The sequence below is a fragment of the Amia ocellicauda genome, chromosome 14 (genome assembly GCF_036373705.1).
Source record: "Amia ocellicauda isolate fAmiCal2 chromosome 14, fAmiCal2.hap1, whole genome shotgun sequence".
NCBI lineage: Eukaryota > Metazoa > Chordata > Actinopteri > Amiiformes > Amiidae > Amia > Amia ocellicauda.
The window spans coordinates 4,035,116-4,169,500 of record NC_089863.1 but is presented as its reverse complement, the minus strand read 5'-3'; the positions used below and the strand labels follow the sequence as shown (position 1 = coordinate 4,169,500).

General features: G+C 49.5%; 17 protein-coding genes and 1 long non-coding RNA gene across 18 annotated transcripts in view; 3 read left to right on the top strand and 15 right to left on the bottom strand.

Moving 5' to 3' along the window:
* The window catches only part of LOC136767997 (zona pellucida sperm-binding protein 4-like), a 4,641-nt gene extending 1,100 nt beyond the window's left edge, over nt 1-3,541 (bottom strand). The window contains exons 1-11 of the mRNA XM_066722059.1: nt 3,435-3,541; nt 2,959-3,077; nt 2,501-2,711; nt 2,183-2,304; nt 1,683-1,782; nt 1,337-1,459; nt 1,082-1,254; nt 813-910; nt 402-529; nt 97-277; nt 1-7 (exon numbers count right to left, since the gene is read on the bottom strand). The exon at nt 1-7 is cut by the window's left edge and continues 135 nt beyond it. Coding sequence (XP_066578156.1) covers nt 1-7; nt 97-277; nt 402-529; nt 813-910; nt 1,082-1,254; nt 1,337-1,459; nt 1,683-1,782; nt 2,183-2,304; nt 2,501-2,711; nt 2,959-3,077; nt 3,435-3,486 — 1,314 coding nt within the window. The 5' untranslated portion in view covers nt 3,487-3,541. The remainder of the gene's footprint in view (nt 8-96; nt 278-401; nt 530-812; nt 911-1,081; nt 1,255-1,336; nt 1,460-1,682; nt 1,783-2,182; nt 2,305-2,500; nt 2,712-2,958; nt 3,078-3,434) is intronic.
* LOC136768080 (probable serine/threonine-protein kinase kinX) lies at nt 3,503-5,170 on the bottom strand. The gene is made up of 3 exons (XM_066722134.1): nt 4,821-5,170; nt 3,725-4,451; nt 3,503-3,665 (listed from the first exon to the last, which is right to left on the bottom strand). The coding sequence occupies exons 1-3, from the start codon at nt 5,149-5,151 to the stop codon at nt 3,503-3,505; spliced, it is 1,221 nt and encodes a 406-aa protein (XP_066578231.1). The 5' UTR covers nt 5,152-5,170.
* Nucleotides 5,171-16,536: 11,366 nt separating this feature from the next.
* LOC136768353 (zona pellucida sperm-binding protein 4-like) lies at nt 16,537-21,232 on the bottom strand. Its single transcript, XM_066722522.1, has 14 exons — nt 21,127-21,232; nt 20,586-20,704; nt 20,128-20,338; nt 19,810-19,931; nt 19,310-19,409; nt 18,964-19,086; nt 18,709-18,881; nt 18,448-18,545; nt 18,037-18,164; nt 17,732-17,912; nt 17,501-17,642; nt 17,352-17,427; nt 16,997-17,109; nt 16,537-16,651 (listed from the first exon to the last, which is right to left on the bottom strand). Exons 1-13 carry the CDS (start codon nt 21,176-21,178, stop codon nt 17,009-17,011), a joined length of 1,626 nt encoding a protein of 541 aa, XP_066578619.1. The 5' UTR covers nt 21,179-21,232; the 3' UTR covers nt 16,537-16,651; nt 16,997-17,008.
* Nucleotides 21,195-22,889, bottom strand: LOC136768078 (serine-aspartate repeat-containing protein I-like). The gene is made up of 3 exons (XM_066722133.1): nt 22,540-22,889; nt 21,669-22,170; nt 21,195-21,609 (listed from the first exon to the last, which is right to left on the bottom strand). The coding sequence occupies exons 1-3, from the start codon at nt 22,868-22,870 to the stop codon at nt 21,195-21,197; spliced, it is 1,248 nt and encodes a 415-aa protein (XP_066578230.1). The 5' UTR covers nt 22,871-22,889.
* An 11,233-nt stretch (nt 22,890-34,122) lies between these two features.
* Nucleotides 34,123-38,818, bottom strand: LOC136767996 (zona pellucida sperm-binding protein 4). The gene is made up of 14 exons (XM_066722058.1): nt 38,713-38,818; nt 38,172-38,290; nt 37,714-37,924; nt 37,396-37,517; nt 36,896-36,995; nt 36,550-36,672; nt 36,295-36,467; nt 36,034-36,131; nt 35,623-35,750; nt 35,318-35,498; nt 35,087-35,228; nt 34,938-35,013; nt 34,583-34,695; nt 34,123-34,237 (listed from the first exon to the last, which is right to left on the bottom strand). The coding sequence occupies exons 1-13, from the start codon at nt 38,762-38,764 to the stop codon at nt 34,595-34,597; spliced, it is 1,626 nt and encodes a 541-aa protein (XP_066578155.1). The 5' UTR covers nt 38,765-38,818; the 3' UTR covers nt 34,123-34,237; nt 34,583-34,594.
* LOC136768077 (cilia- and flagella-associated protein 251-like) lies at nt 38,781-40,373 on the bottom strand. Its single transcript, XM_066722132.1, has 3 exons — nt 40,024-40,373; nt 39,291-39,654; nt 38,781-39,231 (listed from the first exon to the last, which is right to left on the bottom strand). The coding sequence occupies exons 1-3, from the start codon at nt 40,352-40,354 to the stop codon at nt 38,781-38,783; spliced, it is 1,146 nt and encodes a 381-aa protein (XP_066578229.1). The 5' UTR covers nt 40,355-40,373.
* Nucleotides 40,374-51,552: 11,179 nt separating this feature from the next.
* LOC136767995 (zona pellucida sperm-binding protein 4) lies at nt 51,553-56,260 on the bottom strand. The gene is made up of 14 exons (XM_066722057.1): nt 56,155-56,260; nt 55,613-55,731; nt 55,155-55,365; nt 54,837-54,958; nt 54,337-54,436; nt 53,991-54,113; nt 53,736-53,908; nt 53,475-53,572; nt 53,064-53,191; nt 52,759-52,939; nt 52,528-52,669; nt 52,379-52,454; nt 52,023-52,135; nt 51,553-51,667 (listed from the first exon to the last, which is right to left on the bottom strand). Exons 1-13 carry the CDS (start codon nt 56,204-56,206, stop codon nt 52,035-52,037), a joined length of 1,626 nt encoding a protein of 541 aa, XP_066578154.1. The 5' UTR covers nt 56,207-56,260; the 3' UTR covers nt 51,553-51,667; nt 52,023-52,034.
* On the bottom strand, nt 56,223-57,670 carry LOC136768076 (guanine nucleotide-binding protein G(s) subunit alpha isoforms XLas). The gene is made up of 3 exons (XM_066722131.1): nt 57,325-57,670; nt 56,589-56,955; nt 56,223-56,529 (listed from the first exon to the last, which is right to left on the bottom strand). Exons 1-3 carry the CDS (start codon nt 57,653-57,655, stop codon nt 56,223-56,225), a joined length of 1,005 nt encoding a protein of 334 aa, XP_066578228.1. The 5' UTR covers nt 57,656-57,670.
* Nucleotides 57,671-68,914: 11,244 nt separating this feature from the next.
* LOC136767994 (zona pellucida sperm-binding protein 4-like) lies at nt 68,915-73,572 on the bottom strand. Its single transcript, XM_066722056.1, has 14 exons — nt 73,470-73,572; nt 72,916-73,034; nt 72,458-72,668; nt 72,149-72,270; nt 71,649-71,748; nt 71,302-71,424; nt 71,047-71,219; nt 70,786-70,883; nt 70,375-70,502; nt 70,070-70,250; nt 69,839-69,980; nt 69,690-69,765; nt 69,336-69,448; nt 68,915-69,029 (listed from the first exon to the last, which is right to left on the bottom strand). Exons 1-13 carry the CDS (start codon nt 73,519-73,521, stop codon nt 69,348-69,350), a joined length of 1,626 nt encoding a protein of 541 aa, XP_066578153.1. The 5' UTR covers nt 73,522-73,572; the 3' UTR covers nt 68,915-69,029; nt 69,336-69,347.
* Nucleotides 73,538-74,759, bottom strand: LOC136768075 (pharyngeal muscle protein 2-like). Its single transcript, XM_066722130.1, has 3 exons — nt 74,421-74,759; nt 73,736-74,051; nt 73,538-73,685 (listed from the first exon to the last, which is right to left on the bottom strand). Exons 1-3 carry the CDS (start codon nt 74,749-74,751, stop codon nt 73,538-73,540), a joined length of 795 nt encoding a protein of 264 aa, XP_066578227.1. The 5' UTR covers nt 74,752-74,759.
* A 686-nt stretch (nt 74,760-75,445) lies between these two features.
* Nucleotides 75,446-82,252, top strand: LOC136768350 (uncharacterized). Its single transcript, XR_010821965.1, has 3 exons — nt 75,446-75,498; nt 75,572-75,647; nt 82,163-82,252. It is a non-coding gene; the product is annotated as an uncharacterized LOC136768350 (long non-coding RNA).
* A 1,443-nt stretch (nt 82,253-83,695) lies between these two features.
* On the bottom strand, nt 83,696-92,725 carry dvl2 (dishevelled segment polarity protein 2). Its single transcript, XM_066722521.1, has 15 exons — nt 92,313-92,725; nt 89,367-89,436; nt 89,117-89,262; nt 88,834-88,943; nt 88,576-88,705; nt 88,330-88,420; nt 87,860-87,929; nt 87,622-87,761; nt 87,007-87,083; nt 86,677-86,744; nt 86,437-86,577; nt 86,156-86,287; nt 85,739-85,915; nt 85,421-85,639; nt 83,696-85,214 (listed from the first exon to the last, which is right to left on the bottom strand). The coding sequence occupies exons 1-15, from the start codon at nt 92,471-92,473 to the stop codon at nt 84,655-84,657; spliced, it is 2,292 nt and encodes a 763-aa protein (XP_066578618.1). The 5' UTR covers nt 92,474-92,725; the 3' UTR covers nt 83,696-84,654.
* A 1,572-nt stretch (nt 92,726-94,297) lies between these two features.
* On the bottom strand, nt 94,298-97,216 carry LOC136768348 (zona pellucida sperm-binding protein 3). The gene is made up of 9 exons (XM_066722520.1): nt 96,749-97,216; nt 96,276-96,391; nt 95,591-95,694; nt 95,335-95,512; nt 95,095-95,212; nt 94,919-94,998; nt 94,716-94,834; nt 94,542-94,639; nt 94,298-94,387 (listed from the first exon to the last, which is right to left on the bottom strand). Exons 1-8 carry the CDS (start codon nt 97,151-97,153, stop codon nt 94,563-94,565), a joined length of 1,197 nt encoding a protein of 398 aa, XP_066578617.1. The 5' UTR covers nt 97,154-97,216; the 3' UTR covers nt 94,298-94,387; nt 94,542-94,562.
* A 1,353-nt stretch (nt 97,217-98,569) lies between these two features.
* On the top strand, nt 98,570-100,692 carry LOC136768347 (zona pellucida sperm-binding protein 4). Its single transcript, XM_066722519.1, has 9 exons — nt 98,570-98,814; nt 98,909-99,096; nt 99,202-99,299; nt 99,384-99,514; nt 99,603-99,792; nt 99,879-100,026; nt 100,107-100,185; nt 100,327-100,446; nt 100,534-100,692. The coding sequence occupies exons 1-9, from the start codon at nt 98,598-98,600 to the stop codon at nt 100,674-100,676; spliced, it is 1,314 nt and encodes a 437-aa protein (XP_066578616.1). The 5' UTR covers nt 98,570-98,597; the 3' UTR covers nt 100,677-100,692.
* Nucleotides 100,693-104,203: 3,511 nt separating this feature from the next.
* gabarapb (GABA(A) receptor-associated protein b) lies at nt 104,204-108,787 on the bottom strand. The gene is made up of 4 exons (XM_066722518.1): nt 108,581-108,787; nt 106,653-106,731; nt 106,456-106,574; nt 104,204-104,683 (listed from the first exon to the last, which is right to left on the bottom strand). The coding sequence occupies exons 1-4, from the start codon at nt 108,668-108,670 to the stop codon at nt 104,603-104,605; spliced, it is 369 nt and encodes a 122-aa protein (XP_066578615.1). The 5' UTR covers nt 108,671-108,787; the 3' UTR covers nt 104,204-104,602.
* A 1,989-nt stretch (nt 108,788-110,776) lies between these two features.
* On the bottom strand, nt 110,777-121,991 carry LOC136768345 (CTD nuclear envelope phosphatase 1A). The gene is made up of 8 exons (XM_066722517.1): nt 121,452-121,991; nt 116,319-116,385; nt 116,001-116,119; nt 115,703-115,774; nt 115,471-115,587; nt 113,378-113,489; nt 113,060-113,144; nt 110,777-111,995 (listed from the first exon to the last, which is right to left on the bottom strand). Exons 1-8 carry the CDS (start codon nt 121,554-121,556, stop codon nt 111,935-111,937), a joined length of 738 nt encoding a protein of 245 aa, XP_066578614.1. The 5' UTR covers nt 121,557-121,991; the 3' UTR covers nt 110,777-111,934.
* Nucleotides 121,992-122,539: 548 nt separating this feature from the next.
* On the bottom strand, nt 122,540-127,479 carry elp5 (elongator acetyltransferase complex subunit 5). The gene is made up of 8 exons (XM_066722515.1): nt 126,663-127,479; nt 125,774-125,834; nt 125,258-125,338; nt 124,921-125,132; nt 124,585-124,784; nt 124,408-124,503; nt 123,395-123,495; nt 122,540-123,187 (listed from the first exon to the last, which is right to left on the bottom strand). The coding sequence occupies exons 1-8, from the start codon at nt 126,715-126,717 to the stop codon at nt 123,079-123,081; spliced, it is 915 nt and encodes a 304-aa protein (XP_066578612.1). The 5' UTR covers nt 126,718-127,479; the 3' UTR covers nt 122,540-123,078.
* A 56-nt stretch (nt 127,480-127,535) lies between these two features.
* phf23b (PHD finger protein 23b) lies at nt 127,536-132,015 on the top strand. Its single transcript, XM_066722514.1, has 5 exons — nt 127,536-128,044; nt 128,827-128,858; nt 129,724-129,816; nt 130,070-130,670; nt 130,828-132,015. Exons 1-5 carry the CDS (start codon nt 128,017-128,019, stop codon nt 131,031-131,033), a joined length of 960 nt encoding a protein of 319 aa, XP_066578611.1. The 5' UTR covers nt 127,536-128,016; the 3' UTR covers nt 131,034-132,015.
* The last annotated feature ends 2,370 nt before the right edge of the window (nt 132,016-134,385 follow it).

Genomic DNA, 134,385 nt, shown 5'->3' with positions numbered 1-134,385 from the left:
GGGGCAGCTGCAGAAAGGGGGGAGGGTTAGGTCAACGCTCCCAGAGCGTCGGGTACGAGGTAGACTGGGATGAACTGCCCCCCAGGGAGCACTCACCCTTCATACAGCAGCACCCAGACGGCCTGGGCAGAGCGGGGGTAGGCAACACAGTAGTGCACCAGCAGCAGCAGGTTGGGGTCTGGCGAGCTCAGCAACCGCACCTCCAGATACATGGGGCGACCCAGGAGCAGCCGCAGCGGTCTGTGGTACTGAGGGTAGAAGCGGCTGAAGGCCGCGTCTGAGAAGGAGATCAAGGGCAGGCCTCAGTTTGTGGTTTTGCCCCTTTCCTTTAAGGATGCGTTCAGTAGGCGTGCGCATTGACGTTTCCTCTGCCGAGGAGGCGTGACTGACTGGGCACTTACCAGTAGCTATTCTGAGCTGCACCCCGAATACCCCAGGGGACATGATAGTGCTGGGCAGGTTGGGGCTCTTTACCAGGTAGCCAGTGCTGATCAGGTTATCCTCTGCATAGCGACACTCGACCAGCAATCTGCACACAGGACAGAAATTAGACCAAGCCAGAAGACGGGTCCCCATCTACTGCTCACCCATCTGCACGGTTCCCTAGTTTTAAGGGGCCGAGGATTGGCATTGCCCATCAGGACTGACCAACTCCGACCATGCCTCACACAGTTGGGTTAGTCTGCCAACTGTGCGATTATGGGTGCAAGACCATGTGTCAAGTACTCATTTCAGAACGGTGTAGAGCAGGCTAATGCCAAGTCCCATCTATGCAGATCCACATGCAGCCCATACCAATGCTGCAGCCTCACCTGAAGGGGCCATCTCTGGTGATCACGCCATACTTCAGGCTGTTCTGTCGTGCCAGGGCCATCACCTCTGCCAGGTAGATGGTAGTCTTGCCCACCACCTGGGTACAGGGGAGAGATCAGAAGGGTAGGCACAATTAGTTCAGTTTAAGGAAGCAGGCGCTTGGCTGGAACAAAAGCCAGCAGGGTAGGATTGAGAACCATTGAACTAGATCCATACACCACCCCCCACCCCCCCCAAATGTTCCACTCCTCCCTAAGCAGCAACTCACAAAGGCATGGGTCCCACAGCCAGTCACTGGGAACTTGAAGATGGCAAAGTCAGGGGTGCAGATGACAGGGCTGCAGGACTGGTTGCCAGCGATGACCAGAGAGGATGGCTCCAGAGGAGGGATGGTGAGGGTGCGGTGGACAGCAAACACAAAGTGCTTGTCCGAGGTACATTCTGGAGGGAGAGAGCGAGCTCTGAAAATCCACCCCATCCGTAAGGACTCCCTTGAAGTGGTTCAGTTCTAAGCAGTCCTTACCATCCAGGGGGTAGTAGCAGTGGGCAGTCTCAGGATCCATACAGCAGCCCCTGGCCAAGCAGGTGGCGGCTCGGACCCTTTTGGGCCCACAGGAGACTTGCTGGCTCTTGGGAAGGGGGCAGCCTGGGGGGAGTAAACGAGCAGTGAGGTTCAAGCAGTATTACAACAAGTACAGAGGGAGATATGGGTGACAGGAAGGAGCAATCTACCGAGTAGGACAACATTGAGCAGCATCACCAACACAAGTACAGAGGAGAGATGGGAAAGGAACGAGCAAGCAATCCCTCAGTGGAAAAGCACAGGGGCAGGAGGAGGGTAGTACAGCAACAAAGGCCTCAGGCCTCACCCTGCTGGGGCTGGAGCTTGTGGTAGGGGCAAGACACCTGGATCTCCGCTCTCTCCCCTGCTGCAGTCATGTACACCACCTGGATTGTGTACCGCTGCGCCTGAGAGCAGAACAGAAAGCAAGAGTTTGAAAGGGCAACAGGAGGGAAAGCAATGCCTGAGGAGAGGCAGAGAGCGGATATGCCTACAGCAACAGATGCCCAGCTCTGGGCAGATGGGATTGAACCAGGAGCCACATCTGGAGTCCCAGTGGAGACCAGGCTGTGGGAGAGGAGCCTGAAGGCCACAGGGGCAGTCTTGTACGCAAGTGCACTACATACAGAATAGGGACAGCAGGATTCAGGACCATATTAACAGTGAGCAACAAATTGGCAAGTCAACTAAAAGGCAACTGAATCCAAGCATCCAGTTCCATAATGCATGTTCTATTAACCATAGATTCCAGGATTTAGGCCAAGAGAGGAGGCAGAACAAAATTAGGCTGGGGGAGGGGCGTCTCACCACAATCCGGACATCACAGGCCGTGTAGAGGATGGTCAGCATGTTCTCGCCTTGACCACGGACCAGGGAGTAGCCACAGGACTTGGGCATCTGCAGCACTGGGACCAGTGCATTGGAGGAGTCTGGAAATGAGGGGGAGGGATAAAAGCAAAGCACACCTGTTACAGACAGCCCTCAGCTCTAGCATCAATTATAGCCCCTCTGCCCCAGCTACATCATTATCAATATAAATGCTATTAATAGACATCCACCCCCAACCCACCCATCACACGTTAGACACACCCAGCTATAACATTACAGACATCTAGTCCCTCTTACTCAGGATGTGGACCGCAGACAAGGGCCCAGTGGGCAGGTGGACAGTCATGCAGACTTCACTGCAGGAGATGGACAAGCCCTTGGGTGGCTGGGCTGAGGGGAGGGGGGTGGTGGTGGTCAGTGGGCAGGACACAGTGGCAACCTGGGACATCTTCAGGTGGAGGTCATAGTAGCGTAGAGTCAGGGCAGCATACGGCCTGCCAGCCTTCTCCTGCAGGGGCACAGGGGGCAAGAGTTGCACCATTTATAGACTTCATAGGCCACACAGCTTCAGTTTCACCCCATTTGGTGTCCAGCTGAAGGATCAGCACCCAGAGGGTCAAGTCTTGAGCTTCAGGAGAGTAGAGCCAAGCAGCACCATTTGAACTCCAGGAATACAGGGAGTATAGAAAGCCAGCTCCTTCAAGTTCAAATCCCCCACTCCAGTACCCCTACCGGACTCCCACTCCACTGCTCACCAATTTCCACACGTAGCAGCCACGGAAGGAGGCAATGAGCACCACTTCCCCTTGGCGCCTCCTCACCCTGTGCTGACAGGTCCTGGGTAGCTCCAGCACCGGCAGCAGAGTCATCTTGGCTGAAAGAGCAAAGGGTCAGCATGAGTCCCCCCCCCACTGAAAGGTTACAGCCACAGCACAGAGCTACAAAAGCAGCAAGGCGCTATGGTCATGACAGTCAGGGCAACAGCACAGAGTCGGAGCCAGTAGTCACAGCTCTGCAACCAGGACCAGAGGAAAGGGTTCTAAAGATATTCCAGTTATGGGTTCAGTCAAATGACAGCTTAGCTGGAAGCAGCAGGACTGGAAGCCATAGCACTCCCAAGGCTCAAGTCAACTGGCGGGAAGTGCAGTGCAGCAAGCGGTCAAGTACCAAAGAAGTCTGGAGAAGCCCAAGCCTAGTGTGCAACAAAGTGATCAATCCATCCCCTCCTCACCTCTCTGCAGGAACACCCGACTGTAGCTCCCGAGGGGCAGGTAGATCTGCATGCTGCCATCTCCACAGTCAGTCCTCGGTGCATTGGCTGTAGGCCGGGGCTTCACCGGCCGCCCCCCGGCTGCTGTAGGCCGGGGCTTCACCGGCCGCCCCCCGGCTGCTGTAGGCCGGGGCTTCACCGGCCGCCCCCCGGCTGCTGTAGGCCGGGGCTTCACCGGCCGCCCCCCGGCTGCTGTAGGCCGGGGCTTCACCGGCCGCCCCCCGGCTGCTGTAGGCCGGGGCTTCACCGGCCGCCCCCCGGCTGCTGGCTCTTCCTCCTCCGAGGATTCCTCCCCGTCTACTGGCTCCTCCTGCTCGACTGGCTGTTCCACCTCCACCATCTCCTCCTCCCAGGATTCCTCCCCGTCTACTGGCTCCTCCTGCTCGACTGGCTGTTCCACCTCCACCATCTCCTCCTCCGAGGATTCCTCCCCGTCTACTGGCTCCTCCTGCTCGAGTGGCTGTTCCACCTCCACCATCTCCTCCTCCGAGGATTCCTCCCCGTCTACTGGCTCCTCCTGCTCGAGTGGCTGTTCCACCTCCACCATCTCCTCCTCCGAGGATTCCTCCCCGTCTACTGGCTCCTCCTGCTCGAGTGGCTGTTCCACCTCCACCATCTCCTCCTCCGAGGATTCCTCCCCGTCTACTGGCTCCTCCTGCTCGAGTGGCTGTTCCACCTCCACCATCTCCTCCTCCGAGGATTCCTCCCCGTCTACTGGCTCCTCCTGCTCGAGTGGCTGTTCCACCTCCACCATCTCCTCCTCCGAGGATTCCTCCCCGTCTACTGGCTCCTCCTGCTCGAGTGGCTGTTCCACCTCCACCATCTCCTCCTCCCAGGATTCCTCACCGTCTACTGGCTCCTCCTGCTCGACTGGCTGTTCCACCTCCACCATCTCCTCCTCCCAGGATTCCTCACCGTCTAAGTTTTCCAGCTCTTCCTCCATGTCCTCCAGCTCTTCCTCAATCTCCTCCAGCTCATCTGCAAGAGAGTGACAGGGTAGAACAGTGTCCAGCAGGCTGGGACAAACAGGGCCCAATGCCTCCAATGGGTCACAGTAGCTACACCACAGCTCCAGTGCTTATGGGGCTATATTAGGGACTGTCCACAAGTACATGGCACCAGAGAAATGGCTGCCTTGGTCTCAGCCAACACTTGGCAGCTCCAGTCCTCAGGGTTAGTGGACATAAACCCTACAGGAGCCAAATGAGTCACATGTGATGTCAATTAGACTCCAACCCCCTCCCCCATTTGGATCAACCAACCAACCTCCAAACCCCTCCTTCAGTCCCAGATGACCCTCCCCCTTTCAGACAGGAAGCCAAGCAGCAATAGAAGCCATAGACTCACCATGACCTTCAGACAGGGTATAGGGATCAGAGTCGGGCTCCACGTCTTCTGGGAAGACATGCATGTGGTGAAAGGAAGATCTAGACAGCTCTTCATCCTCTTCCCCATCTTGCACATTCCAGAAGCCATCATCAGGGCTACCGTAATCATAGCCACCCTCTCCAGCCACTTCTGCAGGCAATCCAGCCTTGGAATCATATACCTCATGGCCAACACCATCCCAATCACTTCCATCTACATCAACATCAGGCAACTGAGTGTTCACTAACCCACCCAGCAGCCACACAACCAAGAAGACTAGCTTCTCCCTCTGCACCCTTCTCAATGCCATCACTAACCACACTCACAGAGAGGAATAAACTCTGAACCCACCAGTCGTGGTTTATGTACTTACCATGTGTCTTATTCATTAGCTGATTGGTTGCCAGGAAGGGAGTTCTAATCAGCCAGCCAATCAGCTTCCCGCTTGGCATTCTCACAAGCTGTTGTCCTCGTTATGTCTCCCTCCGGATTCATTCAGTTCAGTTTCCATCAGCTGGATTCTAACTGGCTTGTTTCTGTTGTTGATCGGTGGGATTGTGCAGATCAGCGCAGAACTGCAGAGATCTGCACTACCAGAATGCAACCATTTCCGCAGCTGAATTCCGCAGGCTGTGTGTTTACCCAATATAATACTTTCACATGTGCAATTTACCTGTGCATGCTTAGTCATAGAATGTAACATTGACAGTTTGCTGTATAAGAATGGTTAGCTCTCTATCGTCATATATTGCCTTTGTTCTTTAAACTAAAAGTATTGTAGCAAGAGCTGGTGAGGCCTGAAATGACAAACTTTGTATCAATTACACTGAGTACTACACTGAGTATTACACTGTATGTAATATTTATTTTAACCAGCTTGGTCCTGAGTATCTGCATTGGACTTGATTGTAGTTCATTGTAAGGTATTTCCAGCATCATTTATTGCATCAGGATGATTATTATTATTATTTTTATTTCATGGCAGACGCCCTTATCCAGTGCCATACAAAGTGCAAGAATACAGTTAAGTACAAGACAAACATTACAAATTAAAATTTGCATAAAACAAAGCAATTCAAGATATAATACATTTCACAACTTCCAATTTATACAGTTAAGTACAGTAAGTGTGGACATACATCCTGGAAAGTAAAACTAAGTCCGTCAAGATGTAAGGTACAGTCAAGGGTTACGGGAAAGGGAGGAACATCAATCAATAATGCAAGAAGCATGATTCAATGCTATGAAGTGCTATCTAACGGGGATTCAATCAATCAATCAATCAATTTCTGTTTGTATAGCGCCCTTCGCAGGGTAGCCACAGAGCGCTTTACAGACTGGTAAACATACAACAAACGTATAGGAAAATAAAAACATAAATACAATAAAATCAAATATAGACCTGTAAACATTTTACATAATCTTGAATAAAGTGAGTGAACATTTAAGTAAATAGACCATTTAGGCATGGAGGAGAGAAAAACTAAAAACTCCTATGGATGGCAAGTAGGAGAAAGTGAATATCTGGGGGTCCACGGCTTTGGGCCTAGGCCTAATGGTTGCCTCCCCTCCAGGCAGTATAGTTATTACAGCAGCAAGGAGATCGACTGGACTGGAGATCGATGCTGCTGGCTGTGCTCTTCCCTCTGGAGGAGGCCTCTCGCTGGCCATCGGGGGTGGAGGGTTTGGACCATCAACAGGCTTTGGGTTGCGATGGCTCATCAAACCATGGGTGTGAATGCCCCGTTGACCCTCCGTGGTGAGGTGCTTCTGGGATGGGTTGTTCCTCATCAGACTTCCATGGTGGGGGACGAGGTGCCTCGTTGGACCCTCAGAGGAGGCTGTTGCTGGAAGAAAAGAGGGCCGTCGTGCTCAGATACTGGTCATGCAGTGCAGGACATTTCCAAAGACAGTTGTGCAATTGCATGTCCATGGCACACCGGCATCACTATGGGCTAGAAACACAGAGACAAAACAAATGAGTCTTCAGCCGTGATTTAAAGGCTAAGACAGAGGGGGCATCTCTTACATTGGATGGAAGATCGTTCCACAGCTTCGGGGCCCTATAACTGAATGCTCTACCACCTGCGCTTTTCTTGTGTATTTTAGGGAGCGCTAAGTAACCGGCTTCCTGTGATCTTAATGGCCGACCTGGAGTGTATTCAATAAGGAGATCTTTTAGGTAGGGAGGTGCCAGTCCCTTTAGTGCGTTAAATGTTAATAAGAGCACTTTAAAGTCTATCCTGTAGTGCACGGGCAGTGGAGTGATGTGTTCATGTTTTTTTGTTGTTGTTAGGATTCTTGCAGCAGCATTTTGGACTGAAGTGCAGAAATAGCTCTGTTTGTGCTGCCTGACAGAATGGCATTGCAGTAATCCAATCTAGATGTAACAAATGCGTGTATCAATTTCTCAGTGTCCTGTAACGAGAGGAATTGTCTTAGTCTAGCAATATTTCTAAGCTGGAGGAAGGAAGATCTCAACACATTCTGAATGTGTGATTCAAAGATAGATTATGATCACAGATGACACCCAGGTTTCGTGCCATCTCCTTAGGGGAGAAATTAAAGTTATCATTAGTCAGTTTTTTTAGTGCATGATGAACAGTTTGTTTTTTGTCTCCTAAAATTATGACTTCTGTTTTGTCAGAATTAAGCATAAGAAAAAATGTTGTCATCCATGTTTTAAACTCAGACAGACAGCACATTAGTTTTTCTAGGTCTATGGTGTTGTTAGGATTTACTGACAGATATAATTGTGTGTCGTCTGCGTAACTGTGAAAGGTAATATTATGTCGTCGTATGATATCACCTAAAGGGAGCATGTATAATGAATAAAGTGTAGGTCCGAGGACTGAGCCCTGTGGGACTCCATACTTAACCTCAGGTAAATTTGAGTGGTTCTCGTTAATCTGTACATATTGGAGTCTGTTTGACAGATATGATTTAAACCATGAAAGCACATTGCGAGACAGGCCAATACGGTTTTCTAAGCGGTGTATCAAGATTTTGTGGCCGATTGTGTCAAAAGCCGCACTTAAGTCTAATAGAATAATAACACTGGTGTGCCCTACATCGGAGGACTGAAACACGTCATTCAATACTTTTAACAGGGCCGTTTCTGTACTCTGGCCGGAACAGAAGCCAGATTGAAATTCCTCATAAAGATGATTATCGGTTAAAAAAGCTGGCAGTTGGTTTGCAACTACTTTCTCTAGAACCTTAGAAAGGAAGGGAAGGTTTGAGATAGGTCGATAGTGTTTAAGACGGTTAGGGTCGGCACTGGGTTTCTTAAGAAGTGGTTTAATTACAGCTATTTTAAATGAATCAGGAACAGATCCTGAGGATAAAGAGACATTAATAATATTGTGTATTCTGTGAATAATTAATGGCAGAGATTGTTTTAGCAGTTTAGTGGGTCTAGTGCGCAGGTTGTTGTTTTCATTTTAGTAAATAAGGAGACCAATTCCTGGTGATTTACTATGTTAAACGAGTCCAAGGTAGGCAGGGGCTGTGAAGGACTGCATGTGTCGGCTATAGTATCTGTGTATGTTTCCTGTTCTATCTGTTTTCTAATGCTGTTAACTTTGCTATTGAAATGATCCATGAAGTCACTTCAGGTGAAATTTTGGGGATAACCTCTGAAGGCTTCACCTGCTGGTTAGTAAGTGTCGCTATTGTATTAAAAAGAAAACGTGGGTTATTCTTATGCGTCTCTATTAAATTGGAGTATTAGGCAGACCTAGCAGAGGACAGGGCTGCTTGTATCTTATTATACTGTCATTCCATGCCATGTGAAGACCTCTAGTTTTGTTTCTCTCCATTTACGCTCACATCTACGGCATTCTGTTTTAAGTGAGCGAGTGTGTTCGTCAAACCATGGCGAGTGTTTTGTTGGTGTCCTTAATGGGGCTACTGTATCTAAAGCAGTGCTTAGTGTATTGTTGAAATTATTTAATAATTCATCTGCAGATCCTGTTTTGATAAAGCTAGCATTTGGTAACAGGGTAGTGAATTTATGAATAGCAGTGGGATTTAGGCAACGAGTTTCTATATTCCTCTCCTGTGTGACTAATTCTACTCCAGGCAGCTCAAATGTAATAAGGCAGTGGTCGGAAATCATCTGGTTTTGGGGTGATATTATTAGGTTGTGAATCTGTACCCCACGGGTTATAACTAGATCTAGTGTGTGATTGTGACAATGTGTGGGTCCTGACACATGCTGAGTGAAGCCTACAGACTCCAATAGGGACAAGAAACTAACAGTGAGGGGGTCGTCTTTAATGTCAATATGTATGTTAAAGTCCCCCAAAATAATGAGTTTATCATAATGTATGGCTAAGTCAGATAAGAGATTGCTAAATTCGGGCATCAAAAAGGAATAGGGGCCTGGTGGCCTATAAATAGCTATAAGCTGAAGAGGTGGATTAAGCCTAAATTCTACCTGGTGAATTTCAAAAGATGGGTAGCTGTCTAATGTCTTAGTAGACAGACGCAGGTCTGTGCGGTAGATGGTGCCCCCCCCCCCCCCCACGGCCTGTTGTACGGGCCTTCTGGCAGTAAGAGTAGTCATTAGGGGAGGCTTCTACTAATGGAATAGTGTCGTCTGGTCTTAACCAGGTCTCAGTCAAGGTGAGCACATCTATGTGTGCGTCAGTTATTGGTGTCATTTATTAAGGCTGCTTTGCTAGGTAGTGAGCGGATGTTTAAGACAGCAAGCTTATACATGGGAGAAGTAATGTGAGCAGGTAATTTCTGTCTTGTAGTTTTAACTTTTATTAGATTGTTGAAACGAGGGCCCCGAGAGGAAGGAATACATCCAAGCCTATGACAAATTACTGTTTTAATAGGATAACTATTCATTTTGTTTGTATAAGATTTAATCTCAGGACTATGTAGTTTATTGGATGCCCCCAGGCAGGGATCTAGGATCGGGGTCAGGCTGTGCTGGGAGTTACAGGCAGACTGCAGTGTAGGACTGCGAGCCTGCAGCCTGACCGGTGCTCTGAGGAGTCACGTTTTTAAACAACTAGCTATATTATCAGATAACATTAGCGCTCCTCTCCAGCTCGGATGGAGCCCATCTCTTCTGTATAAGCCAGGCCTTTCCCAACCAGCTATTTAGAGAGGACAGCCTGCTGAAGGCCTCATCCCCTCTGTGTAATGTTGGTAGCGGGCCAGAGACAATTATATTCTGACATCGTTTTTTTGCTGTTTTGCATAGCGATGTAAAATTTCTTTTTAAAATCTCTAATTGTCTATGTCTAATATCGTTAGTGCCAGCGTGAATAACCAGAGTAGAAACTTCGCCGCCTGGCAATTCGTCCAATTTAGCTTCGATGTCAGAGACTCTGGCTCCCGGAAGGCAATTTAATTCTACTGCTGGTGACACAATCTTTATATTTCTAACTATGGAGTCTCCAATAATGAGCACCTTCTCAGCAGACGCGCTGCCGAGGGGTTCAAACCTGTTCGCGGTCCAAATGGGAGACTGGTGCGCCGGAGCTCTAGCTCTTGATTTCGTGCTTCTAGAGCCTCTCTTTACCGAGACCCAGCGATCCTGCTGTGACTGCGCAGCCGTCGGTGTGGGCCTGTCGCTGACTTCAGAGGTCGAATCCGTGTTTCTACAGACCGAGTCAAGCCAATTCTCGGCCTCTTTTATTTTTCTAAGAGTATCTACGTGCTCCTCCAACACGCGTACTCGTTCCGCCAACTCCTTATGAACTACGCATTTTGTGCAAGTAAAATGATCATTTTGGTCGGCGGATCTAACCATGGTAAACATGCTGCACGACAAACAGTAAATACAAGCCAATACAAATAATTGTTTAATTCATAGTCAGTTTCCTGTGTCATTATTCTGGACATTGTGGTGCGCGTTGCCAAAGTTTATGTTATTTATTTTGCCATTTTTTGTGTATACCGCCCGGCAGGAATCCAGGCGAGAGAGAGCACTTCTGAATGAAACACACTTGCTGTTGTGCTCTGCTCTGTTCTCCACCACACTACAGGTAAGTTTCAAGACAAGACAGTTCGCGGTAAGTACTCTTGCCATGCTGAATTTTATTTCTGCTAAGACATTGACAATTTGACGAACGGTGATAGCTAAGCTACACTAGTTTAGGGTTACCGTACATCCAGTTTTTACCTGATTTTTCAATCCTTTAATCACTGTCCGGTCGGATTTCTTAATGATTTAAAAATGTCCGGGATTTGTCCGCTCGTCCTTTTTCCAGTACTGTTCTGGGAACATTTAAAAATAGACTGGATAGGATCCTTGGATCACTTAGATATTAATGAACACCAAACGAGCACGATGGGTCGAATGGCCTCCTCTCGTTTGTAAACTTTCTTATGTTCTTATGTTCTCTTATGAACTGAGTACCGGTTGCGCGTTTAACCCTTCCGCTCCGGCAGTGCTGCAGCTCGATCAGACATGAATGGTGATGTGTAAGATGATAGTGATCACCAATGTCAAGCCTTTTTTTGGATGTTAATAGATGACTAGCGTCTGTAAAGACTACAACAACCAATCAGGAAGGTTATATATCGTTGGGGCATTAACAATGTACAGAAGGATAGTTATGTTGAGACGAGAAGGGAGAGAGTGAGTGAGAGGACAGAATTGACAGGGCAGTCGATTATGAACAGAAAATCAACAGGATGTTTTAGAGCAGGGGTGTCAGACTCATATTAGGTAGTGGGCCGGATTTGCTCAAGTGAGACCTCATGGGGGCCAGATACCAATCAATGGCACATGAAAATGACACACAATGTATTATTACATAAAGCACAACAGAGAACTGCAACAAATACAAGTTGAACAGAAAGCATTTTCCTATGCAACACTGACAAGAATACATTTCAAGTAGAAGAGAGACGTGCGACAAATAGACGATCTTAAGTGCCATAGAAAGCATGTTTTCGATCAACGTTAACTATTAATAATTACATATTGTGTTTGAATATCTGTGTTATTCATTAATTATACATTTGAAAGAATGCAGGTTATACTGCCAAATGTCTGTCCAGAATAGCTGTACCAATCAATCAGACATTTCATGTAGGCACATGAAAACACCTAAATGTAAAATTACAGAAAGTCAGAGACAAGTGCCACAAAAAGCATTTCATACACTACTACAGAATGCAAAGTATAAATATGCATGAGAATTAAACTGAAGCAAATCTTAATTACCATTTTAATTGTTTCAACTGTGGAATAATCAAATAAACAATTACATTCCGTCATCCATATTAGAATGTGTAGAACATTTTGTTTCACTTTGTCATGGTTCCAAGCCCTTACTCTCTTTCCTCACTAGTGGCCACCAATGTTCCCTTGTCTTTTCTTCTCCCTTCACTGTTTTCCTTCAATCTTTCAATTAACATTCCTCCACACCCTTGTGCACTTCTGTTCCTTTCCTCTGCTCTCATTGGTCCTGCTCCTGCCTTTCTGATTTCTGCTTCCCTTTATAAACCCCTCACTGCGCTCACTCTGGGTGAAGTGTCATCAGTTCTACCTGCATCATCAAGCCCGGTTCCTTGTTCTCCCTGTCCTATTCCTGTCTCTCGACCTCCTTGATATTGACCATAGCTTGTGACCTCGACTGTGTCTTGTCCGCCAACTCTACAAACACTGCACCAGGGTCCTAACTCCCTTGCCCTGTGGTCCACCCCTGAGACTGAGCCACACTCAGCTGCTATTGTTTTTAAATAAAGGAAAAAAAAGTATTCTGATTGTTACTGACTGAGTAATGTATTAGATTATGTAGAGCCGTTATTAATGTTTTATATAAACTGTATTATGTTTTATATTAGAAATAATAATAATATGCAGACTGAGCAAAGTAGATTTGTCAAGCTAGCAACAGGCAGTTGTCCAGAGGATATGCTCTGGACATTCTCCTCTCCACTTTGACTTCTGTTCATTATGATAATAGGAACACCCAAACAGATCAATAGCCCACAGATACCAGTTTGTTTGGGGTTTCCTGAAGATGCTACATTATAGTGATTGATTACCTCATTGTCCATTGTTAAAGAAATGTGAGATTGGGCAGTTTGTATGCCACACCAGGAAAACACCTGCTTCCATGATGACCCCCACTGCTCAGGAAGACCACCACAAACATTCAGAAACCTGACCTCAAGACAACACTTTGGGAAACCTGTCTGTGCCCCTGCCCACAGACCACCATGTCATGCATTGCATGAAAGGCTGTCCACTTGTGCTGTTCCATAAGTCTCTGCTGAGGTAGAGTGCTTCCATGTCGGGCCCCTTCCAGGCCTGGCATGTTAAATAAATACATTAACCATCTATGCATCCAGACTGGGTTCTTCAGATTATGTTACAGATTATTTTCAAAACAAGGTAATCACTATTCTGTAACGGAATACTTTTTAAAAGTAACCCTCCCAAACCTGAGTGCTTGCTCTGTGTTGTTGGGGAGTGGAGGCCTCGGACACCTAAAGGGAAGTTGGGCAACCCAGCTTTAGTTCTTGTCCTGGTAGAACTCTTTGTCCATGATCTCCAAGAAAACATCATCCTCAATGGAATGAGCAAGCTTGTTGTCTGTCTCTGTGCATTTGAAGACTGAGTGGCTTTGACATGGAGTACAAATTGATGGTCTGCCATTCTCTAGCACATTTGTCTTGAAGCTCTGGACTCTAGGTCTGTGGGACTTCCCTAAACACACATCACCTACCAGCACCCGTCCTAAATCCAGCAAATGGAGCATCATGAGGACCATTTATCTGTTGTCTCGGTTTGTGGACTCTCAGGATGTCCAGTTTTGGGATCTCTGACGCGATACACTTCAGGTGAGAATGGTTCTGAGCTACCTCTAGTGTAGGTATCTCAGACCTATTGTCTGGTATTTCGTTACATTCAATTAGAGTTGGAGTGTTGTACTGTGATCTTCACTGTCACAATCTGTACATTTTACTGGGGCTTGGCAATTGCGTGCAAGGTGAGAGGAAGTTGCACAACCCCTATAGCAGATGCCATGATCCTTCAGGTACAGTTTAGGGACTTCATCCTGAAGCCACGACACCTTCTCATTGGATGCGGTTAACCGTGAATAGGGTATAGTTTACGGAGGTCGTTCTTCTTAACAGCTGAACCTGCGCTGGAAGAGGCCTGGGTAGAAACTTCTGTTCTGTGGACAGAGATGGGCGTTCTGTGAATGTTGTGTTTGGCTGTGGGATTCTCACCTTCTGGTGGGTTGTTGCTGGAAATGGTGAAGCTGGGGTCATTTCTGGGAAACTAGGGAAATACCAGAATGGAGGGAAGCAGGCATCAATGTTCTTCCTCGTATTGAATGCCACGAGAGATCCACCTTTTTGCAGATAGTGGGGCAGCTTTTCCACTATAGGGTTAATACCTCTGGCAGTATCCAGGTATGCCATGCCAGGTAAGTAGCCATCTTCTTTAGCAGCCTGCAGCTCCATTAAAAGGTCTCCCAATTCTCTTAACTTGACATAGTCCTTACTAGGGAAGGTCTCTAGTTTATTAAAAAGAGCATTTTCAAGAGCATCTCTGAGGCGTCATAACACTCAACTAGCCTTTTCCAGGCCATGTCTAATGCTGCACTGGGGTCACTCACATGAACTGTCCATAACCTTTTCACGTGGTCAGATGATTCTCTGCCTAGCCACTCAGTGAGTAGGTCAAGTTCTTTGCCAGCCGTAAGGCCCAACCGTTGGATGGCACCAACGAAGGCCGACCTCCATACTCTAAATGCCTCAGGACGGTCATCAAACTGCACCAGACTTGTATTCACGAGCTCTCGGCGTGCCAGGTGTCTTGCAAAGTCCAACATGCCTGAAGCCTCAGGCTGATGAAGTGATGTTGTTGAATGTTCTCTCTGCCAGGAGGAAGACAGACCAGGATCTGACACACCTAGCTTCCTTTCATTTTGCGGTGTTGAATCGCATGACTGACAGCCTATCAATGTAGTTGAACTGTTTACTCTCAGCTACAGCTTGAACATCAGCTGCATGGTGAGGGTTTGAGGCTGGCAGTGATGGCTCATACTCATTTAAGTCCTGCATGTCTGATTTTGGCCTTTCATTGAAGTGTTCCATGGCTTGTGCCCTAACATAGTTTCATGTGTGCTCAACTTTGATCTGTGGAGAGATGGGACAGCTTACCATTCTTGGCGTACCCTGTTCAATCTCTGCAGTGGCTGCCTCCAGTACCTCTGCTTGAGCAAGAGCAGTAGTTACATCCTTTTCATGATGAAGCACCTCAAAGTCTGTGTCCAGTTTCGCATTGTCTAGCTGATGACTCACCTCCGATCTCATTTTATGTTTATTTGCTTTCTCTTTCTTGGTAAACAATGCATGTGCTCTAGCAACTGCTATGCTGACTGATGATCTGGACGATGATCGTGATGAAGCAGAATGTCTTGAGTTTAACTCCGATCCTTGGTCCATCAGGATCGGGGTTCCCTCTGTTAATAGTGGACCTGCTTTCCTTTGTAGGGGCAGTTGGCTCACCATCTTCATGCATGACGGTGCTCAAATCGGTTTATAGTCTACTACCTTCAAGCTGGTTTTGCTTGTAGGACTCGTGTCTTTTCACTGTACTGTTCTCAGTGGGTGTCCTGACAATTTAACAGCAAGCCAAACTCCATCCATTACATGCAGAAGAGTGAGGATTCATCTTAGTTTGCAGGTTATAAGATGCATTCATGAATTAAGAGTGAAACTGCAACAGAATACAACAATAGAATGTCTCAAATGTGAGATAATGTACACCGTTCACTGTGACGTGCTAAATCAGCATAGGATACATACATTACTGTGAAGAAACCAATTCAAATAATGAGGAAGTTAAGCACTCGCTCTTATATGCATCCAAATTACAGCTACCCATTACACTGCACATTAACTATACAAATAGCAATCTCCGCTATCATATCCTACCAACGACAATAAGGCATCTAGTATCAAAACGGTGTAAACAGTCACAAATATTCTCCGATATGTAGTTACAATGTTATATAACGATAAACACTTACAGATGTGTTCACAAGCAGAACACTGAAGGATGGCAGCAGATACAAGAGGGAACAGATGCACTCGGGTAGACAGGTCTTGCACAAGGAAGTTACTTCCTGCTTACAGTTCAAGGCTATTGTGTTCATGTCAATTAAAAAATAGGCACCAGCAGCATGGTGGTACATTTTTGCTAGATTGTTATGAATTGCCCACTTCATCCTTGTAATTTGCTTCAGTCTTACCTTACAAGAGCAAATCCTACAAAAAGTCATCTCAGGTGAGTAGGCCCCAGACCCCCCTAACAGACATCAGCCCCTTTGTAATATTCATGGCCCCCTGGCTGGAAATCACCCCTGGTCAGGGGGCTCAGCAGGTCCATACAGGACTTGTGCCAGTGCATAAGTGCACAGTGTGTTGGACCCTGCTACCCATCACAGGGCAACTCCACTGCCAAGGGCACCTGCACAACCAGTCCAATTCAGCTAGAGCTCATTAACCTCACACCCATAGATGCAGTCAGTGCTCTACTGCCACATGCAGAGAAGCCCTTCCAGGTTAGAGGTCAAGTGAAGAACACAACCCCCCCCCACCATTACAGCAGCCCCTGCCCTGAAGTGCTTTAAAACCCTCACACTGCAGACAGCAGCCAGGCTTCAGAGAAGAGAGAGTCAAGACAGCAGGACAGACAGGGTCATTTCAACTAGCACTTTATTCAGTCAACAGCAGGGGTCAGCCATTACAGAGACCACAGCACAAAGCCTGCAGGAGGGTGGAGAGCAGGGATACCCACAGGGTCCAGCACAGCCCTGAGAGAGAAGGGGAGACATTACTAGCCATATCAAGTCAACGAGTGGGATGGATTTAATCAGCTGGGTGCTGGTACCAAGGCACTGCATGTGAAGGCCTGCAGGGGGCAGTCAAGGTCTGTGGTTCTCAGCCCTAGCCAAGGGGCCACAGGTTAGTTGCACCACGCTCCAGGACCTTCATCAGGCCCAGACTGCTTCCATTTGAAGCAGATGGCCATCTCCAGCAGAACAGAAGAGGGCACAGGCACCCAAATTAAGCCAGGCAGTACAATTGAGGCTGCAGGCAATGGAGAGGACAGTGCAGCCCCACAGGACCAGGGCTGGCAACCAGTGGTCAGCACTCACCCGAGGCACCGGTCACTGTGCTGGCAACCCCACAGATATCTTGGCCTTGCTTCCTGGACAGGGCTTCCGGAGACAGCGGGCATCCGTGTTGGGGTCTGGTACCACTGGGATCTCTGCAGAGAGGGAGAGACGGGTCTGCCTTCTGCATGCTCATTGAGCAGAAGCATCTCCCGTGAGGGGGTGTACACTGTTGACCCATTACCACAGAGCAGAGATTAAACCCTTCCCCCCTTGCAATCTCTCCAGCCAGACCACACTACACTTGCCACCTGCTGGCCCCCTTAAGACATGGCATCAACAAGAAGCAACCCTGCCCCAGCTGCAGGTCAAGAAGTGAAAGGTCAGGCCAACTCACTGCGCCCATCAAAGCAGCCCTCCACACAGGTCTTCATGGCCGGAGAGCACACCTCAGTGGAGCACATGAAGTAGATCTGAAGGAAGAGCAGAGGTTTAAGCAGTCAACTCCCACCCTCTTCTCCCATCCAGCTCCTTCCCCTCACCCACCTCCTCATCCAGGTATGCCTGCATTGTCTGATCCATGAACTGGAAGGTGGTGATGTGGAAGCGGCGGTGCTGCCTAGACAGGGGCAGCTGGTTGTTGATGTGCAGGGTGGACGTATGGCCGTAGTCCAGAGGGTTGGGGCAGCTGCAGAAAGGGGGGAGGGTTAGGTCAACGCTCCCAGAGCGTCGGGTACGAGGTAGACTGGGATGAACTGCCCCCCAGGGAGCACTCACCCTTCATACAGCAGCACCCAGACGGCCTGGGCAGAGCGGGGGTAGGCAACACAGTAGTGCACCAGCAGCAGCAGGTTGGGGTCTGGCGAGCTCAGCAACCGCACCTCCAGATACATGGGGCGACCCAGGAGCAGCCGCAGCGGTCTGTGGTACTGAGGGTAGAAGCGGCTGAAGGCCGCGTCTGAGAAGGAGATCAAGGGCAGGCCTCAGTTTGTGGTTTTGCCCCTTTCCTTTAAGGATGCGTTCAGTAGGCGTGCGCATTGACGTTTCCTCTGCCGAGGAGGCGTGACTGACTGGGCACTTACCAGTAGCTATTCTGAGCTGCACCCCGAATACCCCAGGGGACATGATAGTGCTGGGCAGGTTGGGGCTCTTTACCAGGTAGCCAGTGCTGATCAGGTTATCCTCTGCATAGCGACACTCGACCAGCAATCTGCACACAGGACAGAAATTAGACCAAGCCAGAAGACGGGTCCCCATCTACTGCTCACCCATCTGCACGGTTCCCTAGTTTTAAGGGGCCGAGGATTGGCATTGCCCATCAGGACTGACCAACTCCGACCATGCCTCACACAGTTGGGTTAGTCTGCCAACTGTGCGATTATGGGTGCAAGACCATGTGTCAAGTACTCATTTCAGAACGGTGTAGAGCAGGCTAATGCCAAGTCCCATCTATGCAGATCCACATGCAGCCCATACCAATGCTGCAGCCTCACCTGAAGGGGCCATCTCTGGTGATCACGCCATACTTCAGGCTGTTCTGTCGTGCCAGGGCCATCACCTCTGCCAGGTAGATGGTCGTCTTGCCCACCACCTGGGTACAGGGGAGAGATCAGAAGGGTAGGCACAATTAGTTCAGTTTAAGGAAGCAGGCGCTTGGCTGGAACAAAAGCCAGCAGGGTAGGATTGAGAACCATTGAACTAGATCCATACACCACCCCCCCAAATATTCCACTCCTCCCTAAGCAGCAACTCACAAAGGCATGGGTACCACAGCCAGTCACTGGGAACTTGAAGATGGCAAAGTCAGGGGTGCAGATGACAGGGCTGCAGGACTGGTTGCCAGCGATGACCAAAGAGGATGGCTCCAGAGGAGGGATGGTGAGGGTGCGGTGGACAGCAAAGACAAAGTGCTTGTCCGAGGTACATTCTGGAGGGAGAGAGCGAGCTCTGAAAATCCAACCCATCCGTAAGGACTCCCTTGAAGTGGTTCAGTTCTAAGCAGTCCTTACCCTCCAGGGGGTAGTAGCAGTGGGCAGTCTCAGGATCCATACAGCAGCCCCTGGCCAAGCAGGCGGCGGCTCGGACCCTTTTGGGCCCACAGGAGACTTGCTGGCTCTTGGGAAGGGGGCAGCCTGGGGGCAGAAAACGAGCAGTGAGGTTCAAGCAGTATTACAACAAGTACAGAGGGAGATATGGGTGACAGGAAGGAGCAATCTACCGAGTAGGACAACATTGAGCAGCATCACCAACACAAGTACAGAGGAGAGATGGGAAAGGAACGAGCAAGCAATCCCTCAGTGGAAAAGCACAGGGGCAGGAGGAGGGTAGTACAGCAACAAAGGCCTCAGGCCTCACCCTGCTGGGGCTGGAGCTTGTGGTAGGGGCAAGACACCTGGATCTCCGCTCTCTCTCCTGCTGCAGTCATGTACACCACCTGGATTGTGTACCGCTGCGCCTGAGAGCAGAACAGAAAGCAAGAGTTTGAAAGGGCACCGGGAGGGAAAGCAATGCCTGAGGAGAGGCAGAGAGCGGATATGCCTACAGCAACAGATGCCCAGCTCTGGGCAGATGGGATTGAACCAGGAGCCACATCTGGAGTCCCAGTGGAGACCAGGCTGTGGGAGAGGAGCCTGAAGGCCACAGGGGCAGTCTTGTACGCAAGTGCACTACATACAGAATAGGGACAGCAGGATTCAGGACCATATTAACAGTGAGCAACAAATTGGCAAGTCAACTAAAAGGCAACTGAATCCAAGCATCCAGTTCCATAATGCATGTTCTATTAACCATAGATTCCAGGATTTAGGCCAAGAGAGGAGGCAGAACAAAATTAGGCTGGGGGAGGGGCGTCTCACCACAATCCGGACATCACAGGCCGTGTAGAGGATGGTCAGCATGTTCTCGCCTTGACCACGGACCAGGGAGTAGCCACAGGACTTGGGCATCTGCAGCACTGGGACCAGTGCATTGGAGGAGTCTGGAAATGAGGGGGAGGGATAAAAGCAAAGCACACCTGTTACAGACAGCCCTCAGCTCTAGCATCAATTATAGCCCCTCTGCCCCAGCTACATCATTATCAATATAAATGCTATTAATAGACATCCACCCCCAACCCACCCATCCCACGTTAGACACACCCAGCTATAACATTACAGACATCCAGTCCCTCTTACTCAGGATGTGGACCGCAGACAAGGGCCCAGTGGGCAGGTGGACAGTCATGCAGACTTCACTGCAGGAGATGGACAAGCCCTTGGGTGGCTGGGCTGAGGGGAGGGGGGTGGTGGTGGTCAGTGGGCAGGACACAGTGGCAACCTGGGACATCTTCAGGTGGAGGTCATAGTAGCGTAGAGTCAGGGCAGCATACGGCCTGCCAGCCTTCTCCTGCAGGGGCACAGGGGGCAAGAGTTGCACCATTTATAGACTTCATAGGCCACACAGCTTCAGTTTCACCCCATTTGGTGTCCAGCTGAAGGATCAGCACCCAGAGGGTCAAGTCTTGAGCTTCAGGAGAGTAGAGCCAAGCAGCACCATTTGAACTCCAGGAATACAGGGAGTATAGAAAGCCAGCTCCTTCAAGTTCAAATCCCCCACTCCAGAACCCCTACCGCACTCCCACGCCACTGCTCACCAATTTCCACACGTAGCAGCCACGGAAGGAGGCAATGAGCACCACTTCCCCTTGGCGCCTCCTCACCCTGTGCTGACAGGTCCTGGGTAGCTCCAGCACCGGCAGCAGAGTCATCTTGGCTGAAAGAGCAAAGGGTCAGCATGAGTCCCCCCCCCCCCACTGAAAGGTTACAGCCACAGCACAGAGCTACAAAAGCAGCAAGGCGCTATGGTCATGACAGTCAGGGCAACAGCACAGAGTCGGAGCCAGTAGTCACAGCTCTGCAACCAGGACCAGAGAAAAGGGTTCTAAAGACATTCCAGTTATGGGTTCAGTCAAGTGACAGCTTAGCTGGAAGCCATAGCACTCCCAAGGCTCAAGTCAACTGGCGGGAAGTGCAGTGCAGCAAGCGGTCAAGTACCAAAGAAGTCTGGAGAGCGACCAGCAATAACCACCATACCGTCCATAGAGGAAAAGTGGAGGAATTGCTGCCGTAAACCTCAGGGTCTGGAGAAGCCCAAGCCTAGTGTGCAACAAAGTGATCAATCCATCCCCTCCTCACCTCTCTGCAGGAACACCCGACTGTAGCTCCCGAGGGGCAGGTAGATCTGCATGCTGCCATCACCACAGTCAGTCCTCGGTGCATTGGCTGTAGGCCGGGGCTTCACCGGCCGCCCCCCGGCTGCTGTAGGCCGGGGCTTCACCGGCCGCCCCCCGGCTGCTGTAGGCCGGGGCTTCACCGGCCGCCCCCCGGCTGCTGTAGGCCGGGGCTTCACCGGCCGCCCCCCGGCTGCTGTAGGCCGGGGCTTCACCGGCCGCCCCCCGGCTGCTGTAGGCCGGGGCTTCACCGGCCGCCCCCCGGCTGCTGTAGGCCGGGGCTTCACCGGCCGCCCCCCGGCTGCTGTAGGCCGGGGCTTCACCGGCCGCCCCCCGGCTGCTGTAGGCCGGGGCTTCACCGGCCGCCCCCCGGCTGCTGTAGGCCGGGGCTTCACCGGCCGCCCCCCGGCTGCTGTAGGCCGGGGCTTCACCGGCCGCCCCCCGGCTGCTGTAGGCCGGGGCTTCACCGGCCGCCCCCCGGCTGCTGTAGGCCGGGGCTTCACCGGCCGCCCCCCGGCTGCTGGCTCTTCCTCCTCCGAGGATTCCTCCCCGTCTACTGGCTCCTCCTGCTCGACTGGTTGTTCCACCTCCACCATCTCCTCCTCCGAGGATTCCTCCCCGTCTACTGGCTCCTCCTGCTCGACTGGTTGTTCCACCTCCACCATCTCCTCCTCCGAGGATTCCTCCCCGTCTACTGGCTCCTCCTGCTCGACTGGTTGTTCCACCTCCACCATCTCCTCCTCCGAGGATTCCTCCCCGTCTACTGGCTCCTCCTGCTCGACTGGTTGTTCCACCTCCACCATCTCCTCCTCCGAGGATTCCTCCCCGTCTACTGGCTCCTCCTGCTCGGCTGGTTGTTCCACCTCCACCATCTCCTCCTCCCAGGATTCCTCCCCGTCTACTGGCTCCTCCTGCTCGACTGGTTGTTCCACCTCCACCATCTCCTCCTCCCAGGATTCCAGCTCTTCCTCCATGTCCCCCAGCTCTTCCTCAATCTCCTCCAGCTCATCTGCAAGAGAGTGACAGGGAAGAACATTGTCCAGCAGGCTGGGACAAACAGGGCCCAATGCCTCCAATTGGTCACAGTAGCTACACCACAGCTCCAGTGCTTATGGGGCTATATTAGGGACTGTCCACAAGTACATGGCACCAGAGAAATGGCTGCCTTGGTCTCAGCCAACACTTAGCAGCTCCAGTCCTCAGGGTTAGTGGACATAAACCCTACAGGAGCCAAATGAGTCACATGTGATGTCAATTGGACTCCAACCCCCTCCCCCATTTGGATCAACCAACCAACCTCCAAACCCCTCCTTCAGTCCCAGATGACCCTCCCCCTTTCAGACAGGAAGCCAAGCAGCAATAGAAGCCATAGACTCACCATGACCTTCAGACAGGGTATAGGGATCAGAGTCGGGCTCCACGTCTTCTGGGAAGACATGCATGTGGTGAAAGGAAGATCTAGACAGCTCTTCATCCTCTTCCCCATCTTGCACATTCCAGAAGCCATCATCAGGGCTACCGTAATCATAGCCACCCTCTCCAGCCACTTCTGCAGGCAATCCAGCCTTGGAATCATATACCTCATGGCCAACACCATCCCAATCACTTCCATCTACATCAACATCAGGCAACTGAGTGTTCACTAACCCACCCAGCAGCCACACAACCAAGAAGACTAGCTTCTCCCTCTGCACCCTTCTCAATGCCATCACTAACCACACTCACAGAGAGGAATAAACTCTGAACCCACCAGTCGTGGTTTATGTACTTACCATGTGTCTTATTCATTAGCTGATTGGTTGCCAGGAAGGGAGTTCTAATCAGCCAGCCAATCTGCTTCTCGCTTGGCATTCTCACACGCTATTGTCCTCGTTTTGTCTCCCTCCGGATTCATTCAGTTCAGTTTCCATCAGCTGGATTCTAACTGGCTTGTTTCTGTTGTTGATCAGTGGGATTGTGCAGATCTGCGCAGAACTGCAGAGATCTGCACTACCAGAATGCAACCATTTCCGCAGCTGAATTCCGCAGGCTGTGTGTTTACCCAATATAATACTTTCACATGTGCAATTTACCTGTGCATGCTTAGTAATAGAATGTAACATTGACAGTTTGCTGTATAAGAATGGTTAGCTCTCTATTGTCATATATTGCCTTTGTTCTTTAAACTAAAGGTATTGTAGCAAGAGCTGGTGAGGCCTGAAATGACAAACTTTGTATCAATTACACTGAGTACTACACTGAGTATTACACTGTATGTAATATTTATTTTAACCAGCTTGGTCCTAAATATCTGCATTGGACTTGTTTGTAGTTCATTGTAAGGTATTCCCAGCATCATTTATTGCATCAGGACGATTATTATTATTATTATTATTATTATTATTATTATTATTATTATTATTATTATTATTATTTCATGGCAGACGCCCTTATCCAGTGCCATACAAAGTGCAAGAATACAGTTAAGTACAAGACAAACATTACAAATTAAAATTTGCATTAAACAAAGCAATTCAAGATATAATACATTTTACAACTTCCAATTTATACAGTTAAGTACAGTAAGTGTGGACATACATCCTGGAAAGTAAAACTAAGTCCGTCAAGATGTAAGGTACAGTCAAGGGTTACGGGAAAGGGAGGAACATCAATCAATAATGCAAGAAGCATGATTCAATGCTATGAAGTGCTATCTAACGGGGATTCAATCAGGAGAAAGTAAATATCTGGGGGGCCACGGCTTAGGGCCTAGGCCTAATGGTTGCCTCCCCTCCAGGCAGTATAGTTATTACAGCAGCAAGGAGATCAGAAAGTTCTTTGTCGGTGCTGCTGGCTGTGCTCTTCCCTCTGGAGGAGGCCTCTCGCTGGCCATCGGGGGTGGAGGGTTTGGACCATCAACAGGCTTTGGGTTGCGATGGCTCGTCAAACCATGGATGTGAATGCCCCGTTGACCCTCCGTGGTGAGGTGCTTCTGGGATGGGTTGTGCCTCATCAGACTTCCATGGTGGGGGACGAGATGCCTCGTTGGACCCTCAGAGGAGGCTGTTGCTGGAAGAAAAGAGGGCCGTCGTGCTCAGATACTGGTCATGCAGTGCAGGACATTTCCAAAGACAGTTGTGCAATTGCATGTCCATGGCACACCGGCGGCACTATGGGCTAGAAACACAGAGACAAAACAGATGAGTCTTCAGCCGTGATTTAAAGGCTAAGACAGAGGGGGCATCTCTTACATTGGCTGGAAGATCGTTCCACAGCTTCGGGGCCCTATAACTGAATGCTCTACCACCTGCGCTTTTCTTGTGTATTTTAGGGAGTGCTAAGTAACCGGCTTCCTGTGATCTTAATGGCCGACCTGGAGTGTATTCAATAAGGAGATCTTTTAGGAAGGGAGGTGCCAGTCCCTTTAGTGCTTTAAATGTTAATAAGAGCACTTTAAAGTCTATCCTGTAGTGCACGGGCAGTGGAGTGATGTGTTCATGTTTTTTTGTTGTTGTTAGGATTCTTGCAGCAGCATTTTGGACTGAAGTGCAGAAATAGCTCTGTTTGTGCTGCCTGACAGAATGGCATTGCAGTAATCCAATCTAGATGTAACAAATGCGTGTATCAATTTCTCAGTGTCCTGTAACGAGAGGAATTGTCTTAGTCTAGCAATGTTTCTAAGCTGGAGGAAGGAAGATCTCAACACATTCTGAATGTGTGATTCAATAGATAGATTATGATCACAGATGACACCCAGGTTTCATGCCATCTCCCTAGGGGAGAAATTAAAGTTATCATTAGTCAGTTTTGTTAGTGCATGATGAACAGTTCGTTTTTTGTCTCCTAAAATTATGACTTCTGTTTTGTCAGAATTAAGCATAAGAAAAAATGTTGTCATCCATGTTTTAATCTCAGACAGACAGCACATTAGTTTTTTTAGGTCTATGGTGTTGTTAGGATTTACTGACAGATATAATTGTGTGTCGTCTGCGTAACTGTGAAAGTTAATATTATGTCGTCGAATGATATCACCTAAAGGGAGCATGTATAATGAAAAAAGTATAGGTCCGAGGACTGAGCCCTGTGGGACTCCGTACTTAACCTCAGGTAAATTTGAGTGGTTCTCGTTAATCTGTACATATTGGAGTCTGTTTGACAGATATGATTTAAACCATGAAAGCACATTGCGAGACAGGCCAATACGGTTTTCTAAGCGGTGTAACAAGATGTTGTGGCCGATTGTGTCAAAAGCCGCACTTAAGTCTAATAGAATAATAACACTGGTGTGCCCTACATCGGAGGACTGAAACACGTCATTCAATACTTTTAACAGGGCCGTTTCTGTACTCTGGCCGGAACAGAAGCCTGATTGAAATTCCTCATAAAGATGATTATCGGTTAAAAAAGCTTGCAGTTGGTTTGCAACTACTTTCTCTAGAACCTTAGAAAGGAAGGGAAGGTTTGAGATAGGTCGATAGTGTTTAAGACGGTTAGGGTCGGCACTGGGTTTCTTAAGAAGTGGTTTAATTACAGCTATTTTAAATGAATCAGGAACAGATCCTGAGGATAAAGAGACATTAATAATATTGTGTATTCTGTGAATAATTAATGGCAGAGATTGTTTTAGCAGTTTAGTGGGTCTAGTGCGCAGGTTGTTGTTTTCATTTTAGTAAATAAGGAGACCAATTCCTGGTGATTTACTATGTTAAACGAGTCCAAGGTAGGCAGGGGCTGTGAAGGACTGCATGTGTCGGCTATAGTATCTGTGTATGTTTCCTGTTCTATCTGTTTTCTAATGCTGTTAACTTTGCTATTGAAATGATCCATGAAGTCACTTCAGGTGAAATTTTGGGGATAACCTCTGAAGGCTTCACCTGCTGGTTAGTAAGTGTCGCTATTGTATTAAAAAGAAAACGTGGGTTATTCTTATGCGTCTCTATTAAATTGGAGTATTAGGCAGACCTAGCAGAGGACAGGGCTGCTTGTATCTTATTATACTGTCATTCCATGCCATGTGAAGACCTCTAGTTTTGTTTCTCTCCATTTACGCTCACATCTACGGCATTCTGTTTTAAGTGAGCGAGTGTGTTCGTCAAACCATGGCGAGTGTTTTGTTGGTGTCCTTAATGGGGCTACTGTATCTAAAGCAGTGCTTAGTGTATTGTTGAAATTATTTAATAATTCATCTGCAGATCCTGTTTTGATAAAGCTAGCATTTGGCAACAGGGTAGTGAAATTATGAATAGTAGTGGGATTTAGGCAGCGAGTTTCTATATTCCTCTCCTGTGTGACTAATTCTACTCCAGGCAGCTCAAATGTAATAAGGCAGTGGTCGGAAATCATCTGGTTTTGGGGTGATATTATTAGGTTGTTAATCTGTACCCCACGGGTTATAACTAGATCTAGTGTGTGATTGTGACAATGTGTGGGTCCTGACACATGCTGAGTGAAGCCTACAGACTCCAATAGGGACAAGAAACTAACAGTGAGGGGGTCGTCTTTAATGTCAATATGTATGTTAAAGTCCCCCAAAATAATGAGTTTATCATAATGTATGGCTAAGTCAGATAAGAGATTGCTAAATTCGGTCATCAAAAAGGAATAGGGGCCTGGTGGCCTATAAATAGCTATAAGCTGAAGAGGTGGATTAAGCCTAAATTCTACCTGGTGAATTTCAAAAGATGGGAAGCTGTCTAATGTCTTAGTAGACAGACGCAGGTCTGTGCGGTAGATGGTGCCCCCCCCCCCCCCCACGGCCTGTTGTACGGGCCTTCTGGCAGTAAGAGTAGTCATTAGGGGAGGCTTCTACTAATGGAATAGTGTCGTCTGGTCTTAACCAGGTCTCAGTCAAGGTGAGCACATCTATGTGTGCGTCAGTTATGGTGTCATTTATTAAGGCTGCTTTGCTAGGTAGTGAGCGGATGTTTAAGACAGCAAGCTTATACATGGGAGAAGTAATGTGAGCAGGTAATTTCTGTCTTGTAGTTTTAACTTTTATTAGATTGTTGAAACGAGGGCCCCGAGAGGAAGGAATACATCCAAGCCTATGACAAATTACTGTTTTAATAGGATAACTATTCATTTTGTTTGTATAAGATTTAATCTCAGGACTATGTAGTTTATTGGATGCCCCCAGGCAGGGATCTAGGATCGGGGTCAGGCTGTGCTGGGAGTTACAGGCAGACTGCAGTGTAGGACTGCGAGCCTGCAGCCTGACCGGTGCTCTGAGGAGTCACGTTTTTAAACAACTAGCTATATTATCAGATAACATTAGCGCTCCTCTCCAGCTCGGATGGAGCCCATCTCTTCTGTATAAGCCAGGCCTTTCCCAAAAACAATCCCAATTGTTCACAAAAACGAAATTATTTGATGCACACCAGCTTGTCAACCAGCTATTTAGAGATGACAGCCTGCTGAAGGCCTCATCCCCTCTGTGTAATGTTGGTAGCGGGCCAGAGACAATTATATTCTGACATCGTTTTTTCGCTGTTTTGCATAGCGATGTAAAATTTCTTTTTAAAATCTCTAATTGTCTATGTCTAATATCGTTAGTGCCAGCGTGAATAACCAGAGTAGAAACTTCGCCGCCTGGCAATTCGTCCAATTTAGCTTCGATGTCAGAGACTCTGGCTCCAGGAAGGCAATTTACTTCTACTGCTGGTGACACAATCTTTATATTTCTAACTATGGAGTCTCCAATAATGAGCACCTTCTCAGCAGACGCGCCGCCGAGGGGTTCAAACCTGTTCGCGGTCCAAATGGGAGACTGGTGCGCCGGAGCTCTAGCTCTTGATTTCGTGCTTCTAGAGCCTCTCTTTACCGAGACCCAGCGATCCTGCTGTGACTGCGCAGCCGCCGTTGTGGGCCTGTCGCTGACTACAGAGGTCGAATCCGTGTTTCTACAGACCGAGTCAAGCCAATTCTCGGCCTCTTTTATTTTTCTAAGAGTATCTACGTGCTCCTCCAACACGCGTACTCGTTCCGCCAACTCCTTATGAAGTACGCATTTTGTGCAAGTAAAATGATCATTTTGGTCGGCGGATCTAAACAAGGTAAACATGCTGCACGACAAACAGTAAATACAAGCCAATACAATGAATTGTTTAATTCATAGTCAGGTTCCTGTATCATTATTCTGGACATTGTGGTGCGCGTTGCCAAAGTTTATGTTATTTATTTTGCCATTTTTTGTGTATACCGCCCGGCAGGAATCCAGGAGAGAGAGAGCACTTCTGAATGAAACACACTTGCTGTTGTGCTCTGCTCTGTTCTCCACCACACTACAGGTAAGTTTCAAGACAAGACAGTTCGCGGTAAGTACTCTTGCCATGCTGAATTTTATTTCTGCTAAGACATTGACAATTTGACGAACGGTGATAGCTAAGCTACACTAGTTTAGGGTTACCGTACATCCAGTTTTTACCTGATTTTTCAATCCTTTAATCACTGTCCGGTCGGATTTCTTAATGATTTAAAAATGTCCGGGATTTGTCCGCTCGTCCTTTTTCCAGTACTGTTCTGGGAACATTTAAAAATAGACTGGATAGGATCCTTGGATCACTTAGATATTAATGAACACCAAACGAGCACGATGGGTCGAATGGCCTCCTCTCGTTTGTAAACTTTCTTATGTTCTTATGTTCTCTTATGAACTGAGTACCGGTTGCGCGTTTAACCCTTCCGCTCCGGCAGTGCTGCAGCTCGATCAGACATGAATGGTGATGTGTAAGATGATAGTGATCACCAATGTCAAGCCTTTTTTTGGATGTTAATAGATGACTAGCGTCTGTAAAGACTACAACAACCAATCAGGAAGGTTATATATCGTTGGGGCATTAACAATGTACAGAAGGATAGTTATGTTGAGACGAGAAGGGAGAGAGTGAGTGAGAGGATAGAATTGACAGGGCAGTCGATTATGAACAGAAAATCAACAGGATGTTTTAGAGCAGGGGTGTCAGACTCATATTAGGTAGTGGGCCGGATTTGCTCAAGTGAGACCTCATGGGGGCCAGATACCAATCAATGGCACATGAAAATGACACACAATGTATTATTACATAAAGCACAACAGAGAACTGCAACAAATACAAGTTGAACAGAAAGCATTTTCCTATGCAACACTGACAAGAATACATTTCAAGTAGAAGAGAGACGTGCGACAAATAGACAATCTTAAGTGCCATAGAAAGCATGTTTTCGATCAACGTTAACTATTAATAATTACATATTGTGTTTGAATATCTGTGTTATTCATTAATTATACATTTGAAAGAATGCAGGTTATACTGCCAAATGTCTGTCCAGAATAGCTGTACCAATCAATCAGACATTTCATGTAGGCACATGAAAACACCAAAATGTAAAATTACAGAAAGTCAGAGAGAAGTGTAACAAAAAGCATTGTTACAGAATGCAAAGTATAAATATGCATGAGAATTAAACTGAAGTAAATCTTAATTACCATTTTAATTGTTTCAACTGTGGAATAATCAAATAAACAATTACATTCCGTCATCCATATTAGAATGTGTAGAACATTTTGTTTCACTTTGTCATGGTTCCAAGCCCTTGCTCTCTTTCCTCACTAGTGGCCACCAATGTTCCCTTGTCTTTTCTTCTCCCTTCACTGTTTTCCTTCAATCTTTCAATTAACATTCCTCCACACCCTTGTGCACTTCTGTTCCTTTCCTCTGCTCTCATTGGTCCTGCTCCTGCCTTTCTGATTTCTGCTTCCCTTTATAAACCCCTCACTGCGCTCACTCTGGGTGAAGTGTCATCAGTTCTACCTGCATCATCAAGCCCGGTTCCTTGTTCTCCCTGTCCTATTCCTGTCTCTCGACCTCCTTGATATTGACCATAGCTTGTGACCTCGACTGTGTCTTGTCCGCCAACTCTACAAACACTGCACCAGGGTCCTAACTCCCTTGCCCTGTGGTCCACCCCTGAGACTGAGCCACACTCAGCTGCTATTGTTTTTAAATAAAGGAAAAAAAAGTATTCTGATTGTTACTGACTGAGTAATGTATTAGATTATGTAGAGCCGTTATTAATGTTTTATATAAACTGTATTATGTTTTATATTAGAAATAATAATAATATGCAGACTGAGCAAAGTAGATTTGTCAAGCTAGCAACAGGCAGTTGTCCAGAGGATATGCTCTGGACATTCTCCTCTCCACTTTGACTTCTGTTCATTATGATAATAGGAACACCCAAACAGATCAATAGCCCACAGATACCAGTTTGTTTGGGGTTTCCTGAAGATGCTACATTATAGTGATTGATTACCTCATTGTCCATTGTTAAAGAAATGTGAGATTGGGCAGTTTGTATGCCACACCAGGAAAACACCTGCTTCCATGATGACCCCCACTGCTCAGGAAGACCACCACAAACATTCAGAAACCTGACCTCAAGACAACACTTTGGGAAACCTGTCTGTGCCCCTGCCCACAGACCACCATGTCATGCATTGCATGAAAGGCTGTCCACTTGTGCTGTTCCATAAGTCTCTGCTGAGGTAGAGTGCTTCCATGTCGGGCCCCTTCCAGGCCTGGCATGTTAAATAAATACATTAACCATCTATGCATCCAGACTGGGTTCTTCAGATTATGTTACAGATTATTTTCAAAACAAGGTAATCACTATTCTGTAACGGAATACTTTTTAAAAGTAACCCTCCCAAACCTGAGTGCTTGCTCTGTGTTGTTGGGGAGTGGAGGCCTCGGACACCTAAAGGGAAGTTGGGCAACCCAGCTTTAGTTCTTGTCCTGGTAGAACTCTTTGTCCATGATCTCCAAGAAAACATCATCCTCAATGGAATGAGCAAGCTTGTTGTCTGTCTCTGTGCATTTGAAGACTGAGTGGCTTTGACATGGAGTACAAATTGATGGTCTGCCATTCTCTAGCACATTTGTCTTGAAGCTCTGGACTCTAGGTCTGTGGGACTTCCCTAAACACACATCACCTACCAGCACCCGTCCTAAATCCAGCAAATGGAGCATCATGAGGACCATTTATCTGTTGTCTCGGTTTGTGGACTCTCAGGATGTCCAGTTTTGGGATCTCTGACGCGATACACTTCAGGTGAGAATGGTTCTGAGCTACCTCTAGTGTAGGTATCTCAGACCTATTGTCTGGTATTTCGTTACATTCAATTAGAGTTGGAGTGTTGTACTGTGATCTTCACTGTCACAATCTGTACATTTTACTGGGGCTTGGCAATTGCGTGCAAGGTGAGAGGAAGTTGCACAACCCCAATAGCAGATGCCATGATCCTTCAGGTACAGTTTAGGGACTTCATCCTGAAGCCACGACACCTTCTCATTGGATGCGGTTAACCGTGAATAGGGTATAGTTTACGGAGGTCGTTCTTCTTAACAGCTGAACCTGCGCTGGAAGAGGCCTGGGTAGAAACTTCTGTTCTGTGGACAGAGATGGGCGTTCTGTGAATGTTGTGTTTGGCTGTGGGATTCTCACCTTCTGGTGGGTTGTTGCTGGAAATGGTGTAGCTGGGGTCATTTCTGGCCTTTGCTTCGTAACAGATGAAACTAGGGAAATACCAGAATGGAGGGAAGCAGGCATCAATGTTCTTCCTCGTATTGAATGCCACGAGAGATCCACCTTTTTGCAGATAGTGGGGCAGCTTTTCCACTATAGGGTTAATACCTCTGGCAGTATCCAGGTATGCCATGCCAGGTAAGTAGCCATCTTCTTTAGCAGCCTGCAGCTCCATTAAAAGGTCTCCCAATTCTCTTAACTTGACATAGTCCTTACTAGGGAAGGTCTCTAGTTTATTAAAAAGAGCATTTTCAAGAGCATCTCTGAGGCGTCATAACACTCAACTAGCCTTTTCCAGGCCATGTCTAATGCTGCACTGGGGTCACTCACATGAACTGTCCATAACCTTTTCACGTGGTCAGATGATTCTCTGCCTAGCCACTCAGTGAGTAGGTCAAGTTCTTTGCCAGCCGTAAGGCCCAACCGTTGGATGGCACCAACGAAGGCCGACCTCCATACTCTAAATGCCTCAGGACGGTCATCAAACTGCACCAGACTTGTATTCACGAGCTCTCGGCGTGCCAGGTGTCTTGCAAAGTCCAACATGCCTGAAGCCTCAGGCTGATGAAGTGATGTTGTTGAATGTTCTCTCTGCCCGGAGGAAGACAGACCAGGATCTGACACACCTAGCTTCCTTTCATTTTGCGGTGTTGAATCGCATGACTGACAGCCTATCAATGTAGTTGAACTGTTTACTCTCAGCTACAGCTTGAACATCAGCTGCATGGTGAGGGTTTGAGGCTGGCAGTGATGGCTCATACTCATTTAAGTCCTGCATGTCTGATTTTGGCCTTTCATTGAAGTGTTCCATGGCTTGTGCCCTAACATAGTTTCATGTGTGCTCAACTTTGATCTGTGGAGAGATGGGACAGCTTACCATTCTTGGCGTACCCTGTTCAATCTCTGCAGTGGCTGCCTCCAGTACCTCTGCTTGAGCAAGAGCAGTAGTTACATCCTTTTCATGATGAAGCACCTCAAAGTCTGTGTCCAGTTTCGCATTGTCTAGCTGATGACTCACCTCCGATCTCATTTTATGTTTATTTGCTTTCTCTTTCTTGGTAAACAATGCATGTGCTCTAGCAACTGCTATGCTGACTGATGATCTGGACGATGATCGTGATGAAGCAGAATGTCTTGAGTTTAACTCCGATGCTTGGTCCATCAGGATCGGGGTTCCCTCTGTTAATAGTGGACCTGCTTTCCTTTGTAGGGGCAGTTGGCTCACCATCTTCATGCATGACGGTGCTCATATCGGTTTATAGTCTACTACCTTCAAGCTGGTTTTGCTTGTAGGACTCGTGTCTTTTCACTGTACTGTTCTCAGTGGGTGTCCTGACAATTTAACAGCAAGCCAAACTCCATCCATTACATGCAGAAGAGTGAGGATTCATCTTAGTTTGCAGGTTATAAGATGCATTCATGAATTAAGAGTGAAACTGCAACAGAATACAACAATAGAATGTCTCAAATGTGAGATAATGTACACCGTTCACTGTGACGTGCTAAATCAGCATAGGATACATACATTACTGTGAAGAAACCAATTCAAATGAGGAAGTTAAGCACTCGCTCTTATATGCATCCAAATTACAGCTACCCATTACACTGCACATTAACTATACAAATAGCAATCTCCGCTATCATATCCTACCAACGACAATAAGGCATCTAGTATCAAAACTGTGTAAACAGTCACAAATATTCTCCGATATGTAGTTACAATGTTATATAACGATAAACACTTACAGATGTGTTCACAAGCAGAACACTGAAGGATGGCAGCAGATACAAGAGGGAACAGATGCACTCGGGTAGACAGGTCTTGCACAAGGAAGTTACTTCCTGCTTACAGTTCAAGGCTATTGTGTTCATGTCAATTAAAAAATAGGCACCAGCAGCATGGTGGTACATTTTTGCTAGATTGTTATGAATTGCCCACTTCATCCTTGTAATTTGCTTCAGTCTTACCTTACAAGAGCAAATCCTACAAAAAGAAGTCATCTCAGGTGAGTAGGCCCCAGACCCCCCTAACAGACATCAGCCCCTTTGTAATATTCATGGCCCCCTGGCTGGAAATCACCCCTGGTCAGGGGGCTCAGCAGGTCCATACAGGACTTGTGCCAGTGCATAAGTACACAGTGTGTTGGACCCTGCTACCCATCACAGGGCAACTCCACTGCCAAGGGCACCTGCACAACCAGTCCAATTCAGCTAGAGCTCATTAACCTCACACCCATAGATGCAGTCAGTGCTCTACTGCCACATGCAGAGAAGCCCTTCCAGGTTAGAGGTCAAGTGAAGAACACAACCCCCCCCACCATTACAGCAGCCCCTGCCCTGAAGTGCTTTAAAACCCTCACACTGCAGACAGCAGCCAGGCTTCAGAGAAGAGAGAGTCAAGACAGCAGGACAGACAGGGTCATTTCAACTAGCACTTTATTCAGTCAACAGCAGGGGTCAGCCATTACAGAGACCACAGCACAAAGCCTGCAGGAGGGTGGAGAGCAGGGATACCCACAGGGTCCAGCACAGCCCTGAGAGAGAAGGGGAGACATTACTAGCCATATCAAGTCAACGAGTGGGATGGATTTAATCAGCTGGGTACTGGTACCAAGGCACTGCATGTGAAGGCCTGCAGGGGGCAGTCAAGGTCTGTGGTTCTCAGCCCTAGCCAAGGGGCCACAGGTTAGTTGCACCACGCTCCAGGACCTTCATCAGGCCCAGACTGCTTCCATTTGAAGCAGATGGCCATCTCCAGCAGAACAGAAGAGGGCACAGGCACCCAAATTAAGCCAGGCAGTACAATTGAGGCTGCAGGCAATGGAGAGGACAGTGCAGCCCCACAGGACCAGGGCTGGCAACCAGTGGTCAGCACTCACCCGAGGCACCGGTCACTGTGCTGGCAACCCCACAGATATCTTGGCCTTGCTTCCTGGACAGGGCTTCCGGAGACAGCGGGCATCCGTGTTGGGGTCTGGTACCACTGGGATCTCTGCAGAGAGGGAGAGACGGGTCTGCCTTCTGCATGCTCATTGAGCAGAAGCATCTCCCGTGAGGGGGTGTACACTGTTGACCCATTACCACAGAGCAGAGATTAAACCCTTCCCCCCTTGCAATCTCTCCAGCCAGACCACACTACACTTGCCACCTGCTGGCCCCCTTAAGACATGGCATCAACAAGAAGCAACCCTGCCCCAGCTGCAGGTCAAGAAGTGAAAGGTCAGGCCAACTCACTGCGCCCATCAAAGCAGCCCTCCACACAGGTCTTCATGGCCGGAGAGCACACCTCAGTGGAGCACATGAAGTAGATCTGAAGGAAGAGCAGAGGTTTAAGCAGTCAACTCCCACCCTCTTCTCCCATCCAGCTCCTTCCCCTCACCCACCTCCTCATCCAGGTATGCCTGCATTGTCTGATCCATGAACTGGAAGGTGGTGATGTGGAAGCGGCGGTGCTGCCTAGACAGGGGCAGCTGGTTGTTGATGTGCAGGGTGGACGTATGGCCGTAGTCCAGAGGGTTGGGGCAGCTGCAGAAAGGGGGGAGGGTTAGGTCAACGCTCCCAGAGCGTCGGGTACGAGGTAGACTGGGATGAACTGCCCCCCAGGGAGCACTCACCCTTCATACAGCAGCACCCAGACGGCCTGGGCAGAGCGGGGGTAGGCAACACAGTAGTGCACCAGCAGCAGCAGGTTGGGGTCTGGCGAGCTCAGCAACCGCACCTCCAGATACATGGGGCGACCCAGGAGCAGCCGCAGCGGTCTGTGGTACTGAGGGTAGAAGCGGCTGAAGGCCGCGTCTGAGAAGGAGATCAAGGGCAGGCCTCAGTTTGTGGTTTTGCCCCTTTCCTTTAAGGATGCGTTCAGTAGGCGTGCGCATTGACGTTTCCTCTGCCGAGGAGGCGTGACTGACTGGGCACTTACCAGTAGCTATTCTGAGCTGCACCCCGAATACCCCAGGGGACATGATAGTGCTGGGCAGGTTGGGGCTCTTTACCAGGTAGCCAGTGCTGATCAGGTTATCCTCTGCATAGCGACACTCGACCAGCAATCTGCACACAGGACAGAAATTAGACCAAGCCAGAAGACGGGTCCCCATCTACTGCTCACCCATCTGCACGGTTCCCTAGTTTTAAGGGGCCGAGGATTGGCATTGCCCATCAGGACTGACCAACTCCGACCATGCCTCACACAGTTGGGTTAGTCTGCCAACTGTGCGATTATGGGTGCAAGACCATGTGTCAAGTACTCATTTCAGAACGGTGTAGAGCAGGCTAATGCCAAGTCCCATCTATGCAGATCCACATGCAGCCCATACCAATGCTGCAGCCTCACCTGAAGGGGCCATCTCTGGTGATCACGCCATACTTCAGGCTGTTCTGTCGTGCCAGGGCCATCACCTCTGCCAGGTAGATGGTCGTCTTGCCCACCACCTGGGTACAGGGGAGAGATCAGAAGGGTAGGCACAATTAGTTCAGTTTAAGGAAGCAGGCGCTTGGCTGGAACAAAAGCCAGCAGGGTAGGATTGAGAACCATTGAACTAGATCCATACACCACCCCCCCAAATATTCCACTCCTCCCTAAGCAGCAACTCACAAAGGCATGGGTACCACAGCCAGTCACTGGGAACTTGAAGATGGCAAAGTCAGGGGTGCAGATGACAGGGCTGCAGGACTGGTTGCCAGCGATGACCAAAGAGGATGGCTCCAGAGGAGGGATGGTGAGGGTGCGGTGGACAGCAAAGACAAAGTGCTTGTCCGAGGTACATTCTGGAGGGAGAGAGCGAGCTCTGAAAATCCAACCCATCCGTAAGGACTCCCTTGAAGTGGTTCAGTTCTAAGCAGTCCTTACCCTCCAGGGGGTAGTAGCAGTGGGCAGTCTCAGGATCCATACAGCAGCCCCTAGCCAAGCAGGCGGCGGCTCGGACCCTTTTGGGCCCACAGGAGACTTGCTGGCTCTTGGGAAGGGGGCAGCCTGGGGGCAGAAAACGAGCAGTGAGGTTCAAGCAGTATTACAACAAGTACAGAGGGAGATATGGGTGACAGGAAGGAGCAATCTACCGAGTAGGACAACATTGAGCAGCATCACCAACACAAGTACAGAGGAGAGATGGGAAAGGAACGAGCAAGCAATCCCTCAGTGGAAAAGCACAGGGGCAGGAGGAGGGTAGTACAGCAACAAAGGCCTCAGGCCTCACCCTGCTGGGGCTGGAGCTTGTGGTAGGGGCAAGACACCTGGATCTCCGCTCTCTCCCCTGCTGCAGTCATGTACACCACCTGGATTGTGTACCACTGCGCCTGAGAGCAGAACAGAAAGCAAGAGTTTGAAAGGGCAACAGGAGGGAAAGCAATGCCTGAGGAGAGGCAGAGAGCGGATATGCCTACAGCAACAGATGCCCAGCTCTGGGCAGATGGGATTGAACCAGGAGCCACATCTGGAGTCCCAGTGGAGACCAGGCTGTGGGAGAGGAGCCTGAAGGCCACAGGGGCAGTCTTGTACGCAAGTGCACTACATACAGAATAGGGACAGCAGGATTCAGGACCATATTAACAGTGAGCAACAAATTGGCAAGTCAACTAAAAGGCAACTGAATCCAAGCATCCAGTTCCATAATGCATGTTCTATTAACCATAGATTCCAGGATTTAGGCCAAGAGAGGAGGCAGAACAAAATTAGGCTGGGGGAGGGGCGTCTCACCACAATCCGGACATCACAGGCCGTGTAGAGGATGGTCAGCATGTTCTCGCCTTGACCACGGACCAGGGAGTAGCCACAGGACTTGGGCATCTGCAGCACTGGGACCAGTGCATTGGAGGAGTCTGGAAATGAGGGGGAGGGATAAAAGCAAAGCACACCTGTTACAGACAGCCCTCAGCTCTAGCATCAATTATAGCCCCTCTCCCCCAGCTACATCATTATCAATATAAATGCTATTAATAGACATCCACCCCCAACCCACCCATCACACGTTAGACACACCCAGCTATAACATTACAGACATCCAGTCCCTCTTACTCAGGATGTGGACCGCAGACAAGGGCCCAGTGGGCAGGTGGACAGTCATGCAGACTTCACTGCAGGAGATGGACAAGCCCTTGGGTGGCTGGGCTGAGGGGAGGGGGGTGGTGGTGGTCAGTGGGCAGGACACAGTGACAACCTGGGACATCTTCAGGTGGAGGTCATAGTAGCGTAGAGTCAGGGCAGCATACGGCCTGCCAGCCTTCTCCTGCAGGGGCACAGGGGGCAAGAGTTGCACCATTTATAGACTTCATAGGCCACACAGCTTCAGTTTCACCCCATTTGGTGTCCAGCTGAAGGATCAGCACCCAGAGGGTCAAGTCTTGAGATTCAGGAGAGTAGAGCCAAGCAGCACCATTTGAACTCCAGGAATACAGGGAGTATAGAAAGCCAGCTCCTTCAAGTTCAAATCCCCCACTCCAGAACCCCTACCGGACTCCCACGCCACTGCTCACCAATTTCCACACGTAGCAGCCACGGAAGGAGGCAATGAGCACCACTTCCCCTTGGCGCCTCCTCACCCTGTGCTGACAGGTCCTGGGTAGCTCCAGCACCGGCAGCAGAGTCATCTTGGCTGAAAGAGCAAAGGGTCAGCATGAGTCCCCCCCCCCCCACTGAAAGGTTACAGCCACAGCACAGAGCTACAAAAGCAGCAAGGCGCTATAGTCATGACAGTCAGGGCAACAGCACAGAGTCGGAGCCAGTAGTCACAGCTCTGCAACCAGGACCAGAGGAAAGGGTTCTAAAGACATTCCAGTTATGGGTTCAGTCAAGTGACAGCTTAGCTGGAAGCCATAGCACTCCCAAGGCTCAAGTCAACTGGCGGGAAGTGCAGTGCAGCAAGCGGTCAAGTACCAAAGAAGTCTGGAGAGCGACCAGCAATAACCACCATACCGTCCATAGAGGAAAAGTGGAGGAATTGCTGCCGTGAACCTCAGGGTCTGGAGAAGCCCAAGCCTAGTGTGCAACAAAGTGATCAATCCATCCCCTCCTCACCTCTCTGCAGGAACACCCGACTGTAGCTCCCGAGGGGCAGGTAGATCTGCATGCTGCCATCACCACAGTCAGTCCTCGGTGCATTGGCTGTAGGCCGGGGCTTCACCGGCCGCCCCCCGGCTGCTGTAGGCCGGGGCTTCACCGGCCGCCCCCCGGCTGCTGTAGGCCGGGGCTTCACCGGCCGCCCCCCGGCTGCTGTAGGCCGGGGCTTCACCGGCCGCCCCCCGGCTGCTGTAGGCCGGGGCTTCACCGGCCGCCCCCCGGCTGCTGTAGGCCGGGGCTTCACCGGCCGCCCCCCGGCTGCTGTAGGCCGGGGCTTCACCGGCCGCCCCCCGGCTGCTGTAGGCCGGGGCTTCACCGGCCGCCCCCCGGCTGCTGTAGGCCGGGGCTTCACCGGCCGCCCCCCGGCTGCTGTAGGCCGGGGCTTCACCGGCCGCCCCCCGGCTGCTGTAGGCCGGGGCTTCACCGGCCGCCCCCCGGCTGCTGTAGGCCGGGGCTTCACCGGCCGCCCCCCGGCTGCTGTAGGCCGGGGCTTCACCGGCCGCCCCCCGGCTGCTGTAGGCCGGGGCTTCACCGGCCGCCCCCCGGCTGCTGGCTCTTCCTCCTCCGAGGATTCCTCCCCGTCTACTGGCTCCTGCTGCTCGACTGGTTGTTCCACCTCCACCATCTCCTCCTCCGAGGATTCCTCCCCGTCTACTGGCTCCTCCTGCTCGACTGGTTGTTCCACCTCCACCATCTCCTCCTCCGAGGATTCCTCCCCGTCTACTGGCTCCTCCTGCTCGACTGGTTGTTCCACCTCCACCATCTCCTCCTCCGAGGATTCTTCCCCGTCTACTGGCTCCTCCTGCTCGACTGGTTGTTCCACCTCCACCATCTCCTCCTCCCAGGATTCCAGCTCTTCCTCCATGTCCTCCAGCTCTTCCTCAATCTCCTCCAGCTCATCTGCAAGAGAGTGACAGGGTAGAACAGTGTCCAGCAGGCTGGGACAAACAGGGCCCAATGCCTCCAATGGGTCACAGTAGCTACACCACAGCTCCAGTGCTTATGGGGCTATATTAGGGACTGTCCACAAGTACATGGCACCAGAGAAATGGCTGCCTTGGTCTCAGCCAACACTTGGCAGCTCCAGTCCTCAGGGTTAGTGGACATAAACCCTACAGGAGCCAAATGAGTCACATGTGATGTCAATTAGACTCCAACCCCCTCCCCCATTTGGATCAACCAACCAACCTCCAAACCCCTCCTTCAGTCCCAGATGACCCTCCCCCTTTCAGACAGGAAGCCAAGCAGCAATAGAAGCCATAGACTCACCATGACCTTCAGACAGGGTATAGGGATCAGAGTCGGGCTCCACGTCTTCTGGGAAGACATGCATGTGGTGAAAGGAAGATCTAGACAGCTCTTCATCCTCTTCCCCATCTTGCACATTCCAGAAGCCATCATCAGGGCTACCGTAATCATAGCCACCCTCTCCAGCCACTTCTGCAGGCAATCCAGCCTTGGAATCATATACCTCATGGCCAACACCATCCCAATCACTTCCATCTACATCAACATCAGGCAACTGAGTGTTCACTAACCCACCCAGCAGCCACACAACCAAGAAGACTAGCTTCTCCCTCTGCACCCTTCTCAATGCCATCACTAACCACACTCACAGAGAGGAATAAACTCTGAACCCACCAGTCGTGGTTTATGTACTTACCATGTGTCTTATTCATTAGCTGATTGGTTGCCAGGAAGGGAGTTCTAATCAGCCAGCCAATCTGCTTCTCGCTTGGCATTCTCACACGCTATTGTCCTCGTTTTGTCTCCCTCCGGATTCATTCAGTTCAGTTTCCATCAGCTGGATTCTAACTGGCTTGTTTCTGTTGTTGATCAGTGGGATTGTGCAGATCTGCGCAGAACTGCAGAGATCTGCACTACCAGAATGCAACCATTTCCGCAGCTGAATTCCGCAGGCTGTGTGTTTACCCAATATAATACTTTCACATGTGCAATTTACCTGTGCATGCTTAGTAATAGAATGTAACATTGACAGTTTGCTGTATAAGAATGGTTAGCTCTCTATTGTCATATATTGCCTTTGTTCTTTAAACTAAAGGTATTGTAGCAAGAGCTGGTGAGGCCTGAAATGACAAACTTTGTATCAATTACACTGAGTACTACACTGAGTATTACACTGTATGTAATATTTATTTTAACCAGCTTGGTCCTAAATATCTGCATTGGACTTGTTTGTAGTTCATTGTAAGGTATTCCCAGCATCATTTATTGCATCAGGACGATTATTATTATTATTATTATTATTATTATTATTATTATTATTATTATTTCATGGCAGACGCCCTTATCCAGTGCCATACAAAGTGCAAGAATACAGTTAAGTACAAGACAAACATTACAAATTAAAATTTGCATTAAACAAAGCAATTCAAGATATAATACATTTTACAACTTCCAATTTATACAGTTAAGTACAGTAAGTGTGGACATACATCCTGGAAAGTAAAACTAAGTCCGTCAAGATGTAAGGTACAGTCAAGGGTTACGGGAAAGGGAGGAACATCAATCAATAATGCAAGAAGCATGATTCAATGCTATGAAGTGCTATCTAACGGGGATTCAATCAGGAGAAAGTAAATATCTGGGGGGCCACGGCTTAGGGCCTAGGCCTAATGGTTGCCTCCCCTCCAGGCAGTATAGTTATTACAGCAGCAAGGAGATCAGAAAGTTCTTTGTCGGTGCTGCTGGCTGTGCTCTTCCCTCTGGAGGAGGCCTCTCGCTGGCCATCGGGGGTGGAGGGTTTGGACCATCAACAGGCTTTGGGTTGCGATGGCTCGTCAAACCATGGATGTGAATGCCCCGTTGACCCTCCGTGGTGAGGTGCTTCTGGGATGGGTTGTGCCTCATCAGACTTCCATGGTGGGGGACGAGATGCCTCGTTGGACCCTCAGAGGAGGCTGTTGCTGGAAGAAAAGAGGGCCGTCGTGCTCAGATACTGGTCATGCAGTGCAGGACATTTCCAAAGACAGTTGTGCAATTGCATGTCCATGGCACACCGGCGGCACTATGGGCTAGAAACACAGAGACAAAACAGATGAGTCTTCAGCCGTGATTTAAAGGCTAAGACAGAGGGGGCATCTCTTACATTGGCTGGAAGATCGTTCCACAGCTTCGGGGCCCTATAACTGAATGCTCTACCACCTGCGCTTTTCTTGTGTATTTTAGGGAGTGCTAAGTAACCGGCTTCCTGTGATCTTAATGGCCGACCTGGAGTGTATTCAATAAGGAGATCTTTTAGGAAGGGAGGTGCCAGTCCCTTTAGTGCTTTAAATGTTAATAAGAGCACTTTAAAGTCTATCCTGTAGTGCACGGGCAGTGGAGTGATGTGTTCATGTTTTTATGTTGTTGTTAGGATTCTTGCAGCAGCATTTTGGACTGAAGTGCAGAAATAGCTCTGTTTGTGCTGCCTGACAGAATGGCATTGCAGTAATCCAATCTAGATGTAACAAATGCGTGTATCAATTTCTCAGTGTCCTGTAACGAGAGGAATTGTCTTAGTCTAGCAATGTTTCTAAGCTGGAGGAAGGAAGATCTCAACACATTCTGAATGTGTGATTCAATAGATAGATTATGATCACAGATGACACCCAGGTTTCATGCCATCTCCCTAGGGGAGAAATTAAAGTTATCATTAGTCAGTTTTGTTAGTGCATGATGAACAGTTCGTTTTTTGTCTCCTAAAATTATGACTTCTGTTTTGTCAGAATTAAGCATAAGAAAAAATGTTGTCATCCATGTTTTAATCTCAGACAGACAGCACATTAGTTTTTTTAGGTCTATGGTGTTGTTAGGATTTACTGACAGATATAATTGTGTGTCGTCTGCGTAACTGTGAAAGTTAATATTATGTCGTCGAATGATATCACCTAAAGGGAGCATGTATAATGAAAAAAGTATAGGTCCGAGGACTGAGCCCTGTGGGACTCCGTACTTAACCTCAGGTAAATTTGAGTGGTTCTCGTTAATCTGTACATATTGGAGTCTGTTTGACAGATATGATTTAAACCATGAAAGCACATTGCGAGACAGGCCAATACGGTTTTCTAAGCGGTGTAACAAGATGTTGTGGCCGATTGTGTCAAAAGCCGCACTTAAGTCTAATAGAATAATAACACTGGTGTGCCCTACATCGGAGGACTGAAACACGTCATTCAATACTTTTAACAGGGCCGTTTCTGTACTCTGGCCGGAACAGAAGCCTGATTGAAATTCCTCATAAAGATGATTATCGGTTAAAAAAGCTTGCAGTTGGTTTGCAACTACTTTCTCTAGAACCTTAGAAAGGAAGGGAAGGTTTGAGATAGGTCGATAGTGTTTAAGACGGTTAGGGTCGGCACTGGGTTTCTTAAGAAGTGGTTTAATTACAGCTATTTTAAATGAATCAGGAACAGATCCTGAGGATAAAGAGACATTAATAATATTGTGTATTCTGTGAATAATTAATGGCAGAGATTGTTTTAGCAGTTTAGTGGGTCTAGTGCGCAGGTTGTTGTTTTCATTTTAGTAAATAAGGAGACCAATTCCTGGTGATTTACTATGTTAAACGAGTCCAAGGTAGGCAGGGGCTGTGAAGGACTGCATGTGTCGGCTATAGTATCTGTGTATGTTTCCTGTTCTATCTGTTTTCTAATGCTGTTAACTTTGCTATTGAAATGATCCATGAAGTCACTTCAGGTGAAATTTTGGGGATAACCTCTGAAGGCTTCACCTGCTGGTTAGTAAGTGTCGCTATTGTATTAAAAAGAAAACGTGGGTTATTCTTATGCGTCTCTATTAAATTGGAGTATTAGGCAGACCTAGCAGAGGACAGGGCTGCTTGTATCGTATTATACTGTCATTCCATGCCATGTGAAGACCTCTAGTTTTGTTTCTCTCCATTTACGCTCACATCTACGGCATTCTGTTTTAAGTGAGCGAGTGTGTTCGTCAAACCATGGCGAGTGTTTTGTTGGTGTCCTTAATGGGGCTACTGTATCTAAAGCAGTGCTTAGTGTATTGTTGAAATTATTTAATAATTCATCTGCAGATCCTGTTTTGATAAAGCTAGCATTTGGTAACAGGGTAGTGAATTTATGAATAGCAGTGGGATTTAGGCAACGAGTTTCTATATTCCTCTCCTGTGTGACTAATTCTACTCCAGGCAGCTCAAATGTAATAAGGCAGTGGTCGGAAATCATCTGGTTTTGGGGTGATATTATTAGGTTGTGAATCTGTACCCCACGGGTTATAACTAGATCTAGTGTGTGATTGTGACAATGTGTGGGTCCTGACACATGCTAAGTGAAGCCTACAGACTCCAATAGGGACAAGAAACTAACAGTGAGGGGGTCGTCTTTAATGTCAATATGTATGTTAAAGTCCCCCAAAATAATGAGTTTATCATAATGTATGGCTAAGTCAGATAAGAGATTGCTAAATTCGGTCATCAAAAAGGAATAGGGGCCTGGTGGCCTATAAATAGCTATAAGCTGAAGAGGTGGATTAAGCCTAAATTCTACCTGGTGAATTTCAAAAGATGGGAAGCTGTCTAATGTCTTAGTAGACAGACGCAGGTCTGTGCGGTAGATGGTGCCCCCCCCCCCCCCCACGGCCTGTTGTACGGGCCTTCTGGCAGTAAGAGTAGTCATTAGGGGAGGCTTCTACTAATGGAATAGTGTCGTCTGGTCTTAACCAGGTCTCAGTCAAGGTGAGCACATCTATGTGTGCGTCAGTTATGGTGTCATTTATTAAGGCTGCTTTGCTAGGTAGTGAGCGGATGTTTAAGACAGCAAGCTTATACATGGGAGAAGTAATGTGAGCAGGTAATTTCTGTCTTGTAGTTTTAACTTTTATTAGATTGTTGAAACGAGGGCCCCGAGAGGAAGGAATACATCCAAGCCTATGACAAATTACTGTTTTAATAGGATAACTATTCATTTTGTTTGTATAAGATTTAATCTCAGGACTATGTAGTTTATTGGATGCCCCCAGGCAGGGATCTAGGATCGGGGTCAGGCTGTGCTGGGAGTTACAGGCAGACTGCAGTGTAGGACTGCGAGCCTGCAGCCTGACCGGTGCTCTGAGGAGTCACGTTTTTAAACAACTAGCTATATTATCAGATAACATTAGCGCTCCTCTCCAGCTCGGATGGAGCCCATCTCTTCTGTATAAGCCAGGCCTTTCCCAACCAGCTATTTAGAGAGGACAGCCTGCTGAAGGCCTCATCCCCTCTGTGTAATGTTGGTAGCGGGCCAGAGACAATTATATTCTGACATCGTTTTTTCGCTGTTTTGCATAGCGATGTAAAATTTCTTTTTAAAATCTCTAATTGTCTATGTCTAATATCGTTAGTGCCAGCGTGAATAACCAGAGTAGAAACTTCGCCGCCTGGCAATTCGTCCAATTTAGCTTCGATGTCAGAGACTCTGGCTCCCGGAAGGCAATTTACTTCTACTGCTGGTGACACAATCTTTATATTTCTAACTATGGAGTCTCCAATAATGAGCACCTTCTCAGCAGACGCGCCGCCAAGGGGTTCAAACCTGTTCGCGGTCCAAATGGGAGACTGGTGCGCCGGAGCTCTAGCTCTTGATTTCGTGCATCTAGAGCCTCTCTTTACCAAGACCCAGCGATCCTGCTGTGACTGCGCAGCCGCCGGTGTGGGCCTGTCGCTGACTACAGAGGTCGAATCCGTGTTTCTACAGACCGAGTCAAGCCAATTCTCGGCCTCTTTTATTTTTCTAAGAGTATCTACGTGCTCCTCCAACACGCGTACTCGTTCCGCCAACTCCTTATGAACTACGCATTTTGTGCAAGTAAAATGATCATTTTGGTCGGCGGATCTAAACAAGGTAAACATGCTGCACGACAAACAGTAAATACAAGCCAATACAAATAATTGTTTAATTCATAGTCAGTTTCCTGTGTCATTATTCTGGACATTGTGGTGCGCGTTGCCAAAGTTTATGTTATTTATTTTGCCATTTTTTGTGTATACCGCCCGGCAGGAATCCAGGAGAGAGAGAGCACTTCTGAATGAAACACACTTGCTGTTGTGCTCTGCTCTGTTCTCCACCACACTACAGGTAAGTTTCAAGACAAGACAGTTCGCGGTAAGTACTCTTGCCATGCTGAATTTTATTTCTGCTAAGACATTGACAATTTGACGAACGGTGATAGCTAAGTACACTAGTTTAGGGTTACCGTACATCCAGTTTTTACCTGATTTTTCAATCCTTTAATCACTGTCCGGTCGGATTTCTTAATGATTTAAAAATGTCCGGGATTTGTCCGCTCGTCCTTTTTCCAGTACTGTTCTGGGAACATTTAAAAATAGACTGGATAGGATCCTTGGATCACTTAGATATTAATGAACACCAAACGAGCACGATGGGTCGAATGGCCTCCTCTCGTTTGTAAACTTTCTTATGTTCTTATGTTCTCTTATGAACTGAGTACCGGTTGCGCGTTTAACCCTTCCGCTCCGGCAGTGCTGCAGCTCGATCAGACATGAATGGTGATGTGTAAGATGATAGTGATCACCAATGTCAAGCCTTTTTTTGGATGTTAATAGATGACTAGCGTCTGTAAAGACTACAACAACCAATCAGGAAGGTTATATATCGTTGGGGCATTAACAATGTACAGAAGGATAGTTATGTTGAGATGAGAAGGGAGAGAGTGAGTGAGAGGATAGAATTGACAGGGCAGTCGATTATGAACAGAAAATCAACAGGATGTTTTAGAGCAGGGGTGTCAGACTCATATTAGGTAGTGGGCCGGATTTGCTCAAGTGAGACCTCATGGGGGCCAGATACCAATCAATGGCACATGAAAATGACACACAATGTATTATTACATAAAGCACAACAGAGAACTGCAACAAATACAAGTTGAACAGAAAGCATTTTCCTATGCAACACTGACAAGAATACATTTCAAGTAGAAGAGAGACGTGCTACAAATAGACGATCTTAAGTGCCATAGAAAGCATGTTTTCGATCAACGTTAACTATTAATAATTACATATTGTGTTTGAATATCTGTGTTATTCATTAATTATACATTTGAAAGAATGCAGGTTATACTGCCAAATGTCTGTCCAGAATAGCTGTACCAATCAATCAGACATTTCATGTAGGCACATGAAAACACCAAAATGTAAAATTACAGAAAGTCAGAGAGAAGTGCCACAAAAAGCATTTCATACACTACTACAGAATGCAAAGTATAAATATGCATGAGAATTAAACTGAAGCAAATCTTAATTACCATTTTAATTGTTTCAACTGTGGAATAATCAAATAAACAATTACATTCCGTCATCCATATTAGAATGTGTAGAACATTTTGTTTCACTTTGTCATGGTTCCAAGCCCTTACTCTCTTTCCTCACTAGTGGCCACCAATGTTCCCTTGTCTTTTCTTCTCCCTTCACTGTTTTCCTTCAATCTTTCAATTAACATTCCTCCACACCCTTGTGCACTTCTGTTCCTTTCCTCTGCTCTCATTGGTCCTGCTCCTGCCTTTCTGATTTCTGCTTCCCTTTATAAACCCCTCACTGCGCTCACTCTGGGTGAAGTGTCATCAGTTCTACCTGCATCATCAAGCTCGGTTCCTTGTTCTCCCTGTCCTATTCCTGTCTCTCGACCTCCTTGATATTGACCATAGCTTGTGACCTCGACTGTGTCTTGTCCGCCAACTCTACAAACACTGCACCAGGGTCCTAACTCCCTTGCCCTGTGGTCCACCCCTGAGACTGAGCCACACTCAGCTGCTATTGTTTTTAAATAAAGGAAAAAAAAGTATTCTGATTGTTACTGACTGAGTAATGTATTAGATTATGTAGAGCCGTTATTAATGTTTTATATAAACTGTATTATGTTTTATATTAGAAATAATAATAATATGCAGACTGAGCAAAGTAGATTTGTCAAGCTAGCAACAGGCAGTTGTCCAGAGGATATGCTCTGGACATTCTCCTCTCCACTTTGACTTCTGTTCATTATGATAATAGGAACACCCAAACAGATCAATAGCCCACAGATACCAGTTTGTTTGGGGTTTCCTGAAGATGCTACATTATAGTGATTGATTACCTCATTGTCCATTGTTAAAGAAATGTGAGATTGTGCAGTTTGTATGCCACACCAGGAAAACACCTGCTTCCATGATGACCCCCACTGCTCAGGAAGACCACCACAAACATTCAGAAACCTGACCTCAAGACAACACTTTGGGAAACCTGTCTGTGCCCCTGCCCACAGACCACCATGTCATGCATTGCATGAAAGGCTGTCCACTTGTGCTGTTCCATAAGTCTCTGCTGAGGTAGAGTGCTTCCATGTCGGGCCCCTTCCAGGCCTGGCATGTTAAATAAATACATTAACCATCTATGCATCCAGACTGGGTTCTTCAGATTATGTTACAGATTATTTTCAAAACAAGGTAATCACTATTCTGTAACGGAATACTTTTTAAAAGTAACCCTCCCAAACCTGAGTGCTTGCTCTGTGTTGTTGGGGAGTGGAGGCCTCGGACACCTAAAGGGAAGTTGGGCAACCCAGCTTTAGTTCTTGTCCTGGTAGAACTCTTTGTCCATGATCTCCAAGAAAACATCATCCTCAATGGAATGAGCAAGCTTGTTGTCTGTCTCTGTGCATTTGAAGACTGAGTGGCTTTGACATGGAGTACAAATTGATGGTCTGCCATTCTCTAGCACATTTGTCTTGAAGCTCTGGACTCTAGGTCTGTGGGACTTCCCTAAACACACATCACCTACCAGCACCCGTCCTAAATCCAGCAAATGGAGCATCATGAGGACCATTTATCTGTTGTCTCGGTTTGTGAACTCTCAGGATGTCCAGTTTTGGGATCTCTGACGCGATACACTTCAGGTGAGAACGGTTCTGAGCTACCTCTAGTGTAGGTATCTCAGACCTATTGTCTGGTATTTCGTTACATTCAATTAGAGTTGGAGTGTTGTACTGTGATCTTCACTGTCACAATCTGTACATTTTACTGGGGCTTGGCAATTGCGTGCAAGGTGAGAGGAAGTTGCACAACCCCTATAGCAGATGCCATGATCCTTCAGGTACAGTTTAGGGACTTCATCCTGAAGCCACGACACCTTCTCATTGGATGCGGTTAACCGTGAATAGGGTATAGTTTACGGAGGTCGTTCTTCTTAACAGCTGAACCTGCGCTGGAAGAGGCCTGGGTAGAAACTTCTGTTCTGTGGACAGAGATGGGCGTTCTGTGAATGTTGTGTTTGGCTGTGGGATTCTCACCTTCTGGTGGGTTGTTGCTGGAAATGGTGAAGCTGGGGTCATTTCTGGCCTTTGCTTCGTAACAGATGAAACTAGGGAAATACCAGAATGGAGGGAAGCAGGCATCAATGTTCTTCCTCGTATTGAATGCCACGAGAGATCCACCTTTTTGCAGATAGTGGGGCAGCTTTTCCACTATGGGGTTAATACCTCTGGCAGTATCCAGGTATGCCATGCCAGGTAAGTAGCCATCTTCTTTAGCAGCCTGCAGCTCCATTAAAAGGTCTCCCAATTCTCTTAACTTGACATAGTCCTTACTAGGGAAGGTCTCTAGTTTATTAAAAAGAGCATTTTCAAGAGCATCTCTGAGGCGTCATAACACTCAACTAGCCTTTTCCAGGCCATGTCTAATGCTGCACTGGGGTCACTCACATGAACTGTCCATAACCTTTTCACGTGGTCAGATGATTCTCTGCCTAGCCACTCAGTGAGTAGGTCAAGTTCTTTGCCAGCCGTAAGGCCCAACCGTTGGATGGCACCAACGAAGGCCGACCTCCATACTCTAAATGCCTCAGGACGGTCATCAAACTGCACCAGACTTGTATTCACGAGCTCTCGGCGTGCCAGGTGTCTTGCAAAGTCCAACATGCCTGAAGCCTCAGGCTGATGAAGTGATGTTGTTGAATGTTCTCTCTGCCAGGAGGAAGACAGACCAGGATCTGACACACCTAGCTTCCTTTCATTTTGCGGTGTTGAATCGCATGACTGACAGCCTATCAATGTAGTTGAACTGTTTACTCTCAGCTACAGCTTGAACATCAGCTGCATGGTGAGGGTTTGAGGCTGGCAGTGATGGCTCATACTCATTTAAGTCCTACATGTCTGATTTTGGCCTTTCATTGAAGTGTTCCATGGCTTGTGCCCTAACATAGTTTCATGTGTGCTCAACTTTGATCTGTGGAGAGATGGGACAGCTTACCATTCTTGGCGTACCCTGTTCAATCTCTGCAGTGGCTGCCTCCAGTACCTCTGCTTGAGCAAGAGCAGTAGTTACATCCTTTTCATGATGAAGCACCTCAAAGTCTGTGTCCAGTTTCGCATTGTCTAGCTGATGACTCACCTCCGATCTCATTTTATCATGTTTATTTGCTTTCTCTTTCTTGGTAAACAATGCATGTGCTCTAGCAACTGCTATGCTGACTGATGATCTGGACAATGATCGTGATGAAGCAGAATGTCTTGAGTTTAACTCCGATGCTTGGTCCATCAGGATCGGGGTTCCCTCTGTTAATAGTGGACCTGCTTTCCTTTGTAGGGGCAGTTGGCTCACCATCTTCATGCATGACGGTGCTCAAATCGGTTTATAGTCTACTACTTTCAAGCTGGTTTTGCTTGTAGGACTCGTGTCTTTTCACTGTACTGTTCTCAGTGGGTGTCCTGACAATTTAACAGCAAGCCAAACTCCATCCATTACATGCAGAAGAGTGAGGATTCATCTTAGTTTGCAGGTTATAAGATGCATTCATGAATTAAGAGTGAAACTGCAACAGAATACAACAATATCTCACATTTGAGACATTCTAATGTACACCGTTCACTGTGACGTGCTAAATCAGCATAGGATACATACATTACTGTGAAGAAACCAATTCAGATAATGAGGAAGTTAAGCACTCGCTCTTATATGCATCCAAATTACAGCTACCCATTACACTGCACATTAACTATACAAATAGCAATCTCCGCTATCATATCCTACCAACGACAATAAGGCATCTAGTATCAAAACGGTGTAAACAGTCACAAATATTCTCCGATATGTAGTTACAATGTTATATAACGATAAACACTTACAGATGTGTTCACAAGCAGAAAACTGAAGGATGGCAGCAGATACAAGAGGGAACAGATGCACTCGGGTAGACAGGTCTTGCACAAGGAAGTTACTTCCTGCTTACAGTTCAAGGCTATTGTGTTCATGTCAATTAAAAAATAGGCACCAGCAGCATGGTGGTACATTTTTGCTAGATTGTTATGAATTGCCCACTTCATCCTTGTAATTTGCGTCAGTCTTACCTTACAAGAGCAAATCCTACAAAAAGAAGTCATCTCAGGGGAGTAGGCCCCAGACCCCCCTAACAGACATCAGCCCCTTTGTAATATTCATGGCCCCCTGGCTGGAAATCACCCCTGGTCAGGGGGCTCAGCAGGTCCATACAGGACTTGTGCCAGTGCATAAGTGCACAGTGTGTTGGACCCTGCTACCCATCACAGGGCAACTCCACTGCCAAGGGCACCTGCACAACCAGTCCAATTCAGCTAGAGCTCATTAACCTCACACCCATAGATGCAGTCAGTGCTCTACTGCCACATGCAGAGAAGCCCTTCCAGGTTAGAGGTCAAGTGAAGCACACAACCCCCCCCACCATTACAGCAGCCCCTGCCCTGAAGTGCTTTAAAACCCTCACACTGCAGACAGCAGCCAGGCTTCAGAGAAGAGAGAGTCAAGACAGCAGGACAGACAGGGTCATTTCAACTAGCACTTTATTCAGTCAACAGCAGGGGTCAGCCATTACAGAGACCACAGCACAAAGCCTGCAGGAGGGTGGAGAGCAGGGATACCCACAGGGTCCAGCACAGCCCTGAGAGAGAAGGGGAGACATTACTAGCCATATCAAGTCAACGAGTGGGATGGATTTAATCAGCTGGGTGCTGGTACCAAGGCACTGCATGTGAAGGCCTGCAGGGGGCAGTCAAGGTCTGTGGTTCTCAGCCCTAGCCAAGGGGCCACAGGGAGCCGCAGGTTAGTTGCACCACGCTCCAGGACCTCCATCAGGCCCAGACTGCTTCCATTTGAAGCAGATGGCCATCTCCAGCAGAACAGAAGAGGGCACAGGCACCCAAATTAAGCCAGGCAGTACAATTGAGGCTGCAGGCAATGGAGAGGACAGTGCAGCCCCACAGGACCAGGGCTGGCAACCAGTGGTCAGCACTCACCCGAGGCACCGGTCACTGTGCTGGCAACCCCACAGATATCTTGGCCTTGCTTCCTGGACAGGGCTTCCGGAGACAGCGGGCATCCGTGTTGGGGTCTGGTACCACTGGGATCTCTGCAGAGAGGGAGAGAGACGGGTCTGCCTTCTGCATGCTCATTGAGCAGAAGCATCTCCCGTGAGGGGCTGTACACTGTAGATCCATTACCACACAGCAGAGATTAAACCCATCGCCCCTGCAATCTCTCCAGCCAGACCACACTACACTTGCCACCTGCTGGCCCCCTTAAGACATGGCATCAACAAGAAGCAACCCTCCCCCAGCTGCAGGTCAAGAAGTGAAAGGTCAGGCCAACTCACTGCGCCCATCAAAGCAGCCCTCCACACAGGTCTTCATGGCCGGAGAGCACACCTCAGTGGAGCACATGAAGTAGATCTGAAGGAAGAGCAGAGGTTTAAGCAGTCAACTCCCACCCTCTTCTCCCATCCAGCTCCTTCCCCTCACCCACCTCCTCATCCAGGTATGCCTGCATTGTCTGATCCATGAACTGGAAGGTGGTGATGTGGAAGCGGCGGTGCTGCCTAGGCATGGGCAGCTGGTTGTTGATGTGCAGGGTGGACGTATGGCCGTAGTCCAGAGGGTTGGGGCAGCTGCAGAAAGGGGGGAGGGTTAGGTCAACGCTCCCAGAGCGTCGGGTACGAGGTAGACTGGGATGAACTGCCCCCCAGGGAGCACTCACCCTTCATACAGCAGCACCCAGACGGCCTGGGCAGAGCGGGGGTAGGCAACACAGTAGTGCACCAGCAGCAGCAGGTTGGGGTCTGGCGAGCTCAGCAACCGCACCTCCAGATACATGGGGCGACCCAGGAGCAGCCGCAGCGGTCTGTGGTACTGAGGGTAGAAGCGGCTGAAGGCCGCGTCTGAGAAGGAGATCAAGGGCAGGCCTCAGTTTGTGGTTTTGCCCCTTTCCTTTAAGGATGCGTTCAGTAGGCGTGCGCATTGACGTTTCCTCTGCCGAGGAGGCGTGACTGACTGGGCACTTACCAGTAGCTATTCTGAGCTGCACCCCGAATACCCCAGGGGACATGATAGTGCTGGGCAGGTTGGGGCTCTTTACCAGGTAGCCAGTGCTGATCAGGTTATCCTCTGCATAGCGACACTCGACCAGCAATCTGCACACAGGACAGAAATTAGACCAAGCCAGAAGACGGGTCCCCATCTACTGCTCACCCATCTGCACGGTTCCCTAGTTTTAAGGGGCCGAGGATTGGCATTGCCCATCAGGACTGACCAACTCCGACCATGCCTCACACAGTTGGGTTAGTCTGCCAACTGTGCGATTATGGGTGCAAGACCATGTGTCAAGTACTCATTTCAGAACGGTGTAGAGCAGGCTAATGCCAAGTCCCATCTATGCAGATCCACATGCAGCCCATACCAATGCTGCAGCCTCACCTGAAGGGGCCATCTCTGGTGATCACGCCATACTTCAGGCTGTTCTGTCGTGCCAGGGCCATCACCTCTGCCAGGTAGATGGTCGTCTTGCCCACCACCTGGGTACAGGGGAGAGATCAGAAGGGTAGGCACAATTAGTTCAGTTTAAGGAAGCAGGCGCTTGGCTGGAACAAAAGCCAGCAGGGTAGGATTGAGAACCATTGAACTAGATCCATACACCACCCCCCCAAATATTCCACTCCTCCCTAAGCAGCAACTCACAAAGGCATGGGTACCACAGCCAGTCACTGGGAACTTGAAGATGGCAAAGTCAGGGGTGCAGATGACAGGGCTGCAGGACTGGTTGCCAGCGATGACCAAAGAGGATGGCTCCAGAGGAGGGATGGTGAGGGTGCGGTGGACAGCAAAGACAAAGTGCTTGTCCGAGGTACATTCTGGAGGGAGAGAGCGAGCTCTGAAAATCCAACCCATCCGTAAGGACTCCCTTGAAGTGGTTCAGTTCTAAGCAGTCCTTACCCTCCAGGGGGTAGTAGCAGTGGGCAGTCTCAGGATCCATACAGCAGCCCCTGGCCAAGCAGGCGGCGGCTCGGACCCTTTTGGGCCCACAGGAGACTTGCTGGCTCTTGGGAAGGGGGCAGCCTGGGGGCAGAAAACGAGCAGTGAGGTTCAAGCAGTATTACAACAAGTACAGAGGGAGATATGGGTGACAGGAAGGAGCAATCTACCGAGTAGGACAACATTGAGCAGCATCACCAACACAAGTACAGAGGAGAGATGGGAAAGGAACGAGCAAGCAATCCCTCAGTGGAAAAGCACAGGGGCAGGAGGAGGGTAGTACAGCAACAAAGGCCTCAGGCCTCACCCTGCTGGGGCTGGAGCTTGTGGTAGGGGCAAGACACCTGGATCTCCGCTCTCTCCCCTGCTGCAGTCATGTACACCACCTGGATTGTGTACCGCTGCGCCTGAGAGCAGAACAGAAAGCAAGAGTTTGAAAGGGCACCGGGAGGGAAAGCAATGCCTGAGGAGAGGCAGAGAGCGGATATGCCTACAGCAACAGATGCCCAGCTCTGGGCAGATGGGATTGAACCAGGAGCCACATCTGGAGTCCCAGTGGAGACCAGGCTGTGGGAGAGGAGCCTGAAGGCCACAGGGGCAGTCTTGTACGCAAGTGCACTACATACAGAATAGGGACAGCAGGATTCAGGACCATATTAACAGTGAGCAACAAATTGGCAAGTCAACTAAAAGGCAACTGAATCCAAGCATCCAGTTCCATAATGCATGTTCTATTAACCATAGATTCCAGGATTTAGGCCAAGAGAGGAGGCAGAACAAAATTAGGCTGGGGGAGGGGCGTCTCACCACAATCCGGACATCACAGGCCGTGTAGAGGATGGTCAGCATGTTCTCGCCTTGACCACGGACCAGGGAGTAGCCACAGGACTTGGGCATCTGCAGCACTGGGACCAGTGCATTGGAGGAGTCTGGAAATGAGGGGGAGGGATAAAAGCAAAGCACACCTGTTACAGACAGCCCTCAGCTCTAGCATCAATTATAGCCCCTCTGCCCCAGCTACATCATTATCAATATAAATGCTATTAATAGACATCCACCCCCAACCCACCCATCCCACGTTAGACACACCCAGCTATAACATTACAGACATCCAGTCCCTCTTACTCAGGATGTGGACCGCAGACAAGGGCCCAGTGGGCAGGTGGACAGTCATGCAGACTTCACTGCAGGAGATGGACAAGCCCTTGGGTGGCTGGGCTGAGGGGAGGGGGGTGGTGGTGGTCAGTGGGCAGGACACAGTGGCAACCTGGGACATCTTCAGGTGGAGGTCATAGTAGCGTAGAGTCAGGGCAGCATACGGCCTGCCAGCCTTCTCCTGCAGGGGCACAGGGGGCAAGAGTTGCACCATTTATAGACTTCATAGGCCACACAGCTTCAGTTTCACCCCATTTGGTGTCCAGCTGAAGGATCAGCACCCAGAGGGTCAAGTCTTGAGCTTCAGGAGAGTAGAGCCAAGCAGCACCATTTGAACTCCAGGAATACAGGGAGTATAGAAAGCCAGCTCCTTCAAGTTCAAATCCCCCACTCCAGAACCCCTACCGCACTCCCACGCCACTGCTCACCAATTTCCACACGTAGCAGCCACGGAAGGAGGCAATGAGCACCACTTCCCCTTGGCGCCTCCTCACCCTGTGCTGACAGGTCCTGGGTAGCTCCAGCACCGGCAGCAGAGTCATCTTGGCTGAAAGAGCAAAGGGTCAGCATGAGTCCCCCCCCCCACCACTGAAAGGTTACAGCCACAGCACAGAGCTACAAAAGCAGCAAGGCGCTATGGTCATGACAGTCAGGGCAACAGCACAGAGTCGGAGCCAGTAGTCACAGCTCTGCAACCAGGACCAGAGGAAAGGGTTCTAAAGACATTCCAGTTATGGGTTCAGTCAAGTGACAGCTTAGCTGGAAGCCATAGCACTCCCAAGGCTCAAGTCAACTGGCGGGAAGTGCAGTGCAGCAAGCGGTCAAGTACCAAAGAAGTCTGGAGAGCGACCAGCAATAACCACCATACCGTCCATAGAGGAAAAGTGGAGGAATTGCTGCCGTGAACCTCAGGGTCTGGAGAAGCCCAAGCCTAGTGTGCAACAAAGTGATCAATCCATCCCCTCCTCACCTCTCTGCAGGAACACCCGACTGTAGCTCCCGAGGGGCAGGTAGATCTGCATGCTGCCATCACCACAGTCAGTCCTCGGTGCATTGGCTGTAGGCCGGGGCTTCACCGGCCGCCCCCCGGCTGCTGTAGGCCGGGGCTTCACCGGCCGCCCCCCGGCTGCTGTAGGCCGGGGCTTCACCGGCCGCCCCCCGGCTGCTGTAGGCCGGGGCTTCACCGGCCGCCCCCCGGCTGCTGTAGGCCGGGGCTTCACCGGCCGCCCCCCGGCTGCTGTAGGCCGGGGCTTCACCGGCCGCCCCCCGGCTGCTGTAGGCCGGGGCTTCACCGGCCGCCCCCCGGCTGCTGTAGGCCGGGGCTTCACCGGCCGCCCCCCGGCTGCTGTAGGCCGGGGCTTCACCGGCCGCCCCCCGGCTGCTGTAGGCCGGGGCTTCACCGGCCGCCCCCCGGCTGCTGTAGGCCGGGGCTTCACCGGCCGCCCCCCGGCTGCTGTAGGCCGGGGCTTCACCGGCCGCCCCCCGGCTGCTGGCTCTTCCTCCTCCGAGGATTCCTCCCAGTCTACAGGCTCCTCCTGCTTGACTGGCTGTTCCACCTCCACCATCTCCTCCTCCGAGGATTCCTCCCCGTCTACTGGCTCCTCCTGCTTGACTGGCTGTTCCACCTCCACCATCTCCTCCTCCGAGGATTCCTCCCCGTCTACTGGCTCCTCCTGCTTGACTGGCTGTTCCACCTCCACCATCTCCTCCTCCCAGGATTCCAGCTCTTCCTCCATGTCCTCCAGCTCTTCCTCAATCTCCTCCAGCTCATCTGCAAGAGAGTGATAGGGTAGAACAGTGTCCAGCAGGCTGGGACAAACAGGGCCCAATGCCTCCAATGGGTCACAGTAGCTACACCACAGCTCCAGTGCTTATGGGGCTATATTAGGGACTGTCCACAAGTACATGGCACCAGAGAAATGGCTGCCTTGGTCTCAGCCAACACTTGGCAGCTCCAGTCCTCAGGGTTAGTGGACATAAACCCTACAGGAGCCAAATGAGTCACATGTGATGTCAATTAGACTCCAACCCCCTCCCCCATTTGGATCAACCAACCAACCTCCAAACCCCTCCTTCAGTCCCAGATGACCCTCCCCCTTTCAGACAGGAAGCCAAGCAGCAATAGAAGCCATAGACTCACCATGACCTTCAGACAGGGTATAGGGATCAGAGTCAGGCTCCACGTCTTCTGGGAAGACATGCATGTGGTGAAAGGAAGATCTAGACAGCTCTTCATCCTCTTCCCCATCTTGCACATTCCAGAAGCCATCATCAGGGCTACCGTAATCATAGCCACCCTCTCCAGCCACTTCTGCAGGCAATCCAGCCTTGGAATCATATACCTCATGGCCAACACCATCCCAATCACTTCCATCTACATCAACATCAGGCAACTGAGTGTTCACTAACCCACCCAGCAGCCACACAACCAAGAAGACTAGCTTCTCCCTCTGCACCCTTCTCAATGCCATCACTAACCACACTCACAGAGAGGGATAAACCCTGAACCCACCAGTCATGGTTTATGTACTTACCATGTGTCTTATTCATTAGCTGATTGGTTGCCAGGAAGGGAGTTCTAATCAGCCAGCCAATCAGCTTCCCGCTTGGCATTCTCACACGCTATTGTCCTCGTTTTGTCTCCCTCCAGATTCATTCAGTTCAGTTTCCATCAGCTGGATTCTAACTGGCTTGTTTCTGTTGTTGATCAGTGGGATTGTGCAGATCTGCGCAGAACTGCAGAGATCTGCACTACCAGAATGCAACCATTTCCGCAGCTGAATTCCGCAGGCTGTGTGTTTACCCAATATAATACTTTCACATGTGCAATTTACCTGTGCATGCTTAGTAATAGAATGTAACATTGACAGTTTGCTGTATAAGAATGGTTAGCTCTCTATTGTCATATATTGCCTTTGTTCTTTAAACTAAAGGTATTGTAGCAAGAGCTGGTGAGGCCTGAAATGACAAACTTTGTATCAATTACACTGAGTACTACACTGAGTATTACACTGTATGTAATATTTATTTTAACCAGCTTGGTCCTAAATATCTGCATTGGACTTGTTTGTAGTTCATTGTAAGGTATTCCCAGCATCATTTATTGCATCAGGACGATTATTATTATTATTATTATTATTATTATTATTATTATTTCATGGCAGACGCCCTTATCCAGTGCCATACAAAGTGCAAGAATACAGTTAAGTACAAGACAAACATTACAAATTAAAATTTGCATTAAACAAAGCAATTCAAGATATAATACATTTTACAACTTCCAATTTATACAGTTAAGTACAGTAAGTGTGGACATACATCCTGGAAAGTAAAACTAAGTCCGTCAAGATGTAAGGTACAGTCAAGGGTTACGGGAAAGGGAGGAACATCAATCAATAATGCAAGAAGCATGATTCAATGCTATGAAGTGCTATCTAACGGGGATTCAATCAGGAGAAAGTAAATATCTGGGGGGCCACGGCTTAGGGCCTAGGCCTAATGGTTGCCTCCCCTCCAGGCAGTATAGTTATTACAGCAGCAAGGAGATCAGAAAGTTCTTTGTCGGTGCTGCTGGCTGTGCTCTTCCTTCTGGAGGAGGCCTCTCGCTGGCCATCGGGGGTGGAGGGTTTGGACCATCAACAGGCTTTGGGTTGCGATGGCTCGTCAAACCATGGATGTGAATGCCCCGTTGACCCTCCGTGGTGAGGTGCTTCTGGGATGGGTTGTGCCTCATCAGACTTCCATGGTGGGGGACGAGATGCCTCGTTGGACCCTCAGAGGAGGCTGTTGCTGGAAGAAAAGAGGGCCGTCGTGCTCAGATACTGGTCATGCAGTGCAGGACATTTCCAAAGACAGTTGTGCAATTGCATGTCCATGGCACACCGGCGGCACTATGGGCTAGAAACACAGAGACAAAACAGATGAGTCTTCAGCCGTGATTTAAAGGCTAAGACAGAGGGGGCATCTCTTACATTGGCTGGAAGATCGTTCCACAGCTTCGGGGCCCTATAACTGAATGCTCTACCACCTGCGCTTTTCTTGTGTATTTTAGGGAGTGCTAAGTAACCGGCTTCCTGTGATCTTAATGGCCGACCTGGAGTGTATTCAATAAGGAGATCTTTTAGGAAGGGAGGTGCCAGTCCCTTTAGTGCTTTAAATGTTAATAAGAGCACTTTAAAGTCTATCCTGTAGTGCACGGGCAGTGGAGTGATGTGTTCATGTTTTTTTGTTGTTGTTAGGATTCTTGCAGCAGCATTTTGGACTGAAGTGCAGAAATAGCTCTGTTTGTGCTGCCTGACAGAATGGCATTGCAGTAATCCAATCTAGATGTAACAAATGCATGTATCAATTTCTCAGTGTCCTGTAACGAGAGGAATTGTCTTAGTCTAGCAATGTTTCTAAGCTGGAGGAAGGAAGATCTCAACACATTCTGAATGTGTGATTCAATAGATAGATTATGATCACAGATGACACCCAGGTTTCATGCCATCTCCCTAGGGGAGAAATTAAAGTTATCATTAGTCAGTTTTGTTAGTGCATGATGAACAGTTCGTTTTTTGTCTCCTAAAATTATGACTTCTGTTTTGTCAGAATTAAGCATAAGAAAAAATGTTGTCATCCATGTTTTAATCTCAGACAGACAGCACATTAGTTTTTTTAGGTCTATGGTGTTGTTAGGATTTACTGACAGATATAATTGTGTGTCGTCTGCGTAACTGTGAAAGTTAATATTATGTCGTCGAATGATATCACCTAAAGGGAGCATGTATAATGAAAAAAGTATAGGTCCGAGGACTGAGCCCTGTGGGACTCCGTACTTAACCTCAGGTAAATTTGAGTGGTTCTCGTTAATCTGTACATATTGGAGTCTGTTTGACAGATATGATTTAAACCATGAAAGCACATTGCGAGACAGGCCAATACGGTTTTCTAAGCGGTGTAACAAGATGTTGTGGCCGATTGTGTCAAAAGCCACACTTAAGTCTAATAGAATAATAACACTGGTGTGCCCTACATCGGAGGACTGAAACACGTCATTCAATACTTTTAACAGGGCCGTTTCTGTACTCTGGCCGGAACAGAAGCCAGATTGAAATTCCTCATAAAGATGATTATCGGTTAAAAAAGCTGGCAGTTGGTTTGCAACTACTTTCTCTAGAACCTTAGAAAGGAAGGGAAGGTTTGAGATAGGTCGATAGTGTTTAAGACGGTTAGGGTCGGCACTGGGTTTCTTAAGAAGTGGTTTAATTACAGCTATTTTAAATGAATCAGGAACAGATCCCGAGGATAAAGAGACATTAATAATATTGTGTATTCTGTGAATAATTAATGGCAGAGATTGTTTTAGCAGTTTAGTGGGTCTAGTGCGCAGGTTGTTGTTTTCATTTTAGTAAATAAGGAGACCAATTCCTGGTGATTTACTACGTTAAACGAGTCCAAGGTAGGCAGGGGCTGTGAAGGACTGCATGTGTCGGCTATAGTATCTGTGTATGTTTCCTGTTCTATCTGTTTTCTAATGCTGTTAACTTTGCTATTGAAATGATCCATGAAGTCACTTCAGGTGAAATTGTGGGGATAACCTCTGAAGGCTTCACCTGCTGGTTAGTAAGTGTCGCTATTGTATTGAAAGAAAACGCGGGTTATTCTTATGCGTCTCTATTAAATTGGAGTAGTAGGCAGACCTAGCAGAGGACAGGGCTGCTTGTATCTTATTATACTGTCATTCCATGCCATGTGAAGACCTCTAGTTTTGTTTCTCTCCATTTACGCTCACATCTACGGCATTCTGTTTTAAGTGAGCGAGTGTGTTCGTCAAACCATGGTGAGTGTTTTGTTGGTTTAATTTGTTGGTGTCCTTAATGGGGCTACTGTATCTAAAGCAGTGCTTAGTGTATTGTTGAAATTATTTAATAATTCATCTGCAGATCCTGTTTTGATAAAGCTAGCATTTGGCAACAGGGTAGTGAAATTATGAATAGTAGTGGGATTTAGGCAGCGAGTTTCTATATTCCTCTCCTGTGTGACTAATTCTACTCCAGGCAGCTCAAATGTAATAAGGCAGTGGTCGGAAATCATCTGGTTTTGGGGTGATATTATTAGGTTGTTAATCTGTACCCCACGGGTTATAACTAGATCTAGTGTGTGATTGTGACAATGTGTGGGTCCTGACACATGCTGAGTGAAGCCTACAGACTCCAATAGGGACAAGAAACTAACAGTGAGGGGGTCGTCTTTAATGTCAATATGTATGTTAAAGTCCCCCAAAATAATGAGTTTATCATAATGTATGGCTAAGTCAGATAAGAGATTGCTAAATTCGGTCATCAAAAAGGAATAGGGGCCTGGTGGCCTATAAATAGCTATAAGCTGAAGAGGTGGATTAAGCCTAAATTCTACCTGGTGAATTTCAAAAGATGGGAAGCTGTCTAATGTCTTAGTAGACAGACGCAGGTCTGTGCGGTAGATGGTGCCCCCCCCCCCCCCCACGGCCTGTTGTACGGGCCTTCTGGCAGTAAGAGTAGTCATTAGGGGAGGCTTCTACTAATGGAATAGTGTCGTCTGGTCTTAACCAGGTCTCAGTCAAGGTGAGCACATCTATGTGTGCGTCAGTTATGGTGTCATTTATTAAGGCTGCTTTGCTAGGTAGTGAGCGGATGTTTAAGACAGCAAGCTTATACATGGGAGAAGTAATGTGAGCAGGTAATTTCTGTCTTGTAGTTTTAACTTTTATTAGATTGTAGAAACGAGGGCCCCGAGAGGAAGGAATACATCCAAGCCTATGACAAATTACTGTTTTAATAGGATAACTATTCATTTTGTTTGTATAAGATTTAATCTCAGGACTATGTAGTTTATTGGATGCCCCCAGGCAGGGATCTAGGATCGGGGTCAGGCTGTGCTGGGAGTTACAGGCAGACTGCAGTGTAGGACTGCGAGCCTGCAGCCTGACCGGTGCTCTGAGGAGTCACGTTTTTAAACAACTAGCTATATTATTAGATAACATTAGCGCTCCTCTCCAGCTCGGATGGAGCCCATCTCTTCTGTATAAGCCAGGCCTTTCCCAAAAACAATCCCAATTGTTCACAAAAACGAAATTATTTGATGCACACCAGCTTGTCAACCAGCTATTTAGAGAGGACAGCCTGCTGAAGGCCTCATCCCCTCTGTGTAATGTTGGTAGCGGGCCAGAGACAATTATATTCTGACATCGTTTTTTCGTTGTTTTGCATAGCGATGTTAAATTTCTTTTTAAAATCTCTAATTGTCTATGTCTAATATCGTTAGTGCCAGCGTGAATAACCAGAGTAGAAACTTCGCCGCCTGGCAATTCGTCCAATTTAGCTTCGATGTCAGAGACTCTGGCTCCCGGAAGGCATTTTACTTCTACTGCTGGTGACACAATCTTTATATTTCTAACTATGGAGTCTCCAATAATGAGCACCTTCTCAGCAGACACGCCGCCGAGGGGTTCAAACCTGTTCGCGGTCCAAATGGGAGACTGGTGCGCCGGAGCTCTAGCTCTGGATTTCGTGCTTCTAGAGCCTCTCTTTACCGAGACCCAGCGATCCTGCTGTGACTGCGCAGCCGCCGGTGTGGGCCTGTCGCTGACTACAGAGGTCGAATCCGTGTTTCTACAGACCGAGTCAAGCCAATTCTCGGCCTCTTTTATTTTTCTAAGAGTATCTACGTGCTCCTCCAACACGCGTACTCGTTCCGCCAACTCCTTATGAACTACGCATTTTGTGCAAGTAAAATGATCATTTTGGTCGGCGGATCTAAACAAGGTAAACATGCTGCACGACAAACAGTAAATACAAGCCAATACAAATAATTGTTTAATTCATAGTCAGTTTCCTGTGTCATTATTCTGGACATTGTGGTGCGCGTTGCCAAAGTTTATGTTATTTATTTTGCCATTTTTTGTGTATACCGCCCGGCAGGAATCCAGGCGAGAGAGAGCACTTCTGAATGAAACACACTTGCTGTTGTGCTCTGCTCTGTTCTCCACCACACTACAGGTAAGTTCCAAGACAAGACAGTTCGCGGTAAGTACTCTTGCCATGCTGAATTTTATTTCTGCTAAGACATTGACAATTTGACGAACGGTGATAGCTAAGCTACACTAGTTTAGGGTTACCGTACATCCAGTTTTTACCTGATTTTTCAATCCTTTAATCACTGTCCGGTCGGATTTCTTAATGATTTAAAAATGTCCGGGATTTGTCCGCTCGTCCTTTTTCCAGTACTGTTCTGGGAACATTTAAAAATAGACTGGATAGGATCCTTGGATCACTTAGATATTAATGAACACCAAACGAGCACGATGGGTCGAATGGCCTCCTCTCGTTTGTAAACTTTCTTATGTTCTTATGTTCTCTTATGAACTGAGTACCGGTTGCGCGTTTAACCCTTCCGCTCCGGCAGTGCTGCAGCTCGATCAGACATGAATGGTGATGTGTAAGATGATAGTGATCACCAATGTCAAGCCTTTTTTTGGATATTAATAGATGACTTGCGTCTGTAAAGACTACAACAACCAATCAGGAAGGTTATATATCGTTGGGGCATTAACAATGTACAGAAGGATAGTTATGTTGAGATGAGAAGGGAGAGAGTGAGTGAGAGGATAGAATTGACAGGGCAGTCGATTATGAACAGAAAATCAACAGGATGTTTTAGAGCAGGGGTGTCAGACTCATATTAGGTAGTGGGCCGGATTTGCTCAAGTGAGACCTCATGGGGGCCAGATACCAATCAATGGCACATGAAAATGACACACAATGTATTATTACATAAAGCACAACAGAGAACTGCAACAAATACAAGTTGAACAGAAAGCATTTTCCTATGCAACACTGACAAGAATACATTTCAAGTAGAAGAGAGACGTGCGACAAATAGACGATCTTAAGTGCCATAGAAAGCATGTTTTCGATCAACGTTAACTATTAATAATTACATATTGTGTTTGAATATCTGTGTTATTCATTAATTATACATTTGAAAGAATGCAGGTTATACTGCCAAATGTCTGTCCAGAATAGCTGTACCAATCAATCAGACATTTCATGTAGGCACATTAAAACACCAAAATGTAAAATTACAGAAAGTCAGAGAGAAGTGTAACAAAATTGCCTTATAAGTGCCACAAAAAGCATTTCATACACTACTACAGAATGCAAAGTATAAATATGCATGAGAATTAAACTGAAGCAAATCTTAATTACCATTTTAATTGTTTCAACTGTGGAATAATCAAATAAACAATTACATTCCGTCATCCATATTAGAATGTGTAGAACATTTTGTTTCACTTTGTCATGGTTCCAAGCCCTTACTCTCTTTCCTCACTAGTGGCCACCAATGTTCCCTTGTCTTTTCTTCTCCCTTCACTGTTTTCCTTCAATCTTTCAATTAACATTCCTCCACACCCTTGTGCACTTCTGTTCCTTTCCTCTGCTCTCATTGGTCCTGCTCCTGCCTTTCTGATTTCTGCTTCCCTTTATAAACCCCTCACTGCGCTCACTCTGGGTGAAGTGTCATCAGTTCTACCTGCATCATCAAGCCCGGTTCCTTGTTCTCCCTGTCCTATTCCTGTCTCTCGACCTCCTTGATATTGACCATAGCTTGTGACCTCGACTGTGTCTTGTCCGCCAACTCTACAAACACTGCACCAGGGTCCTAACTCCCTTGCCCTGTGGTCCACCCCTGAGACTGAGCCACACTCAGCTGCTATTGTTTTTAAATAAAGGAAAAAAAAGTATTCTGATTGTTACTGACTGAGTAATGTATTAGATTATGTAGAGCCGTTATTAATGTTTTATATAAACTGTATTATGTTTTATATTAGAAATAATAATAATATGCAGACTGAGCAAAGTAGATTTGTCAAGCTAGCAACAGGCAGTTGTCCAGAGGATATGCTCTGGACATTCTCCTCTCCACTTTGACTTCTGTTCATTATGATAATAGGAACACCCAAACAGATCAATAGCCCACAGATACCAGTTTGTTTGGGGTTTCCTGAAGATGCTACATTATAGTGATTGATTACCTCATTGTCCATTGTTAAAGAAATGTGAGATTGTGCAGTTTGTATGCCACACCAGGAAAACACCTGCTTCCATGATGACCCCCACTGCTCAGGAAGACCACCACAAACATTCAGAAACCTGACCTCAAGACAACACTTTGGGAAACCTGTCTGTGCCCCTGCCCACAGACCACCATGTCATGCATTGCATGAAAGGCTGTCCACTTGTGCTGTTCCATAAGTCTCTGCTGAGGTAGAGTGCTTCCATGTCGGGCCCCTTCCAGGCCTGGCATGTTAAATAAATACATTAACCATCTATGCATCCAGACTGGGTTCTTCAGATTATGTTACAGATTATTTTCAAAACAAGGTAATCACTATTCTGTAACAGAATACTTTTTAAAAGTAACCCTCCCAAACCTGAGTGCTTGCTCTGTGTTGTTGGGGAGTGGAGGCCTCGGACACCTAAAGGGAAGTTGGGCAACCCAGCTTTAGTTCTTGTCCTGGTAGAACTCTTTGTCCATGATCTCCAAGAAAACATCATCCTCAATGGAATGAGCAAGCTTGTTGTCTGTCTCTGTGCATTTGAAGACTGAGTGGCTTTGACATGGAGTACAAATTGATGGTCTGCCATTCTCTAGCACATTTGTCTTGAAGCTCTGGACTCTAGGTCTGTGGGACTTCCCTAAACACACATCACCTACCAGCACCCGTCCTAAATCCAGCAAATGGAGCATCATGAGGACCATTTATCTGTTGTCTCGGTTTGTGAACTCTCAGGATGTCCAGTTTTGGGATCTCTGACGCGATACACTTCAGGTGAGAACGGTTCTGAGCTACCTCTAGTGTAGGTATCTCAGACCTATTGTCTGGTATTTCGTTACATTCAATTAGAGTTGGAGTGTTGTACTGTGATCTTCACTGTCACAATCTGTACATTTTACTGGGGCTTGGCAATTGCGTGCAAGGTGAGAGGAAGTTGCACAACCCCTATAGCAGATGCCATGATCCTTCAGGTACAGTTTAGGGACTTCATCCTGAAGCCACGACACCTTCTCATTGGATGCGGTTAACCGTGAATAGGGTATAGTTTACGGAGGTCGTTCTTCTTAACAGCTGAACCTGCGCTGGAAGAGGCCTGGGTAGAAACTTCTGTTCTGTGGACAGAGATGGGCGTTCTGTGAATGTTGTGTTTGGCTGTGGGATTCTCACCTTCTGGTGGGTTGTTGCTGGAAATGGTGAAGCTGGGGTCATTTCTGGGAAACTAGGGAAATACCAGAATGGAGGGAAGCAGGCATCAATGTTCTTCCTCGTATTGAATGCCACGAGAGATCCACCTTTTTGCAGATAGTGGGGCAGCTTTTCCACTATAGGGTTAATACCTCTGGCAGTATCCAGGTATGCCATGCCAGGTAAGTAGCCATCTTCTTTAGCAGCCTGCAGCTCCATTAAAAGGTCTCCCAATTCTCTTAACTTGACATAGTCCTTACTAGGGAAGGTCTCTAGTTTATTAAAAAGAGCATTTTCAAGAGCATCTCTGAGGCGTCATAACACTCAACTAGCCTTTTCCAGGCCATGTCTAATGCTGCACTGGGGTCACTCACATGAACTGTCCATAACCTTTTCACGTGGTCAGATGATTCTCTGCCTAGCCACTCAGTGAGTAGGTCAAGTTCTTTGCCAGCCGTAAGGCCCAACCGTTGGATGGCACCAACGAAGGCCGACCTCCATACTCTAAATGCCTCAGGACGGTCATCAAACTGCACCAGACTTGTATTCACGAGCTCTCGGCGTGCCAGGTGTCTTGCAAAGTCCAACATGCCTGAAGCCTCAGGCTGATGAAGTGATGTTGTTGAATGTTCTCTCTGCCAGGAGGAAGACAGACCAGGATCTGACACACCTAGCTTCCTTTCATTTTGCGGTGTTGAATCGCATGACTGACAGCCTATCAATGTAGTTGAACTGTTTACTCTCAGCTACAGCTTGAACATCAGCTGCATGGTGAGGGTTTGAGGCTGGCAGTGATGGCTCATACTCATTTAAGTCCTGCATGTCTGATTTTGGCCTTTCATTGAAGTGTTCCATGGCTTGTGCCCTAACATAGTTTCATGTGTGCTCAACTTTGATCTGTGGAGAGATGGGACAGCTTACCATTCTTGGCGTACCCTGTTCAATCTCTGCAGTGGCTGCCTCCAGTACCTCTGCTTGAGCAAGAGCAGTAGTTACATCCTTTTCATGATGAAGCACCTCAAAGTCTGTGTCCAGTTTCGCATTGTCTAGCTGATGACTCACCTCCGATCTCATTTTATCATGTTTATTTGCTTTCTCTTTCTTGGTAAACAATGCATGTGCTCTAGCAACTGCTATGCTGACTGATGATCTGGACGATGATCGTGATGAAGCAGAATGTCTTGAGTTTAACTCCGATGCTTGGTCCATCAGGATCGGGGTTCCCTCTGTTAATAGTGGACCTGCTTTCCTTTGTAGGGGCAGTTGGCTCACCATCTTCATGCATGACGGTGCTCATATCGGTTTATAGTCTACTACCTTCAAGCTGGTTTTGCTTGTAGGACTCGTGTCTTTTCACTGTACTGTTCTCAGTGGGTGTCCTGACAATTTAACAGCAAGCCAAACTCCATCCATTACATGCAGAAGAGTGAGGATTCATCTTAGTTTGCAGGTTATAAGATGCATTCATGAATTAAGAGTGAAACTGCAACAGAATACAACAATAGAATGTCTCAAATGTGAGATAATGTACACCGTTCACTGTGACGTGCTAAATCAGCATAGGATACATACATTACTGTGAAGAAACCAATTCAAATAATGAGGAAGTTAAGCACTCGCTCTTATATGCATCCAAATTACAGCTACCCATTACACTGCACATTAACTATACAAATAGCAATCTCCGCTATCATATCCTACCAACGACAATAAGGCATCTAGTATCAAAACTGTGTAAACAGTCACAAATATTCTCCGATATGTAGTTACAATGTTATATAACGATAAACACTTACAGATGTGTTCACAAGCAGAACACTGAAGGATGGCAGCAGATACAAGAGGGAACAGATGCACTCGGGTAGACAGGTCTTGCACAAGGAAGTTACTTCCTGCTTACAGTTCAAGGCTATTGTGTTCATGTCAATTAAAAAATAGGCACCAGCAGCATGGTGGTACATTTTTGCTAGATTGTTATGAATTGCCCACTTCATCCTTGTAATTTGCTTCAGTCTTACCTTACAAGAGCAAATCCTACAAAAAGAAGTCATCTCAGGGGAGTAGGCCCCAGACCCCCCTAACAGACATCAGCCCCTTTGTAATATTCATGGCCCCCTGGCTGGAAATCACCCCTGGTCAGGGGGCTCAGCAGGTCCATACAGGACTTGTGCCAGTGCATAAGTGCACAGTGTGTTGGACCCTGCTACCCATCACAGGGCAACTCCACTGCCAAGGGCACCTGCACAACCAGTCCAATTCAGCTAGAGCTCATTAACCTCACACCCATAGATGCAGTCAGTGCTCTACTGCCACATGCAGAGAAGCCCTTCCAGGTTAGAGGTCAAGTGAAGAACACAACCCCCCCCACCATTACAGCAGCCCCTGCCCTGAAGTGCTTTAAAACCCTCACACTGCAGACAGCAGCCAGGCTTCAGAGAAGAGAGTCAAGACAGCAGGACAGACAGGGTCATTTCAACTAGCACTTTATTCAGTCAACAGCAGGGGTCAGCCATTACAGAGACCACAGCACAAAGCCTGCAGGAGGGTGGAGAGCAGGGATACCCACAGGGTCCAGCACAGCCCTGAGAGAGAAGGGGAGACATTACTAGCCATATCAAGTCAACGAGTGGGATGGATTTAATCACATGCAGTGCCTTGGTACCAGCGCCCAGCTGAAGGCCTGCAGGGGGCAGTCAAAGTCTGTGGTTCTCAGCCCTAGCCAAGGGGCCACAGGTTAGTTGCACCACACTCCAGGACCTTCATCAGGCCCAGACTGCTTCCATTGGAAGCAGATGGCCATCTCCAGCAGAACAGAAGAGGGCACAGGCAATGGAGAGGACAGTGCAGCCCCACAGGACCAGGGCTGGCAACCAGTGGTCAGCACTCACCCAAGGCACCAGTCACTGTGCTGGCAGCCCCACAGATATCTTGGCCTTGCTTCCTGGACAGGGCTTCCGGAGACAGCGGGCATCTGTGTTGGGGTCTGGTACCACTGGGATCTCTGCAGTGAGAGAGAGACGGGTCTGCCTTCTGCATGCTCATTGAGCAGAAGCATCTCCCATGAGGGGGTGTACACTGTAGATCCATTACCACACAGCAGAGATTAAACCCTTCCCCCTTGCAATCTCTCCAGCCAGACCACACTACACTTGCCACCTGCTGGCCCCCTTAAGACATGGCATCAACAAGAAGCAACCCTCCCCCAGCTGCAGGTCAAGAAGTGAAAGGTCAGGCCAACTCACTGCGCCCATCAAAGCAGCCCTCCACACAGGTCTTCATGGCCGGAGAGCACACCTCAGTGGAGCACATGAAGTAGATCTGAAGGAAGAGCAGAGGTTTAAGCAGTCAACTCCCACCCTCTTCTCCCATCCAGCTCCTTCCCCTCACCCACCTCCTCATCCAGGTATGCCTGCATTGTCTGATCCATGAACTGGAAGGTGGTGATGTGGAAGCGGCGGTGCTGCCTAGGCAGGGGCAGCTGGTTGTTGATGTGCAGGGTGGACGTATGGCCGTAGTCCAGAGGGTTGGGGCAGCTGCAGAAAGGGGGGAGGGTTAGGTCAACGCTCCCAGAGCGTCGGGTACGAGGTAGACTGGGATGAACTGCCCCCCAGGGAGCACTCACCCTTCATACAGCAGCACCCAGACGGCCTGGGCAGAGCGGGGGTAGGCGACACAGTAGTGCACCAGCAGCAGCAGGTCGGGGTCTGGCGAGCTCAGCAACCGCACCTCCAGATACATGGGGCGACCCAGGAGCAGCCGCAGCGGTCTGTGGTACCGAGGGTAGAAGCGGCTGAAGGCCGCGTCTGAGAAGGAGATCAAGGGCAGGCCTCAGTTTGTGGTTTTGCCCCTTTCCTTTAAGGATGCGTTCAGTAGGCGTGCGCATTGACGTTTCCTCTGCCGAGGAGGCGTGACTGACTGGGCACTTACCAGTAGCTATTCTGAGCTGCACCCCGAATACCCCAGGGGACATGATAGTGCTGGGCAGGTTGGGGCTCTTTACCAGGTAGCCAGTGCTGATCAGGTTATCCTCTGCATAGCGACACTCGACCAGCAATCTGCACACAGGACAGAAATTAGACCAAGCCAGAAGACGGGTCCCCATCTACTGCTCACCCATCTGCACAGTTCCCTAGTTTTAAGGGGCCGAGGATTGGCATTGCCCATCAGGACTGTCCAACTCCGACCATGCCTCACACAGTTGGGTTAGTCTGCCAACTGTGCGATTATGGGTGCAAGACCATGTGTCAAGTACTCATTTCAGAACTGTGTAGAGCAGGCTAATGCCAAGTCCCATCTATGCAGATCCACATGCAGCCCATACCAATGCTGCAGCCTCACCTGAAGGGGCCATCTCTGGTGATCACGCCATACTTCAGGCTGTTCTGTCGTGCCAGGGCCATCACCTCTGCCAGGTAGATAGTCGTCTTGCCCACCACCTGGGTACAGGGGAGAGATCAGAAGGGTAGGCACAATTAGTTCAGTTTAAGGAAGCAGGCGCTTGGTTGGAACAAAAGCCAGCAGGGTAGGATTGAGAACCATTGAACTAGATCCATACACCACCCCCCCAAATATTCCACTCCTCCCTAAGCAGCAACTCACAAAGGCATGGGTCCCACAGCCAGTCACTGGGAACTTGAAGATGGCAAAGTCAGGGGTGCAGATGACAGGGCTGCAGGACTGGTTGCCAGCGATGACCAAAGAGGATGGCTCCAGAGGAGGGATGGTGAGGGTGCGGTGGACAGCAAAGACAAAGTGCTTGTCCGAGGTACATTCTGGAGGGAGAGAGCGAGCTCTGAAAATCCACCCCATCCGTAAGGACTCCCTTGAAGTGGTTCAGTTCTAAGCAGTCCTTACCCTCCAGGGGGTAGTAGCAGTGGGCAGTCTCAGGATCCATACAGCAGCCCCTGGCCAAGCAGGCGGCGGCTCGGACCCTTTTGGGCCCACAGGAGACTTGCTGGCTCTTGGGAAGGGGGCAGCCTGGGGGCAGAAAACGAGCAGTGAGGTTCAAGCAGTATTACAACAAGTACAGAGGGAGATATGGGTGACAGGAAGCAGCAAATCTACAGAGTAGGACAACATTGAGCAGCATCACCAACACAAGTACAGAGGAGAGATGGGAAAGGAACGAGCAAGCAATCCCTCAGTGGAAAAGCACAGGGGCAGGAGGAGGGTAGTACAGCAACAAAGGCCTCAGGCCTCACCCTGCTGGGGCTGGAGCTTGTGGTAGGGGCAAGACACCTGGATCTCCGCTCTCTCCCCTGCTGCAGTCATGTACACCACCTGGATTGTGTACCGCTGCGCCTGAGAGCAGAACAGAAAGCAAGAGTTTGAAAGGGCAACAGGAGGGAAAGCAATGCCTGAGGAGAGGCAGAGAGCGGATATGCCTACAGCAACAGATGCCCAGCTCCGGGCAGATGGGATTGAACCAGGAGCCACATCTGGAGTCCCAGTGGAGACCAGGCTGTGGGAGAGGAGCCTGAAGGCCACAGGGGCAGTCTTGTACGCAAGTGCACTACATACAGAATAGGGACAGCAGGATTCAGGACCATATTAACAGTGAGCAACAAATTGGCAAGTCAACTAAAAGGCAACTGAATCCAAGCATCCAGTTCCATAATGCATGTTCGATTAACCATAGATTCCAGGATTTAGGCCAAGAGAGGAGGCAGAACAAAATTAGGCTGGGGGAGGGGCGTCTCACCACAATCCGGACATCACAGGCCGTGTAGAGGATGGTCAGCATGTTCTCGCCTTGACCACGGACCAGGGAGTAGCCACAGGACTTGGGCATCTGCAGCACTGGGACCAGTGCATTGGAGGAGTCTGGAAATGAGGGGGAGGGATAAAAGCAAAGCACACCTGTTACAGACAGCCCTCAGCTCTAGCACCAATTATAGCCCCTCTCCCCCAGCTACAGCATTATCAATATAAATGCTATTAATAGACATCCACCCCCAACCCACGTTAGACACACCCAGCTATAACATTACAGACATCCAGTCCCTCTTACTCAGGATGTGGACCGCAGACAAGGGCCCAGTGGGCAGGTGGACAGTCATGCAGACTTCACTGCAGGAGATGGACAAGCCCTTGGGTGGCTGGGCTGAGGGGAGGGGGGTGGTGGTGGTCAGTGGGCAGGACACAGTGGCAACCTGGGACATCTTCAGGTGGAGGTCATAGTAGCGTAGAGTCAGGGCTGCATACGGCCTGCCAGCCTTCTCCTGCAGGGGCACAGGGGGCAAGAGTTGCACCATTTATAGACTTCATAGGCCACACAGCTTCAGTTTCACCCCATTTGGTGTCCAGCTGAAGGATCAGCACCCAGAGGGTCAAGTCTTGAGCTTCAGGAGAGTAGAGCCAAGCAGCACCATTTGAACTCCAGGAATACAGGGAGTACAGAAAGCCAGCCCCTTCAAGTTCAAATCCCCCACTCCAGTACCCCTACCGGACTCCCACTCCACTGCTCACCAATTTCCACACGTAGCAGCCACGGAAGGAGGCAATGAGCACCACTTCCCCTTGGCGCCTCCTCACCCTGTGCTGACAGGTCCTGGGTAGCTCCAGCACCGGCAGCAGAGTCATCTTGGCTGAAAGAGCAAAGGGTCAGCATGAGTACCACCCCCTACTGAAAGGTTACAGCCACAGCACAGAGCTACAAAAGCAGTGAGGCGCTATAGTCATGACAGTCAGGGCAACAGCAGAGTCGGAGCCAGTAGTCACAGCTCTGCAACCAGGACCAGAGGAAAGGGTTCTAAAGGTATTCCAGTTATGGGTTCAGTCAAGTGACAGCTTAGCTGAAAGCAGCAGGACTGGAAGCCATAGCACTCCCAAGGCTCAAGTCAACTGGAGGGAAGTGCAGTGCAGCAAGCGGTCAAGTACCAGAGAAGTCTGGAAAGCAACCAGCAATAACCACCATACCGTCCATAGAGGACAAGTGAAGGAATTGCTGCAGTGAACCTCAGGGTCTGGAGAAGCCCAAGCCTAGTGTGCAACAAAGAGTGATCAATCCATCCCCTCCTCACCTCTCTGCAGGAACACCTGACTGTAGCTCCCGAGGGGCAGGTAGATCTGCATGCTGCCATCACCACAGTCAGTCCTCGGTGCATTGGCTGTAGGCCGCCCCCCGGCTGCTGTAGGCCGGGGCTTCACCGGCCGCCCCCCGGCTGCTGTAGGCCGGGGCTTCACCGGCCGCCCCCCGGCTGCTGTAGGCCGGGGCTTCACCGGCCGCCCCCCGGCTGCTGTAGGCCGGGGCTTCACCGGCCGCCCCCCGGCTGCTGTAGGCCGGGGCTTCACCGGCCGCCCCCCTGGCTCTTCCTCCTCCGAGGATTCCTCCCAGTCTACTGGCTCCTCCTGCTCGACTGGCTGTTCCACCTCCACCATCTCCTCCTCCGAGGATTCCTCCCAGTCTACTGGCTCCTCCTGCTCGACTGGCTGTTCCACCTCCACCATCTCCTCCTCCGAGGATTCCTCCCAGTCTACTGGCTCCTCCTGCTCGACTGGCTGTTCCACCTCCACCATCCCTTCCTCCAAGGATTCCTCTCCATCTAAGTTTTCCAGCTCTTCCTCCATGTCCTCCAGCTCTTCCTCTATGTCCTCCAGCTCATCTGCAAGAGAGTGACAGGGTAGAACAGTGTCCAGCAGGCTGGGACAAACAGGGCCCAATGCCTCCAATGGGTCACAGTAGCTACACCACAGCTCCAGTGCTTATGGGGCTATATTAGGGACTGTCCACAAGTACATGGCACCAGAGAAATGGCTGCCTTGGTCTCAGCCAACACTTGGCAGCTCCAGTCCTCAGGGTTAGTGGACATAAACCCTACAGGAGCCAAATGAGTCACATGTGATGTCAATTAGACTCCAACCCCCTCCCCCATTTGGATCAACCAACCAACCTCCAAACCCCTCCTTCAGTCCCAGATGACCCTCCCCCTTTCAGACAGGAAGCCAAGCAGCAATAGAAGCCATAGACTCACCATGACCTTCAGACAGGGTATAGGGATCAGAGTCGGGCTCCACGTCTTCTGGGAAGACATGCATGTGGTGAAAGGAAGATCTAGACAGCTCTTCATCCTCTTCCCCATCTTGCACATTCCAGAAGCCATCATCAGGGCTACCGTAATCATAGCCACCCTCTCCAGCCACTTCTGCAGGCAATCCAGCCTTGTAATCATATACCTCATGGCCAACACCATCCCAATTACTTCCATCTACATCAAAATCAGGCAACTGAGTGTTCACTAACCCACCCAGCAGCCACACAACCAAGAAGACTAGCTTCTCCCTCTGCACCCTTCTCAATGCCATCACTAACCACACTCACAGAGAGGAATAAACTCTGAACCCACCAGTCGTGGTTTATGTACTTACCATGTGTCTTATTCATTAGCTGATTGGTTGCCAGGAAGGGAGTTCTAATCAGCCAGCCAATCAGCTTCCCGCTTGGCATTCTCACAAGCTATTGTCCTCGTTTTGTCTCCCTCCGGATTCATTCAGTTCAGTTTCCATCAGCTGGATTCTAACTGGCTTGTTTCTGTTGTTGATCGGTGGGATTGTGCAGATCTGCGCAGAACTGCAGAGATCTGCACTACCAGAATGCAACCATTTCCGCAGCTGAATGCAACACTGCTGCTCATGCTGCCAAGCCCAGAGAGGAAGCATGGCAGCACATTGCTCCATTTTCACTATGTATTTTACATTTCACAGGCTGTGCGTTTACCCAATATAATACTTTCACATGTGCAATTTACCTGTGCATGCTTAGTAATAGAATGTAACATTGACAGTTTGCTGTATAAGAATGGTTAGCTCTCTATTGTCATATATTGCCTTTGTTCTTTAAACTAAAGGTATTGTAGCAAGAGCTGGTGAGGCCTGAAATCACAAACTTTGTATCAATTACACTGAGTTTTCCTTTTGTATGTAATATTTATTTTAACCAGCTTAGTCCTGAGCGTCAATAACCAGCTGTCCCTGCCCAGGCAGCACCGCCGCTTCCACATCACCACCTTCCAGTTCATGGATCACACAATGCAGGCATACCTGGATGAGGAGGTGGGTGAGGGGAAGGAGCTGGATGGGAGAAGAGGGTGGGAGTTGACTGCTTAAACCTCTGCTCTTCCTTCAGATCTACTTCATGTGCTCCAATGATGTGTGCTCTCCGGCCATGAAGACCTGTGTGGAGGGCTGCTTTGATGGGCGCAGTGAGTTGGCCTGACCTTTCACTCCTTGACCTGCAGCTGGGGGAGAGTTGCTTCTTGTTGATGCCATGTCTTAAGGGGGCCAGCAGGTGGCAAGTGTAGTGTGGTCTGGCTGGAGAGATTGCAGGGGGGAAGGGTTTAATCTCTGCTGTGTGGTAATGGGTCTACAGTGTACACCCCCTCATGGGAGATGCTTCTGCTCCAATAGCGAGAGAAACCTTTGTCCAGCAGGGGGCTTTTGAACTGTACTTGACAGTCTTTCTTTTTTCCTTGCAGGGAGCTGATCCATCAGGCCAGACCAGACGAGACGGGGAGGTGCCGGTTGACAGAGCTGCAGAGTCCTGGGTCCTTGGAGCGGTCCGGAGGCCGAGGCGAGTGGAGATTGGGACGGACCGGGAGCGACAGGGGACCTAGCCAGAGGGGTCGGAGGACTCCTCACGGAGTGGGTCCCATCCAGAAGCCCGGCCGACCATCTACCCGGAGCCCGGCCTGACCAGGACTGCTCCCCGCTGACGTCACCAGCCAGGATCCAGGAGAGGCCTCGGATTCCAGGGACCGACCAGGCCGATCGGCAACGTCCCTGAGGGAGGCCTCCTGCAGCCAGGGCCCGGACTTCTCCCCGCAAGGCCCGCTCCCTGCAAGAGCCCCGGAGGTGGAAGCTGCTCCCCAGCCAGGTGGACTTGCCCCGACCTCCGGATTGAGAGCCTCCCGACCCTTCTCCAAGGTAGGAAAGTGCAGCATGGCCCAGCGAACCGCCGGTGTGAGGCGCCATAATGCGGTGCGCTTCAGCCGTGAGGCTGGAGCCGAGACCGCGGCCCTCACCCGGCTGGAGTTCAGCAGGTCCGTGCTGCAGAGGGGCCTGGGCTTTGCCCCTTCTGAGCTGAACTGTGTGGTAAAACTGCCTGGACCTAGGGACGTGTTCGAGGTGAGCTTTAAGAACCCTCAAGTGCTGGAGAGTTTTTGGAACCTGTATAGGGAGAAAAAAGACAGCATGCCCCTGAATGACTTTGTGGTCGACGCCCTGACAGATAGAGAGATTAAAATTGTAACTATTCAGTTTTACAACGAAGCAGTGGCAGAGTACGACGTAGAAGTATGGCTGAGGAGACACTGTGAGATCCTGTCTGAAAGTAGGAGAGTTAATGATGAGGATGGGGTCTGGACCGGTGCTAGGCGGTGGCAGGTGCGCCTGCAGGTGGAAGTGGCCGCCATCGGCGGAGTACGCCATCTACCAAGCACCGTGGTTTTAGGAGCAAATAGGGGGCTTGTCTTTTATCATGGCATGCCCAAATTATGTAGGAACTGCGGGGCCCTGGGTCATTTAGCCGCAGCCTGTACCGTTGTTAAGTGCAAGGTCTGCGGCGGGGAACATCAGACCAGGGCCTGCAAGCAGGAGAGGGCCTGCAACCTGTGCGGTGGGGGAGGGCACCTCTTTAGAAATTGTCCCTCCTCCTATGCAAATAGGGCGCGGGCCCTCGGGGGTGGTGGAGAGAGAGAAAACCAAGCGGAGGCTCCTCCAAAGGTGATACCCCAAGATGGGGGTAGAGAGGAAACAATCCTCAGGAGCCTCATAGGCTCCCTCTCTGACTCTGGGTCAGAAGTGGAGGCAGAGGGAGAGTGGACAGTGGTAGCGGGGAAGAGAAGGAGGGCTGAGAAGAGGAGCATGGGTAGGGGGGGTATGATGAAAAAGAGGATTCATTCTGCAGATTCTCCCCCCCCTGCCGGCTCCTCCCCCGCTCCAGAGTCCCCTCCCTCTAATTTTTATACGCCCCACTCTGACTCCGGAGAGGAGAGTGGTGGGCCTTCTCCACTGCCCCGAGTGGGCAGCCTGGTAGATGAGAGGCCCCCTAGAAATAACATTCCTCCTGCCCCACAACTGAGACTCTCCCAGGGGAGGGGTCAGGTATGCCCTCCCGGCAGTAGTGGGAGAGCCGCAGGTCCTCAGGAGACGAGAGTCGGCGCCAGTGTCCTTTCCCAGAAAGACATCAGGGACGTGATGGCAAGGTCACTGGCGCTGGGGGAGGAGGCCTGCGGCGGCAGACAGCCGGGAAGGGAGAGACCACCCCCTCCCCCACCATTAGTTAAAAGAACGACTAGCGGGGTCTATACAGTTTTCTCCCCAGTTGTACATAAAGCCTCTGCCCTGCCATCTGTTCGTCGGGCCTCGGCCTCAAAGGAACCAGGGAGAACCTCCAGCACCACGGGCCCTGAGCCCAGTGGAGTTTTGCCCGCCTTACCGGGTGGCGGGAGCCGAGCCCCCCCCATAGTCTTCCTAGAGGATCAAGCGGTGAGGCAAATGATTGAAATGATGGGTGCTAGCGCTAAGCTAGGTGAGGGAGAAGAGAGGAGTGGGGAAGAGAAAGGTTTCTTTACATGATTGTTACGGAGCGGGTAATTGCCCTCACAGCCATTATGGCATTAACCATTATTTCAATTAATGTGAGGAGCATTGCTGAGGTGAAAAAGAGGACCGATGTTTTAAACTCTCTGGCTGGAATGAAGGCGGATATTATCTGTTTGCAGGAGTGCGGCATCCCGTTCCAAAAAGAATACAAAGATCTCCGGGACACTTGGACCCTAGGAGAATCCTTCTGGTCGGGGTCCAATGTGTCCCGAGCGGACGGGATTGCCGTACTCCTGAAAAACCCCTTCTTAATAGTTAAAACATTCAAGGTTATAGAGGCGGGCAGACTGGCCAGCCTCGATTTTAAATACAAGGGGGCTGTATTGAGGCTGGTCAATGTCTATGCCCCCACCAGCCAGAGAGAGAGAGTCCTCTTTCTCCCTCAGCTACGCCCGCTCCTGATCGGCACCTTGCCAGTTATCATTTCAGGTGATTTCAACTGTGCTCTGAGGGATGTAGACCGGAGTAAGCCCCGCAACGATAGATCCAGCAGGGACCTCGCTGCGTTCGTGGAGGACTTTGAACTCTGCGACGCAGGTCGGGACCTGGTCCCCTTGTTCACCTGGGTGAGTTCTTCTGGCTCCTCCTTCTCCAGGATAGATCTCGTCCTCCTCAGCAAGCCACTGGAGAGGACCGCCATGTCTTCGGAGGCGGTCTTCTTTTCAGACCACAGGCTCCTGACGACAGAGGTGCTCATTCCGAGCACACGGGAGTCGGGGCCTGGGGTCTGGAAGCTCAACACCTCTCTGCTCGATGACCCTCGTGTGATTAAGACCTTTAGCAGACGCCTCGAGGAGTGGAGGACCCTGAAGGACCTTTTTGATTCTCCCATAGAGTGGTGGGAGATGATGAAGAAAAGAACCAAGGGCTACTTCATTCAGCTGGGGAAACGGAAAGCTCGCGAGAGGCGGGCGAGATATTCCCATCTAAACGCCCGCCTCCAGCGCCTGAGTCTTTTACAGCTCAGAGGCTTCGACCTAGCTGAGGAGGTGGCCCGGGTCAAACTGAGTCTCTCCGCCCTCTATCGGGAGGAGCAAGAGAAGATCAAGGTCCTTTCCAGGGTCCGCATCATGGAGGACGATGAGAAATGCAGCCGCTTCTTCTTCAAGAAAACGAAGGAGAGGCGGCCTGCAATGTCCTCCATGATCGACTCCTCGGGGCAAGAGGTGGAGGGCAGAGAGGCTGTTGAGACAGTGGTGCGGGATTTCTACAGGGAGTTGTACGACCAGAAGGTGGTGGATCAAAATCTGATCCATCACTTTCTGTCCCTGTTGGAGTCCCGCAATGAGGGGGACGAGGAGGAGGAGGAGGATCCAGAGATCACCACCACTGAACTCTCCCAGGTGATAAAGAGTCTTAACTCTGGAAGGACACCGGGTCCCGACGGGATCCCTGCTGAGTTCTATAAGATCTTTTGGGAGGTGCTTAAGGAAGATCTGGGCCAGGTCCTGGGGTCGATGTACAGAGAGGGCAGATTGGCCCCTTCGATGAAGAAGAGTATCCTCTCCCTTCTTCACAAGAAGGGAGACACGAAAGATCTGAGGAACTGGCGGCCAGTCAGCCTCCTGTGCACCGACTACAAGATACTGGCCAAAGCACTGACGCTCCGGCTGCAGCGGCCACTCCCTCAAGTCGTGGGTCCCGACCAGGTCTGTGGTGCCCGGGGGAGATCGGCGGCCGACAACGCCATGCTGCTCAGGGATGTCGTGGCCTACTCGAACGAGAGAAGGCTTCCCCTGGTCCTAATCAGCTTGGACCAGGAGAAAGCCTTCGACAGAGTGGGCCACGAATACCTGCAGCTTGTTATGGAGAGGATGGGTCTCGCTCTTGGCCTGAGGAAGTGGGTCAAGATCATCTACAGCGGCCTAAGCAGCAGGGTCCTTGTGAACCGCCACCTGACCGAACCATTTCCGGTCAGGTCGGGGGTCCGGCAGGGTTGTCCCCTGTCGGCCCTGCTGTACGTCCTCTGCTTGGAGCCGTTCATGCAGGCGATCCGCCGGGACGTCCGGGTGACAGGTTTCCATCTCCCGGGTTCCGGCGGAGAGCAACTGAAGGCCCTGGCCTATATGGACGACGTGGCCGTGGTCTGCACGGACGCTCCGTCCGTGGCCAGGGTCGAGGAACTGCTGGACGGCTTCTGCAGGGCGACGGGGGCCGCTGTGAATAAGGCCAAGAGCGAGGTCTACCTCTCCAGGGCATGGCCTGTCGGCCGGGGCCCGCCGACCGTGTTCCCTGTGAAGCCGTTTATCAAGGTTCTGGGGATCACGATCGACGGGACCAACACGGGCACCCGGAGCTGGGAGGAGGCCATAGCGAAGGTCCAAAGGAAGATCCACGGCTGGAGCACAAGGACCTTGACGATGGCTGGTAAGGTGCTGGTCGTAAAGGCCATCCTCTTCCCGATACTCCTCTACGTAGGAATGATCTTCCCCCCAGACAAGGGTATCGCAAAACTAGTGACCCGAATTATATTTCGGTTTGTCTGGGGGAGCAAAATGGAGAGGCTGAAAAGAGTGCAGATGGTGAAGGGTACCCTGGATGGAGGCAGGGGGGTCCCGGACGTTGTGCGGCTGATAAAGGCGCAGGGGCTGGCCTATGTGGTTAAGAACATCCAGGCTGCTGGCAAGAAAGTGAGTTTCATGAACCGCTTTTATTTTGCCAGCAGCCTGAGACCATTCGGCCTCTGCGCCATGGACAACACCAGGCCGCACTCGTGGGATCCCCCGCCGTTCTACAGGGCGCTCCGAGCCTTTGCGCTCGAAGTAGGCCTCCATAAAGTCGTGCTGGCCTCCTGGGATTATAAGACCATCTGTAGTCAGATGAGATCTGCCCAGGAGACCAGCCGGATAGAAGATTTCCCTCCCGAAACCTGCCGGTTTATCTGGGCTAACGCTACGCACGTTTGCCTCACGAACACGCAGAAAGATGTCTCCTGGATGGCTGTGAGTCGGTGTCTCCCCACCCGAGTGTTCATGCACAGAAGGGGCATAGCTCCTTATGACACCTGCCCCTATAAGGGTTGCTTGGGGAAGGAGACGGAGGCTCACATTTTTAGTGAGTGCCCCTCCGCCCACAGGGTCTGGCTCCTGTTTTCTCCGTTCCTCCACAGGTTCGCCGTTCCTGCGCGGGCGACCGCCCAGCAGATCCTATATGGTCCAGCCAAGGGAATTTCTACATCTACCTTGAGGTGCTGGTGGCGTGTCGTCTGCGCGGTGAAGCAGGCACTGTGGGAGGGACGGAACATCTGTTTGTTTAATAAGCAGGAGCTGGACCCGATCGTCATCGCGCGGAGGGGCATGGTGTTTGTAAAAGACTACGTCAATCTGGAGGTCCATCAGAGGGGCAAGGAGGAAGCCTTTAAGAACTGGCGCATACAAGATCTGGGGGAGCTCAGGATCCCATGATGGGACCCACCTCCGGGGACGGTTAGTTCCCCCTGCTGGAGCCCGAGTCCAAGATCTTTTAATGATCTTTTAAAGATTTTAAGAATGATTGTTTTTAAAAGAAGATTTTAAATAATGAATCTTAATTGTTTTTAAAGATTTAGTTGTTTTTAAATCACAATTGTTTAGGGTTTTTGGTAGAGTTTTGTTATATTTTGTTGTCAGATACATTGACCGTTTTGGGTTTAATTTAAAATGCATTGGACCTTTTTTGTTTGTTTTTTATTTTTTTCCTTTTTAATTGTTTTTTTAATTTGTTCAATGCATTTTCAGTTATTTTCAATGTATCTGACTCTTTTGTTGGTGTGCAATTTTTTGCTTTTATCACGTTTTCTTTATTTGATTTGAGCACGTTTATTTTAAAGTTTATTGTTTTAGTTTGGTTAAAAATCACAAGATTTTAAAAATTTTAAGTGATTTTAATTTAAAAATTGAATTGTTTTTATTGATGAAAAGAAAATACTTAAACCAATAAACAGTATTCTTGTTGATGCCATGTCTTAAGGGGGCCAGCAGGTGGCAAGTGTAGTGTGGTCTGGCTGGAGAGATTGCAGGGGGGAAGGGTTTAATCTCTGCTGTGTGGTAATGGGTCTACAGTGTACACCCCCTCATGGGAGATGCTTCTGCTCAATGAGCATGCAGAAGGCAGACCCGTCTCTCTCTCTCTGCAGAGATCCCAGTGGTACCAGACCCCAACACAGATGCCCGCTGTCTCCGGAAGCCCTGTCCAGGAAGCAAGGCCAAGAGATCTGTGGGGTTGCCAGCACAGTGACCGGTGCCTCAGGTGAGTGCTGACCATTGGTTGCCAGCCCTGGTCCTGTGGGGCTGCACTGTCCTCTCCATTGCCTGCAACCTCAGTTGAGCTTTCGACCAAGAAATGTCTTTGTTCGTGTGCCTGTGCTGTCAGTCTTCAGCTTCAAATGGAAGCTGTCTGTGCTGCTGTTGTGTCTATTGGTCCCTGACGCCATTAAGCCCAGATTGCTGTGCTGCAGAGTGAGTGGAGGCAGTGTGACCTCTAGAGGTTACATAGCAACCTTAATGGAGATCTTCGATTCATTCATTGTAGTTGCAGTTTCTCAATTGCTTGAGCATATTTGTCCAAACAATTTGTTTTAAAAATCATGAATGCACTGAGGCTCCTCCAGTGTCTGCTCACTCTGGACACATTGAATCCTGCTTCATCCATGTACAGTTACTCAAAAGTATTCACCCCCGTTGCCCTCTTCCACATTTAATTGTTACAACATTAAACAAGAATGGATTTAATCAGGGTTTTTGCCACTGATCAACACAATGTCCATGATGTCAAAGTCAAAAATATAATCTGTATATTGTTCTAAATTACAAAAAAAATTAAGATTTGAAGTACATTGTCTTGTGGCAGGCACATCTTGTGTTTTAACCTTTTTAAAAAGCAAGAACTGTATTTGGGTTACTCCGGTCAGACAAGTAATCAAAATGTTGTATTCCATTATTCCCCAACCCTGATTATACCTTCCCTTCTCTTGGTACTTGTTCCCTATGAAAAGCTGATCAAATTAAAATTGCTCCGTGATCTTTAAGAGAGTGCTCCCATTTTAGTGTGTCAAGGGTTTTCATTGGGTAGAAGCACAAGATTTTATGCACAGATCTGGCTACGTTGAGTAGCCTATGCTGGAGCAGGTTTAATGTCTGATTGGATTACTGTATTGCCATAGTCAGGTAGCACAAATATAGCTATTTCTGTACATCAGTTAGTTCAAAATGCTGTGAGAATCTTAAATAGAACAAAAAAACTAACATCACTCCAGTATTAGGTCACTGGCTCCCTGTGTGCTCCAGGATAGCATTCAAAGCACTAAAGGGACTGGCACCCCCCTACTTAAAAGATCTCCTTATCAAAAACACTCCAGAACAGCCATTGAGATCCCAGGAAGCCAGTTTACTTAATGGTCCCTAAAATACACAAGAAAACAGCAGGTGGCAGAGCATTTACTCATAGGGTTCCAGAGATTTTTTTGTCCTATGCCATCCATAGGAGTTTTTTTTTGCACACTACTTGGAATAATAGAAACCATGAATAATCCAAAAGCACACATTTTAATGAGAAATCTGGTCATTTGTAACCATGTATATACAATCAAAATATATCTGTACCTCAGAGTTTTGCATCGTCAAAAATGTTGTACATCCACTTGCATTGTAAAATGACAACAGAAGAACAGTTTAGGGTCTAGTACAAATTTATTTAAAATATCGAAAACGGTGACCAACAACAACAAAAAAAAGTATATATATTTATATATAGATATATATAAATCAAAACAATGAGAAAACTGGAGAAACAAAATCTTCATGAGCACCTTCAGGTTTAGTGAACAAATCCAAGCACTGGGCTTCAATTCCTTCGCTAACGTGGCAGGCCAAGCTGCAACCCCCCCCCCCACTAGACAGTACCATATTAATATCTGCAACCCCCCCCACCCCCCACACATCACAGTGCAAAGTTGAAGCCCCCAACTCATCAATCCTACTGATCACAAAGGCCAATTCCACGCTGTACCTTCCCACCGTAGACCACCCCTCTCTCCCCACAGAGGGAGCGACAGCTGAGGACCCTGACAACCGTCGGCTGCGGTGCCGGGGGGGAAAACTTTGGGAGTAGCGCAGGTTTGTGGAGTGTGGAGCGAGTCACCCAGGTGCCTCGCCAAAACACATCCCCTCATCTCTCACCTCCATTTTGGCAAGGCAGAAGGATGGGGTAAGGAGGGAGGGGATCTTGGAGTCACAGTGGAAAAAAAAAAAAACCATACACCCACCCACCCCAGAAATAAGGCACAGGTTCGACACTTTGTCCATCTGCCCCTTTCCGTTTGTGTTTTTCTTGTTATTTTCTGAAAGGAGGAGCAGTTGGTGGCCTCCCTCTCTCTCTCCCTCCCTCCCTCCCTCCCTCCCAACCCAGGTCTGTATTAGTTTAGGACATGAACGCCACTTCACACACTTTCAGCATCTCTCTCTCTCTCTTTATACATTTTTGTGTTTTGTAAACTGCTAGGCTAAATTCGTACTCTCATCTGGAGGAGGAGTGGAAGGGGGTTGTTGGGTCAGTCAATCCAGTGCCCTCTCAGCCCGACCACGCCCCCTCCAGCCACACCGTCCTCCTCCTCGGCCAATCAGCAAGCGGCTACATGACATCCACAAAGAACTCGCTGGGGTTCCCCATGGCGAGGTGGAACGACTGGCGGCTGGCCGTGAGCTCGGGTGGCACGGAGCCCAGGTCGCGGGTGGGGGGGGCACCGGGGGGGCCGCCAGGGGTGGAGGCTGGCGGCGGGGGATGGGCGTGGGGGTGTGGGGCCAGGTGGGGGTGCGGGTGGGCGTGGGGGTGTGGGTGGGAGTGGGGGTGGGAGTGGGGGTGGGGCAGCATCACCATCATCATGGGGTTGTAGGGCAGGGGGATGCCCGGGGGGCCGTAGGGCATCTGGTGGGGCGGCCCTGGGGGGGGCCGGGGGTGGGAGCGGTGGCTGTGCTCGCTGGGCGTGGCTGCCCCACCGCCGTGCTCCCGCCTCAGGCTGCTGCGGGTTGAGTAATCAGATTCGCTGCCGCTGCCGGAGCGCGAGTCCGCCCCACCCCCCCCGGCGGTTGGGGAAGACTTCTCGTCCCGCCCCACCGTGCTGCCCCCCCCGCTGCCCTTGCCACCCCGCCGCCTCTCACCCTCGCTGCGCGTCGACCCACTGCTCCGGCTCCCTGAGAGAGAGAGAGAGAGATAGAGAATAAACATTAATATACAAACTACTACTACTACTACTACTACTACTACTACTACCACCACTGCCGCCTATTTAAGTACAGTCCAGACAAAAATAATAATAAATAACGTACTTTTTACGCAAGCTTACATTCAGATAATTAATACTAATCTACAGTACTTGGCTGCAGGGACGGGGTCTTACCCTCGCTGTGCTGGCTGCCCGTGCTGCCGGGCGCGTAGCTATAGCTGGAGAGCTCATGGTAGGGCGGGGGCTGGCTGGAGTAAGGGTGGGGGTACTGGTAGGGGAAGGAGTGGAGCAGCGGCCAGGGGGCGGCCCCCGGGAGGGGCAGCGGGGCCAGCGTGTCCTGGTCCGAGGCCCCGCTGGAGCCGTCGTTGTCGTTCAGGGAGAGGTTTGCCATGTCTGCGGTGAGAGGGAGAGAGAATATTATTATTGTACTGGGTCGTATAGGTCAGCACTACACTGGGGGGCCACAGGGGGGTGCTGGGGGGACCCACTCACAGTTCTCACAGTCGCTGAAGTCACCGAAGATGTAGTAGCACTGCTCGGAGAAGGTGATCTTGTTGACGGTGTGCCGGATGAAGCCGGCCTTCAGCAGGTTGCTGGCGTACTTGCGTGCCTCCCTGCGGTCCTGGAAGCCCTCCAGGTGGTGGTACAGCCACTCCACAACGTCCGAGCCTGGGCGGACAGAGGAGACGGGGTCAGTCTGTGGGTCTCATTTTCCCTCTGGGTCTCTTCGCTCTCCTCCCTGTCTCACTCTCTCTCATTCTGTCCCTCCCTCTCTTTACCCAACTCTGTCTCATATTCAAATAGCTTTATTGGCATGACTAACTGCCATCAGTGTTGCCTTGGTTGGTTTGTTTGTGTCTCTCGCTCTCCCTCTCTCTCTCCCTCTCTCTCTCCCTCCCTCCCTCTCACCCAGGAAAGCATTGGGGATGGTGATCTTCAGCCACATCCGGTCGCGCACCTCCAGCCCGGACTCTGGGGACGCCATCGCCTTGGCCACCGAGGCCATGTCGGAGTGCAGGGAGAGGTTGAAGTCATCGAAGCCTGGAGAGAGAGAGAGAGACAGACACAGGTGAGCAGGACAGAACGACGGCCACGGACAACAGAGAAATTGAGACGAGACCGACGGACAGGACAGACATGCCAAGAGACAAACTGACACCCCGATGGATGCACGGACAGGACAGACTCACAGGTGCGCTCGGTCTCGGTGACGGAGCCGCTGGAGGTGATGGTGCTGAGGGACGAGGAGCCGGGGTACGGGGGGTACGCCCCCGTCAGCGCCACCGAGTGGGACACCCAGGCGGCCGGGTCGATGGGGCGGATGGGCTCGTCTGGGGGGAGAGAGAGGGGTAGAGGGAGAGGGGGGTTAGAGATATTGTAACCAGCAGAGAGACACAAACACAACAAGGAGACACTCCAGCGACACTCACTGCGTGGCAAGGTGAAATAGCCCTGGGGGGAGGGGTCCCAGCACTTGGCCACGGTCAGGATGATGGGCCTGCAACACACAGTGACATCACCATCAATCCACAAGCCCCCAAAATCATCCCATTGACAGACCAATCAATCAACTCGCCACTCAAAATCAAATCTACCAAATCAATCTATAGACCACATCAGACCCACTACCACCCACATGACAGAGTATCCAATCGACCGCTCAAATTCCCCGACCCCCCAAAAAAAAAAATTATAAATAAAACTCGACCAATCGCCTGGCAGACCGAGCAACCAATGGGGAGAGGGCGGCGGCAACTCACCCCGGCTTGTGGACGATCTCCCTCAGCACTCGGACTGCGTCGTCATTGCTCATGTTCTCAAAGTTAATGTCATTAACCTGAGAGAGAGAAAGAGAGAGAGAGAGAGGTCAAATGTCTGTGACTTATCAGAGAAGTGGAACTGACCCAAATTACAGTCTTAAGGCCACCACACACTAGACAGACAGTGTTTTGTGTGTGTACAGATTTTGCTTGTTGGCAGGTATAAGTGTTACCGGTCTTTACATTACAAGCATTAGGGATAAACATTATATATTAAAATAATGTTATACTAAGCAGGCGAATATAATAATTCAAAAACTAATCTGTAAATAACATAGGAAACCAACACATCTTTATTGAAAAGGGATCAAATAGATCTTTACTGCATTCAATACAGGCTGTATAATTGGACCTTCCACATGAAACGGCACATTTTGTTGAGCTTTTGAGGCTTTTAATGAATAAAACGTGTCAAACAATGGTCTCGTCAGTGTGCTGGGTATAGCAACACCGACACAACAGTATCAAACCCACGACCACCCTGTCCTTTCACGTGGGGTCTGCGTCTGATGTGCGGTTAGAGACCGCCGGCACACGCGCCCCCCCCCCCCCCACCTGCAGCAGCATGTCCCCCGGCTCGATGCGTCCGTCAGCCGCCACCGCGCCGCCCTTCATGATGGAGCCGATGTAGATGCCGCCGTCGCCACGCTCATTGCTCTGGCCCACGATGCTGATGCCCAGGAAGTTGTACTTTTCTACGGGTGGGGAGAGGAGACACGGTCAGATTTAAACCCCACAGGCACAGAGACACAGACCCCGGCAGAGAGAGTGAGAGAGAGAGAGCTGTACTCACCCATGTTGAGAGTGACTGTGATGATGTTGAGAGACATGGTGGAGTCGGTCACACTGCTGAAGGAGGAGGCCTGGGGGGGGAGAGAGACCGTTACACACACACGGCTATTTCTGATCCGGATCAAATGCATTGATACATTTGATGTCTGCCGTCTGCCTTTAAAACACCCCACTGAGCTCTCAATTACTTAATTACTAGTAGGGTACTTAATTGAACCCTCGTATAAATAATAATTTGCCTAATCTGAGATTTTAAACAGTAGTAGAGTTCATGTTAAGTATGAAACTGTAGCTGGAACATGAAATCTTCCTTTTAGAAAAAGTCAATGAAGCAAATTAGGTCAACTAAGGGATCAATTAAGTAACTGGGAGCTCGGTTGGAACAGAAACCGAGGCTGGAGGTCCTCCAGAACCAGGGATGAGAACAGTGCTCTAGACCCAGGTACAGTGAGGTGGGGGGGCTGCACTCACCCTCTCCAGTCTGGGGGGGCGCTGTTTCCGGCGACGGCGGTGACGTTTCAGCAGGCGGGAGGCAGTGCTCTGCTCTGTGGAGCTGCTGAACCTGGGGAGGGAGAGGGAGAGAGAGAGAGAGAGAGAGAGAAAGAGAGAGGGAGAGGGAGGGAGAGAACTTTATCAAATGTCTGATTTATCCAAGAAATTGCTACATTAAATTCAGCTTTAAAAGACATATCCCATGCCCTTAAAAGACAAACAAACCTGCTCATGGTGTCGTCGTCGTCCGAGTCGCAGAAGCTCGTGGTGTCCAGCTCACTGCTCATGGCCGTGCTGGCGCTCTCGTACCCCGCCAGGTGGCGCTCCAGCCGGCTCTGCCCGTTCAGCCGGGGACCTGGGGGTGGGGAAATGATTAAGGTTCGAGGGTCAATCCCAGTGAGGTGCCTGTCTTGTCGTACCTCACCGCCACCCCGCACTCTTTACCGACCGTCCCCACAAAACAAAGCAACAAAGGTCCCTCACCGTGCGGCTCGATGCTCTCCCGGCGTCGGGGCCGCTCTCGGCGGGACGACACCACTGACTCAGTCTCCGTGCGCTCATCCAGGTTCTCCAGGCTGCCTGCCACGTTGGGGCTGTGGGGGGGGACACAGGGGGTCAGTGGTCAAAGGGTCAGGACACACACAGGGAACAGGATGACGGGACACAGGAGTCGGGACACCGACAGGAGAGGAGTGGGGGTTCGGGAGAGGCAGGAGAGTGGGGTCACAGAGGGGTCAGGGGGTCACTCAGTGGAGCACAGACTCACTGGAAGGATGGCGGCCTGGAGTCCCCGATCCCTCCCGGGCGCTCGGCCGGGGGTGGGGGTAGTGGGGGGGGTGGCGGCGAGGGCTCGGGGGGGACTTCCACAGGGGGGGGCAGGGGATCTGCTTGGGGGCTGTCTGAGGAGACCAGCTGTGGAGGGGGGTAAAGAGAAGTTTATGGTTTAGTTTGAGATATTTGCATTTAGCATACAGACAGACAGACACCCCAGTGCACCCTGGGAACAGGGTCCTCACCCATGACACCACTCTCCCATTGAAGCAGGGCAGCTTGGCGTTGTCGTCCGAGATCTCTTCCTTCACCACCCTGAGAGAGAGACACAGAGAGAGATCAGACACAGACAAACACATCACACATACTGACTGGACTGGAACACACATTACAACAAAAACACCAGCAAGCAAACCGAGCACGCGCAAGTTTACAGGGCTGTGGTGCCAGATTGTTGTGGTTGGGCTGCAGACCGTTTTGGCAATGGATCCCTTGTCTACATTTCGCTCTCTCTGCCTTGCTCCATTTCTCTCTCACTCTGCCAGGACTCCCTGGTGGCAGGAACCGCGAGCGCCTGCCTCCTCACACCTCCATGCCAGCCCAACCAACCACCAGCCGACCACAGGCAGAACACTGGCAGTGCTCCACAGCAGGGGGAGAGGGGGACGGGGGGGTCTGGAGTCACTGACTGGATGAGACTCGACTGTAGCCCCCCCCAAAAAAATATACAATTCTGTACAGCTGTGACACAGGTCTCAAACAGGGGGAGCAGTGTTAGTGGACAGAGACAGAGAGAGAGAGTTTACACTAGCATACCTGAGCCATGCTCTTGTACTCTCTTTCTAAACTGTTTATATATGACCCTCAAAAAAAAAAAAAAAAAAACTAGTACAAAATAAAAATGCATTTAAAACTTGAGAGCCCTTCGCCTCAATAATATCAATTTTAACTAGTAATTGTGTAGCCCCCGTAACCCCCTTCAGCCACTCAGAAACATATCACGAGGCCAGAGTTGCATGGTTTGCGTCCGGCTCGGCTCAGGGACTCGTTAGTGGAATCACACCCGTAGCGTGAGGGCCTGGGTACGCTAGTGTCCATGAGGCAAAACAGAGACAGAGCGCCGGTCCAGCACGAACTCCACTGCAAAGAAGAGCCAGCAGAACCGCTGCCCATTAAAACAAGCGTGCACCACCATATCTCGTGCCAAGGACAGTAATCTGGGCTCTTTTCCTCTTTTCTCAGCTCTCTGGGGTGTCAAAGTTGCTTCTACCTCAGAACTACAGTTTACAACCCACCCCCCCACCACACACACACACACACACACACACACACACACACACACACACACACACTTCCACACTAACTACCCCCCTGCTGTCCCTGTTGATTCGGCCCTCCAGACAGACAGCAAATGGCCTGACTCAGCCAGACGCTTTTTGGCAGCTGTGTCTCCGCCAAAGAAAAAAAAAAAAAACTAAACTGCTGCAGAATTTGGCAGAAAAGCGAGGGAGTAGATTTTAGGTTTTGGGTTGGTGAGGGGGGGACAGGACGTAAGGAACACTGAAACCCCCCCAACACCTACTCCATTTCCAAGACTGCATAACAAATATATACAGTCCAGTCAGTGGCTCTGCAGCAGTCCAGTCCCATATAGTCACTTCTGCGGGGCGCTATATCGATGCCATTTACATTATCGATATCTATAAGGATTTATGCTCTTCTTTAACAGAGCGCGTTTTGCTAGACGGCTGTTTAAAGTGATTTCCCAGATGTGTTGGCCAGCGCACCGTCCCGTCCCGGAGAGGCCGTGGGGACCCGGTGTGCGGTCGCCGGGTGAAGCAGCGCGACACACAGCCAGGAAACCTTCCAACCTGGACCAGCCGCCGAATTGAGGAAATCGTAGAAATGAAACAGGCCTTAGAGGCGGCACTGGAGAGGAGGTGGGGGGGAGGTCGGGGGTAGACTTGGCACAGCTCCCGAAGAAGGAGGAATAGAAAAAAAAAATCCTGATTTCACAACAAGAGGGAGTGAAAAGCGAGATGCAGCCTAATCCTCGGGACAAAAGTGTTTTCTTCCTTTTCTTTTCTCTGATTTCACTTCCATTCTTGTTTTGTTGTTGCCCCTCTCTTTCTTTCTTTCGGGGGGGGGGTAGGCGATTGGATTTCTCTGCTTTTTAATAAATAAAAGACAAAGGCCGTCACCAGTCCGGTTTTCAAGGAGATGGATGGAGGGATGGAGGGAGGGAGGGACGGGGGCAGATAAACAATACAGCAGATTGGGAGAAAATACTCCAAGAGTGACCGGGGTTTATTACGAGAGGGGCGTGTGTGTGCAGTCCGTGCTGATTGTTTTGTTATTAAATTCCCGTTAAAAAAATAGAAAAGAAAAAAAAAATCAATTAATTAATTAAGAATCAGAATTCTTTTTCAAAACGTATTGATTATGCTGTAGTAACCGGTGGCGGGCTGTCCACGTAGATTGAGGTGGACTGTCTCTCTGTCTGACTTCTCTTCAAACGGTATGCGTCTCCAAAGCCGAGCGCAACGCAAGACCCCTTGGAGGCGCTGGGCGCACTTAAAAAACACAAAAGACAACACGGGACACAAGACACGCACATCAACCACGCAAACACCGCACGCATTGTGCCCTCGGAGATGCATTGGGCTGCTTGTGCTCCTGGCATGTCCTCCAATTTGTCGTGGCGTTACGCACTGGGGACCACACACACCGCTTTTGATTTATTTGCCTTTTTTAAAAAAATCTACAAATCAGTGCACTGCCACTCCGCTGCAGAGCCAAACCCCACGCATCCACGCAGAGGAGCAGCAGACATTCCTGCGAGAAGACTGGGAGCCCCCCCCCAACCAACCCCCTCTCGTCCCGTGCAGAAATGTATAACCTCCCCCCCCCTCACCCCTACGCCAATGCACAATGAAAAACTCCCAGCTGCATGACTGCCATTGCATTTTCCCACCGTCCGAAATAAAGATGCAATGAAACCAACCCACCCCACCTCCAAGACAATAAACCCCGCATTGCCCGGTGTATTATTATTATTATTATTATTATTATTATCATCATGAGGATTATTATTAATAGGATGCATTGACTGGGTTGTGCAGATGCCCGTCTGGCACTGCGTGGGGGACTGGTTGGGGGGGTGGACGGGGACGCCAGTGTCCCGGACTCACCCGAAGTCCTGGTCCATAGACTTGAAGAAGAACTTGTAGTTGGGTTTGTTCAGGACCTGCTTGAAGTCCAACAGCGTGATCTTCTCCGCCGCGATGGGGATCTTCACCAGATACGGCGTCTCCTCCTCGTCGATATGGTAGATAATTTTGGTCTCCGCCATTTCGGAGGCTTCACCCGAAACCGACCGAGACTGGGATCGACTGCGCTGCGGGCTCGTCTGTGTCTCTCCGCCCGCCGCTTCAATCCTCCTTAATCGATCGATCCAGGAACAAGGGGACAAATAAAATCAACTCCCCCCCCCGCCTCCCCTACTATCCTGCACACAAAAACTTTCTATCAACAACAGAGGGGGGAAAAAAAAAACTTTCTTAGCAAGCCAACGCGGCGTCTGACGTCAGGTGAGCGCCCCTTGCGTGCTTCCCTACGTGCCCCCTACTCCCCCCCAACCACACACACCCGTCCCCTCGCCCCCCTCCCTGCACACGTGCGCCGTGGGGTGGGGGGGGTGCGGGGCAGGAGCACGCAGACCCCGCCGCGCTGTCCCGCACTGTGAGGGAGGACGGCTCGACCGCACCCTCTAGCGTCCGGAATGGGAACCGCGGCGCTGCAGATTCGTTACAATGTGACCGGAGTGCGTCCTGTCGTGCCCCCCATCCCCATCCATTCCCAAATTGAATCACAGGGAAATGAATGTCACCGTGCGGATCCAGCAAAGTACACACCACCCTGCTCCTCGAAGCTTTAGACTAATTCATTGCTCAACTCACATTGTCAAATCGTACAAGACTTTGGAGAATTCAAGGGCCTCACACCGTTTAGTATTGAACATGAATCCAGCATTTAAAATATCACCCTTATTATTGCTCTTTCTTAGCAGATGCCTTTATCCAGGGCGACTTACAAAATAAGAGCAATACAAGGTGCAGAAATACAGTGCAATTACAAGTTCCGATTTATACAAGTGGAAATATACAGTAAACAATACAAGCCCTACATCCTAGATTGTAAAAGTGCAGACAATATTTTAAGTCAAAGTTAAGAGCCAAGGGAAAGGGGGCATAGGGGATCAAATCAAAATAAACACGAGCACTAGTAATGCAAAAGCACGAAGTATGATGAAACCTTGTAGAAGTGCAGTTTTACAAGAGAGTGGAGAACCCTTAGAACTGATGTGTTAAATTGAACACATTGTGTTTGTTCAAGGACAACAACTTATTTTTATCACTAAAATACCAATCAGGCCTTATCACCATACCCAGGACTGGGTGAAAAGCCTGCAGTTTTAGTTGGTCACTAAGTGGTGTTTAATGGAGAGGTTTCTTGGGACATGTTCGTAGACCCAGTCAGTCCACCAAACATTTAAGTCATTTTAAAAATGAAGTCACAATCACAAGAAAATATTGAAACTAAATAAAAATATTTACATATATAGGCACTAATAGCATGTCAATAGTTAGATTTGATTTTCCATCTCTACCTGAACTGCTTCAGGTCTATGGCATTCTTGCCAGACTGGTAAACTTTAATTTGTTCTGTAAACCTAAATCATTTTGTAATTAAAAAAAAAGTACTTGTAAGATATTAACTATTTCTCCGGTGCTGAAGAACATACAGCTGATCAGCTGCTTGCACCCCTCTTCAAAAATCCCAGAGTTCTTCCCCAGTTTCTCTGAGGCCCCTCTACTGTGGCAGGGCTTGTCCACAGCTTTGAGGCACCAGTACATCAGATTTTGACCAGTACCAGGATGAAGCAACAGAAGTGTCAACACCCTGTAGTCAGAGAGCAGAACACCTTCAAGCCTTGGTTGTGGTGCAAGAGCAGAGACTTACAGCCCTGCAGACAGTGACTGGTCCTCCAGTGGCCCTGGAGAGATGGGCTCACCTGTACACCCCCCCCCCCCCAGAACCAGGTCCATCTCACCAGCAGACACTTTACCACAACACCCCTCCCATCCCCAGTGAGTGAAGGGAAGAGACCACTTAATTGCTTGGACTCTTTATTTTCAAATTACAAGAGATTGCATTTGTACAGTAGGAGTCCTGCCCACCGCAAGGGCCACAGCCCCAGGGCAGCCTGCAAGGAGAAAGAGGTGGTTAGAGGTTAGTCCAGAGTCAGACCAAGACAAGTTAAGCCATCAGGGGTCTGAGCCATGAGTCAGGATAGGGTGGCCCCCCCAGGACCAACTCAGGAGTGGAGAGCTGGGGTCAAATTAAAATGGGTCCCTCACCACTCCCTTCAAAAAACGCAGCTACTGGGCAGTGTTGGGCGGAGCTCGGCCCATGATGAAGAACGGGCCCAGCATGGCGTCTGCCTCCTGGACCAGCCCTGCAGGGAGACAGGCAGGGGGTCAGGTCCATCTCAGACCAGCAAGGCTTAGGAGTACAAGGCTTACTGCACCCACCCTGCTCTGGAGATGGGGCCCCTCGGCTCCAGCGCCTCAAGCCCCGGGCCCTGGAGGCGGGGTCACAGCTGGAGTCACAGCAGCTGCACACCTGGTCACTGCCGTCCACAGACTGCCATCTGGGGAAGGAGAACGGGATTGTTGAACAGAGGGGGAAAGCATTTAGGAGTTGCACCAGCTTCATCCCCAATATACCACCTCACCTCTGCACAAAGGAGCAGGCCTTGTTCTGGGCATCGTTCTGGGAGGCAAGTGCCATGGTCAGGTGGCAGGTGATGTAGAGCTGCAGGAGGGAGAGACCGAGGGACAGGACAGCACATGAGCGTGGGGGAGGGGGCAGGGTCACTCACACAGCCCAGAGGAGAGCACAGGGACTCACGGAGCTGCGGGCATCCTGGTGGAAGCGGAAGGCCTCCAGCTGCATGCGGAGACTAGAATCCTGGGGCCGCGGCAGGAAGCGTGAGCTGGAGCCGGTAGCCTTGGAGTCCACAAAGCACCTGCAGGGACAGCAGGGAGAGTCTGTACTGGGCAGGGGCCACGGGTCTCAGCGAGGTGTGAATCTGGCAAGTCCTAATCTAGAGGGACAGACAGGAGCTCACAATAGGCCCCCCGGACTCACCCATGGTTCTCAATGAAGGCATAGCTGGGCGAGGAGGTCTGGTTCGGCTCCAGGGTGGCCACACAGCGGTCCACGAACAGCCGCAGGGGCAGGTGGCCGGTCAGGTTGACCGAGGCCTCAAGGTGCAGCATGTCCCCCAGGTAGAAGACGTTGGAGGGCCTCTGGGAGCTCCAGTCATCTGGAGGGAGATGCGAGAGTCAGTGCCAACATTGACCACATGGGCACCACCTGGACCTCTGGGGGGGGAAGGGGGTACCAGTCATGAGCTGCAGGGAGAAGTCCAGGACATCCTCAGCAGAGCGAGTGGAGGTGAAGGGGACCCAGGTGGGCTTTAGGGCATCACTGCTCACATTGGCCATCCTGCAGGACAGAGGGGTCCCTCATCAGCATTTACAGCAGAGAACCAAGGACTCCATGAGCTCAAGTCTGGAGAACTCAACACATCCAGCAGCTTACATGGATTGCATCTTGGATGAAAGACACGGTTTACTCTACATCATGTGTGTAAATTGGAATTTGCAGACTGCACTGTATTATTGCCCCTTTGTATTGCTCTTATTTTGGAAGTCACCCTGGACAAGGGCATCTGCTAAGAATGTGCACATTCAAGTGGAGGAGTTTAACTGTCCCCAAGGTGCCAAACCAGTTCAAGTCTCAGATATTTCTCAGTCTACATTAACACTGATGTAGACATGAATCTTCCCCCTACAATCCATCTTCAACCTGGAAGAGACTAAGTGACATTTTGCATGCAATGGGGGGGGCAATGGACAAGAGCACACTGCTACTGTATTAAAATTGGTTCTGTGGGGGGAGAGCTGACCTGGACCTCAAACCCAGACACACAGCCCAGGTTTAGAGCACAAGAGGGGAGGGGTGGGAACCTGCACATCAGATCTCCCGATTGACATCAGGCCCTGTGGCCAACAGGCGGTGCTCACCTGTTATAGTGGCACTCAAGCGGGATGGAGGCGTTGTTCATCCGGATGATGCCGCCGGGGGAAGGGGCCGGAGTGTAGAACAGGGTGTTGGAGTACACCAGCAAGTCCTCGGTGAACTGGGGCAGCCGAAGAGAAAGGGCATTTAAACTGGTTAACACGACTCTTGCATTGCATGTCTAGTTACAGTTCAGAGACCATAACAATTAAAATCAGAGCTTCACATTACACAGCATTGCAGCACACCCTACTGGCCATCGGCGGTCTAGCATCTGAAGGAATTGCACTTCTGGAAGAGTTCAGTCTAGTTCACTGGAGAAGATTTAGTTAAAGACAATACAGGGGTCACACGCATCTAAGCGGACACCCAATGTGTTGGGCTCCAGAAGAACTATGCCAGGGAGTCCTGCTGGAGGGACCGGGACCCAGAGCACTATAGCGCTAGACTTCACTATACTGTGAAGGGCAGCGCCTACCGACAGCTCGCTCCCGCAGTCCTGCAGCTCGGCGGTGATCACGAACGACTCGCCCCCGGGGGAGGCGACGGTGCAGGAGCCCGGGGCGGCGGGGGGCCCCAGCCGCAGGTCGGAGCCGCTGATGGCCGTGCCCACAGCGTAGAGGTCGGCGAGCACGGTGATCTCCACGGTGGCCTCTAGGCACCGGAGAAAGACGGTCTGCGTCACGGCGCCAGCCCGGCTCTGACCTGGGAGCGCATAGTAGCCACGGCCGGACCCGGAGGAGCGCAGACCGGGGGACCCCGCTTTAGAGCGGTGCTTCAGGGGGTGGCTCTCCTTGCCTTTAACACTCAGCCGACACTGCGCAGCCGCAAAGAGAAACAGCAAGCCCACTTGCCAATAAAGCGTGCTACCGAAGACTCCCATGATTGGCTCTGTTGCTTTAACCCCAGCAAGACGGTTTCAAAGCTGACAGTGCAATACTCACCTGTGGCGCCTCTGCCTATTTATACAGGTGCCGCCACTGGGAGCCAATCAGAGACCAGCCCGGAGTGGTCAGTGTGAACAGGTCCGGCCCGGCGTGGGAATGCGCCCCGACACGGCCAGTCGCAGGACAACGACAGACAGGGACACAGAGTGATCAAAATATACAGATTATTATTATGATTATTATTCGTTTTATTAAATAATCACAAGGAGGCTTTAACAAAGTAATTTGTCAAGGAGGCTTCCTGATTGTATTATATTTCAAAGAATCATGTTAGCAATATTTTCATTATGACTGCAATGTACTGGGTTGATTTCGTTCAGATGTCCGTGCTCCCTGGGGTTATTAGTGGAGTGCACCTGCACTACCACGGCCACTATTATCCAATTGAATACATCGCAGTTAAAGTAACTTGGTCGTCTGTATCATAATCGGGCTGTTTTGTTATTATTAGATGTCAGCTGCCTGTCAAATTGATATTTTCCATTACAGTGAATAAACGCACCAGCAGGGTGCAGACAGAAGAGCTCGTTAAGGAACTGGGATAGACATAAACCCGCACAGGCTCCTTCTCATCCCTGGCCCCTAAATGGTGGATCGACCTTCCCACCGAAGTCAAAACCGCAGAGTCCTTGACCTCATTTCGGCGCTTACTCAAGACACATCTTTTCAGACTGTACTTATAATATTTGTAATTGTAATCCCCGTTAGATAGCACTTCACAGTTTTATTATGCTTCTTGCGTTTTTGATTGTTTTCCTCCTGGCACCCTTTCCCGTAGCCCATGTCTGTGACCCTACATCTTGACAGCACTTAGCTTTCACCGTCCAGGATGTAGGAAGTCTCTTACTGTACTTGCCTGTGTAAATTGGAAGTTGTAAAATCTATTATATTTTGAATTGCTGTGTTTTATGTAAATTGAATTTGTAATGTTAGATGCCTTTACTTAACTGTATTTTTGCACTTTGTTTTGCACTTATGTTGTAAGTCGCCCTGGATAAGGGCATCTGCCAAGAAATTAATATTCTTAATTAGGGCTGATTACTGATTGCATTAATAGATTCCTAAAAAATCGCAACATGTTATTATTTTTATTTGTTTTAAGTTGACATTAATTATCAGCCTCATGGCCAGTTTGTATTCTCTCTTCCGTGTCTAATGGTTTATTTATTTATTTTCACACCTTGCATTAATCGTGTCAATCTGTAAAGCGCTCTGCCTTGTCAATGGCACTAGTCCGATAAACATAAATTGATTGATTAATTGATTGAATGATTAGCCACAATCCGGATCTGTCCAATCGCTGCCCTCCGCCAATCAGGGCTCGGAGGTATTTAAGGAGCTGAGCGCCGTTTCTCGCTACTTCGTTTGTAGTGTTTTGAGATGGAGAAGTGTGGGATCAATGTGCGGGTCTGGGTTTGTGTCTCTGTGCTGCTGGCAGCAGCCATTGGTGTGTCTTTAGCCCAGGTTCAGAAATGTCAGGTCAGTGAGGCTGAGAAGATGGCGTGTGGAGACCCGGCGGTCAGTAGCGCGGACTGTGAGGCGAGTGACTGCTGCTTTGATCCGAGGGCCAGACAGCGCTGTTACTACAGCAGTGACGGTGAGAGGGTCGCCAGTGAAACACAGCTGCAGATCTGCAGGTCGTGCTCTTGGTGTGATTGAATCCTCGCTACAATACTGCCCTCTCCCTGCAGTGACGGTGCAGTGCACCACGGATGGGCAGTTCGTGGTTGTGGTGCCCAGGGACGTCACCACCCCTCCGCTGAGCCTCGATACCGTCAGCCTGCTGGGGGGTCAGAGCGCCCCCTGCAGTCCTGTCGGCACCACTGCTGGCTTTGCCAAGTTCCAGTTCCCAGTCAGTGCCTGCGGCAGCATCCTGAAGGTGAGCCTCTCCCAGCACTGCCAGGAGCATCGCAGCCCTGTGTGGAGCTGCTGCCTGCTGTGCCCCCTGTCTGGTGTCTAATGTGGGCTGTGATTGGTGTTCCAGGCTGAGGGGGGAGACCTGCTGTATGAGAACATGATGTCCTCTGCCTTTGACGTTCAGAAGGGGCCTGATGGCTCCATCACCAGGGACAGCCTCTATGAGTGAGTGGCTCCCTTGTGCCCCCAGTGGCCTTTCCCCTTGGTCAGGGTCCCGACTGATCCACTGCTGGCTGCTTCTCCCTCCAGGCTGACCTTCCTGTGCAGGTACTCGGGCAGTGAGCTGCTTCCTGTGGAGGCTGTAGTCTACACTGCGGCCCCCCCTCCCCCTTCAGTTGTGGCCCCGGGGCCCCTCAGTGTGGAGCTCAGGATTGCAACAGGTACAGTTTCCAGCTGTCCACAGGGCCGTGGCAGTGAATGGCTTCCAATGCATGTTGGCTTCCTAACGCCCCTGCTGTTCCTCTGTAGAAGCTGTGTATGACTCGTACTACAGGGATGTGGACTACCCTGTGACCAAGGTCCTGCGGGATCCTGTGTATGTTGAGGTTCGCATCCTGAACAGGACTGACCCCAACATCGTCCTGACCCTGGAAGACTGCTGGGCAACGTCCACCTCCAACCCTCTTGGCCAACCCCAGTGGAGCCTGCTGGTGAACAGGTAACTGGAGCCCTGTCTCTCCTGCTGGCCAGCCTGTGCTGCTGGTTTGGGCAGAGCTCTTGACCCGGGTGTGGTTGTCCTTCCAGGTGTCCATACAGAGATGACCCGTACCAGACCAGCTTGATTCCTGTGGGCGGCTCCTCCAGGCTGCTGTACCCAACGCACTACGAGCGCTTTGTGGTCCAGATGTTTACTTTTGTGGACGCTGGCTCCCAGCTCCCTCTGAAGGAGACGGTGAGGGCCTGTCAGAGGAGCTCAATGGGCTTCACTGGATTGAATGGGTTTGTATTGAGCTGCATCTCTTGCTCCCCCAGGTGTTCATCCACTGTAGTGCAGCAGTGTGCCGACCTAATGCCACGGACAGCTGTGTCCCTCAGTGCAGCCGCAGAATACGTGAGTAGCTGGTTCCAGTGTGATGGGGATTGATGGGTCTTGGTGCCAGCACAGGGAGATCCTACTGGAGAAATGCCCTTCTGTTACTGGGCCTGCTCTTGGCTGCTGTAGTCCTGCTGTAATGCTGCTCCTGTCCTGCAGGCAGAGCTGTGGCCCCAGTGCAGAGGGCCCCTGGGGAGACTGCAGTGGTGTCCAGTGGGGAAGTGATCCTGATGGCCTCTGAGCTCCCTGCTGTGGACAGGAGGGCTTCTCCCAGTGAAGGTGAGGAGGGGAGCTGGACTCTGCTGGGGCTTGGCCCTGTGTCCTCTGTGCCCTTTTGAGCTGCCTGTCCCTCTCCTGTCCCCACAGGGCCCCAGCTCTTCAGCTATGCTGTGCTGGGAGTAGCTGCCTGCACTGTGCTGGTGCTCGGTGCCCTGGCGCTGGCTGCTGTGTGGAGAGACCGGCCCCTGGTGCAGAAGGCCCTGCTGGGAATGGAGCATGTTTCTGAATAAAGTTTCTTTAACTCCACTCTGTTTTGTGTCTTCTCTTGGTTTAAAATTAATGCTTTTAAAATGTGTTGGCCTGCCTGAGATGGGGTGAAGTACAGGGGTTTGAGTCTTTGATTTGAGTCTCAAGGAAGGCTGAGAAGGTCAGGTTTGCTAGATTGTGGAGCTTGAGTCTCTATAGACCTCAAGTGGAAGTTTCAGTCCACAGTAGTCTCTGTAGAAGGGGGGTGGTGTGCTTTCAAATCTTGCAAAACTAAGTTTGACTCCAACCCTGGTCCTGGAGTGCCTCTACCTTATAGGTTTAGGGTGGTGTGGCTTTTTTTTTTTTTTTTTTCCTGATCAATCAACAGCCACCTGCCTGCATTTCATTCTGATCACTGAAGCAGGTGCTGTGACCACTCACTCCCTTAGAAACTATTGGAGCAATGATGCCTTCAACAGGTGGATGCAAATATCCCATTGGCTGATTTTCTTAATTTAATTTGTATGTAGTCCCAGGCAAGCATGGGGTGGCTAATCTGGAGAAATGGAAAGATTCCCGGTGGGCTGGGCTGGTTGTTGGGTCAGTAAACACTATTTTAAAATAAAGCCTGTAGGCTTGCAGAAGCGTGGGTTTGGTGTCGCGCATCCACACAATGCTACGGATCCACTTTTCCTCGAAAATCGGCTCCACAAAAACATCCAAACACTTAGATGCTGATTTGGGGGTGAGAGTGGCCCATCCCAAATTGGTCGATTACAGCCCTGGTCCCCAGGAGGTTAAGATTGTACATCTGATTGACATAATTACAAATTGGTAGAAGATGTAAGACCTACACAAAGACAAGATGGAGAATAGAGAAAATTGGGAGCTGAGAGAGCCAGAATTAAGAGCTTTATAAGATGATGTGACCAAATGTGCCAAACTCAGCGACTTGTTTAACAGTAAAACAAGTTTGTAGCTTGAGACTGAGTGAAGGGACAGAACAAGTGCTAGAAGATGGTGATATGTCAGTATGCTAGCTTAAGCTACAGTGGCAAAATATAACGTATAATGTTGCTTACAAACCACAATTCTATTGTAAAAGAGAGAGCAGAGGCAACAACAGCTCAGCAGCAGACCCCTGAACCCCAAGCTAAGAAAAAGACACGAAGATGAGGCTGTTGATTGTTTTGATTACTTTGCTTGCCCTAAGTCACAGGATATAGATATGTTTTTTGTTATCATCCTCAACAAACGCCAAAACGTCCTATACCAAATGTTTTCAACAGCAAAGATGGGACCAACCACAAGTGGTTGACTTACTGTGAAAAAAACAATCTCTGTACTGTACTGTCTGTTTGGCATTTGCACCTTTGGTCAGTGATAGCCCTTTCATAAAGGGAGGCATGAAAGCCTGGAAACATATTCACCAAAGAATAGTGGAACATGGAAAAAGTAAGATCCATAGAGATAGGGCAGATGCTTACTTTCTAATTGTAGAAAAGGCAGATGTGAAAAGCCTGTTCACTGGCAACCAAATGTCATTACATAGCAAGCAAGTGAAGAAAAAACGTCAGGTGATGGAGTGCATAGTGGATGTCATTAAAGTTATAGGCAAATGTGGCCTTAGCTACAGGGGAGGTAAAGCAGAGGCTGTTATAGCTGGGAAAACATTGCTGTTAATCATGGCAACGTCCTAGAATTGATTCTACTCTCATGCAAATATGATGTTTGCCTCCAACAGCATGTAAACAGTTGCATAGAAAATAGCAAGACGCAGCATGAAACTGGCAGAGGGCAGAGGATCTCGTTACCCTGCTGTCAAAAGACACAATCAACAAAGTTGTGGATGTCATCAGCCAACTGATAAAGGCCACTATTGCAGAGGAAGTTAGGCAGGCAGGCATGTTTTCAGTCCAAGTAGATACGACCCAAGATATCAGCTCAAAGGACCAGTGTGCTATCATAGTAAGATATGTCACAGATGTCATTCATTAAAGATTGATTGCTATGGTGGACTGTGAATCATCTACAAGCAACTACTAAAGCCAACTGTGAGGGCCAAGACAAAGGGATTCATAGATTCATAGGATTCAAAATACTTACAGATAAGGGGAATGGATATTCTCACAGCTCAACATCTGGTTGAGGGGACAGAGGACAGCCTTAGGAAGTGTATTAGGGACTTTGAAGGAGTTAAGAGAGCAGCTGATGAGTTTGTGAAGTGGGCCAATGGAAAGCTGCAAGAGAAGGAAGACTGGGAGCTGGTAGTGCAGACTGCCCTTATTGAGAAAAGGGTCAGAAAAAATAAAAACATTCATGTGCACTGAGAAAGACATTCTCATCTCTCTGGACAATGATACTGTAATAAACAATGTTTCAGAGACCAGTGCACTGCTCAGGCGTTCATTAATGTTACACTCATGCACAGGGAAAAAGAGATGATTGTGTCCTTAGAAAGTAGTACTGTGAATGACAAAGAGAGAGAACAGAGCAATACTTTTATATTTATTCATGTTTGAGCGTTGTATGACAGGTGCCATGATAACGAGATTATCAGTGTTATTCACTTCACCTGTCAGTGGTCATAATGTTATGGCTGATCGGTGTATATATATGTGCACTTTTACAGTGTTCTCATATTTGTGAAAATAAACTAATTTAAAGTTGTGAAGCTACACTTATTTGCACTGAATTGGAAATTATTATATTCTAGTAAAATACACTGTGAATAACAAGAGAATAGTGCACTATAGCAGTCTTACATAGACAAGCTATAATAATATATCTCCAGGATAGGCCAATAGGTTGTGAACTACAGTGGGCTGGTCTGAGGCATGAAACTCCTGGGCTGAAAATAAGTCCCACTCCAGCCCTGGTCCCAGGGTTTAGAAATGTGTGATTTAGGGTAACCTATAGCAGAAGTTCCCAAACTGGGGTCCACCCGTTTTTATTTTAGTTGCTTAATTATGAAAGGATGTACAGGCACATCCATCTCATTAGGAGTGTGTTGAACTTCTGAGAACCTGTTCAGATTCGATGTTCTCCCTTGTTCCTTTTATTAATGCAGTATGTGGCAATTTCTGTAGGTGCGGGTCCTCAACCAGAATCTGTTTGGCAAAGTGATACTTGGGCTCCCTTGTTGCCTTGAAACAATTTAATGAAAGGGCTTGTGTGAAGCGTTTATAACCATATTTTTACCCTGGTAACCTATACTTTACCTCCTGTTGACTATACTCCCACAGTCCCCCAGCCTCAGAGTGGGCCCCTGGTTCTGTAGCACATTTCTTGTTCTCTTATGACACTTTAAACCTCACTGGCCTAGTGATAGGGCTTGAATTTGCATATTCTAGAGGGGTTATGAGCCCTGGGTTTGGGACTAGATGGCACAGAAGGGGACCAGAGACCACTCCCCTTGATCCCTTGCACCACTGCCCCTTCCCACTCCCATGATCCCTTGCACCACTGCCCCTTCCCACTCCCATGATCCCTTGTAGCACCACCCCTACAGTCCAGACAATTCACACACACATAATTATACAATTAAATAAATCGAGGCCTTTTCTGAGTCTTGTGTTTGTTTGTTTTTTGGTTTGGGGGTTTATTAATTTTTTTGCCAACTTACTAATGGTTTGCAAGTGGAAACGCAGCTGAACAAAAAAACAGAAGGCGGAGGAGGAAAACAAACTGAAAGAATAATAAAAGAAAGCCTGACAGGAGCTAGAAAACCACCCAAATAATGACAAGAACAATAGTAATCATCTTAACAATCATATTAATAATAATAATAATAATAATAATAATAATAATGACAAGAATATCGATCGAAGGTGGGGTGAAAAGCAAGCGGACGGAGGGAGAGTTGGTCTGTCAGCCCAGGGGGGGTGGGTTTGAAGTGCTGATCGTCTCCGTCTGGATCGCGAGGCTGTTCACGGCAGGGGGGTAGGTGGGGGTGGGGGTGACCTGACTGTTACACTGTCGTGGGCCCCCCCCCATACACGCTCTCGTCACTGTAGGCGATGTAGAGGAAGAAGTCCTCCTCGTGGTGCTCCTGGAGAGAGAGACCGAGAGATGAATACATGAGAGAAAAGATAAAAACATAATAGAAAGGGGGAGAGAGAGAGAGAGAGAGGATAAATACACATAGAGAGGGAGAGAAGGGAGGGAAGATAAACACATAAATAAGGGATGGAGGAGGGAGGGAGGGTTAAAGTTTACCTGACAGACAGGAGGCACAGAGAGAGAGAGATAATACATGTGTGTCGATATTAGTAAACTAGTAGTTTCGAGTCTTGAATCAGGAAATGCAACTGTTCATGAAGTAGGGCTGGGAAATATACCGTAAAAAACTATATACCGGTATTCATTAACGGACCGGTTTGGACTTTTACTATACTATACCTTCATATCGGTATTTTAAAGTTTTCTATGCTACATTTAATACTTTACTAATTACGGTGTCATTCAGTCAAATCATTCAGCTACCAATAAATTTGATCGCGTTCGCATATCCCACAACTTGCTAAGCCGGCTGCTTGAGACTGTGGTCTGACATGAGACGCATCTGATCAAAGAACGCCAATAGTGTTCGTGTAACGCAAACATCTGCGCTCTGCACGGCTCCACCAATGAGATCGGTTGGATGCTGCAGATCTGCGCAAGTCTGCGCTACAAGAACGCAACCGTTCTTCACAAATAATGTTATTATTTTTATATTATTTTAAAAAATAGAATTGCCAGTCATTTAAGTAATAATTATTGTGTATGATTATTTACATTTTATTTACATCTGTGGTTTTGACAATGCTGTTCATAGCTTCATTGTGTAATGAAAGCTGACATTCGGGGCAGCAGTAGTTTTTATTCAGCTTCACACGTCCCTCTTGATTTCTGCATAATCTTTTGTCTGACAGCCACAGCTCGCCTCCCGCAGCAGCTTCTCAGAGCTGCACTGACTGCGATTCTGCGCAGATTTCTGTGGGCAGTGCTCAGTGGCGTCAAGCCGAAACACTGCCAAGCTGCGCTTCTCGAATGCGACCCTGATTTTGGAAAGGATGTGCCTCAGCCAAATATCGAAAAAACATTCCATGTGTATTGCATGTTGACAAACACACAAACGTGATGAATGCACAATGAATGAAGACGAGATGGAGGAGAGTAGTGTGGGTGACACTTCACAGCTAAGTGACCCAGTGAATCTGTCCCGGAGAAAGGTGCGTCGTTGACAGAGTGGACATTATTTGGTTTCAAGACAACGGACACAGAACAGGGAAACGTAATTCTATGTCAGGTGTGTCCTAATATTTTTGCTTTACGAACAGTATAAAACGGCCATTAAAACATACCTTCATACCGTCAAAAATGTGAAAAATTCTCTCACGAAGTTGCATGTTTGTTTGTGGGCTCGTGGGATTATGATCTTGAATGTAAAAATGCATCACTGTAAACCCAGGTATTTTATGTTATTCTGTATTTATCTAATGTATTAATTTAAAGTCAGGTAAAACAAAAATCATATTTACGACAGCCTGGCAAGTGGCATTTGTTAGCTTTACATATTTACTGGTTAAAGAAAGCCTCCTTGTTTGAATTATAAATCTCTTTGGTCTTATTTTGTAGCTTGTTTGGAGAAAATCAAGAAATAAGAGATATATATTGTGTATCGCCCGAACTTCTAAAAATAGGAGAATTTTTAGGTCATATTGCCCAGCCCTAACAGAAAGGAAGACCCATAGAGAGGAAGAGAAAGTGAGATAAGATCAATGCATACATAAAAAGAGGGTGAGAAGGAGGGTGAAAGTGTATGAGACAGAGACAGAGTACCTGGTAGAGCAGGCCCATGGTGGCGCTGGTGGGGGGAATGACGTTGTTGACGAAGAAGAACAGCGCGTCCTCGGCCCGAAGGTGGATTCGCTTCCGGATCAGGAAGTAGAACTGGCCCACTGGTGGGGGGAGAGACAACACATATGAGAACAGCCATTCACTGCTGGGCAACCAGAGACAGAGAGACAGAGACTCACCTGTGAGGTCAGAGGGCACCAAGTACTTCTTCTTGTCCAGATCTCCTATCCTGGCCTTGGGAGCCTTCTCAACAATCACCTGCACAACACAAACACACACACACAGGTGCACATATTATATTATATTTATATTCTAAAATTTAATTATAAACAAAAAACAACAAACCAGCCTAACGACATACAGCAAAAAATGAATATAGTTATTTTTTAATTTTGTCCAGTCCAGCAGGGTCTGGTCCCTGGTCCCGAGACACAGTCCAGTCCAGCAGGATCTCGGCCCTGGTACCGAGAGACACAGTCCAGTCCAGCAGGGTCCAGGTGGGGACCGTGTCCTTCAGTAAACAGTGAAACTCCCATGGGGCGAAGAGAGTTCTGCTTTTTGGAAAAGCAGAAGCGAGAGACGCAGCAGTGAAAAGCCCCCTCAAGCATCTCACCAATGCCTCCAGTCATACAGATAACTGGTCTCTGCTCTGAGCAATGTGCACTTCCCTCTTACAACAAAATGCAACCACACACACACTTTGCTCTGTAGAAACATTCCCTTACAGTACCATTCTAATAAAAATGCATGATTCAAACCCATCACTCTTTTCCACCACCTCTTTCTAACAACCGCAACAAAACGTGGCAAACGCCGGGCTACGATACCTACACCGGCATTCGGGTTGCCAGGTCGAAACCACTACATTCGACTCCTTAAACAGGGGGCACCGGAGATGTGAGCTGACCCAGTTATAGTGGGGGGCGGAGGGAATGAGACCACGGTGCAGATGGGCCGAGACAGAGAGGGATTTAATCAGCAGCATCATTATCATCGTCATCAAAATGTATCCTGACTCCTGTCGGTTCAGAATCAGGCCACGGTGGTCTAAATCTGATCACCACAACGATCCTCGCTTGTCCCTGGAAAACATCAGAACAGAGAGGCCCCCCAACGACACACACGGCAGCGGCACAGCACGGCTTTCCGACTGCAGATCACCCTCACCCCCGCACCCAGCCAGGCAAGAGGTAGGCATGCAACACTTCCACAGTGGGGGTCAGGCCCAATTCACCTTTTTCAGAACCCAGGGGACGAGGGAAGGAGATCTTTGGAGGATTTTGGAAATGCAATCAAGCTGACAAAAGGGTGTAAGCAATCAATAAACCAATCAATCCACCAGAATCTGCAGGACGGTAAGCTCTCCAGGGTCCCACTCCTTTCCATCGTGGGGGGCTACATTAATACATTTATGCCATAACACACATATGACAAGTCCTGTCCTGCGTTTATTGGTGCTCTGATGTATATTTTACTACATGAATACCAGCCTCCGTGTTGTGCTCCTGGATCAGGGATCAGGTTTTAAACAGCAGCTTAAAAATAAACCACAGTGCGGATCGGGTGACCAAACAAAATCACAGTGACAAACACACGGCGTGGGTCTCAGGCGCGTCCATCCGGGCCCCACGAAGGGAAACGACTACCCATCACTAGCACCATCATTATCACTGTAATTATGATTAGTATTCATACACGAGAGTTGGCTCGTCTTCCGGTTTGGAATGTTATGAATTGACCACCACTTCCGCCGTACTGTTGCGTCAGAGGTAAGTATATAAATAAATAAATCCGTCTCCTCTCGTCAGGAGGCCGCACGTCAAAACACACATATGAACACAGGCCTGCGCTGCAACACAACCTCCTCACCACAGACACACACCTAAACACAACACAAAGGCGCCACGGCAACATTACAACACACCGCAGTGTCGGGACATGAAAATGGAGGTCAAGTCAGCGGGCCACACGACGGCCGAGACACGGGTGCATAAGGACGGCACGGCCCGTGTGGGGTTCATTCTCCCCCCGCTGTCGAGGAGTCTAGGCCGGGCTGAGCGGGGTTTATGAGGGGGGTCTCGTCGCGGTGGTGTTGTTGTTTACTCACCGGGACCCGGTCCGGGTACTTCTTTCGGATCTTCTCGCCCTCCGATCGCCTCTTCTCGAACGGGTGCTCCTCCTTGTACTGGAACTTCATGGCGGGGGAGAGACTCAGCGCGGCTGGGACGGTCGGTGGCTCGGCTCCTCTCTCTGGGCGGCGGGGAGACACTGCTGTCGGTGCTGCGGCTCTCTGTGACGGAGGGGAAGGAGGGCGGGCGGAAGGATACAATAACAAGGCGGCGGGGCGGGGCGGGACGGCACGCCAGCGACGCTGCGATTGGTGGAGCCGGGGGGACGTGACGTCGCGTCCAGGAAAGTCCCCGGCTGTAGCGTGGCGTGCGTCCGGTGCGTCAGCCGCCCCTTGGCTCTGCGCGCTATTCTCCAACACGGGCTACGCAAAAAGACACAACCACGCGTGTTTGCTTACGGGGCAGCCTTGCGTAAGGGCTGCGGTAAGCAAGGCGATTGTGTTTCCCCACCCGAGAAGCGGTGGTCTCTGGTGGCAGTCATGGCGGGACCGGGATCGGTCAGCCGGGGAGGTGCAACAGCATTTTATAGCGCCCTCCACAGCCCTGGCTTACACACAATATTGCGCAATTAGTGCGTAGTCTCCAGCAGATGCCAGAGTCAATAAATCATAGTACAGCACACCCCCCTCTCGGCTTGACATTAACCACCAATGCAAATTAAATTAAATGCGTTTTTAATAATGCAATAGACAGTTTGCACCAGCAGACAGCAGATCAGTTCTACAGCAAGTCGTGTGTCTGATATTTAAATTGTTTCTATTGACACACAAAAGAGTCAGTGTAACACAACCTGGTAGAAAGACTGTCAGGGCGCATAAGTGTGCTGTGCTCACAGGTACAGATGCCACCCTGCCATCACAGACGACGCACTCTTTATTCTGCACCCATATCAACAAGGGACTACTTTGTTTTGACTGTTTCGCACAGGGCGGAAGGAGACGGCGCAGCTCTGGGAGGAGGGGGTGCTGCGCAGGGTTGCCACTGTCATGTGATCGCCCGGCTGGGGCAGTCCCGTGGTGCGGCGGACGCAGTGCCGGTTGGCCCGCTTGTCGAGTCACGGAGAGCGGGGTCTGTGGCCGTGGGGGCAAACCAACACTTATCCTGCTTCCAAAGCGAAGTGTGTCCCCCCGCCAAACATGAAGTACGCAGTCTGACCCCCACGTGTAGTTCCAATAATAATGGTGCTTGTGACGTCACTTCAAAAGCTCCCTGTCTAAATGCCCCTGGTCGCCCCATCCAGACCACATTTTGACACCTGCGACCCAACTAACCCCAAGCCCCATTGCCACATAGTCAGAGACGGCACAGTAAGTAAGCAATCTTTAATGACTGCAAAATGACGTCCTGCATTCACATGTATTAGTAGTAATAGTAATAGTATTAATATTAATGTGCAGAGTAGGCGCTGCCAATCCTGAAGTGGTTTCAATCTAATCGCAGACCTACTGTGTGAATGGTGAAGTCGGTTTAACCCCGTGGTTCTCACCAATTGCTTAATTGAACTGTTGGTATTCACAGCTCTTTTCCACCACCAGGGGCCAGTGTTGTGCAAGGCATTTCCATGTGCTGCTCTGCCAGGTGGCGAGACCATCAGGGGCAGGACAGGCCCTGGAACCATTCACAGCTGGGAGAAAACGACTGTGATCCTTGGAGACCCCCCATCCCTGCCATAGATTGGTCCATCCAGTTAATCCCAGAGGTGTTCTCTGAATAGTCTTGGTTGTTCTGCTGCTGTGTTTCACCCCCAGCTTTGCGACAATGTGCTTCTCACTCACTCTTGATGCATGATGGGACTCCTTCTCTTTCTCACTCCTATTTTTCTCCTCTCTCCATACTCCTTCATTCTCTCCCCCCTGTAGTCATCTTCTGGTCTCCCTTGTACCACCCCCATCCCCTCTCCTCCCTCCTCTCAACTCTTCCCACTCCCTCCTTCCCTCTACTCTTCCTCCCCTCCATAATTCCTTTCTCCCCTCGTCTCCCTTCTCTTCCTCCTCATCCCTCCTCCAATCTTCCCTCTTCCTACCCATGCCTCCTTCTCTTTCCACTCTTCACCTCTTCCTACTCCCCCTTCCCTCTTCCTCCACGCTCTCGTGCTCTAAAAGTAGACAGATCAAATCAATTCTGTTTGATGATGATGATGGTGGTGTTAAATGACAGCAGGCCGGGGGCAGTGCTGATACTGATTTGTTTTATTAGTAACATGTACAGTTTGGGTACTGAACCAGAACAGAGGACTCCTGTCGCCCCCCACCCCCCAATGCTCGACAGGCTGGAGCTGGGGAGGGAGGCTTAGAAAAAAAGGAAATGTAGAGGGAAAAAAAAAAAAAAAGAAACGCCCCCAAAACATCACCGCTGTAAGATTGTGGGGTCTGCAATGGCTGCACTGACACAGGAGGGGTTGAGGACGAGGTGGAGGGGTAATTGTGTAACAATTGTGTAGGTAGCCTGTGTAACCCTGCTCCCCACCCCCACCTGGACTATGGAGGATAAGAAACAGTTTCTGATTTTAAACTGACTGACTGGTCCTTTCATTGCATGTTGTGTACAAAGTGTCTCTCTCTCTCCCTCCCTCTCTCCATCCATCGCTCCAGTTTCCTTTTGAAATACTAGGCTGCCCCACACCGAAAGAGAGAGGAAGAGAGGGAGAGAGGCGAGGAGGAGGAGAAACAGCGAAGAATCAGAAAAAAACCAGACCGCCACATTCCGGACTGCAGTTTAAATGGAAAGACAGCTTCTGTGTGCATAAATGCCGCCCCGCCACCCCACTCCCGCCTCACCCCATCCCAGCTAAAATAAAAACATTTTCATTTTACATTCCCCCCCAGATTCCATTGTCCACTTTCTCCTTCAAGGGAAACGGTCCCTGCCCTGCCTGTCCCCACCAATCACAGCCCCCCGGTAGCCATTCAAACTTCCCATGACTCGGCAGATTTCTGGCGGGGACAGTGTGGGGGGGGAGGGTGATGAGAAAGTGGGGCCCTCGGGATGGGGGAGGGGGGGAAGGGGTGTGTGGAGGGAGAGGAGAAAGAGAGAGAGAGGGAGAGAGGGAGGGAGGGAGGGAGGCGCCACACTCACTCTTTCTCTCTCGCTCCTTCTTTCTCAGGCAGGCGACCTGTGAGGCAGGGGGGGGACAGATGTCGACCCCCCCACCCTCCCCATACACACAATCTCCAACCCCCCCCCACATCCACCAGATGTCGACCCCCCTTTCCCTCCCCACTACCGCCCAGCCACACTCCTGTTCGTCAGGTGGCAGTCGGCAGGGGGCGGGGCGTCTGGCCTGGCAGGTCACATGACGGACAAGGGGGGCGCTGGGAGCCGATCATAGCCAATCACCAGAGACGATGCTGGTGTAGGTTTCGACTGAGGACGGATCGGACATCGGCCGTGAACCTGAGGGAGAGAGAGAGAGACTTAAAACTGTTGACATTCCTTAACCTGTCCACCAGAAAACAATACAGTATGCAAATGATTTGGATAACCACTCCTTTATTACTTTGTGTTTATGTTAACCTGCTGTCCTGGTATTGGGATAATGTTAACCGATAGGTTTTAACAATAAATAGAAACAGAGCCTCTGTAGCTACCCGAAAACATAAGTATATGTAGCTCATTGCTGTTTACTTCAGCTCTCCATACAAAAAGACAAGATTTAATGAATAAATAAAGTGAACAGCAGCAGTCAGTGAATAATACCTCAAATAATAGCGCACTTTTGTTCTAGCTAACCTCGCTCTGCCGTGCATGGCTGTGAGAAGGCATCACACACACGTTAGGTTTGTTTCCAACACCCAGACATGAGGTGAAAGTCAGACGGTCTGAAGAGGAGTGAACCTAATCAAAAATCAGCCCAGAGCTTCATTCTGCGGTTGATGCTGTCAAGTTCTGCATTTGTCATAGTCCTTTTACACAAGTACGGTATGTTCAGTATTCTCACGCTCCATGTACACGTGCAATTACAGTGTATTCGTTCGCGAGGTTTTGTGTAGACGCTTCTGCTTCAACACGCGTCTCGTCTTACGTGGCATCACTTGTGTCGCCGGTCTCGGACCCAATAGGACGTAACTTTGGGGAGGACTGTGCGTGAAATCCACTGTGCATCGCTGTGACTGTGCCTGCGGCGCTCCTCACATACCGGTCCACACACACGTACACAGGAGATATTCAGTCCTCAACGTCCCCCCTTTACAATTCTTTAATTTAATGCAAGTAATTAAGTGCTTCACAATGCATAAATATTGAGATGCTTTATTTCACGCGCAACAAATATACATTACATAATAAGGGCAAGTGTGCAGAATGCCAGCCCTATTTGTGCGTATTTTAGTGTTGCGATGCGTACCAGCATACTTTGATGTCAAAATGCGTACACGCTACGCAAAAGGTTGGCAGGTCTGCGGCGGTGGTCATGTGATCAGGCTCTCGTCACAGAGAACGTGTCTCCCGGCTTCACTCACCTCAAGGCGTCCAGCATGGGCAGCAGGTTGAGCAGGGCCGTGTCGCTGGGGTCGCTGAACCACGACTTGATAGGGATTGCATTGTCTGTGTGGGGGGGGGGGAGAGCGAAAGAAAGAAAGATGAGTGGGAGAGAGAGCGAGCGAGAGAGGGAGGGAGGGAGGGACAGCGAGGGAGACCGTCAGGCAGGCAGGTGTCAAAAGAGATTATTAATATACAGATATTTGTCCAAGGTGACTTATAGGATGTGTTTGAGACTGTGCTGCGCTGGCCTGGGTGGGACTGTGGGGGGCTATGGGGGGCTGCGGCGGGGGGCTGACCTGGGTGGCTGCGGTAGGCTCCGGGGGAGTTGTCCAGGATTACAATGCTGGACAGGTCACTGTGCACCACCGACAGATCCTTAATGTAGCTGCCCAGGTCCAGCGTGCAGTGCTGCAGAGAGACACACAGTGAGAGAGAGTGAGAGAGAGAGAGAAAGAGACGGAGAGAGTGAGACACAGAGAGAGTGAGTGAGAGAGACACACACAGACGGAGAGAGACGAAGACACACAGAGAGAGAGAGAGACGGGGTGAGTGACAAGAGACAGATACATATATATACATATATACATATACATACATATATATATATATATACATATATATATATATATATATATATATATACACACTCACCTAAAGGATTATTAGGAACACCATACTAATACTGTGTTTGACCCCCTTTCGCCTTCAGAACTGCCTTAATTCTACGTGGCATTGATTCAACAAGGTGCTGAAAGCATTCTTTAGAAATGTTGGCCCATATTGATAGGATAGCATCTTGCAGTTGATGGAGATTTGTGGGATGCACATCCAGGGCACGAAGCTCCCGTTCCACCACATCCCAAAGATGCTCTATTGGGTTGAGATCTGGTGACTGTGGGGGCCAGTTTAGTACAGTGAACTCATTGTCATGTTCAAGAAACCAATTTGAAATTATTCGACCTTTGTGACATGGTGCATTATCCTGCTGGAAGTAGCCATCAGAGGATGGGTACATGGTGGTCATAAAGGGATGGACATGGTCAGAAACAATGCTCAGGTAGGCCGTGGCATTTAAACGATGCCCAATTGGCACTAAGGGGCCTAAAGTGTGCCAAGAAAACATCCCCCACACCATTACACCACCACCACCAGCCTGCACAGTGGTAACAAGGCATGATGGATCCATGTTCTCATTCTGTTTAATCCAAATTCTGACTCTACCATCTGAATGTGTCAACAGAAATCGAGACTCATCAGACCAGGCAACATTTTTCCAGTCTTCAACTGTCCAGTTTTGGTGAGCTTGTGCAAATTGTAGCCTCTTTTTCCTATTTGTAGTGGAGATGAGTGGTACCCGGTGGGGTCTTCTGCTGTTGTAGCCCATCCGCCTCAAGGTTGTACGTGTTGTGGCTTCACAAATGCTTTGCTGCATACATTTTCGCCCACAGGACTGCTGCATACTGGATGTTTTTCCCTTTTCACACCATTCTTTGTAAACCCTAGAAATGGTTGTGCGTGAAAATCCCAGTAACTGAGCAGATTGTGAAATACTCAGACCGGCCCGTCTGGCACCAACAACCATGCCACGCTCAAAATTGCTTAAATCACCTTTCTTTCCCATTCAGACATTCAGTTTGGAGTTCAGGAGATTGTCTTGACCAGGACCACACCCCTAAATGCATTGAAGCAACTGCCATGTGATTGGTTGGTTAGATAATTGCATTAATGAGAAATTGAACAGGTGTTCCTAATAATCCTTTAGGTGAGTGTATATATATATATATATATATATATATATACACATACACATACACACACACACGCATATATATATATATATATATATAAAAATATGTATTTTCTGTATTGTTTAAATAGTTACATTTTTTGTTAAGTATATATATATATAATTATTATTATTGATATATATATATATATATATCAATAATAAATCAATAATAATAATTATATATATATATATATCAATAATAATTATATATATATATATATATATATTTATTTTTGTATTTTTTTTTTCTCTGATAATGCTTTGGCAATACTCATGTACAACTGTCATGCCAATAAAGCACTTTGACAGACAGACCCACACAGAGAGTGAGAGACAGAGAGAGAGAGAGAGAGAGACACACAGAGAGACACTGTATACAGTATTACTGCCCCCTGCACTGTTCTGTTTTGCAGTAGAACCCCCTGTACTTGCTTTGGCAAAACGGGTGTAACCTTGTCATGCCAATAAAGCTCTTTTTGAATTTGAATTTGACACACACACACACACGGACAGATACAGAGAGAGAGTGAGGCACAGCTAACAGAGGCAGACAGACAGACAGATGGAAGGAGAGAGACGGGGGGGGGGGGGGGGGGGTACCTGTCTGTAATATCTGCGCTTCAGGATGCCTCTGTTGTTGTCTAGCTTGTCAGCCACTGCTGAGCCATAGATCTCCATACTGGCGGTGAAGACCACCAGCTCATACCACTGACTCACCTGGGGAGGGAGGGGGGAGAGGGTGGGGGGGTCACTGCTCTGCTTGGATCATGAAGTGAATAGTTTACAAAATAATAATAATAATAATAATAATAATAATAATAATAATACTCACCACTTCTAGAAAGAAGTCAACATGCGGTCTTTTATGTACAAAAAATCTGACTGGATGTTTATCTATAACAACCTGGAGAGAAAGAGAGTGAGAGTGATATCTTGTTTTTGGTCTTTTGGTTTTCTATTCACTTCGGGATCGAGGGAGATCCGAGAGAGCGGTTTAAAGGGTCCTGACAACAAAATCAACGGCAGGCGAACCGCCCCCCACCACCCCCTCTCAGGGTCGCATCGAGGGCCCCCCACGTTTGTTCTATGGGACACAGACACAGGCCCCACCCACACCCGGCGCTACACACCTTCAGTATGAAGTCCGGGGGCGTGCCCGGCCGCACCGTGGGCCGCAGGACTCCGTCGTGGTGCGAGTGGATGAGCGTCTCGTCCAGGTCCAGCACCAGGATCTTCCTCTTCACCGCATCTGTGCAGAGAGAGAGAGAGAGAGAGAGAGAGAGGGAGGGATGCAGCAGGAGAGAGAGAAAAGGACAGAGACACAGAGAGGGAAAGAGGGGGGACAGAGAGAGGGAGAGAGAGAGACAGACAACTCGTTAGTAGGGAATTACTATGTTTACTCATATATGAGGACTATCACTATGATCTGAAGGAGAGGCTGAACTTACTGAGTCTGTTTCTGGACAACGGCGACAGAGGCAACGTGTCATAGCGCACGGTCTGGTACTGGATTATCTGCAACACAAACACACAGGGACAGGTGAGGGACCGGGCCGAGGAACTGAGCGTCTCAGGATTTCTGACACACTCTGACACACTCTGACACACTCTGACACACTCTGACACACTCTGACACACTCTGACACACTCTGACACACTCTGACACACTCTGACACACTCTGACACACTCTGACACACTCTGACACACTCTGACACACTCTGACACACTCTGACACTGCTGGGGGTTGGGATTGAAATGATTTGCACACAATTAACTGAAAGCGTCAGCTCAAGCACAGGACAGAGTTCGGCTGGAAACCAGTCAGCCAATGGGAGGCTGCGTTCTGCTCCCTGCTCATCTCTGTCTGTCTCCCCGTCTCTCTCTCTCCTGGCTCCAGGGGAGCCCGTTCTAGCCTCTCTGGCTTCTCCACGGCGTCATCACAGGGCACTCCTGGGCGCATGCACTGGACCCCGGGGAGAGCAACAGGTCGATGTACAAAACTATATTCATATTTTTTTGTGTGTGTACATTTTAAATCTGTGATAAAGGTATTAATAATAAACCCTTGCGCACTCTCTCTCTCTGTGTGTGAATCTTTTCCGATAGCAGCAGCACCGGCTCCCCCCCACCTCCAAAACTCTCTCCGGGGCTATTTTTAGCCAGTTCAGCTGTCTAGTAGTGTCAGTGAGGGAGGGGCATCAGGCAGGGTGACATTGAGGCGAGTCCCCCGTGTTCCCCCCCCCCCCCCCCAGGCCCTGTGCTGCAGCCGACACAGGGGAGACGCACATTGAGGGGGGGCAGGGAAGGGGCGCAGCTCTACAATGGGCAAAGATCTCTTTCACAGGAAGAGGGGCGGCTGTGCTGGCATTAGAGGATTCCAGGCCAACTGCTGCGGCCCTACCTCAGCTGCCTGCAGGGCACTACAGCACTGTCCACAGCCCCCGCACTGTCCACAGCCCCCGTACCGTGCCCTCCCACACTGTCCACAGTCCTGCCCTGCGCCGTCCCGGACTGTCCACAGCCTCTGTCCTGTGCCGTCCCACACTGTCCACAGCCCCCGCACTGTGCCACTCCCATGTTATTCAGTGTTGGGTTTAATGCAGCCAGCCTCTGCTGCTCAGTGAGTAAAAATATATATAGTGATATACACAGCGCAGTGCAGTGAAGTACAGTAATGATATGCAGTAAAATGCAGTGAAGTGCAGTGCTATGTAGTGAAGTACAGTGCACTGAAATACAGCGCAGTGATGTGCAGTGAAGTGAAAAGAGGTTCAGCGCAGTGCAGTGAAGGGAAGTACAGCACAATGATATGCAGTAAAATACAGGGCAGTGAAGTTCAGTGAAGTGCAGCGATATGTAGTGAAGAACAGTGCAGTGAAGTTCAGCACAGTGCAGGGATGTGCAGTGAGGTTCAGCACAGTGCATGGATGTGCAGTGAGGTTCAGCACAGTGCATGGATGTGCAGTGAGGTTCAGCACAGTGCAGGGATGTGCAGTGAGGTTCAGCACAGCACAATGATATGCAGTAAAATACTATGCAGTGAAGTTCAGCGCTGTGCATTGATGTGCAATACAGTAGAATGATATGCAGTTAAATACAGCACAGTGGTGTGCAGTGACGTTCAGCTCAGTGATATATAGTGCAGTGAATTACAGGGAATGTACATAAATATGCTAGAAGAGAGAAGACAATTTATATCATGGGGGGTGATGGGGTAGCAAAGAAGATGATAAATTAAAACAACTGAGAACAGAAACAGAAAACTAAAAATCGGCAAAAACGAAAGAAGGGAAAAAGCGGAGAAGGCAAAGAAAAACAAAACAAAAAGGCTGAACAATCAGAGCAAAACAAGATCTGTGAGAAAGCAGCTCAACTGGAAATCGGCAACAAAACACGACCGGAATCCCCTGGACTTCCCGGTTACTGTGCAGCAGCTCCAGGGGGAACCACAGGGGCCGCGGATCAGGAGAGCCCGGGGGCCCGACGGCAGTGAGCTGCTACAACACAGCCGCACGAAGCTGCAGCAGGCCGAAGCTAATTACTTAACGAAGCACCAAGTGCCGGCTCCTTCCCTGATGCCTGGAATTGAGCCTGATATCCCCCATAGCGATACACTGCTGTATTCCCCTGTACACACACACGTATACATACATACATACATATACATATATACACATATATATATATACATATATACACGTACATATATAATATATGTACGTGTGTGTGTATACATTATATATATATAGACATACACACACACACACACAATCTTCTCCACACTGTTGTAGGAGTGCAGACACTGCAGTGTCTTACTGAATCACTGTATCACTCTCCCATCTTCACATGCTCCCATATTACTCTGTGTCCTTACATACGCACTGGTGTTGTATAATGCTGTAGCTATAGTGTTGTTTATTAATCATGCTGCACTCTTGGAAACTTCTCTGCAGTCCAGTCGCTGATGTCACAGTTTACCCCTTGGTCTCCGTGTGCCGCAATTGCACACCTTCAAAACGGTGGACAGTCCGTGTTCTTGTTTTTCTCCCTAAGAGAGATCCGCATTTGTTTAGCAACTGTTTTGCCGTTTTCTTCGTTTGTTTGTTTTTTGTGTGTGTTGTGTTTTGTTTTTTACAATAGAACTCTGTATTGTGTCACAATGACCCCCGTGGCATTCGAGACTCTACAGGCTGCGGCGTCGATTTCTTTTTAAGGTGGAAAAAACGCGAACGCATGAAAACAGACGAGTGTTTCCGGTCTTACTGTAGCGCAGAAATGGGGTGAGAAAGAAGGAAAAAAAGAAAGAGAAAGACAGAATTAAGTTCTGCCCACGCCGGCAGCAGCCCACGCTTGTAAGATGACTGGAGCCCGACGGTTTTGCAAATACATTATTTTTTCTATTGTGTGTAGTGGTATTATTACTACTATTATAACACCAATAAGAATAATTGATTTCCAATTCAAACACATAATATAACAACAACAATGTCGCCTCAGTTAATTGTTTCTCTCCTTTAACACAACTTTCCTGAGGCTAAACTCCATTGCGACAATTAACACATCCCATTAAACGGGCTCCACAGTTTGCTGGCGCACAGTTGCGACGACACACACACAGAGCTGCCACCGGCTTGTATTGACACCGGCTCTCCACACAGCTGTCAAACTGTTTCCACATGAGAGAGAGGGAGACAGAGAGAGAGAGAGGGGGAGATTGCTCTACCGAACAACCTTCACCTTAGGAATACAGTTCCACGTGTTCCATACAGGCATTAAATGTGCAGGAAATTGATTATTTTCTTGCACAGGCAATGCAAAATAAACCAGAAAGTGTTTTTTTCCCCAAGGCGGGGAGAGTAAATTCTCGATTTAAAAACACGCAAACTGACCCACTGATGGAGGAGGAGGTGTGTTTTGTAGCACATCATCTGACTATCACTGCCTTTGACAGGACTGGTCTTTGTGTACAACAATAAGAACTATAACAATAACGACCAGGGCTGAAGATGTGGACTCTGGATTAGTTGCCAGGACAGGGCAGTAGGGTACAAACAAACAAACCCCCGCTTCAGCCTGGGACAGGTCACACAGGAGTGGACTAGAGGTCCTTCCCCTGGAGCACACCCAGCCAGTCCCGAGTGTGTGTGAGCATGTGTGTCTGAAATTGTGATTGTGTCTGTCTGTGTGAAAGTCTGAGTAAGAGAGTGAGTGATTGTGTGTCTATGAAAGTAAGTTACCCCCCCACTTCAAACACACATACACGATGTCTGACAGATATACAGCTTGTTCACACACAGACATCTTCTCTCTCTTACACACTAGAGACACACACCTTCTCTCACACAGACACACACTTTCTCTTACACACTAGAGACACACTAGACACACAGACACACTGTCACACACTTTCTCTTACACACTAGAGACACACAGACACACACTTTCTCTCTCTTACACACTAGAGACACACTCACACACACTTTTTCTCTCTTACACACTAGACACACTCTCTCACACAATAGAGACACACAGACACACTGTCACACACTTTCTCTTACACACTAGAGACACACAGACACACGCTTTCTCTCTCTTACACACTAGACACACAGACAGACTGTCACACACATTTTCTCTCTCTTACACACTACAGAGCCGACACACAGACACACTTTCTCTCTCTTACACACTAGAGACACACTTTTTCTCTTACACACTAGACACTCTCACACACGCACTAGACACACACCTCTCTCTTACACACTAGACACACAGACACACTGTCACACACTTTCTCTTACACACTAGAGACACACAGACACACACACTTTCTCTCTCTTACACACTAGACACACAGACACAGTCACACACTTTCTCTTACACACTAGAGACACACAGACACACACCTTCTCTCTCTTACACACTAGACACACAGACAGACTGTCACACACATTTTCTCTCTCTTACACACTACAGAGCCGACACACAAACACACTTTCTCTCTCTTACACACTAGAGACACACAGACACTTTTTCTCTTACACACTAGACACTCTCACACACGCACTAGACACACACCTCTCTCTTACACACTAGACACACTGTCACACACTTTCTCTTACACACTAGAGACACACAGACACACTTTCTCTCTCTTACACACTAGAGACACACAGACACATTTTCTCTCTCTTACACACTACAGAGCCGACACACAAACACACTTTCTCTCTCTTACACACTAGAGACACACAGACACATTTTCTCTCTCTTACACACTACAGAGCCGACACACAAACACACTTTCTCTCTCTTACACACTAGAGACACACAGACACATTTTCTCTCTCTTACACACTACAGAGCCGACACACAAACACACTTTCTCTCTCTTACACACTAGAGACACACAGACACTTTTTCTCTTACACACTAGACACTCTCACACACGCACTAGACACACACCTCTCTCTTACACACTAGACACACTGTCACACACTTTCTCTTACACACTAGAGACACACAGACACACTTTCTCTCTCTTACACACTAGAGACACACACTCAGGCTCGGCTCTTACCGTGCGGAGGTGCTTCCTGAGGACGTAGAGGATGAAGCCCCAGATGCGGGACGTGACCCCGAGGAAGGTGCGGATCCCGATCAGGCACTGGCGCGTTTTCAGCATGTCGGCCGCCGAGCGCGGAGCGGCTCCACACCGCGAAGCCCGACCGAGCGCCGCCGCCGCCCGCCCCCCGTCCCTCCCCGGCCAGGGACCGCCCGAGCTACGCGGGGCCCCCGGAGGTAGTGCGGCGAACCCGTGGGGGGCTCGCCCTGTCACTTATAAAAACAATAATAATAAAATTACACGAAGACGGGTAAAATAAACCGCAAAGGAGAGTAAGTTGGCTCTGGAGAAAGAGGGGAAGGGGGGGAGAAATTAAACTAAATAAATAAATAAACTCCCTTCTTTCTTCCTTCTCTTCTTTCTCTTTTTTAAGGCGCCCCCCCCCCCAAAAAAAACACCGAAAGTCCAGCAGCGCCGTCCGAACCGCTTCTCTACTTCACGGCGAATCCGGAAGCCAACAGAGAGCCGCCATCGCCGACAGCGCGTCACTTCCGCACGAAACTCCCGCACGTAAGCACGTAAGCACGCAAGCACGTAATCACGCAAGCACGCCGGTGCGTCCCCACGTCCCGCAGCCAGGCGGCGTGAGGCGTGCGTTATTATCGAGGAGTGTGTTTATTATTATTATGATAATAACTGAAGCTGGTTTAGTTATCAGCCAGAGGACGTGTCTGCAGATCTAAATGACCCACACAATGAACAGAACCAAACGCAACGGCAGCAGAGAGAGGGAGGGTTGAGGGAGACCTAAGTTTCAAAGGACGGAAAATAAAAACAGGTGCATAGATAAAGGCCAGTGATAAAACGGCACTGGATTGTGTGATTGCGGTGTCTGGGCCTTGGCACGGTCGGAACCATGGGGTACCAAGCGCCACTGGGCCACATCACTTGTGTGATTCAGATGAGGGATGAGAAACTGCTGAAAGACTGCCACACACACGTATTGTATTAATAATAATACATCTGCTTCACTATAAAAGCACTTAAAGGTGTTTACCCGGAAAATAACAGGTGATCGTGTAATAAGGCAAAGGGGTCAAAGGTCATGGTGAATGGTCATTTTATTTGTTTACAGTTGACATCTCACGGTTTTGCATTCATTGAATTTCGGTTCCACTTCGAAGAGAATGATGGACCCCCAATCCCATCAATCTTACCCACTGGGCCACCGTAGCGGTCGGGGTTCAGGTACAAGTTGGGCTCGATCCACTTCCACCCTCCCCTGGGGCAGATCAGGACAGGTCTGCCCACGCCCTCTGGTGGGCAAGAGTGTGAACCGCACAGAAACAAACAAACCGTCAAGTTACATCGTGCCACAAAAGTCAGCAAAACCACAACCGGTATTTATTGAACAAGTCAGGAGTATATACACTGGTTTCTCTTGCTTTTCCCTACGAGATACAGAGTCCTGACGGAAAGGAGGCCAGGAAGACGTCTCTCCACAGCTCTGTGCCGATCCTTCCAGCTGGGAACCGCGGTTCCACCAGCAGCCGGGTACGGCACACCTCGTCCGGAGAACCGGAATGGACTACAGTCCACTGGCTTGGATCGGGAAGGGAAACGGGGTAAATCTGGCCGCAGGTCAGACGTCCAGGTCGTCGTCCGGGTCCTCCTGGTCGAAGTCGTCCGCGGCGTCGGGTTCATAGAGGATCCGGCCGCCGCCAGAGCGAGGCTGCAGCAGGGCGGACTTCCTGTGGGGGGGGAGCGTAGAGAGGAAATGAGGGGAGATGGAGGCGAGGGGAGGGGAAGGGGGTAGCAATCAGCCACTGACAGACTGGAGGGGGCAATTCTAGTGCACTAGGGCCCCAAAGGGTAACTTAATTGCCAGGGGTCACCCTATTGTTATTCCAGGGGCCCGGGAAGCCTGCGGGGGCCCGTTAACCCCTCGAGTGTCTCACCGCTCGGAGCTGAAAGCGAACGGAAGGGGCAGCTTCTCCCTCGCCTGCCGCTCGCCCTCGGACAGCCGGAGGTTAAAGGTCAGGTTGGCGGCGGGGTCAGCCTGCAGCACAGAGAGAGAGAGGGAGGGAGGTTTGGATTAGAACGTCTTTGTTCGAATAATTACTGAACGGCTATTTTCCCAGCTATCCGATCCATTTTCTTTGCTAGTTTCTCTCTTATTACCAAGGTCGAGGGAGTTTCAAACCGCCCTAGGTGGCGCCTGGGTCAGAGGTCACTTCCTGTGGAGCTATGGCTGCGGGAAGTGACGTCGACAGCCTGTGACACGAGGGGCGCATTTAAAACATAGCCCTGTGTCCGGCATGCGACTAAAGATTCTCGATTCCAACCCCCTGAAAACCCCCTACAAGTTCCTCCAAAGTGGAAGTAAAATACTATTTTATTGGTATAAGTATTTTACATTACAATAATAAAAATAATCAAAACACATTTTAATACTTGTGATTAATTTTTTTTTTTAATCAATTCTTAAAATCACTTAAAAAATTTAAAATCTTAGTGATTAACATAAACAAAATACATGAACTTCAAATAAACAAGTGCACAAAACAATAAAACAAACTAGTGATTAGAGCAAAACTGCAAACCAACAAAATAAGGTCAAATACATTGAAATTAACTGAAAATGCACCGGACAAATCAAAAAAACAAATAAAATGATAAAAATAAAAAACAAACCAAAACAGTCCGATGCATTTAAAATCAAAATCCTAACGGCCAATGTATTTGACAAAAGAAAAAAACAGAACAAAACTAACCAAAAAACCCAAACAACTAGTGCTTTAAAAACAACTAAGTCTTTAAAAACAGTTAAAATTTCATTTTTAAAAAGTCATCTTTTCATAAAAGGTTAAAAGATCTTGGACTCGGGCTCCAGCAGGGGGAGATAAAGTAAAACACAAATGATTAAATACATTTAAAAAAAACAACATTAAAAAGGTGACACTGTGTCTACCTGTGTGTCCTCGGGCTCAGGCTCGGTCCACCTGGGCTGGGGGTGTCGGCCCTGCACCTGGACCAGGAACCCCTCCCCCACGGAGAAGCCCTCCTCCTGCCCAGGGACAGAGACACAATATTACAGCACAGTGCAGTATAGTACAGTTTACTACAGTACAGCATGCTGGCTCCTCACCTCTCTCAACACCTTCCCCGACTTGCTCCGCCGGGTCGATGTGGCCACGCCCTGCGGCCCTGCCTCGCCGCCCGCCCCCCCCGGCCCGCAGTAGGCCGCCACCGCTACGACGGCGCTGGCCAGGTGGCACACGCTGCCCACGACGCCCAGCGGGTGTAGGTCCGAGTGCAGGAGGAGCACAATACGCTTCGCCGCCGCCCCTGTGTGGGGAAACGAGACGATTAATTAGTTAATTGCGCTCGTCAGTGAGTTAATTGACCCAGCTCAACTCCAAGGGTCCATTCCCAGGGTTTGATCGGCCCGGGTACGGGGGAGGCTCCTGTCTCTCGCCCTCACCTCTCCGCAGCTCCTGCAGTGCCTGGCAGACGGCGGCGGGGGGACTGTGCCGGAGGACCCAGGACAGAGAGTCCACGACCAGCGTCACCGGCCCGGCATCCCGCGTCTGGCCCACCCGGGTCCCGATCTCCTGAGCGGAGAAGTGGGACGCCGAGGGCCCGTCCCGGCCTCGCCAGCCCAAGGGATCAGTGTAGCCATCGTGGAACAGCAGCCTGGGGGAGGTCGGAGGTCAGAGGTCAGGGGTAAGCGGTAAGCGAGGCAGGGGAGATTGCAGTAGTAAACTGTACACAGTCTGCATGCTATAACGATGGGTTTGTTTGATTATTATTAAGCCCACCTGTGCGCCGCCTCCACCTCCAGCCCGGAACGCAGCTCCTCCTCGGACACATCGAACCCCAAGACGTGGACCTGCTCCCCCCTGCAACACACGCAGTGCGCACAAACATGCTCAGATCTGCCCCTGATCCCCTACACCCCCCACCGGAGCCTCAGAGCATCGCCAGCGCGCCCCACACATTTACCCACGGCGTCCCTGGGCTGGGTGGCATTCAAGGGTGCAGAGAACCGCCCCAATACGAGCTACAAAGCCGGCCTGCCTTTGTATCGCATTTTAAACGCTACATTGGTATCACATTTATGAACACCTGCACTGCTAAAGAGGAACACAAAACAAATGACCAGTAAACAACTGCCACACCAACTCAGCAGACCGGAAACATTGTTTAGTTCTTTTCCTCACAGTCTGATGACTGTTTTAAGGTGGATTTGAGATCAATGTGGCAAAGGCCGTGGTGGGTTTGGGGGGTGGGGTCTGCCGTGTGTTTATGGATCCTGACATGGGGGGGGGTCTCACCGTTTCAGCGCCGCATTGACAAAGCTTTTGAGAAGCGGCCGGGCCGGGCACTCCGCCGAGTCTGGAGGGATGGGGGGACAGAAAACCATTAAAACCACCAGGATAAATACACAGTGTGGGGGGTAACATGTTAATAACAATGACTGATGTGTTAAATTGTATTTCTGGATCTCTCTAAAAGGCAGTTTGGTTTGCCATGCCCTACTTCCCCTAAACAAGATCTCTGTTACCTGGATAGCAGGCGTGGGTTTCCTCCCCTTTGCAACAACACAGACCAGATACATTGTCAAGCGAGACTTCAATGCGTATTGTCTGCTAAATTTTAAGTGATTTTAAGAATTGATTTAAAAAAAGTTTTAATCACAAGTATTACAATTTTGAATGTTTTTATTTGTAAAATGTAAAATACTTTCACTTAATAAACAGTATCCGTATTGTCTGCTTACGTGACTTGTAACAGCGGTGGCAAATAAGTGAGAGTCTTTCAGTGCGACCAGAAGAAAACAAACAATGGCCATGCAATTTAAAAAAGCAAATTTATTTAACGTCTGCAGTTGCTAAGGGAATTAGAAGTGTGCCGTGCTGGGTGTGCAGTGTCTTCATAATACAGCCTACATGTGCAGGGAAACTGAGATCCACAAAATACATCAGAAATAGACATACTTTTAACATAAGTGTGGTGTGCACTCGATTATTATTATTTTTTCAGTTCAGTCGCGGAGTTGTAAGAGTGAGGCATGCTGCGTGAGCACTGAACACACGTGACTCCGCCGTTCTGGGTATTTACAGATTATAACAACTAGATAATAACATATATGCATGTAATATAATAGATTTATACTCCCACCATGTTTGTTTCATAACATGTAATGCCATTAAAGCGCTGTACCTGTGATGACGACGAATCCTCCGCCTTCTGTGCCCTGAATGAGCTCCAGCAGCATGCTGCGACCGGTGCCCTACAGCCTCCCTGCTGGCCGCGTCTCTCCCCGCTTCTGTGCGCCTCGCTCGCCGCGGCCACTCACAACTCCACACCGGGGCTCCTGCGGGGCCTGTGGATGTACACCCGCTTCAATCCTCTCCCGGGATGATGATGCCCTCGCTTTCAAAGGGGTGGTATAAACACACAAGAAAAAGTTTTACCATATACCGATTAGAGCACTTTAAAACAAATGCATTATAATTAACATATCGATATTGGAACTGAAGCTTAAATCCAGAAGCGTTTCATCGTATCACTTAATTAAACGCATGCATTTGCATACACCTTTTTTTGTTTGTTTATTCTGTAAGACATAATAATAATTTCCTCGATTGCACTAGTTGTCAAGTTTATGTCACAATATCAACACCCACAATAACACAACTAAAGACTACATCCCCCAGCGCCGCTCTGAGCTCGTTGTCAAAGACTGCTTGGGGTTTAATGCCGCTAAGCGTGTCGGGATATGAAGTTCCAGAGCAGAGCCGCTGACAAGAGCCACAGCGAACCCGCTTTCCCGCCCGCCCACGGGAAATGTAGTCCACAGCGGTCTCATCCGCGTCAACGGAGCGGCGCTGCCGATTGGACGCCATCTCCCAGTAAGCCCCGCCCAGGCCGAGCCACCGCCGAGGCAGCAGGAGAATGTAGTTCTTTTCTCCCTCCCGCGTCCTGCCTGTCTATGAGCCGAGCCCTGTGGCGGAACTACATCTCCCATAACCCCCCGCACGCCGCCCGCGTCTTGTAGCCGCCGCCAGGGGCCGCCGCGGAGTCAGCTGACAGGGTAATGGTGGCGCTGGAGCGCAGCGCGCTGAAGACGACACGGAGACGGATTTAGCAACTTTCGCCTGTTTGGAGAGAAAACCCAAAACACGCACAAAAAAAGGGATTTGTTTATTTTTTAATTTCACGCACACGAAACGACCCCCCAGTCGGCGCGCAGCCCCTGGCCGGGCGCACTTGAGCGGCGGGCGACTTATTTGGGAGAGTTGGGAGACTTCAACGGCGCTGTGACGGAGAAACGTTTTCTTTTTTCGGTGTTTTCTTTTTGCGGGGGGAAGAGAGCGGCTCTCTCTCTCTTGGGGCTCGTCTGCGTTGTTGCACCCAGCGGGGGAGACCGATCGTCGGCAGGGGTTTCCTCCACCGAGCGAGAGCAGCCAGGCTTTGCACCCACTTCCAACCCGGGCCGGGGCTCAGGCTCCGGGGAGCCGGGGCTGCACACGGGCGGGGGAGACCGGTGTGGAGCGGGAGGCCTGCGGCGACAATGCTCGACATCATGGCCGAGCATAAAGGTACGATGACCGGGTCTGTTCCGCCGAAAAACCCCAGAGAAGTGTCTGTTTTTTGCGGGGGGAAGTGAGTGCCGGGTGGCGGCTGGACTCGGGTGCAGGCATGGCCGCGGCTCTGGGATTGCGTCCGTGCGGGGTAAAGGATGCAAAACCTCCGGGGGGGAAAAGTCTCCCGGCCGGGTTAACAGTGGAAAAGTTGATTTAATCCACTGATGTCCAGCGCTTGGTGTCGGGTGGGTGTTTTATCGCGGGGTGGTGGGGCTCCGGAGGGGGAGGCCTGGTTGCCACTCAGCCGAGCAAAAAAGATGGCACTTTCTCTCGGCATCGTCGGTAGCGAGAGAGAGGAGAAATAAACCCTCGACACCCCGGGACAAAGTGCGCAAATGTCCCTCTGTCCGCCCGTGTGTTGAGCCGGGCGATGGTGCAGGGCTGGCCAGCGTATCTCCCGACCACACTGGCGGGCTGGTGGCTGTGATCTACCGGGAGCCCAGCGACACCGTGTCGGTGCTCAGGAGCCAAAAGCGCCCTCTCTCTTTCTCTCTCCCCTGTCCTTTATAAGCCAGCCTGTTAACCGACGGGAGGGTAGATATACACGGACAGAGACGGGGGTCGGGTGAGGTTAGGCTGTGGAAAGGGCTCGGCGGACAAACCCTGAACCCACACCGACCGAGAGACCCGCTGCCACGGCGTCCGAGAGAGCGGCGCCCCCGTCCGAACCGCCGCTTCGTTGTAAAAAGAGGAACCGAAGTTAATCTCTCCTTTTATCTCTCTCTCTCTGAAAACAGATACCCTGCTGAAATGCAAATCGGAGCCTCTGGTAAGTGTTTTGATTATAAATTATGACTACTGTGTATGTTACCGCGGACAGCTCTGTTGGTAGCATGTGACCCCCAGTCTGCCTGTTGCCTTACATTGAATTATAGCGCCTCTGAGCCTCCGTAGGCGGCGGTTGGTGGTCGTGTCAAACTTTCCTTTACTATTGTCTGTTGTGGTTGGTATTAATCGGTGGAATAATGTGTGGGGGTGGGTGGGCATCAATTAAAATCCCCACCGATTAAACTGGGTCTGAAGATGTCCATGCAGGCTGATTCACTGACTGTCCAAGGGTCTTGTATACACCTAACACAGTGTAGTGACTTGGCAGTTGGGTGGGGGGGCTGTGCCGGGGCTGGTGCCTGGGGGAGGGGTGGGTTAGGCATTAACAGGCATCTTGAACTCTCTACCACCCGGCCTCCCTCTCTCGGACACTGTCGCCAGACCATCCGGCTGGTGAAGTCCTCCGCTGTGCGCCTCCCGGCCGTGTCATGGCTGCCTGGGATTCGAGGGCTCGTGTGTTTCTTTGGCTCTGTGTGTCAGTCTTTCCTCCGCTTTGTTTTCCCCTGCCCAGGGATGAGCGACTGCTAAACGTGAGAGCCACGCCGTCCCGTGACAAGGTCCCCTCTGCGCCCGCCCTGCGAGAGAAGCGACAGTTTAAACAAATGTATACGAATAAAAAAAAAAAAAAAAAGTGTTTAGTGTTTGTAAAGGGACATTATTGAATGAGTGCGACTGACTCAGGAATGATTTGCAGACTGTTTAATGTATGTGTTTATAAGAGTGCCAGGGAGCTGTGGGGCAAGGCAGGGGCCTCACCCGGGGCCCCTCGTTCTGTGCATGCTCACCGTGCCTCCTCTGTGTTTCAGCCTCCAGAGAGGAGAAAGCGTACCGTGGAAGACTTCAACAAGTTCTGCAGCTTTGTCCTGGCCTATGCGGGCTATATCCCTGCCAGCAAGGAGGTGAGTGTGTGTGTCTCGCTATCTCAGAATCGCACCCTATCAGTGTGCCTCAGACACACACACACACACACACACACACACACACACACACACACACACGTGCCCTCTTGGTGTCTCTCACACACACACACACACATGTGCCCTCTTGGTGTCTCGCAGACTCACACACACACGTGTGCTCTCTGGGTCTCTATCACAGTTTAAGAACAATAAGTTTAATTATCCTATTTTTCTCTCTCCTCCCGCTCTCCAGGAGCCCCAGTGGTCCCCGGCCTCTTCCAGTTCCCCCCACAGCGTCTCGGGGGCCTCGGGGGAGGGCGGTGGTGGCAGTGGTGGTGGTGCTGACTGGCCAGACGCCCGTTCCGACCTGCACACCATCCAGACATTTGTGCGCAAGGCCCGCGCTTCCAAGGGCAAGAGCCTGCGCCGCATGCACTCTGACAGTTCCCTGCTGGACAAGATGCGCCTCAAGGACTCTCTGTTCGAGGGCCCAGCCCCTGGGGGCCCGCGGGTCGAGCGCAAGAAGGAGAAGAAACTGAAGAAGTTGTCTCTGGCCGGTCGCGAGGAGAAGAGGGCCCGCATTAAGCGCAGCAAGAACCCCAAGCCCACCAAGGCGCTGAAGAAGCTCAAGAGCTCCGCCCAGAGCGAGACCACAGACTCTGAGGGCGGCCCCACCCACCGGGGGGCCGAGGGCCGCGGGCCGGTAGGGGAGGGTCCGGCGGAGCTGCGCACTGGTCAGGACGCGGGGGAGGCACTGGCGGACGCGCTGGGAGAGGAGTCAACGCGGGAGGCAGACCTCAGCTCCAGTGAAGGGGAGACATGGATCGCCGACGAGGACATCATGGTGGAGTCAGGTGAGCAGGACAGTAGTACCCAGCATGCACCTGTCAGGGTGTCTGTGTATCTGAGGGTCTGTGAGGGTGCGAGTGGGTGTCTGTGTGGGTGGGTGTCTGGTTGTGCAGAGACATTTGTACCTCTGCCACATACCTGACATGCTCTCTCCCCCCGCAGGTGACGACTCGTGGGACCTGGTGACGTGTTACTGCGGGAAGCCCTTCGCCGGACGGCCCATGATCGAGTGCAACCAGTGTGGCGTGTGGGTGCACCTTTCTTGCGCCAAGATCAAGAAGTCCAACGTGCCCGACATCTTCTACTGCCACAAGTGCAGGGACTCTCGGCAGGACCAGCGCCGCTCGGGCCACAAGAAGGACCCCTGAGCCCCCAAGCGGCCCCCCGTCCCTCTCCCCCAACCAAGAAATCGGCACATGTGGACATAGGCCCCCCCTTCCAGACACACCTCCACACACAGACTCTTCGACCACAGCGGTCTCTCTCTCTCTCTCTCTCTCTCTCTCTCTCTCTCTCTCTCTCTCTCTCTCTCTCTCTCTCGTCTCGTTTTACCCCTCTCTCTATCTTCTCCTTTCTGCCCCCATGCTGTGACTGGAGTCTATGCCCCCTCCCCCTCCTACAGGTAGTTTTTGTCTTTTGGAAAATGGGGGCATGATTGTCCCCCCCCCCCCGAGAGAGTAGAGCTGCTGGGGTGAACCAGAGGAGAGGCCAGACAGCCGTCAGCGTGGGGCTCAGACAATGGGTGCACAGGAAGTGGACTACAGGGGGACAGGAAGTCCAGACGCACTGGTGTAGCTGCCCGGGGTCCTGAAATTGGCAGGGGTGGGGTGGGGGGGTTGTCCTGGGAGAGCTGGCGCAGGGTTTTCGGGTAGAGTGGTGAGGTGGGCTGGGCAGAAGACGACAAAACTATACACACACACACGCATACATGTATATGTGTGTATATATGTGTGTATGTATATATAATGTGTGTGTATTTATATTTTCATTGTAAATTCAAACAGGGGGAGGGGAAACTAACCCTGGTTAACATCTCTGCTCCCTCTCCCTCTTTCGCTCCCTCGTTCACGATCGGACCCGTTTCTGTTCCCAGCTGCTGTGAGCAGTGGTTTGGTTTGACCCACGTTCCTGGTCTCCCCTCTGGGGGGCCACTGGTCCCCGTCCTAACCCCCCCACTGTACATACCCTCCCCTGATATTGTACATATGTGAGAAAGTAAAAGAAAGCCAAGCAGATGTTATATTTTCGGCATCAAGATATGTTTGTTTGTTTTGTTTTATTTGACTGTTTTGTTTTCTTCAGTAAATGTAGCTTGAGAAATAAACTCATTATTTTTTTTCTGGGATCTTATCCGACGAGCTGCGTCTGTTCTTGCCACTTCTGGGTTTGTTTTTATTTTATTTCTTTTTTTAGATTGAATACGACTGTTTTGTCCAGGGCCAATCTGGGAGAGTGCCCGGAAACTCTGAATCACGGCAAAGCCACACACTTTTAATGCTTTATTGTGTTTATTTGATCACTGAAAAGGTATTTACATTCGGCATAAATACTAACCAAACTTCAGGGGTTACATCATTAAATACAAACGAAGAACCACTTGTGCCCACAGCCACAAGGATGCCCTCTGCTTCCATGTGCGGCCACCAGAGGGCGCCCCCGGCCTCACAATGGCTCCTGCCTAATAAATACAGCAAATAAATACAGTAAACAGGAGGAATTTTGTAGATTTAAGTTTCCTTTTCTTCTTGGAATGGTTCTTCCTGTTCCCCCAAGGTCAGGTGGGGCGCTGTCTCTCAGTCTGTGTAGTACTCCCAGTCCTCGGGGTTCTCCTGTTGGGGTGGGGCAGAGAGATACAGGATTAATAAAAGGGAGCACAGACACACTCTACACCCACACACACCTAAATTTCAATATTCAGACCTTAAAAATGATTGTGTGTGTTGAACACTGTCTTCTAGACTGCAATTAAAGATCAGTGTCTGTGTTGGTGCGGTTTTCAATATCTGGGCATCACAATATCTGGCCATCCTCGAAATGCACAGCATGGGTGAGGTTGGACCATGTGGTTAAAAAGCTCATTTCTGATTGGTGGTCTGTCTCCAAGCCTACAATGCTGCTTAAGGTCAAAATTCTGCACCACAAGGACACAGTTACGATTGGTCGATTCCTGGCTGCGCTCCAAGATTCGATTTTTCTACTGTAATTACCTTGTAAAATTGTTGTACATTGGAGAAAACTGTATTATTGTTTGTACAGAGGCTTAAAGTCCTGTAGAAATACGATCGTTATTGTACAACTGTCTTCAGCGCCGCTACGACACCCGATTGGCTGAAAGTGTTTGGCCCCGCCATCCTTACCTTCCGGCTCCTGTGATTGGAGAACAGGGAGCTGCCGATGGTGTCTAAGGGTGCAGTTATGCGTTTCCTGTAGAGAGAGAGAGGGAGAGGGGATGAGTGATTACCTGCCTTTCGTCCTCAGACAGAAGGAAGGATTGAGAGGGAGGGGAGAGGTAAGGCTGATAGAGACCCAAGACAGACAGACAGACAGACAAACTTTTTCTCCTCTCTCTCTCTCTATCTCACTCCCCCCATCTCCATCTCTCTATGTGTCTCCTCACCTCTTGTTCTTGCTCTTCCTGGCAGGGGCGCCGTGTCTCCCCGAGATCCTCTCTAGAGGGGCGTTGAAGGGGGAAGGACGGGCGTGGCGGCCCCCTCTCTCGCTGGTCGTGTCTTCAGCCACCAGCGGCCACAGGAACTCGGGGTCGGAGGACTCAGGCAGAGGGAGGGACAGGTCAGAGTCCTGCCAGACGTCCTGAGGAGAAGAGCAGGGTGGAGGGGGCAGGGATTAGTATGATTATTGTTATTATTAATCATAATTTCTTAGCAGATGTTCAAAAAGACACGAGGGGTGAAACAGCTGTCTAGGGGTTATGACCTTTTAACAACACACTCACATACTAATGCTATCATGATATGTGTGTGTGTGGCTGCACTCTCACCCGTCTCGCTCTGAGCGGCACCAGGAACGCAGACACCTCCTCCAGGAGTACACAAAGGGCCAGTGCGGGCAACGCACATCTGGAGCTCAACATCTGCCCAGGAGAGAGAGAGAGAGACAGATATTTTAACCTCATGATTGAAACATTCTCTAAAAAAATTAGCAGAAACTACAAGCAGCAGCAAAAACAACCAGCAGGTGTGTATATGTGTGAAAACGGAGCATTACATATCACACACTATCTGAATAAATATCACACACTGAACAAATATCACACCCATTGAATAAATATCACACACACACTGAATAAATATCACACACTGAACAAATATCACACACTGAACAAAATATCACACGCACAAAGTTTGAATACATACACACATACACACACACTGAATAAATATTACACACAGAAATGCTACTTCCGACAGCAAACGCATCCCTCCCTGTATCTCATAACAGGGTTGTGAAGAGAAGACCACCGACGATCTGACAGACCCACCCACCCACGGAGCAGCCAGCTCTCCCCCGACAGCAGGGTTGTGTGTTTCGGCCCTGTGCCCCTCGAAAGGAAGCGTCCCAGGTTCCTCCAGCGTTCCTCTGCGTTCTGTCTCACTGTTCTGAGCCGTTTTCTCACTGTATTTTGGACCGTTTGTGTAACTGCACTTTGCCATGCTTTGAGCTGCGAGTCTCCCTAGATCAGGGCATCTGTACAATGCACTA

Coding starts and splice junctions, on each gene's coding strand:
- LOC136768075 (XM_066722130.1), bottom strand. CDS start 74,751: ATGGCATTGAGAAGGGTGCAGAGGGAGAAGCTAGTCTTCTTGGTTGTG. Junction 74,052..74,420: donor TACCCTGTCTGAAGGTCATG/GTGAGTCTATGG, acceptor ACTCTCTTGCAG/ATGAGCTGGAGGACATAGAG. Junction 73,686..73,735: donor CCAGGGGGGCGGCCGGTGAA/GCCCCGGCCTAC, acceptor CCCGGCCTACAG/CAGCCGGGGGGCGGCCGGTG.
- phf23b (XM_066722514.1), top strand. CDS start 128,017: ATGCTCGACATCATGGCCGAGCATAAAG. Junction 128,859..129,723: donor AATGCAAATCGGAGCCTCTG/GTAAGTGTTTTG, acceptor TCTGTGTTTCAG/CCTCCAGAGAGGAGAAAGCG. Junction 129,817..130,069: donor ATATCCCTGCCAGCAAGGAG/GTGAGTGTGTGT, acceptor CCCGCTCTCCAG/GAGCCCCAGTGGTCCCCGGC.
- LOC136768348 (XM_066722520.1), bottom strand. CDS start 97,153: ATGGGAGTCTTCGGTAGCACGCTTTATTGGCAAGTGGGCTTGCTGTTT. Junction 95,213..95,334: donor GCCTTCATTGAGAACCATGG/GTGAGTCCGGGG, acceptor CTGTCCCTGCAG/GTGCTTTGTGGACTCCAAGG. Junction 94,999..95,094: donor ACCAGGATGCCCGCAGCTCC/GTGAGTCCCTGT, acceptor TCCCTCCTGCAG/CTCTACATCACCTGCCACCT.
- LOC136767995 (XM_066722057.1), bottom strand. CDS start 56,206: ATGCAGATCTACCTGCCCCTCGGGAGCTACAGTCGGGTGTTCCTGCAG. Junction 52,455..52,527: donor AGGCATACCTGGATGAGGAG/GTGGGTGAGGGG, acceptor CTCTTCCTTCAG/ATCTACTTCATGTGCTCCAC. Junction 52,136..52,378: donor GGGCTGCTTTGATGGGCGCA/GTGAGTTGGCCT, acceptor CCCTCTCTGCAG/AGATCCCAGTGGTACCAGAC.
- elp5 (XM_066722515.1), bottom strand. CDS start 126,717: ATGCTGCTGGAGCTCATTCAGGGCACAGAAGGCGGAGGATTCGTCGTC. Junction 124,504..124,584: donor CGGGGAAGGTGTTGAGAGAG/GTGAGGAGCCAG, acceptor GTCCCTGGGCAG/GAGGAGGGCTTCTCCGTGGG. Junction 123,496..124,407: donor CTGAGCCCGAGGACACACAG/GTAGACACAGTG, acceptor TCTGTGCTGCAG/GCTGACCCCGCCGCCAACCT.
- gabarapb (XM_066722518.1), bottom strand. CDS start 108,670: ATGAAGTTCCAGTACAAGGAGGAGCACCCGTTCGAGAAGAGGCGATCG. Junction 106,575..106,652: donor GGTGCCCTCTGACCTCACAG/GTGAGTCTCTGT, acceptor TCCCCCCACCAG/TGGGCCAGTTCTACTTCCTG. Junction 104,684..106,455: donor CCATGGGCCTGCTCTACCAG/GTACTCTGTCTC, acceptor CTCTCTCTCCAG/GAGCACCACGAGGAGGACTT.
- LOC136768076 (XM_066722131.1), bottom strand. CDS start 57,655: ATGGCATTGAGAAGGGTGCAGAGGGAGAAGCTAGTCTTCTTGGTTGTG. Junction 56,956..57,324: donor TACCCTGTCTGAAGGTCATG/GTGAGTCTATGG, acceptor ACTCTCTTGCAG/ATGAGCTGGAGGAGATTGAG. Junction 56,530..56,588: donor CCTACAGCAGCCGGGGGGCG/GCCGGTGAAGCC, acceptor CCCGGCCTACAG/CAGCCGGGGGGCGGCCGGTG.
- LOC136768345 (XM_066722517.1), bottom strand. CDS start 121,556: ATGCTGAAAACGCGCCAGTGCCTGATCGGGATCCGCACCTTCCTCGGG. Junction 116,386..121,451: donor TCAGGAAGCACCTCCGCACG/GTAAGAGCCGAG, acceptor TTTGTGTTGCAG/ATAATCCAGTACCAGACCGT. Junction 116,120..116,318: donor GTTGTCCAGAAACAGACTCA/GTAAGTTCAGCC, acceptor CTCTCTGCACAG/ATGCGGTGAAGAGGAAGATC.
- dvl2 (XM_066722521.1), bottom strand. CDS start 92,473: ATGGCGGAGACCAAAATTATCTACCATATCGACGAGGAGGAGACGCCG. Junction 89,437..92,312: donor TCTATGGACCAGGACTTCGG/GTGAGTCCGGGA, acceptor TCTCTCTCTCAG/GGTGGTGAAGGAAGAGATCT. Junction 86,745..87,006: donor GAGATCGTCCACAAGCCGGG/GTGAGTTGCCGC, acceptor TGTGTGTTGCAG/GCCCATCATCCTGACCGTGG.
- LOC136768078 (XM_066722133.1), bottom strand. CDS start 22,870: ATGGCATTGAGAAGGGTGCAGAGGGAGAAGCTAGTCTTCTTGGTTGTG. Junction 22,171..22,539: donor TACCCTGTCTGAAGGTCATG/GTGAGTCTATGG, acceptor ACTCTCTTGCAG/ATGAGCTGGAGGAGATTGAG. Junction 21,610..21,668: donor GAGCCAGCAGCCGGGGGGCG/GCCGGTGAAGCC, acceptor CCCGGCCTACAG/CAGCCGGGGGGCGGCCGGTG.
- LOC136767996 (XM_066722058.1), bottom strand. CDS start 38,764: ATGCAGATCTACCTGCCCCTCGGGAGCTACAGTCGGGTGTTCCTGCAG. Junction 37,925..38,171: donor GCTGCTACGTGTGGAAATTG/GTGAGCAGTGGC, acceptor GTGCCCCTGCAG/GAGAAGGCTGGCAGGCCGTA. Junction 36,996..37,395: donor CCTGTGATGTCCGGATTGTG/GTGAGACGCCCC, acceptor TTCTGCTCTCAG/GCGCAGTGGTACACAATCCA.
- LOC136768080 (XM_066722134.1), bottom strand. CDS start 5,151: ATGGCATTGAGAAGGGTGCAGAGGGAGAAGCTAGTCTTCTTGGTTGTG. Junction 4,452..4,820: donor TACCCTGTCTGAAGGTCATG/GTGAGTCTATGG, acceptor ACTCTCTTGCAG/ATGAGCTGGAGGAGATTGAG. Junction 3,666..3,724: donor GAGCCAGCAGCCGGGGGGCG/GCCGGTGAAGCC, acceptor CCCGGCCTACAG/CAGCCGGGGGGCGGCCGGTG.
- LOC136768347 (XM_066722519.1), top strand. CDS start 98,598: ATGGAGAAGTGTGGGATCAATGTGCGGGTCTGGGTTTGTGTCTCTGTG. Junction 98,815..98,908: donor CTGTTACTACAGCAGTGACG/GTGAGAGGGTCG, acceptor CTCTCCCTGCAG/TGACGGTGCAGTGCACCACG. Junction 100,447..100,533: donor GAGGGCTTCTCCCAGTGAAG/GTGAGGAGGGGA, acceptor CTGTCCCCACAG/GGCCCCAGCTCTTCAGCTAT.
- LOC136767994 (XM_066722056.1), bottom strand. CDS start 73,521: ATGCAGATCTACCTGCCCCTCGGGAGCTACAGTCAGGTGTTCCTGCAG. Junction 71,425..71,648: donor CAAGCTCCAGCCCCAGCAGG/GTGAGGCCTGAG, acceptor TTCTGCCCCCAG/GCTGCCCCCTTCCCAAGAGC. Junction 69,449..69,689: donor GGGCTGCTTTGATGGGCGCA/GTGAGTTGGCCT, acceptor CTCTCACTGCAG/AGATCCCAGTGGTACCAGAC.
- LOC136768353 (XM_066722522.1), bottom strand. CDS start 21,178: ATGCAGATCTACCTGCCCCTCGGGAGCTACAGTCGGGTGTTCCTGCAG. Junction 18,882..18,963: donor CTGCTACTACCCCCTGGAGG/GTAAGGACTGCT, acceptor CTCTCCCTCCAG/AATGTACCTCGGACAAGCAC. Junction 17,643..17,731: donor TGGGTGCTGCTGTATGAAGG/GTGAGTGCTCCC, acceptor CCCTTTCTGCAG/CTGCCCCAACCCTCTGGACT.
- LOC136768077 (XM_066722132.1), bottom strand. CDS start 40,354: ATGGCATTGAGAAGGGTGCAGAGGGAGAAGCTAGTCTTCTTGGTTGTG. Junction 39,655..40,023: donor TACCCTGTCTGAAGGTCATG/GTGAGTCTATGG, acceptor ACTCTCTTGCAG/ATGAGCTGGAGGAGATTGAG. Junction 39,232..39,290: donor GAGCCAGCAGCCGGGGGGCG/GCCGGTGAAGCC, acceptor CCCGGCCTACAG/CAGCCGGGGGGCGGCCGGTG.